The sequence below is a fragment of the Phodopus roborovskii genome, unplaced genomic scaffold, assembly GCF_943737965.1.
Source record: "Phodopus roborovskii unplaced genomic scaffold, PHOROB, whole genome shotgun sequence".
NCBI lineage: Eukaryota > Metazoa > Chordata > Mammalia > Rodentia > Cricetidae > Phodopus > Phodopus roborovskii.
The window spans coordinates 7077782-7221960 of NW_026125543.1; positions in this window are offsets into that span (position 1 = coordinate 7077782).

The window sequence follows — 144179 nt, forward strand, 5'->3', positions numbered from 1 at the left end:
TAAACATAGTACACAAGCCCGGAGTCATTTTGAAGCATAAAATAAAAGGCAATGAAATGATATAGGGAAGTCTTTTCAAATATGGTCTTTTTGCTGCTCCTCACTGGAAAAATATTTTATCTTTTTTTTTTCCACTTCAGATTTTTCCTTTCACGAATTTTGCTTACTTAGTCATTGTTAGGATTCTATATTTTTATTGACTGAGAATTTGCTGTACACATGGAATATGTTTTGACCAGGTCCACCTCCCACTCCCTATATTACAATCCCTCTCCTACACCACCCACTGCTTTACTTTCCCAATTTCATGTCTTTTCATTTTTAAAAACATTAATGTGAACATGACTCTATAGCCAGCTACTGAAGGATAGATAGCCTGCCAGGGGTGTCATCCTTCTGCAAAATGTACTCCTCTCTCCAAGCAGCAATGGCACTTAGTAGCATAAGTCTTTCATGGCTATGAAATGTGAGTCACAAATAGTATTTGGTTCAACATTCTGGTGGTTTCGATTGAATTACCACAAATGAAAAGAGATCATCTACCTCAACTCTGATCAGACATTACTTAGAAGCTGTTAGGGAACTGAAAAGAAAAAAAATGCCAGATAGTCACAAACTGATGGCAATCCTTAAAGCTTTATTATTTGTAGAATGAATGAAAGATCTGGAAGCATTTGTTAAAAGGAACAGGTCAGGCAGGAATTTGGTTATTACATTTAAGTATCTGACTGTTATGTCATACTGGCACCATTTTGTGGCAATGAGATCATGGAAAATGGTAAGACGACATTAGAATCTCTTACAGATGGTGTAAAATGTAATGCCCCTTCTCTAAGCCATTTAAGCTCTGCTCTTGGTTGATCTATGTACCTGATTTTTAAGATAGCTTATGTATTAGTTGTGGAGTGCCCAAGGCATTAAAATTTCAAATATCTCCACACATATACTTTCCTTTCCTTCCTCTAGTCCTTTAGTTCCAGATATAGTAGGTAGTTTTGCCTTCATGTTTTTTAACATTGTTTCTATCTTTTTTTTTAAATTTGTATTTCACTCAGATCAATTACCCCAGTTCAGTAACTATATCAGCACCTAGGTCTGACATGATGTGAATTCTTTCACTAAAGTTTAAATTGAGTCTTGCTCCTTTAAACTTATGCTTTAAATGAAATAAGTTTTAGACATTCTCAAAATATGTCTCTTGTAGTATGTGTGTTTGGTGAGAGTAGGTTTACAAATGCGAGTGCAGGTCCCATGGGAGATAGAATATGAAGTCACATCTTCTGGAGCCAGAGTTACACATTCTTTACAAGTTACCCAACTTAAGTGCTTAGAACTAACAAAACTAAAGTCTTCAAAGAACAGTATGAGCTCATAACCATTGATCCATCTCTGCAGTGCTATAATTGACTTTGTGGTAGGTTACATTAAAGTTTGTTTCTGTGATCCCTGAAACTGTGTGTTGGAAGTCAGTAGTGAGATATTATATTGTGGCATTTAATTTAAATGATATGATAAACACAAAGATAACAAAATTATAGTCACTGTCATAGGCTTAGAATATGAAATATAAACCCACTAAATCTACGAAGTCACTTAGTGTCGCTTGAATGTACATATTTGGGGATGACCATTTGAGACTGAATAACCTCAAAGGGGGCTCATCCTTGGAGAAAACTGATCTTCCCTCAGCAGACACTGATTGTTTAAAAATATCCATCTAGGGGTAAGATAGAATAGTGATTCTCAAGGTGTGGATCACAACCCCCTTGGTAAATATCTTTCTCCAGAAACATTTATGTTATAATTCATAACAGTACCAAAAATGCAGTCATGAAGTACTAATGAAAATAGTTTTAAAGTTGGGTATCACTATAATAAGAGCAAGTGCATTAGGAAGGTTGATAACCACTGAATTAGAAGCCTTAACTGATTTAAGAATATGGCAATAGTGGGCTCTTCTTTTAAGTCTATGACATCTTCAGTCATAGGTAGATAGCTAGGATAACAGTGTCAGTAATATTTTTCTGCTATTGAAGAAGCCTTAGATACAACTATGCAGCTGATAGTTAACCCTTATTGTGTAAGTGCCATATTGCACCACTGTGGAAATCTTGCTGGGTCAGTTATCTTCAAACTATTATTTCAGGATGTATTTATTTTAAAATAACTGAAATTGAGTTCTGCAAACACCTTTAATATCATTTATAAAAACACTAGAAGTCCTCAAAATAAATAGATTTAAAATTATATTCATATAATTTTTATTCATTCACAAAACTAAGTATGAAATATGCAAAGGTATAATATTGAATTATGTATGGTTTTATTTTTTTGATGAGTCTGTAGCATAGTAAATAAGTAAATATAGTAAAATCTTTATCATATTGAATCATGCAGTGAACTTCTGTTTGAATAAAAAGGAAGTTGGCTAAAAATAATTAAGATTTTTGGAAGACCATGAAAGCTTTGCTGTCTTTTTCTATTTCTTGGTTTATGTGCTGAGTGTTGGAGACTCTCCATTCATAATAAAATATGTAATTTAAATTACACGAAATGATTCTCCATGAATTTACTGTAGACTTGTTTTTATAAAATCTTTTAGAAGGTTTGCATTTTTTCCAGAAATATTTAAATACTATCACTCCATAAAACATTGTCAGTAGGATTCCAGTTATAAATATATGATAGACTGTAAACTTCATTTATGTGTAGATATGATAAGAATTAAAGTGCTTATAGTGCAGACAGAAATTCTATAGAGGCCATAATATTCCTCCCCACTAACAAGAAGTGAACAGTGTCAAATGGTACTAGAAAGATAATTTTTCTAGCTGGATTGAGGATTGTTCAGTATTAAACAACATCCTGTACAAGTAATGCTTTGGGTTCTATGACCAGTGATGTGAAAGAAATAAACAAATGTAATTTATCTAAAGGAAATTGTATTTCTATTATTTCTAGGTTTCTAAATATTTCTACCTTTGAGAAAAATTTTGGCAGAAGTTAAAGTATTAATGATAAAACACATAGTTATGGTGTAAACAACTTCAATTCCAATACATTTCTTTCACTCAACACTTTATATTCTTATTAATCAAGTCTCTTAGTTGGTTCTAAGGTCTATTTCAGTAGAACCAAGGCACTCTGCAGAGCCATTGATTAACCCACATGACTACCTACTACTGATCAAATGTACTAATCCCTCCCCAAGATAGCTTCAAGAATTGCCTAGTTCTGTTCCTCATACATCTGCCTCCTGCACACATTTATTCAGAACATACTGACATAAATTTTCATACAGATAGCAGTCATTAGCACACAAGGCATAGTCTAAATCAGCTGAATGGAGGTCATAGTGGGTAGGGTAAAATAGATGCTCAACTTACAGTGTTCTCTCCTTTAAAAACCTTATAAAATGTCCAATTCTTAATAGTACCACATATCTTTGTATAGAAATTTTAGTCTGGGAACAATTAACATTTAGGAAAGTAGATAATTCTTTAAAATGGAATAAAGTAAATATCAAATCAATAAGATAATTTTACATAGAATATTTTATTCATAAAGGGAAGTCTATTCTTGCTCATAAGACAAGGCATTGATAGTCATGGCTTTTACTGCAATGCAATTTGTACCTGCAGGAAGCAGGTCAACAGAAGAGCAGGTGACTGACCCTTGCTCAGATGATGACTCTGTTCAGTGGTGATCTGAACAGAGAGAAACAAAACAAAACAAAAGATTTGGAGATGAAAACCTTCCTGGTTGGAATGGAAATTATCTTGTGGACAGGATACTTCTCTGCATCCTGAATCCAGATACAGGGGAGGCTCTGGGAAAGGCTGGCTACCTGTCAAAGCTCATAATCTGGGATCTGAGTATTGTCAAAGTGACATTGAGAAGGAGGTGATTATGCTACATCTAATGAGAGACAGTGTGTATTGCAAGGTGTTCATTCTAGGAGACTTCTAAACACTAGTGAGGTGGTTTGGGGCTATTTTTGATTTTATTTTTATGTGGTTTTTATATTTGTATATGGTTATATGAATTTGTAGAAGAGTTCAAAATGAGAGACAAAGTTGGGACAAGCAAATGAAAATTAACACTTTCCCTAAGTTAACAGAAAAAGTGCTAAAATAGCTGTTTATTGGCTTCCTGTGCACCTGTGCGAAGGCACTTCTTAGTGCCATTTAATGTCACCATTTCTGCTAGGAAAGTGTCCTGGAATTCTGGATTTCGCTAACTGCAAAATGAGGTCTTAAATGCCAAGATATTTACCACTTTGCAGTAACCAAGAAAAATAGTTCTCACAATGAGGCCACAATTCGGGGAATGATGCAGGGCAAAAGCAGATGTTAGAAAAGCTGTCTGGCAGCAAGAGGTGAACAGACTCTGGCAGGAGAGACTGTCTGACAGAGGGATATGTGACAGGAAAAATCTGTTCTAGGCTAAGCAGCAACCCATTACCTGTTATCAGATTTCTTCTCTACCTTCTGGTGCATCCTTGAAGACAAAAGTTACCTAGAACATAAGAAAATTCATTTCCTATTGTGCTATTAAAAAGAAGCAAATTATTAAAATAAAAAAAAACCCTAACCATGTAGCTATCATTTTTCCCAAATGCATTTGTCCAAGGAGCAGTTGCTTAAATGATAACTTACTTTCTTCAGATTTAAGAAGTATAGTTTATACTCCTTGGGTTTCCAGATCCACTCACTCATTATTGGCAAAGCCACAGCTGGAGTTTCTACCTCAATTCCAATTTGGTCCAATTTGGTTGAAAAATATGATTAGAAGAGACACATAGGATTCTATTTGCTATTTGGTCACTGTGAGAATCATGCCAATTCAAAGACAATTGGTGACTTTCTTCTTACTGAGCAGGCCAGAGAGTTTTCAGAATGAACTAGGGAAAAAAAAACTTTTATTTTGAGGCATTAGCCACAATAGGAAGATGAAACATTTGGCTGGGGCTTTGGTAACATAAATGTGATAGGATGGGAATGAAATAGGAAGGGTCCTCACCTCACAAAAAGTAGAGACATCACATGCCAGCAGGATTCTTGGGAAAAAGCTAAGACAATTCTAATTCTAACTGTATTTTCTCTTTCATTTTGTCATAAATGGGAGTTTCCTGTGTCAGTTCCATTATATCAGTGTATGGGAGGGTACAGTGAGACCATCTTTTCCATGTGTGAAAAGAAAAGATTATTGGAAACATGAAACTGTCATGTGGCTATTTATCACTCAGCAATTGACAGACTGCACACTCAATTTCACAGGCCTAAAAACCAAGAATTTGAGAAATCAAATAATTGAAAGAAATCAGAAAACCCTCCATTTTATTTAGACTTGTTAACAAATAAATACTTAAGATTAATATTAAGTAAAAAGTAGCTAAATGCCAAAAGAACATTTCTTCATGCACTACACACACCTCGCTCACTAACTCTAGAAAGCAGGGATTGTGCATGTCCTCAGTAATGTGTGATCACCCAAACTCAGCACAGAGATTGCTGCAGGCAGTGTCCTAGATGGTGAATAGTGTGTGCTACAAACATCAGACTAGAAACCACTTCGTTCATCAAAAGTTAACCTATTTTAAACAAAGTGTTTGTGCAACTCTTTCTCCTGACATTTCTGATAAGATTTTTGTTCTTTAAATTTTTATGTAAATTCTTATCTGCTTTCCTAAGTTAAAATACTCACAATCACCTTGAATTGAAAAGTGAATTCAATGGAAATATTATGTAAGATTTGTTGTTATTTGACTTGGCAAGATTAAGTGTATTGTTTGCAATGAATAACACAAGATATGCAACTAGAATGCATCTGAATATATATATATATATATATATATATATATATATATATATATGTGTGTGTGTGTGTATTACATATGTATACATATGTATTTATGTATGTGTATGTAATTTAGAATTACATTGCTTTTCCATAAATAAAAATCTTACAGTTAGGTCCACACTATTAACCAGAAACCTTGTGGAAGCTCATGATACACATTTCCAAGTAGCAAGGGAGCTACTTCTGCAGTGGTAAAAGATGACAGCATAACAGCAGTTGAGAAGAAGGGACATAGAAGGCTTCTGTGACAACTCCTATCGCCCCCCCCCCCAAATATGTAACAGCCTAGACACAAACCATTGAGAAGAACTCTTAAAAATTGTGATAAGGATGTTGAAGTGTAGCACTCCACAAGTGATGGCTTCTGACAAAGGTGCAGGTGAGGAAGGAATCTATTTTCTTTAAGGGACTGGCCACTGTGAGTTTGATCATGTTCCAATGAGAATATGGGCAACACAAATTGGACTTGTGGGTTTTGTTGTGCTTGTTTTTTGTTTTGTTTTTATCATCTTTTATGGGAGAGGGAGTTCACAGGAGTAGGTGGGTACAGACCTGGAAGGACTAGGAAATGAATGTGATCAGAGTACATGATGTGAAATTCCCAAATAATCAATAAAAACATTAGTAGAAAAAAAAATCTTACAATCTGTAGTGTCATTTTCTTTATATCCCTTCTTTATTATAACCAAAGAAGTCGCTTTTAAAACTAAACACATTTGTTATGCAAATGAGTATGCTCTTGCTTTTCATAAAGTATGAGGCATGGAAGCCATCTGACATTATGTACTCTGTGCTTTGAGAAATGACAATTACATTTCTCACATACTGAGATGGGCCGTTAGGAAGCATAATGGTGGTGTTATTGTATCTTTTTTTTTTGATGTAAACGATGCATGGTATTGATCAAAATGAGAGTTTTGATGCTGCATTGAGTACCTTTATTTTCAGATTGGGTCAAAACAATGTAGCTTCCAAACACATCCAGTTGGATATGAAATGAGACTGAATTTTTCCATGATTTTCTCACCCAAATATACTTCAAAGCAAAGAAGTGGTAAATATGCTTTACTTTACTTAATCTGGTTGTTGATGCCCAGTTCTTTTCTGTCTGGATGTTTCAATTCAGAGATTAATTGTTTCTCCTCGGTTTTTGTTGTTGTTTGTTTTTCTTCTTTTTTATCACTTACAGGAACTCAACACTATGGAAAGAGTATTAACCATAGTAACACTTTTCATTCTCCTTGTTCCTTATTTTAAAGTGGCATTTGATATACTCTTTCTCAGAGAGTCATTATATGAGGAAAACTTTAGTCTTTATCTGTGACCTCAGGCAAATCATTTGAAAAACACTACTTCATGCAGTCCTATTTAACTTAGAATAGCACCGTTCCCTCCTGGTACTTCTCTCCTCTGAGATTTCTATGAGAATTGTACCTATTTTATATACAAAAATGCTCTGAGCTCTTGGATAAAGGGCATATCATTTGTCATAAATCATCTATAACATAACAATTCCATATGGTACTGTCTGCGAGTACAAAATATGGTAAAATGCCCAATGGGAAAGAAAATGAATCATATAATGAGATATATGATCTCAAAGCCCAAATATTCTTCCTGAAGAGATAGAAGTACCTAGAAAAGGTCATGTTACTTTGGAAATCATTAGGCTTCCTGAAATTCAACAAAATAAAGACTGGCAGTGCTCTCCAACCATCATTGGCCTGGATAAGACACAACTCAGCTCCCACTCAGATGCACTTTCTTCCTTCCAAGATCACAGTCTGAGAGAACCTGAGACCTTCATTCACAGTCACCTTGTACACATGATGGGTAGTCTATCTGGGAAGGAAACCAACACTGCACATATGCTCTGACACAGGCGCACCATGCAGTGGGGAATCTGACAGACCTCTTACCTTATATTAGAGTTTGACTGAAGCAAGCATTGCCCTTGATTTTAGACTGTGAGGATTTCTCCCACCAGCAACCAAATGATTCCTCTCTAATAAATTCATAAAAGAAAGAACCTATAAAAAAAGTAACTGCTTAAATTTGTTCCAGAGTTTATAAAGAAGAATGTGTAGTTAAAAGTATTCATGATAGAAAATACATGATTTTTATTGTTCTTATGTTTTAAATAAAACAATCTATTTTTGAGCAATAATATATTTTTTTCTGAATATAAATGCAGAAACAAGTTTCTATATATTTCTTTAAAAATTTAGCTCTTGTATAAAATCAATTTGGACAAGTTATGAATTTTAAAAAGCACAAGACATTATTCCAAGATGGAAATTTTGGTTCTAGAACCTCATTAAAATTAGCTGTACTTTTAATAGAAGCATTCAATTAAGTGTGACCCCTCTCTGTACATGGATTCCCACATGATCAGTAGGGAGTGTCTGCTAAGAGCATTGAAAAATAATTAGGTAGAGGAAGGAGCTCTCCCTTGAATAAAATTTGATGTTTGCAGACACATTTTTCAAAGAGAGTTTTATATTTTCCTTATTGTTCCATTACTCTTACATGATATACTGATGTGGTATCTCGTGTCGGATTTTCTTTATGAACTTTTAGAAGTTGTGGTAATTAGGAATCTATTCAACATTATGGCTTGGGAAGTAAAAGCAGTGGAGTCACTGGCCAATGATCTATCTAGATAGGCTACATCTGAGATTGTATTCTCAGACCAAGGTAATCATGCAATCAAATTCTTAGAATCTTCTCTGCATTTGAAGTTGAAAAGAAATGCTCTAATTATGCAGATTAATCAATACAGGTTCTCTTTTGTAACAGTTTCTGCTTTTTATAGACATGTTCTGAGGTGTGCTACCTGGAAATAAATGAATGTCCAATAGCCGTCAGAATAAAATATGTCTAATTTTAAACACAAATGTCAAAAAAATACTTTGCATAGAAGTGGTGAGGTTTACAATGGTTATATCATATATCGTGTGTGTGTGTGTGTGTGTGTGTGTGTGTGTGTGTGTGTGTATGTTCACAGGCACATGTGCAGCTGTGCATAGAGAGATCAGAAGTCAACATTTGTGCCTTCTCAATTGTTGTCATTATTAATGTGAGACAGGATTTTCACTGAATGTAGAACTCACCAATTCAACTAAACCAGCTATCTATTTAAGCACCCAGCATCCTCTGAGTTTGTTTTCCCAGCACTGGGAATTTCATTTACACCATGACCACTGCCTGTTTTTTATACATGGGCTCTGAGACTAGAACTCAGATCTTGGTCATACAGCAAGAAAACTTCAAAAAGTGAAGCAGTCCCCTAGCCCATAATTTTATTTAACTTACTTTACTTTATTCATTACCAAAATTTTATTTTGTGAAAAGGATTCTACTGGAGATCTGAATAAGCGTGGTGTATTCTATACCACGAAAACAAGTAATTAAACTCATCCATAAGTTATGCAAGTTAAAATTATGTCTGGTAAACTAATTATAAAAATTTAATTTTTGACTTGATAACCAAGACAATGGAAAGTCAAATGCAGTACACATGGATCTTCTTCAGTCTCAAACCTAAGTTTTTTAGTCCACCATTTATTATCATTAATAGCAATTAAAAGTAGCAGAAATAAGAACATGGTATCAATTGCCCACGGGACAGTCAAAGCACTTCCTCATATTCAGGAATAAAATTCTTTGATACTTACAGAGTCACATTTTAGAATCCTCCACAAGATGAGCAAAATAAAATTTTAAATCAGACTGTCATATAAATGCTCGCTAATAGTTTTAATGACATAGAAAAAATACTTATAAGTTAAATAATAACACATACTAAAAGCAATATAATGAAATACATTATTGATGGTTCTAAGTTAAAAATTCAAAGAGAATGTCCATGGACTACTTAGGCAAAGTTTACAATCAGCGATGTTCTTCTCAATGACAAAAAATTCTGTGCTTCTACCTGAATTTGTATATATAAAATAAAGTATGGACAAGGATAAATGGAACATATTATAGCACCATCTTATATTTTGGCTAGTTGACAAATGCTACTCTTTAAACAACTTCTTTGTATGCTCCTTCATTTGAACATCCAAGGAAAAGATTCTCCCCTCTGTGAACATTACCCTTTATGGATTCAAAGTCTTAGCTTTATTCCATTCCTATGTACATATAAATGGGAATAAATGTCCAAATTTTCATTGTAAACATGTTTCTTCCACTTAACAGAAAGGATGGCATTGAGAGGAATATTTCAGCACCCTAAAAACATACCATCTAATGGTTATAATTTCAAATGAGCAAAAACATCCTTTCTGAATTTCATACAAATGAAATCATTAGTATTCTGAATTTATTTGTGAGCGCTCATGATAAACTGAGAAAAATAGACAGATCAGGTTACACAGCAAGCTTAGGGAGGAAATGCTCTACTTAAAAAAAAAATGTCTGAGATGTAGAAAAAAAAAGAGTGACATGGAGTGGGCACCCTGAAGTGTTAAATTCAAAACAAGCAGTGGGTGAGGATTTCATGCCTGAATATAACAGGGATCTGTCCTTTTGAATAATAGTCATATGAAGATGTATTGTGTGCTCCTCATAATGACAAGATACTACTGCTCTCATTGGTAAGAGACCTATATGCTGTCTCTCAGTGAGGCAGCCATATCTACCAAAGAGTTCTTTGAGCTGATGTAAGCAAAGAAGCACTACTACTAACTACTAATGAGATAATGAAAACTCAAAAAGTTAATAGACAAAATAATGCTCAAAGGCAGAAGGTGACCTAGGCAGATGGATTTGGAAAACTTTGCCCTGAGACTTAGCAGTGAAATAAGAATTAAGGGGTCAAGACCAGGCTGGAGAAACCCACAAAATCAGCTGACCTGAGCAAGGTAAAGCTCATAGACCCCAGTCTGATAGCTAGAAAACCAGCATAAGAACTACCCAGACGTGGGTGTTAGTTAGGAGGACTGAGCATTCTATGAGGCCTCTAGTAATGGATCAGTATTTATCCCTAGTATACAAATAGACTTTGGGAGCCCATCCCACATAGAAGGATACTCCCTCAGCCTAGACACATAGGTGAGGGCCTAGGCCCTACCCCAAATGATATGACAGACTTTGAAGATCCCCATGGAAGGCCTCACCCTCCCTGGGAAGCAGAAAGGGGATGGGCTGGGGTTTGGTGAGGCTGATACGGGAGGATGGGAGGGTGAGGGAACTGGGATTGAACTGTAAAACAACCTTGCTTCAAATTTAAATTAAATAAAAAGACTTACCTTGGCCAGAATCAGTAGTCTAGTAAGTGGGTAGAAACCCTGAAGACATGAACCTTCTCCTCCAGTCCACAGTTAACTTTAAAAGTCCTTTATTACAGGATGTTTCCAAAAAAATATGGGTGGTCTTGGACCGTACAAATGATAAACACAATTCTTAACACTCCATCCCAATTCTGCAATCACTAACTGATGGAGAAGGTACAGTTCACATATCATCTTACCTCCAGTGTGCAACCCTGTACCTTATTTGCCTATAAACTGAGTCCCATAGGCATAATAAGAACCCATGCCATCCCTGTGACCTCTGAGTGAATTATCCCTTGGATGTTACCACCCACAGTCCTCCACACATGTGAATGATTCTCTGTCAGTGCTTCATGAGCTTGCCCTTTGTGGCTCCCAGATCATAACCCCCACAAGTTCATGCTTTTAGGTTATATTTGGGCTCAACAATATGTGTCTTATTTATTTAATTAAATAGGTTTTATTTCTGAAACAAGGAGATTTAACTCTAGCTTGTTTTAGAAGAAATACTTGGTTTTAGTTTCCAAATTAATAAGGTAATAAATACTATATCAAAGTTTTATTCATCATTTGCTTTGATTTGCATTTCAAATACGATCCCTAATGCAAAGCTGTGGCATCTGGCATAAACTGATAACTCATTGAATTAGCAAGAACACTTACCCTCAGAGAAGCATTTGGTAATTTGCAGTACTAAATAACGATGAAATTGGGGTTGGGGAGACTGTTACATAGGAAAAGTGCTTGCTGTGTGAGGATGAGGACTTGAGTTCAGATCCACAGCACTCACATAAGAGTGAGGGGAGGCATCAGGCCTTGGTAATCCCAGGGCTTGGATGGGAGGGTATGGACACAAGTAGATCCCAGGATCAGGAATATAACTAAAACAAGCTCTAGGTTCTGTGAAGGACTTTGTCTTAAAAAGCAAGCTCCCATTCCTACTTCAGAAGTTATCTGTAATTGGTAACTGCTCACAAGTGAAAAATTAGCTTTTTCTAACTGTCTCACTGGGTATGCAACCCATTTTGAAGCACAGGCCCCATGTCCAGCTGCAGATGTCCTACCCAAAATGGACCCAATAGTATTTAGAGTGGGAGTTTTCTCTTAATGCTTTGTAAGGACTTTTTGTTTTAATTTTTTTGTTTTTTGATGTTACAGGTTCATTGTGTATGTTTTCATTTTTTATTTTGTGATTCTTTGGGATTCCTCTGTTTTTAAATGCATGTGTATATTTCTTTTTTCTTTCTTTTTATTTTTTCTTTTGCCTCATAAATATTTTTTTACTTTTTTATTATTTTACATATGGATCCCAGTTCCCTCTTCTTCCCTCCCTCCCTCCCTCCTGCCCTCTGTCCCTTCATTCCTTCCTTCCATGTCTCTCAATCCCCCTTCCATCCCACCCCCACCCCACCCCCACTTTTAGGAGTAAGTTTTTTTCTGCCACCCTGGACCCACCGTGGCACCAGCCCCCAAAAACACACTGAGACTCTGTATTTGATATAATGCTGTTGACCACGTACTAGTTTCTTATTGGTTAGCTCTGTCTTAATTATTAACCCATTTCTATTAATCTAAGTATTTCCACATGGTCTCATCTTACTGGAGAGTGGGGCCAGCATCTGCTCTCTCCAATCTCTACATGCTGACTCCTCTTCACTACTTCCTCAAATCCTCCTTGTCTCTTAGTCCTGCCTATCTTGCTTTCATACTGGGACAGTACTTTATCCATTAACCGGTATGAAAAACATATTTACAGAATGACATCTCCTCTTTTCTGTCTAAATAAAAAGAAGGGTTTTAACCTTAACATAGCAAAATATATCACACAACAGTTATCAAGTAAGAATCACAGTTAACAATACCTAGTCCATTAATATTTAGTAATGTTTAAAGACATATTTCATCATCTCTTCTATCTTTGTAGGTCTAAAGTCTTTTTATTTACCTTATATATTAAGAATAATATATAAACTCTATAAATGACAGAGACAACTCACTGCCTGGTCAGTCACCCGAAATTCTTCTGTAATGTTCCATCTTCAGCCTATAGGCCATAGTGTGTCTAGCACACTCCTCAGCAAAGGAGGAAACAAAACTGTCTACCTGTATTGGCAGTTTGTCAGTCACTTTTCTTTTTGTCCAGCAGACTGTCTGGCAGACTCTTCCATGAAGCAAGAACTCTGTAGCAATGTCAATCTTATATCAGCAGTCACTTTCCTGTGGGTCCTGCATGTCCAGTTTATACAGTATAAAGTCAAACAGTCCAGACAAGGGATCAACAAAATCTGTCAAGTCATTTGAAGTAGGGACTAGGCCCTCCCTCCTGCCTCTAGGTTAAGGGAGTATCCCTCCATGGGGAATGTGCTCCCACAGTCCTTTGGTGCATCAGGGATACATTCTGTTTCCACTGTCAGAGGTCCCTTAGACTGCTCAGTCCTTCTAACTGAGACCCATGTTCAGAGGGTCTGAGTATGTCCAATGCTGGTTTCCCAGCTATCAGTCTGGGAGTCTATTAGCTCCTCCTTGTTCAGGTCAGCTGTCTCTGTGAGTTTCTGTAGCTTAGTCTTGTCCTCCCTCTCTGCATCTGCATTCCAGTTCAGCTCAGGGTTTAACTGTGGGTGTCTGCTTCTGTTTCCATCAGCTAAAATATAAGATTAACAGTTCCACGTACTATATATGTTTCTTGTGTTTTTCCTTTGGCTCCTTTACTTCTGTTTGTTTTGTCCTATTCTGTTTATCTTATTTTTTAATTAAGATATATCTTTTTTTCTTTTTGTACTTTATTTTATATAACCAAGTCCATTTAAATGAAAACAAACATTTATAGACAATATTTGGGAATTTGGGCATCGTTCTTTCCAAACTACTTCCTGCTGTCATGGGGGATTCTAAGAAGATTCAGAAATCCTGGCTGCAGTCTGTAAGGCTGCTTTGTCCAGTTTTTTGAATGTAGGATTACCTGGTACTCTGTTTCAGGTGGTGTAACGTGATCAAACCACATTCGTCTGGAAGGAATCCACATCTTTTCATTTTCTGTGGAAACAGAAATAGAAATCCTTTTTCCCAGTAACTTGTCCTTGAACTTAAATTTTGGAGTCAAATCATTTTTTTTAATTTAATTTATTATTTTACATGTTGATCCCAGTTCCCTCTCCCTCCCTCCCTCCCTTCTTCCCTCCTTCTCTCCTTCTATCCCTTTTACCCTCTCTGTCCTCTCACATGCACTAACCACCCTCCCCTCCCATCCCCCCACCCCAATTCCATATGTAGGGGAATGTCATCCAGTTGGGGTCATATAGATCTGACAGGTCCTGTGAAGTAGGGACTAGGGCTTCTCTCCCGTCTCTAGATTAAGGCAGTTATCCCTCAATGGGGGATGTGTTCACAAAGTCCTTTTGTGCACCAGGGATACATCCTGGCCCCACTGTCTGAGGTCCCTTAGACTGCTCAGTCCTTCTGGCTGAGACCCATATTCAGGGGGGTCTGTCCCATGCTGGCTTCCCAGCTGTCAGTCTGGTGGCCACTTAGCTCATCATTTTTCAGGTAAGCTGTCTCTATGTGTTTCTGCCGGCTGTTCTTGTCCTCTCCATCTGCATCTGGGTTCTACTTCGACTCAGTGTTTATGTATGGGTCTTTGCCCCTGTTTCCAACAGGCATTAGTTGAGGGCTCCATGGATAAGTTAGTTGTTGATCTCACTCTCTGGGAAGGGCATTTATGGTAGCCTTTCCACAGAAGCTCAAATTGTTAGTTGGCAGCAGTCTTGTAGTTCTCTCGACCTTTCTTTGTGTTCAATTTTATCCTCAAACCAATATCGCTCCATCTTTTATGTTCTTTCTCTCTCTATCTATCTATCTCTCTCTTTCATGTCTTCTATTCCTAACCAGGCTCAATCTTCCTGGTCGCATATGTTTTCCTTTCCTTCCCCTTGTTTTCTCCTACTTCTTAATGATTTATTTTTCATGTATTTTAATCTATTATTTATTTCAGAATATATTTAATGATAATTATTACATATCAAAACAAGTGAGAACCAAATTTGTTAAATAAAATAGAAAATTATAGCAGCTCATGCAGATGCTATAAAGGAAGAAAGTGAAAAATAATTAATTAAAACATTATCAAGATACTGGAAAAGAAAAGAAAAAAGAAACAAATAGACATAAAACCTGAAGACATGAAAATAGAAAGCATTCAATAGAAATAATTAATATACACCAAAATTAGTTCCTTTTTTTTTTTTTTTTTTTGGTCAGTAAAATCAGATTTTATTTATTTACTTTTTTTAATTTAGTTTTTATTTTACATGTCGATCCCAGTTCCCTCTCCCTTCCTCTCTCCCTCCCTCCCTCTTACCCTCTCTGCCCCCTCACATGCACCCTGGGCACCCTCCCCTCCCATCCACCCACCCCAATTCTACATGTAGGGCAATGCCATCTATGTGGGGTCATGTAAATCTGTCAAGTCTTTTGAAGTAGGGACTAGGACTTCTCTCCTGTCTCTAGGTTAAAATTAGTTCTTTCAAATATCTAACAAAAAGGTTAAATATTTGACAAGAATGAGAAAAATAAGAAGCAAGTAACAACCAACATCATGTCCCAGTGATGGTGTACAATAAGAAATGACACACATTAGAGTTTTAAAAAGAAAAGAACAAGGGATGGAGAGATGGCTCAGTGGTTAAGAACACTGGCTATTCTTCCAAAGGTCCCGAGTTCAATTCTCAGCAACCACATGGTGACTCACAACCATGTGTAATGAGATCATGTGCTCTCTTCTGGCCTGCAGGCATACATGTAGGCATAGCACTGTATACATAAAGTAAATGCATTTTAAAAAGAACAAATCTTACATGCCAAGGATTTTGAAACTGTAGACTTCATAAATTCATAATATGCTTATTAGTTTACATATATATATATGTATATATATACATACATATATATATATATATATATATATATATATATATATATATATATGCATGGTTAAAGAAGAGACCATGGATTTCAGAGGAGGCCACACATTGGCGGCACACATGAGAGGGGTTGGAGGGAAGAAAGGAAGGGGGAAATGACTTATTATGTTTTAATTAATTAAAAATATGTTTTAAGAAAAACTAAGTGTAGGGCTGAGAATGTAACTCACTGAAAGGATATTTACTCTCTATATGCCTGTTTTTTCTAACATGAGAGAAAAAGGATAGGGATCCTGATTTGAAGGAAGGTGGGGAGGGTCTAGGAAGAGTTGTAGTAGGGAAAGCTATAAACAAAATATATTGTATGAAAAAACTCTACTTTCAAATAAAGAAACAAGATAGAGAATGATGAAGACACCTGATGGTGTTCTCTGACCTGACATATATATATATGCACACTCTCACACACACACACACACATTGAATTACAAATGTGCGTATTCACATAAACACACTAACAACTGTGGGGATGATAATGATTCTCACCCTTGTTTTCACAAGGAGTTTTTAGTTATTCTTTGCCAATCATTGAGCTATTCTTCCTTAATGACCTGAGATCAATCTTCTGGGAGAAATGCTGGAGATTCAATGTTCCCTATCAGATCCTCAGTTTTCCACAGGTCCTTTATCAAGCTTTCCTTCAGCTCAGACTGCAAGGAGCTAGGAAATCCTTCTCAGTTTCATGAGTAGTTTCTGCAGCTTTCACTGGGGCACTGACCCAAGCCCTTATGTGGGAGGGAGCACTCAGGTTGGTCCTTTCTGCTCCACTGGGTTAGCAGCATGAGGCTATGAGAGCCATTCCCAAATCAGCAGCTAGAGGAATAATTCCAGTTCTTCCCATCTTCGTGGATATATGGACACAGTTCTTTGTGAAAGTGAAGATTGTTTTGCCATTCCCCTCGTGTTTAAGGAAAGTTTCCTGTCTTCTTGATACTAAGACATCACCATTTCTGATGCAAGGCCCAGCCACAAGTTTAAACAGCTTGTGTGAATGCTGGCTGTGTTCTTCTCTAAAACATGTTTGACTGCCCCGAGCTTTAGAAAAGAATTGTATGACTCCCACACTGAATAAGTATTTCAACACTTCTTATGCTCCCAGTTCAGAAGCTAACCAACTGTACTTGAAAATTGCAGTCATATTAAATGAATCATTATCTTTCCAGAGTTAGTTTCCTCTGGGAAGCTATTTTTACCTGAGTAGTTTACTGAAATGTATTTCTTCTAAAACAAAAATAACATCCTAATCCATTATGGTTTTCAATTTCAGTATGATTTTGAGCAATAGTAAGCACAAAGATTTAACATGTTAGTTAATATCATAGTCCACAAGGTCTCCTTGATGAAGACCCTAAAGAGAAATTTTTAAATCTCCCAAAATGGACAAAATATAAGAGAATCTACCAATTCTAATATAAAACTGTATGTTATTATTAAAGTCTTTAGGAAAAAATGCAAGACATGAAGACAAAGGATGGTGATCACAGTGGTAGGAAACAAAGGAGGTGAGTTCAAGGACTGTGCCAGGACCACTGTGATCCATTGTCCTGGTCATGGCAGGGAAGGAGGCCCAGAGAGAAGTGATGGTAGACGATGCCCATACAGAATATTGAAGTATCTGAGGAATGGGGTTAGCAGAATTGAAGCTACCCCATGAGGTGGGTAATGATGTAAAAACTCTAGGCTTGATACCAAATAAACAGCAGAATCTTAAAGGAAAGTCCACAGTTTGTTTCAGAAGACCCAGCCTCAATGCCTCCATGAGGGAGTGTTCTCCCATTGTGGAGTTAGTGCACAGCAGAATCCTGGAGCCTTTGCTGAAAACAAAGACAAAACCTCAAAAAAAATGCATACAGTAGTTTCAGTAAAAGATATTCAAATGGGGGGGGCAGCTGCATTGTCAGAGGAAGTTGTGGCAACTAGCAGAGGTGGAATCAGAGATGGGCAGTCTTAATACTCTCAGCATTTAATCAGAGCAGTGACAATGTAAAAGGACACTTTGCTAGAAGCAAAGCTCCCTCACAGTTCACTCCATTAACTTAAAGCATGTGCCACAGGGCTACACTCAGAGACTTGGCTTGCAGAATGCTGTTAGAGATTAAAAACTTTAAATTTCTATGACACAGAAATCTGTCTGAGCTACCTACTGTAGTAAATAAAAGACAGATGCCTCACTTTTTCCATTCAAGGAGGTACAAAGAGCCAGGTCTGGAAATGTGCACCATCATGAAGGGCTGCATGGGTTTCTGTACCTGTATCTAGCTGCATGGCCACATAGATACAGACTCTACATTTGAATCCAGCTAAGGCATAGATAGATACAGTAGATACAGGCTCTGTACCTTACCTACCTCTCTTTACTCCACATTCATGTCTCATTTATTTAATATCTAATTTCAGTTTACTTGACTAACATTGACTTGCCCTTTTCTCAATCTTCCTTTGTGGATTTTGCTTTTATGTTTCATTTGAGATGGATGGGTTTAGCCTGAAACTGATGATTTCCCTACCTCAGTCTCCCAAGTGTTAGTATAAAGTTTGTTGGCATCAGACAGCATTTCTTTATATCTTTCACTTTCATTGTACTTTTTCTGGAACACTTTTATCTTCTTACTGAACCTTAATCCATCCTTCCTCTTTACTTTTATGTCTTTTATTTTTTATTTTAATAATAATTACTGGCCTTTCTCTCCTTATTTTCTTCAGATTGGTCCCTTAAGTTATTACATATTAGTACATGTTGTATAAATTTTCCTTTATTCCCCCAAATCATCAGAGTAGAAGAGATGATCACTTTAGAGTATTTCTATATTTTTATAGTGGACCTACCCACCAATTACTACTGCCTTTGCAATTACTTTTCTATTACAGAAGTTGAGTTCAGGATCAAGACTGGAACCTTGAATATAGTCTCTGAATTTGGCCAATGAGCTACAGTCCCAGCCCAAGTAAAGAGAAATGAGAACACATTCATATTAATTCAACTTTCACATTCAGACCTTAAACTGAAAGAATATGAAAAAAAAATCCTAACCAAAAGCAGCATCTCAGATACAGGACTGTTATCTGGTGAACTTCATCTTTTAAGGCACAAAATGAAGGAACTCTACCCAGCCTAACAATGGCAAACATGATTCTGGCAGGTCTTGCCCTTCTCTGCATTCCCTCTAGCTTTGTTAAAAAACATAAAATTACGTCCTAAAGCTAGCCCCCACAGTCTATCCCCTTGTTTGGCCACTTTTTCCTCCTAAGGCTAACTACTAGAATCCAGCTGTCAGAGTATTAAAGTCCAGCAATCAAAAGTCCTCTTTTGGCCACCTTATTAATATGCCCGATTGAAATAAAACCCTCATCCTAACACAGGATCCCCCCACCCTTTACCTTTATAATTTACCATTTCCCTATGGGATAAGTCTGTCTCCTCTCTATCCAAAAACAGTCCTTTCTCCTCCCAGGACAAATACCCCTTCCCCTTTCCTTTACCTATTTTCTTCCCTCTCCCTTGTTCCTTTCCCCTTCTCTCTTTCCATTTATCATATTTCTTTGTTTGTTATCCCCACCCTCTGTCCCTCTGGAACAAATAAATCTCTTTTGTGCTGAGAACTTGGTCTTGGGGTGTTTTGAGCTATCAACGACCCTACACAAAAGAACAACTGTAATCTAAACATCCTTGAGCTATGGACCTGTAGTGGTTTGAATAGGAATGGCACTCACAGACTCCTGTGTTTGAATGCAAGACACTATTAGATGGTGTGCCCTTGTTGGAGAAAGTATGTCACTGTGGAGGACTTGAGGTCCTATATACTCAAGCTAGGCCTAGTGATACAATCACCTTCTGCTGCCTGCTGATCAAGATGTAGAACTCTCAGATCCTTCTCCAGCACCATGCTTGCCTTCACACCACCATGCTTTTTGACATGATGATAATGAACTAAACCTCTGAAATTTTAAGCCATCCCAAATTAATGTTTTCCTTTATAAGAGTTGCCATGGTCATGCTATCTCCTCACAGCAACAAAAACTAAACTAAGATAGGACGTACTCTATTTCCTCTAGTGTCTAAAGAGAAGTCCATGAAGTTTTATGAGCACTGTTATGGCAGACTTTTCATAACGTCAGGTTCTCTGTCTCCTCATCCCACCTACCATGACTGAAGACAGCAGTCCACTTCTCCACATTCCGGGAAGATTTTATTACGATGTGGCCTGATACAGGAGAACCTGCAAAATGAGCAGATGTTTGCAGAATGCATGGGTGATGTGGATCATTCCATTCAGAGTCAATCACTCACAGAAAAACGTGTATTCAGTGTCTCATCCGCTGAAGATAAACTTCTTCATATTGACTTACAGTGCTAATAAAACATTCAATGCAGTTCTATAGTACCATCTGCCTTTTCTATGCCTCTGTCTTTTATATGTCTTTTCTGCAAAAGTTATCCAACTAGAGATCTTCTAGCCAAGAAAGTGTCTAACTAGGAAGATGCCCAGGATGTGTTCTATCTGTTTTCTTTTAGCAGGGTAGCCTAAATGTGCAGATGCTTAGAGTGGCTCAGAAGTGGCTTAGAGATTCACTGACAAATTGGAATCCATTTAGAAGAAAGAAGAAGAGTAAGTGTGGTGGTATATTATTTATGATCCAATAATACCACTGAAGAACAAAATTCCAAGCCAGACACAAGCTATAGAGGTCAGGCAATGGTGATACACACTTTTAATCCCAGTAGCCACACTAGTTAGCCATAGAAACTGGGCAGTGGTGGCACACACCTTTAATCCCAGGACTCAGGAAACAGAGGTAGATGGGCCTTTCTGTGAGTCCAAGGACACTCATATCTAAACAAGTTTTAATCATTCTAAAAGAGAGTTAGAACTCATACCTTTATTCCCAGCCCTAGAGAGGTATATAAAAGACAGGAGCCTAGTGTCTTAGGCTACTGTCTGACATTCTCTCCAGCCATGCTGATGAGAGGCAACAGACAGAGGTTTGGGGAGAGCTCCTAGAGATAGGATCAGCCCTTTCAGTCTAAGGTAGCAGGAAGAGTGAGTGGCTTAGCTGCTTTGCTTTTCTGATCTTCAGCTTGAACTTGAACTCCAATATCAGTCTCTGGTTCTTTTATTTTTTGTGTTACAAGTAAGAAAAATAAAATATTAAAGAGCAGTTTTTAAAAGCTGGGATGCTTCTCCTGAAAGCAAGAAAATGATTAGTGGGGAGGCTACTTGATAGCTGGTTCAGGAATTTGCTAGGGTAGGATGATAGTAGAGCATTCTGTTGTGCCAGGGAAAGCTCACCAGATGGAATGGAAACTATTTATGGAGACAAATTTCAACTTAACATAAGAAATATATACTCTGTGTGCTGCTTTTCCAGAGAGCTCTGGTTTGGTTCCCAGGAACCACATGATGGCCCACAATGATCTATAAATGCAGTTCAAAGAAATCTAGCACCCTCTTCTGGCCTCTGTATGCATCATGAATGGAGGTGGTTCATACACACACATACACAAACACACACACACACACACACACACACACACACACACACACACACACTCAAAACTAAAAGTTTGAAAAGAAACTTTAATTTAAAAAATACATGATATAGTACTCAAGTATACTGGTTAAAATGGAAATAAGTCTTGATTTGATCGAGACAATGCCTTTTACCTAGAACCAGAACAGATCATAGCTATCATCCAGTGTAAAAACTAAGAACCAGGGGAAGAAAAGAAAGAAGGAAAAAATGAAGAAATGAAGGAAGGAGGGAAGGAAGCAAACACCAGCATTTCATTTATTTCTCTTTTATCTCAGAGATAATGTAAAGCCTGAATTTTTGGACTGAAATATTTTTACTATTTGCTTCAGAGAATCATCAGTCATTCCCACTAAAGTAAGACACAATTTACATATTTTCAAAAGTGATTCAAGATTTTACTGTAAAAAAAAAAAAAAAGATTTTGAGCTACAGAAGTCAAGAGAGATAGTAAAGAGATTTTGTTTGTTTTTAAGGCTTATTTATTAAAATATATTTTACATATACAAGGGTTTTGTCTCTTCTTGTGTACACTATATACATGCCCTGTGCCCAAGTATATCATGAGAGAGCATCACATTCTTTAGAACTAGAGTTACAGATGACGGTGAGCTCCCATGTAGGTATTGGGAAACGAACCCAGATAACCTGAAAGAACAAATAGTGCCTTTAACTTAACTGCTGAACTATTTCTCCAGCCCCAAGAGGGTTCTGTTAAATAACTGTATTTTATTTTTATAGTAACACCCACAGGTGCAAAGAAACAGTTCAGCATTTTAAATGATCCAATTTTTTTTCTTGCAGTCCTTCCAGACAATTCTTTGTCAATTTATATAAGAAGGAAGGGGGAACACAAAGGAGGAAATAGAGCCTCCTTTGCCTGTTAGCATACTCACACTTAGCCATGAAAACCCAGAGGAGACATTATGTTCCTCAGTACTGAACACCATATCAACCCTATGTGCTTCCTGAGGGTGAAACACCCACACTGGATACTTGGGACTAATCTTCTTCACTCATGAGAATCATTCACTTAGACCATTCTATCTGCTTCTTCATTTGTAAAAACAGGATAAGTAGTGGTGATTTGTTTACTGTATAATGGAAAGAAACATGCTACACACACACACACACACACACACACACACACACACACACACTGTATGTACATGTAGTATCAGAAAATTGTTTCTGTTCTTTACCTTCCATACACATGTATACTTTTCTCAAGCCTTTGCAGACTTACTGGTTTAATTAATGCTAGGGATGAGAACACAGAAATTATTCTTTGCTCTAATTTGTTTTTTTTTCCAAAAAAATAAATATGTTTTCTTGTTAGGATTATTCCAAGGTAGTTAAGAATTTAAATTCATTGTGCTTTAATTCCAGAAATAATGAAGCTAATTTGTATGCCTTTTGGGGTGATATTTCATTGGGTTGAATTAAATAACATACAGCACCTACTTTTGAAAGCCTTGCTGGTTCTTGGTTTCTGTTTCACAGTGGCTGTTTTAAGCGTCTTGTTTGACTGAGATCATAGTTTTAGGCCTTATCACTTGAATTTTCCTTGAAGGTCAAAATTGTTTCTACTGACTAACTTTATTTCTTCAACTGACTTAAAAAGATATAACTACTAGAGAGACATATGTGTTTCCCCTGATGAGAAGAGCAGCTTCCAGAGAAGAAATAATATGTTCAACATTACGATTAAGATAGAAGAAAGAAACTATTCCTTCTCCTCACACAGAAGCAAGCCTCTTCCGCAGGCAAGAAGAACCATGATATTCACTGGGGAAGGAACTTGTTACTAAGATATCCTTCCAACCCATCTCTCTTCAATTGCAGACTTGATGACTAGTATTGGCTTTAAGGAGTTTGGTTCTTGCACACAGTACCATGGAGAACTGAGTAATCCTCTCAGAATACCTGCAGGTATATGAGTATTGGGTACTCAGAGCACCACGTATCTACTTGCATAAAGAAGAAGCATGGTCCATAGACAAAGGTCTTAAGGAAGCCTGCTCCTGATCATGTGACATACTGGAACTACTTATGGAAAGAATGATGCATTTGCTGATGTAGAACCACAAACAAATATATTTTCTCCAATTAAGTATTTAAAAGAACTTTAAATATGTAGAGAAAAGGATAAAATTACATTAGTGAATAAATCTAATATTCCCTCACACTCCTAAGTTAGAGCAAGGGATGTGAGGACCAAAGAACCACTATATACACATCACTTAAAACTGAAGACAAGAGCTGTCAAAAACAGATTTTAAATGATGGAAACAATTTCAAAAGAAATCTGTCTTCCACTGCTGAACATTAGTCATGCTTGTTTAAATTACTTATGAAAATAAAAAGACGTTTTATAGTTTTGAGGAATGCACTAAACTATTTTTTTCTAAAATTATTCTAATAGGTTAATGAACCTACATTATATAGAAAATGTAGGTAGGGCTGTAATATGGAAAACTCAGGTGGAATAAATGTTCCCTTAGAGCTTGGAATAGGAAAAAATGCATAGACAGTTACATTTACGCATTAAGCGTAAAATAAGGGGAAAACCTTAAGCTTCACAAATGGAGGAAGAAATTAGAGTCATAATTTCCATGTGTGGGTGAGGCTATGGTGACCTTTGGAGAAACTGGAGGCTCAGTGTAAGCTAAATACCCAGTGGCTGCACTTTCTGCTTCTGTGTTATCAATTTTAACCCAGGGCCATGAAAAGTAGATGAGCATGGTCAGGAAGTTACCTGTCTTTAAGAGGGAGATGTGACCCTCTCCCATTGGATTTTCCTTTTTGGGACCAGAGAGAGATATAAACTCCCAGGAATTCAAATGTGGGCCAGAAATATAAAACTGGGAAATGCACAAAATCACAGAACATGCTGAACCCTCCAGGGACCAAGGCAAAAGATTGGGATTTTTCTACTTGGGAAACAATTTGTTCTCATAAAGTAGGGCAGAGGTGTAGACTTAATAAACCCCAGGTTGCAGACTAACAGAGAACAGCCAATACTATGAGAAGAAGCTGCCGAAACAACCAACTCACAATAAAATCCTGGCAAATCAAATCCAAGAACACATCAGAAAAATCATCCACCATGATCAAACAGGCTTTATCCCAGAGATGCAGGGATGGTTCAACATATGAAAACTTATCAATGTAATCCACTACATGAACAAACTGAAAAAGAAAAACCACATGATTATCTCACTAGATTCTGAAAAAGACTCTGACAAAATTCAACATTCCTTCATGATAAAGGTCTTGGAGATATCAGGGACAACAGGAACATACCTAAACATAACAAAGGCAATATCCAGCAAACCAACAGCCAACATCAAACTAAATGGAGAGAAACCCAATGTAATTCCTCTAAAATCAGGAACAAAACAGGGTTGCCCACTCTCTATATTTCTTCAGTATTGTACTTGAAGTTCTTACTAGAGAAATAAGACAACAAGAGGAGATCATGGGGATACAAGTTGGAAAAAAGAAGTCAAACTTTCACTATTTGCAGATGATATCATAGTTTACATAAGTTACCTGAAAAACTCTATCAGGGAACCCCAGCAGCTGGTAAACATCTTCAGCAAAGAGGCAGGATACAAGATGAACTCAGAAAAAAATCAGTAGTTCTACTATGTAGAGACAATAAAGGGGCCGAGAAAGAAATCAGAGAAACTTCACCCTTTACAATAGCTACCAACAACATAAAATATACTGAGGTAACTCTAACCAAACAGGTAAAAGTCATGTGTGATAAGAGCTTTGTGTCATTAAAGAAAGAAATTAAAGAAGATAGCAGAAAATGGAAAGATCTCCTATGCTCTTGGATAAGTAGGATCGATATAGTAAAAATGGCAATCTTGTTAAAAGCAGTCTACAGATTCAATGCAATCCTCATCAAAATCCCAGCACAATTCTTCCCTGATCTTGAGAGAATAATACTCAATTTATATGTAAAAACAAAAGAATGAGTATAGCCAAAACAACCCTGCACAATGAAGGAACTTCCAGAGGCATCACTATCCCTGACTTCAAACTCTACTATATGACTATAGTCTTGAAATAAGCTTGGTATTGGCACAGAAATCGATAGATAGACTAATGGAATCAAACTGAAAACCCTGATATTAACACACACACACACCTATGAACATCTGATTTTTGACAAATAAACTAAAACTATACAATGGAAAAAAGAAAGCATCTTCAACAAATGGTACTGGCATAACTGGATGCTGGTGTGCAGAAGACTGCAGATAGATCCATGCCTATCACTATGCACAAATCTTAAGTCCAAATGGATCAAAGACGTCGATATAAATCTAACCACACTGAACCTTTTAGAAGAGAAAGTGGGAGATGCCCTTGAATGAATTGACACAGGAGACCACTTCCTGACAGTAACACAAGTAGCACAGACACTGAGATCAACAATTAATAAATGGGACCTTCTGAAACTCAGAAGCATCTGTAAGGCAAAAGACACAATCAACAAGACAAAATGGCAGCCAACAGAATGGGAAAAGATATTCACCAACCCCATATCTGACAGAGGGCTCATTTCCAAATATACAAAGAATTCAAGAAGCTAGTCACTAAAACACCAATAATTCAATTAAAAAGTGAGGTATAGAATTAAACAGAGAAGTCTCAGTAGAGGAATCTAAAATGGCTGAAAGACATTTAAGAAATTGCTCAAAATCCTTATACATCAGGAAAATGCATATCAAAACAGCTCTGAGATACCATGTTATACCCATCAGAATGGCCAAAATGAAAAACACCAATGATAATTTATGCTAGAGAGGATGTGTGGGAAGTGGAACACTCCTCCATTGCTGCTGGAAATGAAAACTAATACAGCCACTTTGGAAATCAATATTGTGATTCCTCAGGTAAAGGGGAATCAGTCTCCCTCAAGATCCAGCAATTTTACTCTTAGGCATATACCCAAAGGTTGCACATCCATACAGTAAGGACATCTGTTCAACTATGTTCATAGCAACATTGTTTGTAATAGCAAAAACCTGGCCTAGATGCCCCTCGATTGAAGAATTGATACAGAAAATGTGATATATTTACACGGTGGAGTTTTACTCAGGGGTGCCAGAGGGCAATGGAATCTTGAAATTCACAGGCAAATGGATGGAGCTAGAATAAACCATCCTGAGTGATGTAACTCAGTCACAGAAACACAAACATGGTTTGTACTCACTCATAATGGATCTTAGACATAGAGCAAAGGCTTACCAGAATACAATCCACACTTCCAGAGAAACTAGTAATCAAATAGGATTGAAAGAGAGACATACATTGTCCCCTGATGAAGGGGAAAGAGACAATATCTCCTGAGCTAATAAGGAGCATGGGGGGAAGGAAGACAGAATAGGAGAAAGAGAAGGGGAGAAGAGGGGGAGAGAGCATGAGGATTCATGAAGATCCAATGAAAAGATGAGGAAAGCAAGAAAAAAGACACATCAATAGAGGGCACCACTATAGGTTTAAAGAGAAATTCGGCACTAGGGAATTGTATAGAGATCTACAATAATGGCCCCAACTAGGTATCTAAGCAATAGTGGATAGGATAACTTAAATGCCCTTCCACTATAATGAGAATGATGACCACCTTAAATGCTGTCGTAGAGTCTTCATCCAGTAGCTGATGGAAGCAGAAGCAGAGATCCACAGCTAAGCACTGAGACAAACTCCTGGAATCCAGTTACACGAAGGAAGGAATGATGAACAAAGGAGTTAAGGCCATGCTGGGAAACTCACAGAAATAGCTGATCTGAGCAAGTGGCAACTCATGGATCCCCGTCTGACAGCTGGGGCACCAACATAGGATGAAACCAGTCCCCATGAACATGGGTGTCAGCTAGGAGGACTGAGCAGTCTATGAGATGTCTGGCAATGGAACAGGGTTGTATCCCTGGTGCACAAACAAACTTCAGGAGCCCATTCCCAGTGGAAGGATACTCCCTTAATCTAGAACACAGAGGAGGGCCTAGGCCCTAGTCCAAAAGCTTGTCAGATTTTGATGAACTCTCAAGGAAGGTCTCACAATCTCTGGAGAGTAGTTGGGGGATGGAATGGGGGCGGGGCAGTGGAGGACATGGGATTATGGGAGGGAGATGGAACTGGGATTGACATATAAAACAAGAAAAAAAAAATACTACAAAAACCTTGCTAGGAAAAAACAAAAATACAAACTGGTGCGAAACAGGGAACAATATAGAATTAAAACCATAGCAGAAAAATTCCACACAAAAGTTAATATGTAGTCTTAAAAATAACTGAATGCATACATGCAAGTGAGAAAGGAATACTAATTGAATCAAAAACCAAATGGTAACTCTAGTAGGTGGTGATAGTGGCATCAATATAATTCTAGATTTAAAAATCTTCTGTTTTAAAATAATTTCAGACTCAAGAAAAAGTTACCAAAATTGTGCAGACAATTCCTATAAAGCTCACCCAATTTCATCAAACATTAGCATATTGCATAGATATAGTTACAGAAAGAGAACTAACGTTTCTTGGAATGTGTTTGAGTGACAGGCAGAGTTTGGAAACTCTTAGCAGCATTCCACTAGGGCTATTCTCTGTGACTGTGCTCTGAGCCTCTGTTCTCCTCTAGACTGACAGCTCTGTAGTTGTCTTCATTTTCATTATTCACAGTCTTGATACTGCTGCAGAGTAGTAGCCCATGACCCTAAAACTACCACTCAAATTTGCTTTGTTTAGTGTTTACTCACAATTAGGTTGACTGAAATCATTTCTGATAGGACACCCCAAAAATGTGTACTTTCTATACCATGAAAATACAATGTATATCTTAACAGTGATAATATGAATCTTAGCCAGTTGATTTGGTTGCTGTTTGTTTATCTAATCATTCATTAAAAGGTAACATTTTTTTCTTCCTAATTGGTAAATATTTTAGAAGAAGAACCTTTGCTATGGATCATTCTGTAATTTCTTTTCAGTTTGTAACATATAAGTTTTAGCATTGATTGGTGTTACCTTCCATAGTTATTATCTTTCTGTTCTAATTCTGATTCTTTTATTCTACTCTTAAGACTTCTACATTTATTAATTAGAATTCTGTTACAAGGAACCACTACACCTCTACTGACATTTATTTCTTTCAAATTCAGTATTTGAAAGTATTAAGTCATGGATATATGTTATGATTTTGAGCATAACCCAATGTCATCATGTAATATAGCGTGATTGAAAAAAGAAATAATATTATAATAAAAATATGTAACAACATTCCTAGAAGTGTGTGTCTTAAGAAATTTTAAAACCAGTTAAGATGAAAATGACTATTACTCATCATATTCAAGCCATACATTTAAATGGATAAGACAAAAATCACTAACAACTACAGCCTGTGTGAGGCAAGCATTTCAGTAGGAACCCAGGTACATGGTGGTACTAAATGCACAAGCTGCCACCAAAGACCAATAACTGATCAGGAGAAAGAGAAAAACTAATCTGAAGACAGGTTCAGTACACAACTATGTTATTTCTAAAGGAGAAGGTAAAATAAAGAATTGACTGCAAATATAATGCTGCTGGTGTCATAATGATACATAAAATTACTTCCTAGGTGACTCTAAGTCTCAATAATGTCTTCATGTTTTAGGAGCATGTACATGCAAACCTAAAATCACTGCAATAAATACTATTTTCAAAATAATTTCTTGGTTAGAGTGTTGACATTGTTATTTCAAGATCATTATGAATAGAAGGACAAAATAATTTACTTTTAAAACAGATTTTTTTTAGTACAAAAAACAGCAAATACAGTTTAAATTTCACATAAACCCATGATTTGTTATGAATTTCAATTTAAAATAGCTGTGCAAACATGTAATTCATGTATGTTGAAAATATGCAGTTCTTAACTCATTCTTTTGCAATTTGTTCAAACAATGAATCAACCGGTAGTAATGTATAGATTTATCCCAAAGACTGAAATTTCCAAGTAAGTGAACTGGGGTTCATAGGTAAGGCAAAATAAGAATAACAGCATAATTGCTATTGTGGAAGTAGCCGCTATTCACTTTTTCCTAGAATATTTATCCTTATCCTTTGGTTTTTATGAGCCTTGTCATTTGTTTGTGCAATGGTATGGTTTGGTAAACTCATACTAGTCATATTCTCAGAAAACTATTCATCTATAATGGAACTTTGCTGCTATTGTGTCAACCAACATAATCTATCGGACAGGTGGTAAGTCATTCAACAATTGAACCAAATACTAGAACCAAATGAACCAAATAATATAAAATGACTGAGATTGACTGAGGTCATCCAATCTCCAGCAGAACAGCTAAGCTAATTTGATAAATCGAGGTGTGTAAGAAAGTTATCTGCCTAGTATAAACCAAATAAATAGAAATAAAATACTAATCCAATAATAATAACAAAGGATGATTATTTTGGGTCACTGAATTTGAAGGAATTTATAAATGTAGCAAAAGCTACTTTGGTGAAGAATAACACAAGTAATTGGAGATGAAGCTGTGGAAATAAATAAAATCTCCCTAGTTTCAAATTATGTTTGTGAGGAGAGTAACTATAAGCTTAAAACATTATTTATCCATTTAGTAACTATCAACAAAATAAAATAAAGTTCACTTCAGAGGTAACAATTAGATACTAAATAATATTTATATTAATCTAGCAAAAGTAATAAAATCCATAGACTTGAGATACAGAACTGAAAAAACAAAAGGTAAAATAAAAGGTATGCAGAAATCACAAAATAGTCAATAGAACTAAAACTAAATGTAAGAAGAACATAGAAATAAATTAATTTTTTTTCAGAATATACTTCTAGCTTCTGTGTGCTGTTTCTAAATCAAATCTCCCTTTCACTGAAGAGAGACTGAACATAAAATGATAGACCTTCTCTAGGTTAAGGGAGTATCCCTCCATGAGGAATGTGGTTCCAAAGTCCTTTTGTGCACCAGGGACACATCCTGGTTCTACTGTCAGAGGTCCCTTAGACTGCCCAGGCCTTCTAACTGAGACCCGTGTTCAGGGGATCTGAGTCAGCCCCATGCTGGATTCCCAGCTATAAGTCTGGGGTTCATGAGCTCCTCCTTGTTCAGGTCAGCTATCTCTGTGGGTTTCTGTAGCCTGGTCTTAACACCTCTGCTCATCACTCTTCCCTCTCTGCCTCACTGTTCCTGTGGAGTGGGTGGAAAATGGGAGGGGTAGGAAGGGTTCAGGGAGCAGGGGAGAATGGGAGGGAGAAGGAATTTGGATAGATATGTAAAATAAAGTGACAATAAAAAAGAAACATGGACAAAAAAATTATAGACCTTCTTGCATTTATAATAGAAAAACATGTGGGTAAAATTTTCTTCAAAAACAGCAAAATTTCTGGTATTCTGGCTTCTACAATCTTCCCTCCCCTTCTTCCTGAGAAGATCTTGACTCCCCCCTCCTACCACCTCATCAGCATTTGCTGTCAGGTGTTTTGTTGATCTTTGCCTTTCTGAGTGGGATAAAATGTCAGAGTTGTTTTAATTTGCATTTCTATTATGCTTAAGGGTGATAAACTTAAGAAATACCATTTGAGGTATCACTTAATCATTTTTTTTTTCTATTGAGAACTCTCTGTTTAGATCCATAGCCCATTTTATAATTGGCTCATTTGTTTCTTTGACTTTGTTTGTTGAGTTCCTTGTGTAGTTTCTATGTTAGTCTTCTCGCAGATGTATATCTGTCAAAGATTATATCCCATTCTCTATTTCTTCTTGGCTTGGTTGTTTTCTTATCAGTACAGAACCTTTTAATTTTATGAGGTCCCAATTGTTAATCATTCTCTTCAATTCTTGGGAAAATAGATTACTGTCCAGAACATCCTCTCCTACACCTTTGTCTTGTAGGTACTGCCTATGTTTTGCTGTAGTAGTTCTAGGGCTTATGTTTCTATTTTCATTCTTCTGCGTGTGAAGATTCAATTTTTCCAGCACTATTTGTTGACAATGTTATCTTTTCTACAGTGTATATCTTTTGTCTCTTTGTCAAATATCAGGTGGCTGTAGTTGTGTGTACTCATTTTTGTGTCTTTTCTTTTGCTTAATTGTTCTACACAACTCTTTTTAAGAAAGTGCCACATAGTTTTTATTGATATAGTTCTATAATATATCTTGAAGCTTGGAATAGGAATATGTCCAATATTTTTTCTCAGAATTATTTGAGCTATGTGGGATCTTTTCTAATCCCATATGAATTTTATGATTATTTTTCTAATTTTGTGAAGAATGTTGTGGGTATTTTGATGCACCCTTTCTTAATCCTTATAAAATCACTTTGTAATGTTGCTAAGAAAATGCTATTCCTTAAGAGAAATACATAGACAGGTTTATATATTTTTACTGATTTTTAAACTTTATTTAATCTTAAAATTCTGCTAAATCATTATATCTGAATAACGGGAAAATGCTCCCATGAAGTCCCAACAATTTGATTGTCAGAGAAAGGTGGACACAATGACACCAGTTGACTCATCAATATGAACCTGAGACATTTCACCCAGTCCCATCTATAGATGAGTTGCTACAAATGGTCACTGGCTGCTGACACAAGTGAAACTGGTTGTTTCCAAGGTCAGGCTCCCACATAGGTTGCCCCTTCCTTGCCCACATAGGTTGCCCCTTATATGGAAACATGTCCATATAAACAATCTTAAATTAACCCAATAGGTTATATATACATGTGTGCATATATATCTACATACATGTTGACAATAGCTAAATAAGAGATCATGAATTTAGGATAAAGAGGGGGGAAAGAAAGAGTTGTATGGGAAGGGATGAGAGTGGTAAGATACAGTGTTCTTGAATGAAGTTCTCAAAAATATTTTTAAAAGTGCTTATCTTTTGTTCTAGTTATAAATTGTATCTTTCAAACAATGTAGCTAGTGATAGAAAGTGAAAAAATTATGTGTACAGACAGGATAGAGACATATAAATGATCCTTTCTTAAGAAACCTGAATCCATATCCTGGGAGTGTGCCATCTTTTTACAAAATATTTCTCTCACTAAAAATGAACACCTAAGTCCATAGCTTGCACTTGTCCTTAAACTCATTAGCTTTGCTTCATTTTGACTTATGCAGTGAAGCCAGAGTCTGACTTTACCTAGATGGACTCTGAAAACAAAGTGGAGACTCCTCGACCTATGGGAGTCAATCTTAGGCTGTGTGTCCCTGATGCTGACAAGATCTCCATCTCTGTTCTACATAACAGCAAGGAAAATTCTTTTCTGAGAGAACACATTTAACAGAGTCCACAAAAATATCATAGTTATTTTTTCACATCAGTTATTAAATAACTACGAAAATGAAAATTTAGAAAGAGGTACAAGTAAACAATGAGAAAATATTGCAACATATAAAATTTTTCCAATCTTATTTTGGAGACAGGAGTGAGAAACTATAAATTATAAGGAAAACCTTTGTAAAAAAAATGTGCAAAACAGACGTTATAGTTAAATGGAAAATTGAGAGGCCAAGAGACAGGCACTCAAGCAATAAGCGCTGTCATGTCTGGTGGTATTCCTGAAAGCCTGCAATGGCAGAAAAGTGCATTGACAGAGACTTCAATCATGGAAACTAGAATGAACTGTCATATTAAAATAATTAGACAAAAAGACCTGTCAATTCAGATGGCTATTTACCCTAAAACTCATGACACCTTTCAAGATTGAGAGCAAAAACAAATTATTTTCTTTGGGAAACAGAGGGATTTCAGTTAACAACACTTTATAAAGAAAATGTTCTTATGGTAGTAAAGATAACAGAAAGAAAATTACTCTAGCCTATTAAAAATTAGATTAGAAAGGTAGACATAAAAAATATAGCAATGCCCAGGTTTAGAGATCCTAAAAAAAAAAAGACATAGGCCATATTTTCTGAAAGAAAAAAGATGAAAAACAGCATCACTAAACTTCTAAGGGCCATGGATATGTTTTCTGACTGTAAAGATGGTTTCATAACAAGCATGTAAATCAAACCAAACTCTTCTGTTTAATGGGTTCAAATTAGTTGAAAGATGTTTAGAAGAAAGTAAAAATGGTGGAAAAGATAAGCCAAGCAAGAACTGAGAATAGCAATGATAATGCTGCTTTTGGCCCTGTTATATCAAACACAATAGTTTCTTAGGCTACAGTTACATTAAGTGATAAAATCAACTATGATAAGGAAAAAGATTCCATAATGTCAATTGTGTCTAGATAACAAGTTGTAGGTGACACCCAATATTAATCATATAGTCATATACATAATTAATGTATGGGTTTATTGGCAAATTTGGCAAATTTCCAATTATAGTGGCTCTTTTAAGATATAACTCTTAGCAATTGATAGAAAGTTAGTGAAGAGTAAGTCATTTAGTAAGTTTTCAATTGTCAAGTAAAGGCAAATCAAAACTATACTCGGGTATTATCACACTTGTAAGAGCTGTTATTATCTAAAAGACAAGATATGTGAGGATATGGAGGAAAGGGAATCCCTATGTACCTTTGATGGGAATATAGATTAGTAAAGCTGCTATAGAGGTTTCTAAAAATTAAAAAAAATTACTTGCATTCAACATCTTGAGTACTGGGCATATAACCAAAGGAAATGAAATGGAATTCAATACTTCAAAAAGACAAATGAACTCCCATTTTCTTTATACAACTATTCAAACTGTCAAGAACTAGAAGCATCAGACATGTCCATAAATAAAAAATAAATAAAGAACATGTGTTGTCTATACAAATTAGCCATAAAAAAAGAGAGAGATGGTATCAATTCAACTGTATTCCATTACTTCTCACTGTGTCTCTATAGCATGACTAGTCATGTGTATAATGAAACAAAGAACTGTTTTATAGAAGGAGCATGACATGAATCTATAAGCTCTAGTTTAACAGCAGTTTGATAGGTTTATCACACTGACCCTGCTTCATATGGCCTCATCATTTCCAACAATGTTAATATACAAGTATTTCTGAACACTCAAAATAGAAAGTAAATGCTATTTCTTCGTGGTATATATCCCTTTCTAGAACAGCACTCATTGTTTCTTTCCCACATAATGACTACTCTTAGAGCACTTAAAGCATATTTTAGAATGAGGAGATGAATAAGACACTGTTTGTCCATGCAATCCATTTTAGTCTATCATCAGATGTGGGCTTTGCATTTTAACTCTTCTTGTAATGATCTGCACTGATAGTTATTAGCCTCAAGTTGTATACTTGTTAGTTGTCTTTTTTCTTTTTGTATTTACAGGTGTTGAAACAAGAGTCTTGTACACAATGGGAACCTATCACAGAGCTACATACCCTGTTATGCTTTTCAAATATTGTGAAGGTACCACAGGTATATTGATGGGAGATGTCATTATATATATATATGTTTCTCATACTGGTTAATGAATAAAGCACTGTTGGCCAATAGGAAAGGAAGATAGGAGGGACTAGGAGATAAGGAGGAGAGGAAGTAGGGAGGAGGAGTCAAGATAGAGAGACTGGGGAGATGAGACGCTGGCCCCTTCCCCTGGTAAGAAGACCACGTGGAAATATTAGATTAACAAAAATGAGTTAATACTTAAGACAGAGCTAGCCGATAAGAAACAAGTAACGGGCCACAAGAATTATATCTAATACAGAGTCTCAGTTTGTTAATTGGGGATGGTGCGGAGGCGGGACCAGACCAGTGGCGGGAGGAAAACCCTTACTCCTTACAGTATATAAAACAATACATTCTCTTCAAAGATTATGCAGAAATAAAACTTGACTTCTGAAAAAGATAGGTAAAATATGTAGGAATGTTCTAGTCATATGGTATAGAATTTTAGTGAATGCATATTTTATGTGTTTACAAAATCCTGGGTCCAAGGCTCAGAAAGAAAAATCATTTCTATTTAAACTTGATCAGATTTCATTAAAATACACTTTTTGAGAAATGCAGATCCAATGTTTTGGGAAGAAATCCTCTCTACAGTCTTTTGATGTTCATGATGCTTCTTATCTGGGTTGCCTATTTTTACTGGAAGCCCTCAAGTCAATAATATGAGGTGGCCAAAATCTAAGTATACAGCTCTGACAAAGGCAGCAATTCTTTGTTATTTACCATTTCTCGTGAAAACCTATAACTGAATTTTAAATAACTTAAGCAGACTTCTCTAGCCTTTAAAAAGTGATATGATTCTTCCTTCCCAGTAGACTTCATTAATATTAAGTCAGATGAAGGAATCAATGGCTTCATGAAGCCATTTGGTTTCCCATTCAACACCCTCTCTTTCTCAAATCCAATCAAGCTGAACAAGTCAGCCTTTGTTCAGAGCTGACATACAATGAAGGTAGACTCAGCATCTTATGTCAGTAATACTTAAACTCTAATGGTTTCTCCATTTATGGTTTAGTTCCAGACACTTCAGTTCCTTTACAAAGCCTCCCAGATGGAGTGGAATGCTTCAAGTGCATTTAAAGTGCATTTATCATCTAGTTTCAGGAAGCAAAGGCTTTAGTTGACTGATAGGCTCATATAATTCTTTATCACTGAACCCCTTGATAGTGTGAGTCTTGTAACTTTGAGAGACCTTTCTGCATGACTGTTAACTGAAAGTGTGTTCGCCCTTTTCTCCAGACATTCTGAGCTATTTTGTATATTATTCATCCTAGATATAGCAGCACTGGCTAAAATTTAATCTTATGTTGACTTCTTAAAGTCTTTGATTCTTTTCTTTCATGCCATCATTTTGTTTTGTTGCTATATTTTTGCCATCACAGAGTTTGTGCTAAAGTAATATGTAGAATTAAATTGAGTACATGGTAAACATCTTTTTATTTATTTCTTTTAATTTTTGAGGTTATTACAAATATCTTACTAAGTTGTAATAGGATTCAGATGATGCACATGAAGGTTGTCACTTTTCTGTGACACTCACTCATCTTGGGATGTGAGTCACTGTCAGTGGAAACCATTGCTGTCCTCATAACTGTGAGGTTGAGCAGCTCATTTGCTGAGTGCAGTAGGATTGTTCAGTGGGATGTGATAGACTACCTAACATGGAAGAGAGGAAAGAGCTCACTACACGGTGATGATTCTCATCCCCTATGATGCAGAAACCTTAGTGTGAGTTTTTCTACCCTCCCCCTGTTCCAAATGTGTTTCATTAATCACCCAGCATACTGCCTGATTTCAAATTCTTTTGCCTTCCTTTTGACAGGAATATGAGTCTGAGCATAAGGCAACCATAGAAATAGCTTGACAGAAGTGAATTCACAAAGAACTTGCAAGGCTATTTGTGTAGCTCCAGATTGTTTTAATTGCAATAATAATTGTATTTTTTTATGCAACTATAAACAGGCATTATTACTTATGGTGACCTTGGCAACCACATCCATGAATTATATTTTTCTCTGCCTTATAAAAATGTGGTCTTTATTTCATTCAAAATGCTTTGTGCATTGTTTCCTTGTTGGTCATTTACAAGCCTTTAATCATGAGGCTAGGGTTTTGACTTTTTTTCCTGAAATATTTAATGGTCCCATACCAGATTCCTCTCTTCTTCTTCATGAAAATTTTGTTAAAAAGCTGAAAGAACTGGTCTCTCTGCTGTTTGGGGGCATTCCAACCTAATAGAGTTAGGGTGTAATAATTAAATCAACTTTCTGGCATTTGGTCCCAACCATCTCTTGAGTAACTGCTATAAACTCCTTGGCCCAGCTTGCTACATCCAAATCCTAAACTTATTCCATATAGACATTATTATTTCTTATAACAGTTTGTCTTCTCTCTCCATACCTTGTTCCACAGTGAATTCTCATTTGTTCCGTACTGCATAAGAGCCATGGAGATAGGTTAGGTGGTCTGATAGAATCTTGAAACACAATGGAAAATAAGGATGGGAAGACATGTCATACCTCACCTGCATGGTAAAGATGGTGAGTTTCAGCTTATCACATACTCCCTGAACTTCATGGACTGGAATCCAGTGAAGTTCTGTATGGCTCAAGGATGTTTTAACTGATTGAATTATGCATAATTCAGATACAACGTTATTGTAAAGGCACATGAGCTGTGTATGACCTAAGTGCAGAAAGTTGCTCATTAATAATAATCACAGCAAGTACAAGGATATATGTCACAATACTGCACTCAGCAGGGGAAATGTGTTCCTGGTTGTAAGTATATTTTATGTTTTGGCAGTCAGTAAAAAAGTATGTTACCAATTCGATTGTGTTAATAAAATTATAAAAAGGAAGGATATGGATTAAGAAGTGTGATTGTCTACAAATAAAATAAGATTGAATGAGGACTTGGCAGCCAGAATAAAAGGTAAAAAGTGCTATTATGGAGCAAAAACAGCAAAATTAATGATTCATAGAAGACAGTAAGGGAGAAACAACATAAAGGTATCTGCAATAAAGGTTGAAGAATTCCTAGCAGGAAATATTGAGCATAGCCAAAGGAAGAAGGTGGGATTCTCTACTTGGTTCTATTGCTTTGGAACTATAGAACCAGGGAATATACCTCACTCATAATCAAATAATTTCTGTCATGAGTTTCCATAAAGAAACTTATTCTCATTTCATTTTAAAATTTTTATAAGACAAATTATTTAATGTGCTTAACATTTTGACAAATTCACAAAAGGTGAAATTTTCTCCTTTCTTTCTTTCTTTCTTTCTTTCTTTCTTTCTTTCTTTCTTTCTTTCTTTCTAAGAACGTGACAGTGAAGTTTTCTGACATTTTTCCTTTCTATTAATTTTCAACACTAACTTGTGAGATAAATACTAATTTTTTATGGAGGTGAAGCAAACTCACATTGAAAATTAGTATACCTTGGTCAGCACTTGTTTGAGAAGCTTCACACTTGTCTTACCATAGCCTTGTATAATTATATATTTGCCCTCTCTTACAAACAAGAGCAACTGATTGGGAGAAATGAATCAAACTCCAAAGTCTTCGATATTACTAAGTTATGGACATGAGATCCAAATTCAGGCCTAACTACATAAATTTTCTTTGTCTTTTCTCCAAAGATAATTGCTACACATGAGTAGTTCTAAATATGTTGAACTGAAGGCATAAGTATAAATTAAAGGACATACATATTTTCATTCTTGACTATATTACTTATATTTGCTTCAATATTTGCAAATCCTATTAAAAGTAAGCACTTTTAAGTGGAGACATAATGCAGTGAAATTAAATTTTACTAGGCTTTATATGGAAGGGGATGGTTTCCGGATTATTACCATAGAGTGTTCACTACCACAATTACCACTGGTTGTACAACATCTGTTCCAATGTGTTATAGTCAAATCACTTTAGCACAGAAAAATATGGTGTTTCCTCTAATAAAACACCAATCCTTCTGTTTCCCCTAACCTTCCTAATAAGCAGGTCATACCGGCTCTGGGTGCACACCCTCTCTATGACAGAGAACAGAAGTAACTTCTGTAAGTCAGAGGTGCAGAAAATGTGAATTATGACCTGAATCTGAATCTAGCCACTTCTTTAATACTTGATGAGATTGCTGTTAAAGATGGAGGAAGCCATTCTTTCCTAAAGCACTGTGAAGACACGGTGAGAAAATCAGTATGATTTTTTTTTCTTTTTGCATGTTATGTGGTATGTATACACATACACATATTTGAATGTACATGGGTGTGCATGTATGCATTTACATGTACACATGTGAGATTGACACTGGATAACTTGCTTCTCTTCACTTTACTTGTAGTGGAGTCACCCACTGAACCTAGCGATGGTCATTTATGGCTCATCTAAGCATCAAAGTTTTTCTCAGATTATGCTAATTCATGTCAAGCTGGCAATGAAAGTTAAGTTGGAGACACTACAATTATAGAAAAAAAATATGTGTTGGACATGAGCTCTGAGAATCACTTGAGATACACAGTAAAATGGGAAGCAGGGCCCTACCCTAGAGATGGCTCTAATTTCCTGATCATGAAGACATCATTGTCTTACATGACTCTTCTTACATCATTCTCAAGCTGTGTTCAGCTTGGCTTGTCTTCATCTCATACAACCCTACTATACCAGCATCATTGCTCCTACAAGACCTCTTTACTGCTTACATCACAAACCCACACTGCCCTTGTTCTAATTCATGGATGATCACACTTATCTTTCACCTGACAGCTCTCAATTTTCAAGCTAACTATAGATGTTCAAATGATTGTATCTACATAAAGAAATAAACATAAGTCAGATGTTCTAAGGGCAATTTTGTGAGAAACACTAAAAGAGAAAAAAATCTAACCCCCATTTACAAAACGAACACATTTTAGTTTCATATCTGCCTGGAATAAGTCAGTAGGGAAGAAACATAGCCACATAAGGAGAATTGAATGATATTGAAAATTATCCAAAGGTGGTTCTAGAGATTGCAGCCCAGAATTTAAAAGTATTTGCTATTCTGGTAGAACACTAAAGTTCAGTTCTCAGCATGCATGTCAGACAGATCACAACCTCTTGTAGCTCTAGCTCTAGGATGTTCAGCTTCTTCTAGTCTCCTTGTGAAATGCACACACACACACATACACACACACACACACACACACACACACATACACACATTCATGCATGCACACACATGAAACCTTAAATTAAAAGAAAAGAAAATTGCTCAAAGAAGAGTTTCATGATACAGCAATGTTTCCTTAGCTACTGCTCCTGGGATACATGCAATGACATTGTGGAGATAAAAAGAAGTGTGGTCTTATACTGCCAAGAAATACTATTTGACCCACAGTATGAACTCCTTCCTTGGAGAATTTTGCATAGGAAATTACTGCTAGTTGAATTAATTATACAGACAACATACAGTAAGGATTCCACAGTGCGTGTTTTGTTGTAACTGAATTGTACTACTGAATACATTGCTTCTAGAGGAGAATGGTCTGGAGCTAAACATGAGTATCTTGGAGTTCTTTAGGCATTACACCCTTTACCTAGGCTATAGAATGCATCCACTCATTCCTCCAAAGACAGAATTGTATCTCAAGTCTTCAAGTCTACATGAAAAAGAAAAAAACCTGTTCACTATGCTCATTGCTTTAAGGCATTTAAGAAGAAACATTTTTAGATTATTTGTAGAAGCATGACTGTGTGCCATTTTCATATAAGGCAGTTATGGCAACAACATACAATTTTGAAAGGAAGAGCCCTTTGTTATGTCTGGCTTTGTAATATATTTCAAAACAAAGTACATATTGACTTCACTTTAAGCACTGAGAAGAATGTCTGCTGCTATGAGGATGGTGCTAATTGCTTGTGCTTCATAAATAGTTCTGTTCAGACTAGCTTCAGATTACTAATATTAATTTTCAGCTTTTGCTAGAAAAGTCTTTTGTGCATTTAAATTGTTCCATCAAAGAAAAATTGCTGAGAATTTCTCCCCCTCTTTACTCCCTGCCCTTATAAAAAGGGTCCCCACTAATAAGAAAAATTAATGAGCATTAGTGAAATAATGAACAGCACCTAAACTGCCCTTTCCTAATTGCATTCTGTAATTATAGGTTGCTTTACAATTAGAATCATTACATTGTAACAATGCTGGACATATATAAGCACCTAATACCTCTCATGGGGTTAGGTAAAATGTCTACTATTTCTTACTTTTCACAAACTACTATCACCAAGAAATGGGGAGGGAAAACATTTATAATAACAGCAAGAACTGCTACATCAGAATTCTTAGTGCATTATCGAGCATTCCAAGTCTCTTTCATATTTCTTATTCTGTGTTTCATAAACACCAGCATCTGTTTCTAATCCTGTCCTGTAGTCAATATATCTCTGTTTATATCCAAGAGGAAGATGAGCTAATGTTGCAAGGCAGAGTGCCTGGCCAGAGAAACTGCTAATTGTCTGGAAGGCAGACTGTTATCCTGGAGACTGACACCTAAGAAGTTGGATGGTGATCTTGCCATACCCATTACCTGCTTCAAAGACACAACTGTGAAAGTCTGAAAGTAGTGAGTGATGCTACAATTGCTTTCATGGCTATTTGTAGCTTGGATTAATTTTATTTCCATTCAAAAACACCACTATTGCTATTACCAGATTGCAGTGAATCTTTTTTAATATTTCCTAACTCTTTTGTTATCTAGATGGACTTATTTCTTTTTTTAATCAACTTTTTAAGTGGAAACAAGATGTAGTTTCCACTTAAAATCACAAATAGCTTGGCTAGAGATTATTACTTTTTCTCTTGTGATAAGTAACTAAACAAGGTTGTTAAGGCTTTTAATATACAATTTAACTGGACACATGCCTTTATAACTTGAAGATAAAATCCTAATATTGTGACTATTCATGCTGCTCAGATAAAAGATAATGTGCCTTTTATGAAAGAATAGGAAGTTTCCACTGGAACATCTGGGAGTAGATATAGGAAAAATGATAATTACAACAGCCATCACAAGAACTAAAACTGTCAGTAACAGAATAGATAAAGATTAAAATAAAAGTTAAACTATAGTAAGGTAGCTAGTTGCAAAGAAGTTTACAAGTGTGAGAAATAGAACTAAATCCTAAAAATAAGTTGTGCATCTTAAATATCATGTACATCTCAGATCTCATGCATTTTAAATATTTGACTATCACAGAATCTGAAATCACATTTACCCAGTTTTGTTATAGTTTAATCTTTAAGAAAATGTTGATTCTCATTAGAATGTCCTGTAATCTTCTAGTAACTCTATTTAACTTCTTCTATAAATTTAATACAAGCAGGAAATTTCTTGTGTTCTTTATGGGTATCCTAAATGCCTAGCAAATAAATATGATTAGAAGGAAGACACAGGAAAGGGTCTAGGACATGAGGTAATTAAACACTGTAAGAAGTTATGTTACTTGAATCCTCATTAGTTATGGTAGTTCAGATCAAAGCTCCATGGTGTCTTTCACAATTCAGACAACTATATGACAAGTGCATGTGTGCATGAGCTAGGAATGAAAACAGTTGTTTTTAATGCCTTGGTCAACTGAGAAGAGTGGGCTATAATTCAAGAACAAAAGATTAGATAAATACTGGAGTTTGCTTTGTAGTGCTGGGAACCAAACCCAGTGTCTTACAGATGTTTAGCAAGTGTTTGTTTGCCTTAATACTAAGTCATATCCACAGCATCAAGATTTTACACAGGATAAAAAAAACAATTCAGGCGCTGAGTACAGAGGTGTGTACTTGCTGTGATGATAACTTTAAATTTTTATGAAGCATTTATTTTGGATTCTTAATAGAAACAGTTTGATGGATCATAGTTCTGGAATCTGGGTGACCTTGTCAAGCTGAACAGATAATTCGAGGCATTAAGATTACATTAAATAGAACTAAATCTAAATTCTGTGCTTCTAGCTAGTTAGATGTGTCCACTACAATGACAGCTATAGAAAGTTAAAAAATTCTACAAGGTAAAACAGTATGAAAAGACAACATCACAGTGGTTGAGAGTCAAGAACTAAGTATTGGAAGTAGAAAAGCAGATGCAGGAGTAGAGGTGACTTTTTATGAATGAGATGAACAGGAAGTAGAATAAAAGAGAAGAGAGCTTTTGGGACTTACATTCACCAGCTCCTTCAGCGCACAGCAAGGTGAAATGTGAATGGAAACAAATAGTGAGTACCCCTACCTACTTCTTTCAATCCACAGAATCTACAGGATAGACTATAGATTTTCTCCCAGGAAGCATAGATATATGGGTAGTGATTGGGAGAGTTGAGAGAATGAACAAAAAAAAAAAAAAAAAAAAAAAAAAAACCTTATCCACCAAATTTTTTTCTTCCCCCTTCTCCATCGCCAAAAGTAGAAAAATTAGGTCTGTATCCATAAGAAAAGAGAGAAAAACACTATAGACTTCATCTAGGGGTAAATCCAGACAAATGTTAATATTTGGAAGTTCCTCAAATATGAAATGGCCAGGCCCCAACCTATCACCCATCTGTGAAAATCAACTACTCTGCCCATGCACACTGAGATTCTGACCAGAACTGTTGTTCAGTTTTCTACTTCAGGGTTCTAAACAAACAAACAAAAAACAAAAAAAGTATCCCAAGGAATCTGATGAACTTTAAAAGGGTAAAACAATCAGAGAAAATAAAGCGGGAAAAAGAATTCTCGGAATTGTGACTAATGTGCTAAAAGGAAAGGAGGCTTGTTTTACCAAAGACATGGGGAATTATAAAAAGAGTACATAAGCCTTGGAGGAAGAGGTGAGTGTCTGAGCTCCCAACTGGACAGCACTGTGCTCTAGGCTCTAGACCACAGAGCTCACATCCCTTGCAGCAACTGCAACTCATCTATAGCAGTGCCAGTGACTGGGCAGCAGCATTCTCCCCACCCTCCACCCAACCATCCCACCACTCTATCAGCTACCAAGGAAACTACATGCCCCACCTATACCTGGAGGAAGAGGTGAGTGTCTGAGCTCCAGACTGGACAGCACTACTCTCTAGGCACTAGCCCCATTCTCCAACTGTGGTAGATCTCATAAACTACCCCATCTTCTACTGCAGGCACAGTGACCAGGCAGCAGTACCCTCCCCACCCTTTCCATCCATGTACCAAGACATCAGTGACTACCAGAGTCACAGGTTCCAACCTGCACCTGGAGGAAGAGCAAGCAATACAGCCTAGGATCCCACCTACACAAGTCAGAGGAAGAGCAGCCTCGGCAGCCCCTGGAGCCACAGTCCCCACCTGCACCAATTGAAGGAATAAATGTGTAGACAGCAGTGCAAGAATACATTCATCAACATAAAGAGCAATATGGCAGCACATGAAACTAGTGCTTCTACAACAGCAAGACCTGAACACCTCAATGCAGATGAAGCAGAAGAAAATGACCTCAAAATAACTTTATGAATAAAATAGAGGCCCTTAAAGAGGAAATGCTTAAAGAAATGGAGATTTAGACAAACACAATTTGAAAAAAAAAAGCAATAAATTCCTTAAAGTAAACCAACCAAAAAACAATCAAAGAAATGAAGGAAACAGCCTGAGACTTGAAAATTGAAATAGAAGCAATAAAAACAAAACCAAAAAACACAGAGAGATTCTGAACATAAAAAAAATATCTGGGTAAATGAACAGGAACTACAGAAACAGAGTGCAAGACATGGATGACAAAAACTCAGGCATTAAAGATACAAAAGAAGAAATAGATTCACCAGTCAAAGGAAACAGTAAAGCCAACAAAGTCATATAACAAAACACCCAGGAAATATGGATCACCATGAAAATACCAAACCTAAGAATAATAGGGATAGAAGAAAAAGAAGAATTCTAGCTCAGAGGCACAGAAAATATATTTAACGAAATCATAGAAGAAACCTTTCCCAGCCTAAATAAGGACATGCCTATGATGGCACAAGAAGCTTACACAATACCAAATAGACTGAACAAAAAAAAAGTCCCCTTGCCACACAATAAACAAAACAATAAACATACAGAATAAATAAAGAATATTAAGAACTTCAAAGGAAAAAGGCTAAATAACATACAAATGCAGACCTATCAGAATTACATCCAACTTCTCAATGGAAACACCAAAAGTAAAAAAGTCCTGGTCAGATGTTCTGCAGACACTGAGAGACCATAGTTGTCAGCCCAGACTACTATACTCAACAAAGCTTTCAATCACCACAGACAGACAAGATACTTCATGAAAAAAATCGTATTTAAATAATATTCATCTCCAAATCAATCTCCACAGAAAATACTAGAAAGAAAACTACAATCCAAGGAAGTTAGCTATATGCATGAAAACACAGGCAACAGATAACTTTACACCAGCAAACACTAAAGAAGGGAAACACACACACACACACACACACACACACACACACACCACCACCTCCACCACCACCACCACCAAAACCAAATATAACAGGAATAAACAATCACTAGTCATTGATATCTCTTATTATCAATGGAATCAATTCAGCTACAAAAGACACAGGCTAACAGAATAGATACAAAACAGGATCTACCTTTCTGCTACATACAGGAAACACATATCAACCTCAAAGGCAGAAATTACCTCAGAGTAAAGAGTTGAGAAAACATTTTCCAATCAAATGGACCTTAAAAAAAAGAAGAAGTTGGTGTACCTATCCTAGTATCTAACAAAATAAACTTAAAACTAAAACTAATCTACAGAGATGGAGAAGGATATTTCATCACAAGAAAAACCCACCAAGATGAAGTCATAATTCTGAATATCTATGCCCTCAATACAAGGTCACCCACATTTGTTGAAGACATTAAATCATACATCAAACCACACACACTAATAGTAGGAGACTTTAACCCCCTACACTCAGCATTAGACATTTCTGCCAGACTGAAACTTACCAGAGAAATAAAGGTACTAACTAACAAAGGAACATACCTTTTTCTCAGCACCTCGCATAATATTCTCTAAAATTAACCATATATGGGGTGGTAGGTCTATTTAAATTGCTTATCTGTTATTGATTTAATTTTGGTAAGTGATATCTATCCAGAAAATTGCTCATTTTCTTTAAATTTTAAAATTTTGGGGAATACAGGTTTTCAAAGTATAACCAGATGATTCTGTGGACTTCCAGTGCCCATTGTTGTGACCCCTTTTCATTTCTGATTTTGTTAATTTGTATTCTCTCTCACTGCCTTTTAATTACTTTGGATAAAGGTTTGTCTATCCTGTTGATTTTCTCAAAGAACCAACTCTTTGTTTCATTGATTCTTTGTATTGTTTTCTTTGTTACTACTTTATTGATTTCAGCCCTTAATTTGATTATTTCCTGGTATCTACTCCTCCAGGGTGAGTTTGCTTCTTTTCATTCTAGAGCTTTCAGGTGTGGTGTTAAGTCTCTAGTGTGACTATTATCCAATTTCTTCATGTGGGCATTTAGTGATATGAATTTTCCTCTTAGCACTGCTTTTAAAGTGTCCCATATATTTGGGTATGTTGTGCCTTCATTTTCATTGAATTCTAGGAAGTCTTTAATTTCTTTCTTTATCCAGGATTGATGCAATTGAACATTGTTCAATTTCCATGAATTTGTAGGGTTTCTGGAATTTGTTTTGTTGTTGAATTTTAACTTTAAACCATAGAGGAGAACATGAGGGATCAGGAAGATTGTTTTGAGGGAAGAATAGAGAAGGAGATCAAGTAAAGAGATACCTTAATAGAGGGAGCCATTAAAGATTCAAAGAGAAATCTGGCACTAGGAAAATGTCCAGAGATTCACAAGGATGACCCCAACTAAGAATCTAAGCAATAGTGGACAGGCTATCTTAAATGCCCTTTCCTGAGGATGAGACTGATGACTACCTTTAATACCATCATAGAGCCTCCATCCAGTAACTTGATGGAAGGAGTAGCAGAGATTCACAGATAAGCACCCATTCAAACTCCTAGAATCCAGCTGTAGAGAGGAAGGAGTGATGAGCAAAGGGGTCAAGACCATGCTGGTGAAACCCACAAAAACAGCTTACCTGAGCAAGTGCAAGTTCACAGACCCCAGTCTGACAGCTCGGGAACCTACATAGGACCAAACCAGGCCTCCTGAATGTGGATGTCAGTTGGAAGATCTGGGCTCTATGGGACTTCTGGCCATGGAGCCAGTGTTTATCCCTAGTGCATGAATGGGTTTTGGGAGCACATTTACTATGTAGAGATACTTTCTCAGACTAGATACAGAGAAAGGGCCTAAGTCCTGCCCCAAGTAATATGTCAGAATTTGAGGGTCCCTCGTGGAAGTCTTCACCCTCCCTGGGAAGTGGATGGGTGATGGGATGAAGCACTCATAAGGACCATGGGACAAAGAGGAGTGGGAACTGTGATTAGTATGTAAAATAAGATTGTTTTTAATTTAAATAAAAATGTATTTTTAAAAAGTTTACCACATACTCAGCAACAAAGCAAACCTCAACAGATACAAAAAAATTGGAATAACCCCTTATCCAATCACCGTGATTTAAAGTTAGAATTTAATAACATTAATTGCAGAAAGCTTACAAACTCATAGAAATTGAACAATGCTTAACTGAATCATCACTGGGTCAAGGAAGCAGTAAAGAAGGAAATTAAGACATCCTAGAATTCAATGAAAATGAAAGAACATCATTCCCAAACTTATGGAATACTGTCAAAGAAATGCTATGAGGAATGTTAACAGCATTAAGTCCCTACATAAATAACATGGAGAAATCTCACAGAAGCATAACTGAAAGCTCTGAATCAAAAAGAAGCAGACTCAGCCAGGAGGAGTAGACCACAGGTAATGATCAAATTGACAATTGAAATCAATAAGCTAGAAACAAAGAGAACAATATGAAGAATCAATGAAACAAAGAGTGGGTTCTCTGAGAAAATCAACAAGATAGGACATCATTATACAAACTATCAAAAAGTCAGAGAGAAAACTAACAAAATTAGAAATGAAAGGGAGAACATAAAAACTCACCGAGGAAATCCAAAGAATCATTAGGTCATACCTCAAAAACCTGTACTTCACAAAATTTGAAAATTCAAAGGAATGGGCCATGTTCCAGATAAGTACCACACACCTAAATTAAAGCAAGACCAGATAAAAAATTTAAATACACCTGTAATCCCCAAGGAAATAAAAGCAGTCATCAAAACTTTCCCAACATTAACAGAATTCTATCAGAATTTCAAAGAAAAAGCTAATACTAAATCTCCTCAAGTTGTTCCACACAATAGAAACAGAGGCACATTGCTGAACTCTTTTTAGGAAACAACAGTTACCCTGACACCCAAACCACACAAAGATGCATCTAATAAAGAGAATTAGAGACCAATCTTCCTCATAAACATTGATTAAAAAATACTCATCAAAAATTGCAAACTGAATTCAAGAAAACATCAAATAATAGTCAACCATGATCAAGTATGCTACATCCCAGAGATGCAGTGATGGTTCAACATTAAAAAATCTTTCAGTGTAATCCACCATATAAATAAACTGAAAAAAAAAAAACAACACATGATCATCTTATTAGATGCTGAAAAAGCCTTTGGAAAAACCTAAAACACTTTCCACTTTCATGATAAAGGTCTCAGAGAGATGTGGGATACATGGAAAATACCTAAACATAATAAAGGCAATATACAGCAAGCCAACAGCCATCAAACTAAATAGAGAGTAACTCAAGGCAATTCCACTAAAATCAAGAACAAGACAAGGCTGCCCACTCTCTCCATATCAATTCAATATAGTACTTGAATTTTCAGCTAGAACACAACATGAAGGGGATACAAATTGGAAGGGACGAAGTCAAACTTTCACTATTTATGGATGATATGATAATATACATAAGTGACCCCAAAATTTCTACCAGGGAATTCATACAGCTGATAAAGACATTCAGTAATGACAGGATACAAGATTTACTAAGAAAAATCAGTAGCCCTCCTATACACAAATGATAAATGGGCTGAGAAAGAAATCAGAGAAACATCACCCTTTACAATAGCCACAAATAACAAAATATTTTGAGATAACTATAACCAAACAAGTGAGTGACATGTATAACAAGAACTTTGAGTCTATAAAGAAAGAAATATCTTTAATAAAAGAGTATATCAGAAAATGGAAAGATCTCCCAAGCTCCTGGTTACAGTAAAAATGGCAATCCTACCAAAAGCAATCTACAGATTCAATGCAATCTCCATAAAACCCACAACACAATTCTTCACAGTCATAAAAAGAACAATACTTAACCCAGTATAGCCAAAATAATCCTGAACAAGAAAGGAACTGCTAGAGGCATCACCATCCCTGACTTGAAGCTCTACAGAGCAACAATAATAAAAATAGCTTGATATAGGTATAAAAACAGACATGTGGAGCAATGGAATTGAACTGCAGATCCTGGTAATAATCCACACACCTGATTTTTTTACAAAGAAGCCAAAATTGTACAATGAAAAAAGAAAACATCTTCAACAAATGGTGCTGGCATAACTGGATATGGGCATTAGAAGAATGCAAATAGATCCATAACTATCCCCATGCACAAAACTTAAGTCCAAGTGGTCAACACAAATCTACTTTCACTGAACCTGACAGAAGACAAAGAGGGAAGTATCCTTGAAGGCTTTGGTGCAAGAAACCACTTCCTAAATATAGCACCAGTAGCATGAGAGTGACAATCAGTAAATGGGACTTCCTGAAACTGAAAAGCTTTTGTAAAGCAGGGGACATGGTAAATAAGATAAAATGACAACCTACAGAATGGGAAAATATCTTTACCAACTCCACATCTGTCAGAGAGCTCCAAAATATATAAAAAACTCAGGAAACCAAATACCAAAATACTAAATAACAAATTAAAGAAAAATGGGGCATAGGTGTAAACAGAGAATGCTCAGCCAAAGAAACTCAAATGGCCAAAAGACCATTAAGGAATTGCTCAATATCCTTAATCATCAGAGAAATGAAAAGGACACTGAGATACCATTTTTGCAGCTCTCAGAATGGCTAAGATAAAAAGCACTGATGACAATTTATACTGGAGAGGCTGTGGAGTAAGTGGAACACTCCTCCATTGCTGATGGGAATGCAAACTTGTACAGACACATTGAAAATAGTTATGGCAGTTTCTCAGAAAATTGAGAATCAATCTACCTCAAGACCCAGCAATACCACTCTCAGGCATATAGCCAATAGATGCACCATAATACCACAAGGAAATTTGCTCAACTATGTTCATAGCAGCATTATTTATAGTAGCCAGAACTGAGAAACAACCTAGATGCCTCCAAGAAATAGATAAAGAAAAATTGGTGCATTTACTAAGCGATACACATTTTTTCCTTTTTTTTTTTTTAATTTAAATTTGTAACAAATTTGATTTACTTGTCAATCCCAGTTCCCTCACTGTCCCAGCCTCCCTTATTAGCTCCAACAAATTCTAGTCCATCCCCTTTCTGTTCCCCAGGGAGTCTTCAAAGTCTGTCATATCATTTGTGGCAGGGCCTAGGCGCCCCCCCCCCATGTGTCTAGGCTGAGAAAGTATCCCTCTATGTGGAAGGGCTCCCAAAGTCCATTCATATACTAGGGATAAATACTGATCCATTACTAGAGGCCTCATAGACTGTCCTTCTAACTAACACCCACATTCGGGGGGTCTGGGTCAGTGCTATGCTGGTTTCCCAGCTATCATACTGGAGGGCATGAGCTCCCCTTGTTCAGGTCAGCTGTTTATGTGGGTTTCTCCAGCCTGGACTTGACCTCTTTGCTCATCACTCCTCCCTCTCTGTAACTGGATTCCAGGAGTTCAGCTAGTGTTTAGCTGTGGGTGTCTGCTTCTGCTTCCATCAGCTACAAGATGAAGGCTCTAGGATAGCATATAAGGTAGTCATCAATCTCATTACTGTGGAAGGGCATTAAAGGTAGCCTCTAAACTATTGCTTAGATTGTTAGTTGGGTTCATCCTTGTAGGTATGTAGATATTTCTGTAGTACCAGATTTCTCCTTAAATTTATAATGGCTCCCTTTATTATGACATTTCTTTACTTATTCTCCTCTATTCTTTCCCTTACGCAAACTTCCTGCTCCCTCATGTCCTCTGTTACATAATTTTAACTTGCTTTACCATGAAACTTTTCAGAATTGGGTATAAAGAAAAATTTTAAGAGCTGTATTTAACGGGGCAAATCTCAATTCTCCATTAACATACTACATATAAGAATGATGCTGTATTTCCTTACAATAAATCTGGAAATAAAAATGTAGGAAAATGCTATCAAAACTCAAAAAAAAGTTGCAAATTAGAATTCTGTATCTAGGTCCAAATCAAAGCTATGAGTAGAAACAAGGCTTTAGAAAATGCTGTATCTCAAAACTGTATTGTCAATGGACAGAGAATAGAAGAATCAATGTGAAGGGGCAAAAAAAGGATTATAGAGGATAAATATAAAAATGTATTTATAAACATATAAAGAAATCATTATCATGTGCAATTTACACAAACAAGAAATATGAAGAGTTTGGGATTCAACAAGTGTTTGAATGACTACCTTAATTTAGCTGTGTGATGTTTTTAATTTGTGAATGAATTACAAATAATTTTTATTTCAAAAAAGTAATGAAATTCAATAATCCTGAGGAAAGAAAAGCAAAATAATAAAAAAAAATGTTTTAAAATATGGTTATGTTGTCTGCAAAAATTTTAAATAAATTTGGCCTATATCTTAATTTTATTTTTATATATATTTAATTTTTATTTAAATTTAAAACAGCTTGTTTTATATATCAATCCCAGTTCCCACACCCTCTCTTCTTCCCCTGTTCCCCCTACAAGCCCCCATCCCATCCCCTTTTTGCTCCGCAAGGAGGGGGAGGCCTTCCATGATGAGTTTTCAAAATTTGTCATATCATGTGTCTAGGCTGAGGGCATGGGCTCCCAAAGTTCATTCCTATACCAGGGATAAATACTGATCCACTAACAGAGACCGCATAGATTGCCCAGTCCTCCAAACTAACACCGCATTCAAGGAATCTGGGTTGGTCCTATGCTGGCTTCCCATCTATAGCCTTGAAGTCTATGGGTTCCCCCCTTCTCCCCCCGTTCAGGTCAGTAGTTTCTGTGGGTTTCTCCATCCTCGTCTGAAACTCTTTATTCATCATTCCTCCAAGTCTGCAACTGGATTCCATTAGTTCAGCTCAGTGTTTAGCTGTGGGTGTCTCCTTCTGTTTCCATCAGCTACTAGATGAAGGCTCTAGGATGGCATATAAGATAGTCATCAATCTCATTATTGGGGGGAGGGCATTTAAAGTAGCATCTCCACTATTGCTTAGATTGTTAGTTTGGGTCATCTTTGTAGATCTCTGGACAATTCCCTAGTGAAAGATTTCTTAAAACCCTATTGGTTACGTCTATTATGGTATCTCTTTTCTTGCTCTCCTCTATTCTTTCCCTGACTCAATCTTCCTGGCTGTCATGTCCTTGTCTTCCTTCTCTTCTCCCTAACTCCCTCTCCCCTCCCCTGTGCTCCCAATTTTCTTGGGAAATCTTGTCCCTTTCCCATTCTCTGGGGGACCATGTATGTCTCTCTTAGGGTCCTCCTTGTTTCCTAGCATTTCTGGTGGTGTGGATTGTAGGCTGGTAATTCTTTGCTCTATGTGTAAAAGCCATATACGAGTGAGTACATACCATGTTTGTCTTTTTTGTGACTGGGTTACCTCACTGATGATGGTTTCTTCTAGTTCTATCCATTTGCATGCAATTTCAAGATTCCTTAGTTTGTTGTTGTTGTCTATTCCCCCATAGAGTAGTACTCCATTGTGAAGATGTACCCCATTTTCTCTATCCATTCTGCAGTTGAGGAGCATTTAGGTTGCTTCCAGGTTCTGGCTATTACAAATAATGCTGCTATGAACATAGTTGAATGGATGTTCTCATTGTATGAATATACATCTCTTCATATTTTTTCAATTTTGAGTTATCTTAGCCTATATAATAATCCACTTTAAAATTTAGTATAGCCAACATAAATTATAGTAATACTATTGACAGTGTGAGTAAAAGCAAAAAAGAAAAATGATGTTTGATCCTTTATAGAAAACCCAAACAGGGATTCATCTACCACAATAAAGAAGCAAAACAAGAGAAAGATACAAGATTCAAGAAACAGAAATTTCAAGAATATTGACATAAGTCTATCATGAGTCAAGAGTTTCCTAACTTGTCTGAGATAGACTGCATCTACTTTACTTCCTTTGGGTATCAATGTCCCTTTAAGATCTTTTGTGGCCAAGCTTAGAGATCATCAGCCACTCCAATACCTCATTCATCTTCCTAGATTATTTCAGAAATGTGTGTGACTACGAAAGTGTGTGTGTGCATCTGTGTGTGTGTTTGTGTGTGTGTGCATGTCTCTCTCTCTTCATCCCCCCTCTGTGTTTGTGTGTGCATGTATATGTATAGGTATATTTGCCTTTGTACATCTGTGTGTGTGTGCATTTGTCTATGTATGCTTGTGTGTCTCTGTGTATGGGTATATCTGTGTATGTCTCCGTGTGTGGAGTAGAGGGATGTGTTTATCTGTCTATGTATCTGTCTCTGTGTCTCCATATGTGTCTGTATGGACGTGTGTGTGTGTGTGTGTGTGTGTGTGTGTGTGTGTGTGTGTGTGATCCTAATTTGTCTTTTCAATAAATCCAGGTATCATATATTGGGGTGAAAACTTGGAAGATGAGAGACCCAGGAATAGCTGCCTGATGCTTCTTACCTGTCCCATTCCTCAGTCTGAAAGGGCTGAGAATCTGTCTCTACCCCACCTTACCACTTCTTGTATTTGTCCTCTGAGTGCTGTGGTTAAACATGCGAGCCTTCCAAGGTCTAGGATTAAAGGTGTTAGCCGCCATTGATTTGTCTCTAAGGTTAACTACTGGCTATCTGTGGCCTCTCATCTAGAGACAAGCTTTATTTGTCAGAACACACGCAAAAAAATATCACAAAACGTGTGGGTATGCATGCATGTGTGCATTCATCTGTATCTGTGTGTTTATGTGTGTCTTATGCCTGTTTTTACATTGGATGTGTGTGTGTGTTTGTATTTACTCTTTCTTCTCCAGAAACTTGTGCCACTACAACTTTCTTAGACAGATTTTTCTTCATACAAAAAGGAAATGTATTTTTTGTTTTGAAATATTTTAATTTTAAGTCTTCCTCGGGCAATCTGGAAGCATCCCATAATAGCTTTGCTATTATTCAGGAGAATTTGTGAGGGCTTTTTATGACCCTACCTAGTTTTTATATTTTTCTTGTACTGCCTACTGCTCAAGAATATCACTCCAGATGTTAAGTGGGAGGTGTTATCATGGCATATATGAAATTTTTGTTGATTTCCCCAAAAACTACATGAATTGGAGTTTGTAGAGAATGAATTAAAACCAAAGATATTGGACCATGGTATATGGGCAGGCAGTGAACTTTGCAAGCATTTTGACAAGGATCAGGCCCTTAAGGGACACATGTAAAATTCCTTATGAATATTTTGACTTTTTTAAAAGATAGTTTTATTTTAGAGCACATCTTACTTCAGAGGAGTTTTCCCTTAGGTGACAGAAAAATTAGGAAGTCTGGCCCTTGACTTCCTGTGCCATGTGCCATTCAGCTAAGCAGTTCTGAGTTTGTTTCCATCAGCTGATCTCAACCTTCCCTATAAGTAAACTGCTTTCTTCCAGTCTCCTCTGCCTTGATGCCATGTTCAATTGTTTTTAAGTACTAAGTTCACTTTAACAGAACTTTTAACAGCTTTTGCAAGATTCAAGCTGTGTCAGTGTTAATACACATTAAAAGCTATTTCACATTTCATCAAATTATACAAATATATAAATCATATAGTAGAGATGAACACTCTAACAGTCAGATTCACCTGAATCCTATTAGCTCACATAATGCTCCTGCATGTGATAATGAGAAAGGCTGCTTTCAGCCTTAGTTTTCTTATCTGTGAAACAAGCATTGTAGTTACCTCAGAAGACTGCAGGAAAACATGGAGGTATATTTCAAGTGAAGGCAAGAAAGTTTGTAATTTGGTAAACAATGAAATCTTGCTACTCTCTGGCAAGTATTACATTGTGTTCTTACACAAAGGAATGAAGTAATTCCCATGGCCTCACTGAGGACATGTCTATGAATTAGAGACTGTGAAATATAGTAAAAAAAAAAAAAAAAAAAAAAAAAAAAAAAAAAAAAAGCAAACATCAGTACTTAATTCATTCTATTAGGTAAAATATAATAGTGCTCACAATATTAGAAACAGATGGTAACTCCATTATAGTCTTAATGTGTATATAATCAAACTGCAAGGACAGAATGGAAAAACAGACTATCTTCTTCAGGAGTAAAGGAAAATGGAGCAGAGTCAAGGAGAACTTCAAATGGGAAGTTGCTTTTCAGTTGATCGCTACAGAGAATCATATGGAAACAGGAACACCAGAATGTGAGAATAAAACCACATGAATAGATGGCAGGTTGTTCACAGAAATAAGATGGCAGTCTGGTGAGGTAAGATGTTAGTCCCCAATAGGAGAGAAGGCTGAGTTACATGTCAAACTATCACGGGTTTGGTGGCAGCAGTAAGGGACCATAAGTTCTGAGGGAGAAGAACAATTTAATAGCATGTGTGTTCTAAGATGGAAACTCGGTTTGTAGCTCGCTGAATAGGAAAGGGTACTGTCTAGGCTGGAGTAATGAGGAAAGGCAGATGGGCATTGTGGAGCAGAACAAGGTAACAGTCACCAAAATGAGATCATTGCTGGTAGAACCAATGTGGAATGGCTACCGAGATACATTCAGGATTGTTATTTGACAGCACATCTGGGCAGATGATGAGAGAGAGAACATGCACCTATCTTTATCACCAATGAAAACGTCATGGAGCAGGTTTTCTAGGGATATCCTCCTTGTTGTTTCATTATGGGAAAGAGAGGTAGGAGGCAAGATGGAAAATCTACTTTGACCTGTTCATTCCAGGAGTGCTTGCATTCAGAACTCTGAGTATGTTCTGACCTTCAGAAAATACAATAAAAAATAAATAAATAAATAAATGAATAAATAAATAAATAAATAAATATGGTCAGTTACTGAGGACTTGCAAACAAGGCATGAAGAGGGAGATTTCATAGCTCTGGAGAAGACAGAACTGTGTTCCTAGTTGGGTGACCTTGAGCAAAGCACTTAGTATTACAACAAAGCAGCATCAGCAACCTGTGTGCAGGAAGATAAGACAAATAACACCTGCTCTCCCTGCCTGCCTCCTGCCTATCAGTGAATGGAAGAACTCATCCATCTGAAAATTCCCTGTGAAAGACCTCTAGGATTACATATTATAAGCAGAGGATTGTTAGTGTAGACACAAAGGACATTTCAATTTAACAGAGATGAGAGGTAGTGATTGCCCAAATATGCCCATAGGCATATTCACATTGTGGAGGCATGTATAATTTATCAGACACTAAATCCAGTCTCTCAATTTATGTGTGTTGGTTGAGCTTCCTACATACAGTTGTGGATGAATATAACAAATGAACTTACCATTAATGATGTGATTAATCTGGGAGTGCCCCCAGGGCTTTGACAGAACTATAATAACCAAGTATCCACTTTTCTTATCTGTGAGACAAACAAAACAATACTTGATTCACCATAACTATGTGAAATAGCATAGATAATAATACTTAGCATAATATTTATCATAAATGCTGGTTCTATACACATTAGCCACCATTCCAGAAATTTATTTATGCATTTAACAAGTAAGTCACACATATCACATGTGATAGATATCTTTCTAGTATTTGATCCAATATAAATTAAGAATGGTCAGATTCTAACCCTCATGGAGTCTATTTGAAGAACAACAACAACAAAAAACAGTAAATGAAAAATAGCAGAGTTGGGTGGATCCTATGAATTCCTTAGAGGTGCTGTGGAAGGTTCATCAGTGACATGAAGGCAGCTGATAAAGAGCTACTTTAGAAAGAAGAATTAGGACAGAGTTGAAGATGTGACTCAGATTTTAAGGGTGACTTGATGGGAGATGTCATTCTGTAAATATGTTTCTCTTATTGGTTAGTGAATAAAGAAAGCCCTGTTGGCCAGTAGGAAAGCAAGATAAGCTGGACTAGGAGAGAAGGAGGATTCTGGAAGTTGTAGTAGAGTAGAGTCAAGATGTAGGGGCTTGAGGGAAGAAGTCCAGACCCTCTCTCTCCAGTAAGATAAGACCACATGGAAACACTTAAATTGATAGAAATGGGTTAATATTCAAGACAGAGCTGGCTAATAAGAAACACTAGTAACTGGCCAGCAGCTTTATATACAGTGTCTCTGTGTTATTTAGGGCCTATGCTCATGCAGGCTGGCCTTGGCGCCAGGGGTATGCCGACTGAGGCTTGGGAAGCCTGGCTGAAGTTTCTCCTACAGGTGTCAAAGAATTTTCCACTAAGAAAACAAACAAAGGGAAAGCTCCTATTCTGAGCAGAAAAGCTGAGAAGTAACATGTATCTTACATAACTGAAAGTTTGGAAGCCTTGAAGATCCCCAAGGAAAGGAGGACAGCATGTCAGCAGACAAGATAGGAATGTCAAAGAAGAGAAGGCCTGACAGTGTGACCTGTGAAACATTGAGATGAGCTTGCATTTCACTCCTAACTCAGTGGGAAAACACTGAAAAGTGTGTAAGCTGCATACACCCTGGAATGATGTGCCTAACACTGTCTTCTGTAAAACAAACATTAAAAACAAAGATTATATTTGAACTTATATAGTTTATATCCAAAATCATACAAATAATGCAGATATACATGCAAGCAAAAAACAAAACAAAATAACAAAAACCATACACATAAAATAAGGATATTTTTCAAAAACATGTCCATTATTTGGTAGATGGGGCCAATTCACACAGAGCAATGAAATAAATAAATACTGTCATATTTAAATAATTTAAACTTATTTTGTGTGAGTGTGGATACTTGCGGAGGCCAGAGAAGTACTGAGGTATCTTCTTTTATCACTCTTTACTTTTTCGAGGCAGGATTGCAGTGGTTTGAATAGGTATAGCCCCCAAAGATTCATGTATTTGAATGCTTGGCCCGTTAGGGAGTGGCACTATTAGGAGGTGTGGCCTTGTTAGAATGGGTGTGGCCTTACTAGAGGAAGTGTGTCAGTATAGATGCTATACCCAGTGTGGTAAACAATCTTCTGCTGCCTACAGGGCAAGGTATACAATGCTCAGCTCCTTCCTAAGCACCATGTCTGCCTGCATGTCACCATGTCTCCCACCATGATGATAATGATCTTCCTTTATAAGAGTTGAATTGGCCATGGTGTCTCTTCACAGCATTAGAAATCATGGCTAAGACACTGATGCTCAGTGTTTTTCAACTAGGTTGGAGGACATCAAGTTCTAGTTCTAGTGGTCCTCTCCTTTCTCTCTGAATAATCCCTGTGCTGGGGTTACAGGTGTATATGCAACCATGCCTATTTTTTTCTGGTTCTTTTTTTTTTTTTTGCAGTTTTTTAAATTAATTTTTATTTAAATTAAAAAAGAATATTATTTTACATACCATTCCCACTTCTCTCTCCCTTCCATCCTCCCATCCCCCCCCCAAAAAAATAAAACATTCTATCCCCACTCACCTGTCAAGGAGGATGAGGCCTCTTATGGAGTATCATCAACGTCTGTCACATCATTTCTGGAAGGACCAAGGCCCTCCCCTGTGTATCTGGACTGAGAGTATCCCTCCATAGAGAATGGGCTCCCAAAGCCCATTTGTGTGCTAGGGATGAATACTGTTTCCACTGCCTGAAGCCCCATAAACTGTCCAAGCCTCCCAACTGACACCCATATTCAGGGGGTCTGATTCGGTCTTATGCTGTTTCCCCAGCTGTCTGATTGGTTTTTCCCAGCATGGTCTTGACCCATTTATTTATCTCTCCCCCCTCTCTACAACTGAATTCCAGGAGTTTGGTTCAGTGCTTGGCTGTGAATGTCTGCTTCTGCTTCCATCAGTTACTGGATGAAGTCTCCAGGATGGCATTTAACATAGTCAGCAATCTCATTATAGGGGAAGGATATTTAAGGTAGCCTCTCTACTATTACTCAAATTCTTGGGGTCATCTTTTGTATTCCTGGAGATTTCCCTAGTGCTAAATTTCTCATTAAGCCTGTAAGGGCTACCTCTCTTAAGGTATCTCTTTTCTTTTTCTCCTCTGTTCTTCCCCCAACTCAACCATCCTGATCCCTCATATTCTCCTCCCAACCTTCCCTTCCTCCCTCCTCTTCCTCCTCCTTTCCTGCCTGTTCCCCCTCTGTGCTCCCAATTTTCTCAGGTGATCTTGTCCCTTTCCTCTTCTCCAGGGGTCTATGTATGTTTTTCTTAGGGGCTTCCTCATTTCCTAGCTTCTCTGGAGTGTAGATTGTAGGCTGGTGATTCTTTGCTCTATGTCTAAAATCCATATATGAGTGAATAAATACATACCATACTTCTCTTTTTGTGACTGGGTTACCTCACTCAGGATGGTTTCTTTTATTTCCTTCCATTTACAGGCTAATTTCAATATTTTATTGTTTTTTTTCCCACTGAGCAGTAGTTCATTGTGTAAACATACCATATTTTCTTTGTTCATTCTTCAGCTGAGGGGCATCTAGGTTGCTTCCATGTTCTGGTTATTACAAATAATGCTGCTATGAACAAAGCTGAACAGATGTCCTTGTGGTATGAATGGGTATCCTTTGATGCCCACTTTTTTCAATGGTGTTTGGGTTCCTAACTCTGATCCTCATGTTTATATAGCAACTCTTCTCATTCACTGGGTGATTTCCCTAATTCAGATACATGTTTTGAATGTTTTTCATTAATTATAAAATTATGCCTGGACCTGGTATACTGCATAATTTTCATCAGTTACATATATGTCTTCCAAATAGTTTTTGCCCTGCCTAATAACACAAAAGCAAAACCCAAAAAACATGTCTCTTCACTGTCATGAGTATGTTCTCTTATCTCTGGTTTTCTATTTTTCTTTATAAAAAAAATATGAGAAAGGGGACAAACAGTAGGAAGTTAGCTTTCCTGCTAAACTTCATGAACACTAAGAGGCAAATTTCTTTGCTTTCCCATTTTGGTTATCAACTATTTAGAAGGGACTTGAATGTGTGCTCTACAGTTCTCACTTGTGTATTTTCTGTCTGTGTGGTCTTGTCTTCAGTTCTGGCTTTGCAATTTCTGGTCCCAGGGCATGCTTTTGTTTGACTGGTGGAAGCTGCCCTCTGCAAGTCTATATGACAACATTTTACCTGGCTGGATTCCTCCTTATATCCACTCTGACTGTTTTGTCTGTCTATTTTCTAGTCCTTTCCTAGAGAGTTAAAGAATACAAATTATCAGGTGAGGCCGTGTTAGGATAAAGATTCCCTCTTCTGCAATGACCCTCCCTGTGGTTTCATTATTTATACTCTGAACTGTAGGTATAAATTTTTATTTTAAAAGTAAATGGGTAAAGCACTGGACTTACAGGGTGATATAAAATAATTCTATGGTGACACTACTAGGTTAACATGGACACATGAAGATACAAGCAAAAAATAAAGCAATGGTGATCAGGCAAAAGACCATTCCTTTTAAATTTTCATTTGGGTGTAATTGCAAAACTAATAGCTATATATATATTACAAGAAAAATCCATGGGATATTTTAGTATTTGGTAAATATCATACAATGTTATGGCTTTCTGAATGTCACTGACCTGTCATTATGTATTACTACATTTTTATTTTCAAAACTCTTACTCAGAGAAAATTTTAATCTTGTCATGGTCATGTCTCAAGAAAGTTTACATACAAGGTCACTCACTTTGTAATCAGATCAGTCTGACTCTAGTATCTATTTTCAGAATATAGTAGCTGCATGGGCTTAGGCATGTAGAAGCCCATATATGGAAGGCTATAAGAAAGCGAGCCTACTGTTCCAATGTGTGTAGAAGCTTTGCCATACTTCTTACCACCTGGTAACTACATAACAAATATTACAGTGATTGGTATGATGACAAAATAAATTAGATTGGGGCCACTGCTTTTACAAGTTTGAAAACTTTTATTACTAAAATTACCTCATCACACATAGCATCTATTTAGAGACTTGTATTGGACTGAATTTTATCTATACTTCTGGATTGTCATGGAAGACTGAAGTAGTTGAAAGTTGTAGTTTTTATCTGCTTTGCATTCTTATTTGTATCTTTTTGGTAATGTCAGACTTCTTGCCCCTAGTAACCACATGCTCGGTCTCATCCCTGCTCAGGTTGAGAAGATGCTTCTTTCTTTTAACTCGATGTATGAAAATCATATAGATAAGAGGGTTCAGAGAAGAGCCCTACATCTTCTTTCTGAACCAACCCACTAGAGATAGGGTTTGCCTCTATACCCAGACTATAGCAGGGCTCTCATATTCTGAGAGAGAAGATACAAACAATCTTGTCATGGATATCACAACTACAAGGCTTAGTGAAGTCACAAGACTGTTTTGTCCTTTCATGGCATTAAAAAATTAAGCCAATGTTTAGAAAATCCTATTTTACTGAAGTCTAAACTCTGAAACAATCAGAGTGTCTGGGATTAGGGGATGACTTTTCTGTGATCAGTGATAGGCTGGAGTCAACCAGATGTGCCTTCTGTGTGTAAATTACATCCAGCTTGAAATGGTCCCCATGCCAGTGTTTGCCTTGGTCGCTAGCCCTTAACTCATTTGTGTGATTTGCCCTTACAGATTTTTGTGCTACATATTCCTGTTTCCTAATCTTTCATTGTGTTATACTTAATTATGATGCTTTGATAGAGCAACAATCCTCATCAATAATGAAAGTGATCACATGTCTTTCATGGTTGCTGCCCATGCAGTTACTGTTTAGTAATAGCAGCAAGAATTTCTACTCATTGTGGGCCTCCTGGGCTCTCTGATCATATTAGATACTTTTCTGTTGTAGAGCAAAAGCAATTTAAGAATAAAAAGAATTTATTTTGGCTTACAGTTTCAAAGGGATAGACTAGCATGTGGAAAAGACAAACTGACTTTGTTTCATCCATCTGCTGCAAGTAGAGTAAGGGAACAGGAAATGGAAGAAAGTTATAAACCTTCAAACTCTGCCCACATGGATGCACTTCCTCCAGCAAGGTTCCACCTCCTAAAGGCTCCATAGCCTCCCAAACAGCACCACTAATGGGAGACTATGCAGCAAAGTACATAAGCTATTGGGGAACACTTCTCACTGAAACCACTCTACTGATCCAATTCCCTTCCTTTTCTTCAATATATTCTACCTTTATATGTTTAGCAGTGTTCTATGTGCACAAACAGAAGGATGGACACAGGCTGCCATCCTAAATTGTGTTCTGAGACAACGCAGAACACAGAATACAACACAGTAAATGGAAGTCTTGGAGGCAGGGGTAATGGGTTTAGGTAAACAGTGGGACTTGAGCTTGGCTGGAAAGGATTCCTCCATGCTCTCTTCTTTCACTTTTGTTTCTATTCTTTTCAGTCTCACCCTTGCCAGTACCCTGGCTATTCCCAAGCACCAGAACTCACTCTTATCTTCACCTTTATCCTGTTGTAACCTTTCTATGAAATGGACTCTAGTAACCTTTCAAATCTACTTCAAACTTCACACCCAATTAAGCACCTTTGTCTCTACATCCCTAGAAATATATGTATTGTTCAACTGTAGCACATGCCACAAAGCTACTAACGAAAATTATTATCACCAGTACTCAGTGTTGGTTCTGCATATCACATATTATAATGTATTGCATCTCAGTATGTGGCCTGGTATTTGGTAGGAGCTTAGAAATACTAAATAATTATAAATGATTCATTAAATACCTGAGCAGAAATTTATAAAAGAATTTGCCAATGTGGAATGTTTTGTGTCATACAACTTGGTGGAACATATGTTATTATTATTTTTTTATGCATATAGAGTATTTTTTATTTAATTTTATATAACAAAGTCCAATTAAATGAAAACAAACATTTATACACAATATTTGGGAATTTGGGCGTCGTTCTTTCCAAACTACTTCCTGCTGGTAAGGGGCGCTGTCTTGGGGGATTCGAAGAAGATTCAGATATCCTAGCTGTAGTCTGTAGGGCTGTTTTGTCCAGCTGTTTGGAATGTACGATCAGCTTGTACTCTGTTTCAGGCGGTCTGGTGTGATCAAACCACATTAGTCTGGAAGGAATCCACATCTTTTCATTTTCTGTGGAAACAAAAATAGAAATACTTTTCCCCAGTAACTTGTTCTTCAACTTAAATTTTGGAGTCAAAGCGTTTTTTTTTTATTATTATTATTTTACATGTCGATCCCAGTTCCCTCTCCCTCCCTCCCTGCCTCCCCCCAAGCCCTCCCTCCCTCTTTCCCTCCCTTTTGCCCTCTCTACCCTCTCCCATGCACTCTAAACACCCTCCCCTCCCAACCCCCCACCACAATACAATATGTAGGGGAATGCCATCCAGTTGGGGTCATGTAGATCTGACAGGTCCTGTGAAGTAGGGACTAGGGCTTCTCTCCTATCTCTAGAATAAGGCAGTTATCCCTCCATGGGGGATATGTTTGCAAAGTCCTTTTGTGCACCAGGGATACATCCTGGCTCCACTGTCTGAGGTCTCTTAGGCTGCTCAGACCTTCTGGCTGAGACCCATATTCAGGGGGGTCCGAGTCAGACCCCTGTTGGCTTCCCAGCTATCAGTCTAGTGGCCCTTAGCTCCTCCTTGTTCAGGTAAGCTGTCTCTATGTACTTCTACCGCATGGTCTTGTCCTCTCCATCTGCTTCTGGGTTCTAGTTTGACTCAGTGTTTATGTATGGGTGTTTGCTCCTGTTTTCAACAGGCATTGGTTGAGGACTCCATGGAGAAGTTAGTTGTTGATCTCACTCTCCGGGAAGGGCATTTATGATAGCCTTTCCACGGAAGCTGAGATTGTTAGTTGGGAGCAGTCTTGTAGTTCCCTCGACCTTTCTTTGTGTTCAACTTTATCTTCAAACCAATATTGGCTCCCTCTTTTATGTTCTCTCTCTCTGTCTCTGTCTCTCTCTCTTTCCTATTTTCCATTCCTAACCAGGCTCAATCCTCCTGGTCGCACATGCCTTCCTCTCCTCCCTCTCATTTTCTCCTACTTCTCTCTCCATTAGCTGTCCTCCCCCACTATACCTTAGGTCTGGGGGACTTGTCCCTTCCCAGTTCTGTGAGGGACTTTATATGAATCTCTTAGAATACAACTTGTATCCTAGTTCCTCTGGTGATGTGAATTATATGCTGGTGATCCTTTGATCTAGGTCTAAAATCCATATATGAGTGAGTACATACTGTGTTCCTCTTTTTGTGACTGGGTTACCTCATTCAGGATGGTTTCTTCAAGTGCCATCCACTTGCCTGCGAATTTCAAGATACCATTATTTTTTTCTGCAGAGTAGTATTCCATTGTGTAGATGTGCCACATCTTCATTAACCATTCTTCAATTGAAGGGCATCTAGGTTGCTTCCAGGTTCTTGCTATTACAAATAGTGCTGCTATGAACATAGTTGAACAGATGTCTTTGTTGCATTGATGTGAATCCTTTGGGTATATGCCTAAGAGGGGGATTGCCGGGTCCTGTGGTAAACTAATTCCCATTTTCCTGAGGAACCGCCATACTGATCTCCAAAGTGGCTGTATGAGTTTGCACTCCCACCAGCAGTGGAGGAGTGTTCCACTTTCTCCACATCCTCTCCAACATAAGTCATCACTGGTGTTTCTAATTTTAGCCATTCTGGCAGGGGTAAGATGGTATCTCAAAGTTGTTTTGATTTGCATTTCCCTGATAGCTAAGGATGTGGAGCATTTTCTTAAGTGTCTTTCAGCCTTTTTGATTTCCTCCATTGAGAATTCTTTCTTCAGTACTGTACCCCATTTTTTAATAGGGTTATTTGGTGTTTTGTTGACTAGTTTCTTGAGTTCTTTGTATATTTTGGAGATCAGCCCTTTGTCGGATATAGGATTAGTGAAAATCTTTTCCCAGTCAGTGGGCTGCCGTTTGGTCTTGTCAACTGTGTCCTTTGCCTTACAGAAGCTTCTAAGTTTGAAGAGGTCCCATTTATTAATTGTTTCTTTCAGTGTCTGTGCCCCTGGAGTTATGTTCAAGAAGCGGTCTCCTATACCAATTTGTTCAAGGGTACCTCCTACTTTCTCTTCTAAGAGGTTCAATGTGGCTGGATTGATGTTGAGGTCTTTGATCCATTTGGACTTGAGTTTTGTGCATGGCGACAGACATGGGTCTATCTGCAGTCTTCTACACACCCTCATCCAATTGTGCCAGCACCATTTGTTGAAGATGCTGTCTTTGCCCCATTGTATAATTTTAGCTGTTTTGTTGAAAATCAAGTGTTCATAGGTGCGTGGATTAATATCAGGATTTTCAATTCGATTCCATTGGTCTACCTGTCTATTTTTATGCCAATACCAGGCTGTTTTCAGAACTATAGCTCTGTAGTAGAGCTTAAAGTCAGGAATGGTGATGCCTCCTGATGTTCTTTCATTGTATAGGGTTGTTTTGGCTATCCTGGGTCTTTTGTTTTTCCATATAAAGTTGATTATTATCCTTTCAAGGTCGGTGAAGAATTGTGGTGGGATTTTAATGGGGATTGCATTGAATCTGTAGATTGCTTTTGGTAAGATTGCCATTTTTACTATGTTCATCCTACCTATCCAAGAGCATGGGAGGTCTTTCCATTTTCTGGTATCTTCTTTAATTTCTTTCTTTAGAGTCACAAAGTTCTTATTATATAGATCTTTTACTTGTTTGGTAAGCGTTACACCAAGATACTTTATGTTGCTTGTGGCTATTGTAAAGGGTGATGTTTCTCTGATTTCTTTCTCTGCCTCTTTGTCGTCTGAAAAAAATAGGGCTACTGATTTTTTTGAGTTTATCTTGTATCCTGCTAGTTTGCTGAAGGTGTTTATCAGCTGTAGGAGTTCCCTGGTAGAGTTTATTGGGTCGCTTATGTTAACTATCATATCATCTGCAAATAGAGACAGTTTGACTTCTTCCTTTCCAATTTGAATGCCCTTGATCTCCTTTTGTTGTCTTATAGCATTAGCTAGAACTTCTAGTACGATATTGAAGAGATATGGAGAGAGAGGACAGCCTTGTCTTGTTCCTGATTTTAGAGGAATTGGCTGAAGTTTCTCTCCATTCAGTTTGATGTTGGCAGTTGGTTTGCTGTATATTGCTCTTATTATGTTTAGGTATGTTCCTGTTATCCCTGACCTCTCTAATACCTTTATCATGAAAGGGTGTTGAATTTTATCAAAGGCTTTTTCTGCATCTAGGGAGATAATCATATGGTTTTTCTTTTTCCGTTTGTTTATATGGTGGATCACATTGATAGATTTTCGTATGTTAAACCATCCCTGCAATCCAGGTATGAAGCCTACTTGATCATGGTGGATGATTTCTCTGATGTATTTTTGAATTCGGTTTGCCATTATTTTATTGAGTATTTTTGCATCGATGTTCATCAGGGATATTGGTCTGTAGTTTTCTTTCTTAGTTGTGTCTTTGTGAGGTTTGGGTACCAAAGTTATTGTGGCCTCATAAAAAGAGATTGGCAATAAACCTTCTGTTTCTATCTTGTGGAACAGTTTGAGGAGTAGTGGTATTAGTTCTTCCTTGAATGTCTGGTAGAATTCTGCACTGAATCCATCTGGCCCTGGACTTTTTTTCGTTGGAAGGCTTTCGATGACTGCTTCTATTTCATTTCGGGTTATAGGTCTATTTAAGTTGTTTGTCTGTTCTTGATTTAATTTTGGTAAGTGATAGTTATCCAGAAACTTGTCCATTTCCTTTGAATTTTCAATTTTTGTGGAATACAGATTTTCGAAGTATGGCCTGAAAATTGTCTGGATTTCCTCTGTGTCTGTTGTTATGTTCCCCATTTCGTTTCTGATTTTGTTAATTTGCATGTTCTGTCTCTGCTTTTTCGTTAATTTGGATAAAGGTTTGTCTATCTTGTTGATTTTCTCAAAAAACCAACTCTTTGTTGCATTGATTTTTTGTATTGTTTTCCTGGTTTCTATTTTGTTGATTTCAGCCCTCAAGTTGATTATTTCCTGGCGTCTGCTCCTGCGTGGTGAATTCGCTTCTCTCTGTTCTAAGGTTTTCAGTTGCGCTGTTAATTCATTTATGTGACTATCCTCTGTTTTCTTCATATGGGCACTTAGTGCAATGAACTTCCCTCGTAGCACTGCTTTCAAGGTGTCCCATAAGTTCGGGTATGTTGTATCCTCATTCTCGTTGAATATTAGAAAGTCTTTAATTTCTTTCTTTATTTCTTCTTTGACCCAGGAGTGGTGCAATTGCACATTGTTAAGTTTCCATGAGTTTGCAGGTTTTCTGCTATTTGTATTGTTGTTGAATTCCAATTTTAAAGCATGGTGGTCCGATAAGATACAGGGGACTATTTCTATTCTCTTGTATCTGTTGAGGTTTGTTATGTCTCCTAGTATGTGGTCGATTTTAGAGAAGGTTCCATGTGGAGCAGAGAAGAAGGTATATTCTTTTGTCTTTGGATGGAATGTTCTATAGATGTCTGTTAGCCCCAGTTGAGACATAACTTCTGTTAATTCTTTTGTTTCTTTGTTGAGTTTCTGATTTGTGGTCCTGTCTAGTGTTGAGAGTGGTGTATTGAAGTCTCCCACTGTAAGTGTGTGAGGTTTTATATGAGCTTTGAGTTTTAGTAGTGTTTCTTTTACGAATGTGGGTGGCTTTGTATTAGGGGCATAGATGTTCAGAATTGAGACTTTGTGTTGATGGATTTCTCCTGAGATGAATATGAAATGACCGTCTTCATCTCTTTTGACTAGTTTTGGTTTGAAGTCTAGCTTGTTAGATATTAGGATAGCTACGCCTGCTTGCTTCTTATTTCCATTTGATTGGAAAATCTTTTCCCAACCCTTTACCCTGAGGTAATGTCTATCTTTGGAGCTAAGATGTGTTTCTTGTATGCAGCAGAAGGATGGATTCTGTCTTCGTATCCATTCTGTTAATCTGTGTCTTTTTATAGGTGAGTTAAGACCATTAATGTTGAGGGTGAGTAAGGACCATTGATTGTTGATGGTTGTTTGATTTAGGTTTGTTGTTGGCAGTGGTATTGTGAATATATTTGTTCTGCTTCACCCTAGGTTTCTGGTGTAGTTGGATTATCTGTTGCCTACATTTTTGTGGGCGTAGTTACCTTCCTTGGGTTGGAATTTTCCTTCCAATACTTTCTGTAGGGCTGGATTTGTAGATACATATTGGGAAAATCTGGTTTTGTCATTGAATATCTTGTTCTCTCCATCTATATTGACTGAGAGTTTTGCTGGATATAGTAGCCTAGGCTGGCATCCGTGTTCTCTTAATACTTTTAGAACATCTATCCAGGACCTTCTGGCCTTGAGGGTTTCCATGGAGAAGTCAGGTGTAATTTTGATAGGTCTGCCTTTATATGTTACCTGTCCTTTTTCCTTCGCTGCTCTTAATATTCTTTCTTTATTCTGTATGCTAGGTGTTTTGATTATTATATGTCGAGGGGTCTTTTTTCTTTGGTCCAGCCTATTTGGTGTTCGGTATGCTTCTTGTACTTTCATGGGCATGTCCTTCTTCAGATTTGGAAAGTTTTCCTCGATGATTTTGTTGAATATGTTTTCAGCACCTTTGAGCTGGGCTTCCTCACCTTCCTCTATGCCTATTATTCTTAGGTTTGGCCTTTTCATGGTGTCCCACATTTCCTGGATATTGTGTGTTAAGGATTTGTTGGATTTATGGTTTTCTTTGGTCGATGAATCTATTTCTTCTAGTTTATCTTCTGCGCCTGAGATTCTCTCTTCCATCTCTTGAATTCTATTGGTTATGCTTGTGTCCGTGGTTTCCGATTTTTTGCCCAGCTTTTCAATTTCCAGCTTTCCTTCCATTTGTGTTGCCTTTATTTTCTCAATTTCGGTTTTCAAATCTTGAACCGTTTCCTTCACCTGGTTAATTGTTTTTTCTTGGCTTTCTGTACTTTCCTTAAGGAATTTGTTCATTTCTTCCACTTTTTTGTTTGTTTTTTCCTCTATTTCTTTAAGGGATTTTCTCATATCTTCTTTGAGGGCCTCTATCATTTTTATGATGGTGATTTTTAAGTCGTACCCTTCTGCTTCCTCTGCTTTGTTGTTGTGTTCCATTCTAGTTGGTGTAGATTCCCTAGATTCTGGTGGTGTCATGTTTGTCTTTCTGTTGTTAGGTGTTCTCTTGTATTGCCTTCTTCCCATAGTTTCTTCCTGTAGGTGTTGGTGGTGTCTCTTCCCTCTCTCTATGGTCCTTCCCAGATGGGCTTATGTGGATCAAAGATTCAATGTCTGTATCTCTGTGTGGTCCAAGCTCTCTAGGAGGCTTCTCTCTGGCCAATAGCTGGCAGAAGAGGACGAGGGCTGGACTGGAACTTGAGAAGGTTTTGCAGGGTAGTGGGATCTCACTGGAAACTGGCGCTCTCCAGCTGAGACCTCGTTCTTTGGCAGGGGCCCGGATTTGGGGGTTAAGGATCTTGCCTGCAGGAACTCCAAGTGGACCCGCAGAGATAGGCGGATCTCTGGGAGGGACCTGGGACTCCAGCAGAGGACTGGAGGCGGGGTCAGGGACCAAGCTGGTGGAAATTACAGGTGGTCCCACGTGGACCGTAGGTGGGGTAGGGCACAGGGTGGGGGGGTAGGCTGGAGGTTGGGATGGGTGGGGGTGTATCAGAGCTCCAAGGGTGCTCTCAAAGGGGACCGGAGACAGGAGCAGCAGGATCAGGGGCCAATCCAGGGAGTTCAGGCGGGGGAGGGGGGAAAAGAGGTTGAAGGGGACAGGCAGCCCCAATTGGGCCCAGACTCACCTCTGGCCAATATCCGGCAGAAGAGGACGAGGGCTGGGCTGGAACTTGAGAAGGTTTTGCAGGGTAGTGGGATCTCACTGGAAACTGGTGCTCTCCAGCTGAGACCTCGTTCTTTGGCAGGGGCCCGGATTTGGGGGTCAAGGATCTTGCCTGCAGGAACTCCAAGTGGACCCGCAGAGATAGGCGGATCTCTGCAAACATATGTTATTATTAAAAATATTCCAAATGTAGTAGATAAAAATGACCAACAGCCATTATCTTTTCATTTAAATAATATTTTTTTTTCATTTATTTTGCATACCAACCAGTTTCCCCTCCCTCCTCTCCCCCTGTCTGCTTTCCCATCTACCCCTCCATATCTACTTCTCCTCCATCAGCATTTAGAAAGGGACAGGACTTCCATGGGCTTGCTCAAAACATGGCACATCAAGTTGAGGCAGAACCCAGCTCCTCCTCTTAAGTTGAGGTGGGGCCAGGTAATTCAGTATGGGGAACAGGTACCCAAAAGCCAGTTAAGGCCTATGAAAAGGTCCTTCTCATACTGTTAAAAGCCTTTCTAAGAGACCAAGCTACATGATTGTCACATACATGCAGAGGGCCTACATTGGTCCCATTCAGGATCCCTGACTCTTGGTCCAGCATCCATAAACCTCCACGAGCTCAGGTCAGCTCTCTCTCTGTGGGTTCCCAGGTAATGAACCCCGTAGCTGATCAATTCCTCCTCTCTTTCTTCTGCAAGACTCTTAGAACTCAGAACAGTGTTGTTCTGTGGATCTCTGCTTCTGCTTCCTTCAGTTACTGGATTGAGTATCTCTGATGAAAATTAGAGAAGTCATCAATCTGCTTACAATAAATGGCCAGTTCAGGCACCCTCCCCAGTATTGCTAGAAGTCTTAGTTGGTGTCATCTTGGTATTTCCTAGGAGTTTCCCTGGCACCAGGTTTCTCCCAAACCCTGAAATGCTCTCCATCAAGATGTCTTTTTGATTACTCTCCTCTTCCAACCTGCTTCCCACAGCCAGCCTGCACAACACACTCTTTTTGCTTCTTATCCTTCCATCCACACAACTCCGCCATTAGATCTTTCATACTCACTATTTTAAGTGAGGAGCTTAGGCACACAGTTGCCTGACCCAGGGCAATACATAAACTATCACAAACCATGAGGCAAAGTTACAAACATTCCCGGCTTTAATGGGAAATGTCCTGCTTGCAGACTCCCTCTCATAGGTATTAGCAGAAGCAGCTTCCTATAGGGTGCTTGACATATATGTGGTCAAAACCAGCTACAGAGTGAATAGAGAAACCAGGAGCTGGATCTAGTAGGAACATCCACTCTCTTGCTAAGGAATCTGTTATGCAAATGATCACAGAACCTCCCATACAGTTATCAAGTGATAAGTTCATATAACAAAAAGATTATTCTTTGAGCTTCATGTTACTTGAGATGAATCTATAAGAATGTTTTTTGGTAATACTAGAAGTGAGGAAACTGACTAAAAACCAGTAACACCACTGATTGGGCCTGCTTAATAGTTTCATTTGTTTTAACTCAATAAATATTTTGTTCCTACATGAAAATAAGAATCAAAAATGAAAGAGAAAGAGGGAGGAAGGGAAGCAGAAGGGAAAGGAGAAGGAAGAGGAGAATAGGAGCTGAAGTTGCTTAGGTACATGTAGTTCTGCCTTTAAAACAAATTACAGATAACTGTTGTCTATATTTTAGTTTTATAATGTGATGTTATAGAATACATACTGATAGTAAGCTGGTTTCTATAGAGGAGAAATTTGCCATATATAATCTCCATAGTCACTCTTTGTGACAATAATAAAACTATTTACTATGGAGATTTGCATGTATATGTGTACACACACACATACACACACACACACACACACACACACACACACACACTCAAACACATAGACAACATTGTAGTAAAGGGTTGTAAGATAGCTTACTGTGTGAAAAGTTTTAAATATAGGAGACACTGAGCTAAGCTGGAAATTAAGAGATAACATAGTTAATTACAAAATTGAGTCCTGGACCTGGTTCTGGAACAGGAAAAGCACAAGAAAACTGAGAGATCCAAGCTTCTGAGGTTTAAATTAGTATCCCCAAAACATCCATATGTTAAAGTCTTAGGCCCTGAGGCAGTGATAATAAGAGATGGTTGAACTTTTACAAGGCTGGGACACATAGAGGTCCTTAGATAACTGACCCTGTAAGAGGTCCAATAGCCAGGTCTTGCAGCCCTCATTGCTGCCCCTGACCCTGATGACTCATTGGCTTTCACCATATGTTCTTGCTGTGATGCACCACACTCACCAAATGCCTGCACCACAGGAGCCATTTGATCTTGACTTACAGTCACCAAAAGCACAGGTGAAATGGACCTTTTATGTCTATAAAGTTTCTTACTTCAGGTATTTCAATATAGTAAAGGAATACTGAATTATTCAATTAAAGAAACAGATGTAGATTTCAGTTATTAAGATTGTCCAAGTGTTAATATCTTAATATTAATAATTGTACTATGGTATCATAAGATTTTAACTAGATAGGAAGCCTTCAAGTCCTCTACAAATCAGAAATCTAAGTTCATTTCAAAAAACATGCTTAAAGCGTGAGGAAAATAACATGTAACACTTAGATCTGCAGCTGACAGTTCTAGAAAGAACTTGGATGTGACTGTTGTTGTAAATCACTGGTCTTGTTCTATTGAGGAAAACAACTTGGCATTGAGCTGTGTGGGTGGCAGCATTCAGAAATGTTGTCAGAAGGCATGTGGCACCAGCTCTGAGGGGAAACAGAGCTCACCATAACCCACAGTGGTTTCTATGATGATGAAATTATGTAAAAAAAATTCCCTTTGGGAAAACCATGAAATTATGCACTAATCTGGCAGGATAGCTATGATTTTTGTTCAGAGATGCATAGCTTGTTTTTCAACAGAATGAGCTGGAACACAAAGTTTGTTTTCCTTCTGAAAAGAAAAAGCATGTTGAAAGAGGAATTAATACTCCTCTTTGGCATCAAATGTTCTTCATGGACCTGCTTTGCTCTTCTGTGTGATATGAATTGGCCCAAGCATCCAAATCAACACTTGTATTTACTGCATTCTACCCTATAGTTAAGTGTGTTTGTGAACAACTTGTTCTAAAAATGTTACCAATACCTAACTGGTAAGTCTGACTCCTGGCCTCATAAGGAAATGTTCATTGAATTACTTTCTAAGCTAGTGGAAGCTTTTCCAGGCAAACTGAGATTATGGATGAGAGAATTTTTGTAATGATGGATTACTTCAGATTTAGTTATTGACTCTCAAGCTGTCTACATGCATCTTAGGTGTGACACTGAGCCCTGAAGGCACAGCCCTGGCTGGTGATGTAGCTGACTGGTAGGGCACCTGCTTTATTGAGGATGTGTCTCCATGTTTGACAGCTCTCAACACTCAACATAAGCTCCCTGATAGGGAGAGGTGGCCTTTAGGCCAGAAGAGAACTCTCATCAGGGAACTGAATTTTCCAGCATATCACTTTCCCATGCTCTAAACTCCATAAATGTGAGATGGACATTTCTGTCATTAAAACATCTCCATTTAAGTGGTTTGCTTATGACAACTGACTTGACTAATGAAATGTGACATGAGAAAATGAATGAACATGCTGAATAATCAATCATGAGTTATAAAATGCTTTGATCAGAAAAGAGTCAAAACACAAAAAGATTAGCAAGGACTAAGCTTTGGGGGGCTTCGGTGATGGTCTCAGATTCAGAACTTCTTAACAACCAGGAGCTAAATCCCTGAGAGTAAGGAACCTATGTGGTAGGCAGATAGTTCATTATCTACCCAGTCAGGGCAGTGCCAGCTGTTAGTGAAGCAGCATTTATGAAAAACAAAACACAAAAACCCAAGATGGATAGAAACTGACCTGAATCTTAGAGCCCAGTGGAGGACAAGGAAAACTGAATGTTAACACATATCAAAGCCCACCACAACAGCAACTAGACAGCCCCAGGGTATGATCACAGTGGCAGCTGGAAACTGACTGATGCTACTGAGCATAACCTGTCCTGTGGTAGCACCTACTTCCCCAAACTAATGTGGTTGAAGCCACTTTCCAACCTGAGCCTCTGATATTCACTGTGCAGCCTTGGATTTGACCTACATCTATATGCAGGAAGACTCATTTCCATTTCAGCCTCCATGATTGTATGGTTTGACTTCAGGCGGGAATTTGTCCCCACCGATGTTCCCAACCTCGAGTCCCACTGCTTATGAGAACTTTGAGAACAGCTGCTGCAGAGGCCTGTGGAGCTATAACACTTTAGTTCTCAGAGCTGCTGACATTCCTAATGGCACCCACTTTGGATTCTTCTGCTACCAAGTGTTCAAATCTCACTGTGACTCATGTGTCAACATGATTTTCCCACATGAAGTTGCTAATCCTGAGTTAATAAAGTTCTCCCCATTTGTTCTCTCTTGACTTTCTGCCCACTTAATACTTGCAGAAAGAGAAAAACAAGATAGAGACAGACAGTAGCTTGCTTGTCTCAAGGAGATGAGATCTGACAAGCACTATTGGAGTTCAACTGTAGACTGTCCTCAGAACCATCCTCCACCCTAACAGTGCTGAAGCCTTACACAAAGCAGAGCCAAGGTTGCCTCTGATGCTTTATAGCCAGTGTTTGCTGTATAGGATATGTTTGTGAATGATCACCAGGTCGCTGTCTGGCCACGATGCCTTTCCCACTGGCTGGTTCTCACACTAAAATCCTCTTTCAAGACTTATTTTCATCAAGACAAGGGTGTGAATGATAACCATTACCACTACCACACACACCAGAGGTGAGAGAACTTAGATGAAATGTTGAGAATAAAAACTTTCTGGAGCTATGAATAAACTTGGAAAATGAATTTAGTTTCATTTGCAATCAACAATCTGCATGACACAGTTGAATAGCAATGGGACTATGACAGAATTCATGCTTTTCTGTCATCCCTTTACAGTAGCCCCCAGAGAGGGAGTGTAAGAGTGAAGAGAAAGGAGTTTCTTACTTCTAACCATATTCCACCAGCATTGCTGCTAGCAGTAACTAGGGTTGCCTGGTGTAAGGTACACAATTCAAATAAATGCCATTAGGCTAGTCCAAAGCTGAACAAGGACCACTACACTGGCAAAGGTATGATTATAGGTTAGAGAAGCTCAGCATTTGTGTTTTCCTGTTCCTGTGTTTGTGTGTGTGTGTGTGTGTGTGTGTGTTGTATGTGTGTGTAAAGCAAAAGAAAAATTCAAGTGTTTTTTCCACATACCTTTCTCTTGTGACAGGGTCTCTGTCTGGCCTGAGTCTCTTTGAACAGATCAGGCTACTTGGTTATCCAGTCCAAGCATCCACTTTGCTGGAATAACAACCACATGCCACTAAGACCAGCTCTTTTAGTTTTTTTTTTTTTTTTTTTTTTTTTTTTTTTTTTTTTTAATGTAGGTTCTTAGGGTCTAACTTAGATTCCTGGGTGAGCCAGCTGACCCATCTCCCTAACTGCTCTAAGTGGACTTCATTTTATGTTCCTGACATAGAATGCTTAATAAAGGTCTCCAAAAAAAGGAGCTGGAAACAGTATTTATTTATAGCTTTCCACATATATCATGTGCATCTGGATAAGACCATTCCTGAGTCAGGGTGGGTGATGGTAAAAGAGAAAACAAATGAAAAATATACATTTATGACATGTTTCCAGGATATTGATTCTGAGGTTGCAAGGATTTAAAAAAAAATACCAGCAAAATCAAAATCAGAGGTTTTTTTTTTTTTTTTTTTTTTTTTTTTTTTTTTGAGAAGAGACTATCCTGAAAACTCTTCCCTATCCCTATTCAAAGAGAGAGTTTTACAAGCCTCTGGCTCAATCTGAACCATTAGTGTCCATCTCATTAAAGCTGAAAATAGTCGTTATCATGAAAATGTGATGTTGCCCAACCAAGCATGTTAAGCCAGGGAGTCAGAAATCAAACATTCTTTCCACTTGATGATTCCAATACACATGAGATAAAATTGCCATGAGATACAACTGTCAACTTCAAAGAAGAAAATAAAAAAGAATTTTTATTTTATTCATTTGCCTTACTTTGCATAACCCTGACTTGAATTAGGATGGACTTGAGAATGGGGTTCACATAGAATTTAGAGCATTACGATGATCAGATCAAGATTATTCCATGTAAAGCTCCTATACTCATCTAAAACTTACAAAGCACAAGCAGCTGTGGGAAGCAGCACAAACTCTGTCTGAATAGGCACTGTTTTTGGAGCCATGGACATTGTGGAATGAGATACTCATTCAGTCCTTTGGATTTTCCTCAGAAATCTTAGGATATCATACTGTTAGAAAAGAAAAAAAATTCATCCCATGCTTGAAAATAACTGGTTATTCGTTAGATATAACAAGCACCCCAGAAAATCACTGCAAACTAGTTAGTTCTTAATCAGTACAAATTCACTGCAGTAACCTCACCTCTCTAAAAGCAGCCACACAGTCCACAGACCTTCTGGCATCTTCCATTTCTAAAACTTTGTGTTTCCCCAAGCCCTAGATAAATTCAACATTGTTCTTCCCTTAGAGGCATAGTGCCTCACATGTGAACTTATCATTAGTAAGCACAATTTTAGCACAATAAGAAACAATTCAGTTGTTTGTTTCAGATACTACCATGAGGACTGCATATGACACAATCAATAGCCTGGTGGTGATCATTTATACCTGTTTCATGAACCATATGACTTTATCATTGGTCAGGTTGGAGAAACTCACAGATAATTTAACCTAGGAATATTTTGCAAAGTCTAAAATGTTTTTTGATTGTCGTGACTAAGGGGAAAGAGTTTAGTAGAAGGCAAAGGTATTCCTTAAATTCTGCCATGAGCAGCAGGATGTGCACCAACATCAGTTTATAAGGTCTACCTCAATAAACATGGTGTATTCCACCCAGTGAAGAATTACCCTGGCCCAAATGTTAAGCAGAACTGGCTACTGATAGCAGTAGAAAGTGAAGGCACATATTAGGAAGGAAAGTAAGCATTATCACAGAGAGATTCAAGGGCAGGAACTTGACCCCATAACCTGAGATAGGAATTGAAATAGGTCTTGGAGGAGAGCTGCTTACTGGCTTGCTCCCCAAGGCTTTTCAGCCACCTTTCTTATACAGCCCAAGCTCACCTATGCAGGGATGGTATACCCCACACTGGGATGGACCTTTCTATATAAATTAACAATTAAGAAAATGCCTAAAGACATGAATGTTGATCCGGATGTGGGAGAAGAAATTTGCTCCCTATTTATGGAAGTGCCAATTGCTGAAGCTAATATGGAAATGAGTGTAGGAGGTCCTACAAGTATAGACCTACCTATATCATCTACCACATGATATAGCAATTCTTCAACTGAGGTTCCCTCTTGCCAAGTATGTCCCATTTAGGGCTGGAAAGTCTACAGTCTTTTGCTCTGAACCTGGGCCAGTTGGTGGGTCTTTATGTTAGTCACAATCTACTACAAATAGAATATTCTTTGATGAGAGTTGAGAAATGCCAATAACAGCTCTTGTGAATTAGGTATAGAACAATAGGATTCAGGGAAATTACTACACAGGTGTGTCCATTCTGTAAAATTTCAAAAGCTGTGAACATAGCTGATTGTGAATTGAGACTGAGTTTCATTCACCATTTGATCACATGTTATCCTTTGATTAGACACTTCCTCAAAGATTTTCTGGACATAGTCTAAGAGAGAACAGACCTTCAGACGTGTTGTCATGCTGTCCTGTAGCAACAGAACCACACTTTCTAAAAAGTCCTCTCAATTATTACTCAGACTGGGAAATTTCTTTGTCTTTCTCAAAGAACAAATACTTAGAGATATGTAATTGTCACATTTTGTTATCCTTCCTAAATAACACTGCAGAGAAGTGAAGTCATAGTTATCACTTAACTAAAACAAGTCTGCAAAAACTAAAGTTCTCCATGTTATTTCCAGCTTGTATCATTTATGTTTATTCTGATTTTTCACGAGAATATTGAAAATCAATTTCCCGTAAAATCTAAAATACTTTCATGGTGTTTCAGGTAATTGGCTTCTAGAATTCAGTGCCTTATGATTTAATTTTATTATGATTTTGTAATTTCTTAATAAAAAATACTTCATCTAAAAAACTGTGAAGGTAAATTGACATTAACCCCTCTTGTATGAATGAAATGAATGAGGTAATTGTGCTAAAATGTTTGTTTTTAAAATAAAGTATTTTTTCTGAGAACATACTCTTTTGCCTATTAATTGGATTTTCCCAAAGCATATATGGAAGAAAAACAGAAATAGGGGTCAGGTCTAGAAAAAGTTCATCAAAAAGATTGAGCCTGAGTTTGAAGTGATTATTAGATTTAAATGAATGATTTAGATTCAGCATTTAGAAAACCAGGATGCTGGTATACATTTAATCCTGTGTGTGGTTCTTTGAATGGATGTGATATACTGCCAAAGCTGCCTTGCATTTCAACAATTATCATATAGTCCAGGCTTCTTGTATTTGTCTATGGTCTTACTGTCTTCATTTCAAAATCCATTATCTTTGTGTAATAATTTAGCACATTTAGAATACTATTTTCAGAATTAAAATCAAATAAAAATAAAATTTCAAGTAATTAATCTTTCAGTGGTTTACCCCCCAACATGTCCTGTCTTAATTTACACTTAGACCATTATTTAATAATGTGGGAAAATTCAAACTATACAGTGGCTGCTGTATCTGAGTATATGTTATTGTTACCTAGATAACTGTATACATATTTTATAACATTAGTCAGTGACTATATTAGCTTCTTATTACTAGGTAAATAAGTTTAAAACAGTCTCATCAGAAGCAGTAAAGGTTTATCTTGGCTCATGGGCTGAAAGACTCCCTATCAGTTATTTGGCCTGTTGCTTTGGACCCATAGCAGCACGCACACACTACATTGCTGTGGGTATATGTAGCAGAGGCCTGCACATTTCATGCATCTGGGAAATAAAGAGAGAAAGGACACACCCTGGTGCTTACCTGAATTCTAGTAAGATCTACTGTTTAAAGATATTCTTTCCTCCATACAACGCCATAAGCCATAACAAAGCCATTAGCACCTGGGCCCTGGGAAACAACTCAGATCCAAGTTACAGCTGTGGGCCATCACTGAAATTTGAATTATTCTGGGACAGGTTTGGCAATGGATACCCAACTAATTGAAACATGCAATAGGGCTGAGAAATGTTCCTCTGAAACCAACTATAACAGAGCTAAAATGGACCACTTTCACATAACATAGGAGCTTGTAAAGTTTTACTCTCCAAAATCACTATGGCAATATAAAATGCTCTTGACTTTATGCACTTTCTTTTCTGCCAACTTGCCTGTAAAAAGAAACAGAAGGCATTTTCTTACATTTATTTTAACCCAGAAGAAAGCTTGAGTTGAGAGAAGAGTGAACAGACAGTGGCAGTGCCTGGTTAACAGAAGGTGTTTTTTTCTTATTTCAAGCAAAATCTTCAGTACTTGCCCCTCCTCCAGATCCTTCAGTCCTCAAAGAATCAGGCACAGCATTGCATGGGGAAAGGTTAGCAATGGATCCTGTGGTTTAAGAAGGGACTTCAGGGAATCCTCTTTCCCATCTTGTACTTGTTCCCACCAGAGTTTATTTCTAGCTATCAGTAGTTTAACAGGTGGTTTGAACACTTTTAAAAAATCTAAGAATTGAACAATATAAGCCAATATTCTACTTTAAAATTTAGTACATTTGTGTTGCAGAGTCATGGTCTGGAAAGAATTCAGTTTATATGGAAAATTGCTTGAGATATTTGCCTAGAAATATTAATCTGAGATGCAATGTTCATGTATGTCAAAGGAAAGACTAGGAGAGAATGTTCGTACCTCTAAGAGAAAACATCAAAAGAAGGGTTTCTATTGTAAGCTGCATTTGGCAACAAAATTTGAGACTCTCAGAGGTCTCAGAGGAGTTGGTGCTTGGTGAAAGGACTGGTTCTGTGGAGTAAAACCTGAAATATCTTTAAGACTTGTGGCAGCCACAGGATATCACAGAGGAGTTCACTGAGGATCTAGTGATGTTGCTGTACCAGAAACTAAAGGCTTTGAACCACACCAGTGTCTCAGTACAATGAACACTGACTCATTGCAATGAACATTTTCCAGTAAAACTGATGGGACAAAGAGGTACAGTTTATGGCACACTGAAGACTTTGTTGCCACCAGGATAAAGTGAGAGGTGTTGAAGAAGCAAGAAAGAAAGAGAAGCAATTATTTTTCTGTTGTTGTGTTTTTGTTTGGTTGGTTTGGTTTTGGCTTTTGCTTTTGTTCTCTTCCTTGCTTACTTTTCTTACTTGCTTATCCCCTTCCCTAGGGGTTGTGGCAGGGAAGAGAGGAGGATATGGGGAGCTGGGATGTGAATAGAATGAAATTCCCCAAGAGACAATACAGAAGTTTTAAAAAAACCCAGAGAAGAGGAAAGTTCAGAAGGACATCATATGTTGTCATCTAGAGTCATCCACCATTGTATAATAAAGGAAATGATAGCATCAGCCAGCTCAGTAGTTTTCATGACTACACTCAATGAAGAGATATGCTGTATGTAGCACTATCTCATTCATGCTGGGAAGGATCCATTCTACAGAGCAGAGACTATCAAGAGTTACAGATGAGGATGGGTGTCCAGGTGATCTGACAATACCTTACATCTTAGAAATGTCTCCACTGGGGCCTGGAGTTCAGAGAAAACATATGGGGACTTAGATCAGTCAGGATGCAACTTCCCCACCAATGTGCTTCTATTAGAGGTTGAGAACATACATAAAATGTACAGAGCAACATCCTTCTCAAGCAGTGTCATCTAGGCCAACCATCATGGTGCTAAGTGTACACTAAGATGTAGACCCAGCCCTCAAACCCTCCTCTTCATGTCTTTGAAACATGGTTTGTAACATCCCACTTTATATCAGCTTCCTTCTCTGTAAAATGGAACGAAGAATTAAACTGACATTACCAGGACACTGTAAGATTTAAATATAGCCAAATACTCAAGATAATAGATGCATGAAACATTTCATGGCTATAGAAAAAAAAAGTTATTACTCAAGGATAGGATAGTTTATTTACAATATGTAATGTATCCTTAGAAACCTGTGAAAGAAAATATCTTAGTAAAATACCATCCAGAATTGGACACAGGCAGCCTGATCTTGAAGTTCCTGTACTCTTCATATGTATTCTATCTCCTAATGGGAGGGGACACAGTAGCATAAGTATATTCTCCCAGATGCTTCCTAATCTGGGGAGCAGCCTGAAATGTCAGAACTCTTTCTGTTTTGCTTTCTATTGTTATAACTGAAGATGGCTCAAAACTGACCTAGTTGTCTGAAGAACAAATTACTCCTCCTGAAGTAATTTAGACACAGATTTTAGTAGCAGACTGCTGCCCTTTCGTTCCTTTCTCCCACACAAGCATAAGTGAGAATCCAGACAATGTAGTCTGAACTAGTTATATCTTACTCTATTTGGATTGAAGTGTCCTGTCACACAATTTTTCACAAGCCCGGGCCCTGTGCTCCAAGCTGTGGCATGTAGCAGCAGTCTCCTAGAATTTGGAGTAGTTTCTCCGGAGCATCCTTCACTTTGACAATATTTCCCAGAAATATAAATGTTTACACTATGAAATTTGTGCATTACTAACTATATGATGGAAAGGGAGTAGTACATTAATGGCTTTAGGAAGTTCTACTTCAGGACATTCTACGGTTTAATAATGAAATCTTATTTCTCTAATGCACATTGGATAATAAGAAAGAAGTGTACTAGGAAATAGTTAGAAACACAACTTTAGAAATGAAGTGCCCCTTGTCTACTCACACTGTTTTTCCAACTTTCATTTTCTTCTGAAGTCTGTAGGCTCTATGCTTTTGCACTTCTCTTTAGTGACTGCTCTTGGAAACTGAAGTCAGTAACAAAAATAGTACATCATCAACTGAAACTATAATTCATGTAATAATAAATCACACTTTTACTTTGGACCAGAGCTTTAAAAAAGGTGAATCCATGATAAAACATATAGTAATAGACAAACACTAATTTGTGTAGAAATCCAATTTGATTCTCAACTGTATATCCCCTTTTCAATGGGAAACTTCACATTCATTTTTCCTCTTTCTCATCATCATTTTGTATGTTGGATACAGGATGGGATGCCTTCAAGTTATATTGGTTGTATCCTGAATTGTCTTTTTTTTTTTTTTTTTTTTTTTTTTTGGTTAGGTATCTATAGTTATATTGTGATTCTTAAGTTTTTCCATTAATTTTGCCTTTGGCTCTGTGGGTGTTTGCTATATATTATTGGAATGAAATGTACATTCCTTCAGCCCAGAAGTGTGAGACCGCAGGGATGCATTCAGGAGTAAAAAGGTTTTCCTTTGTTTGGAAAGGAAGGATGTCACTGTTAAGTGAAGCCATCTTCTTAACAGCAGTGCTGACCTGTCTGCACTGGTGAATAGCAACTAATACCAGCTAAGGAAGACACTGTGTCAGCTCACTTTACAGAAATCAACTAGTTAAAACAAGGGGATAAAACAAAGATCTTTATGCTGTGCACTGTTCAAATAAAACGGCTTTGAATGGCACCAAAATGACTGAACAGGGCACATGGGATGACATTCTCTATTGGCTCATGAATATAGCTAAATGAAGATAATAAGACTTACTGCTTGTTTGATCAATTGTATAATTGAGCTTCTATGTGCTCAAGGTGCTATTTAAAAGAAGTAATATATTATGTCCCGTTGCTCAAAATTATCATGAAAGTAAATCATATATGAACACACCTCTATAGGGAGCATCTATATGCTGTACAGTTAAGGCAAATAAAGAGGTAGTTGGAGATCTAGATTTTTGTTCCTGGTGGATTTTTTTGCACATTTATTTCTATTTTTTGGAAAGATATGGTAGGTGAGAATTTTTTCTTGTTTTTGAACTGACATTTATTATTATTTTTAGAAGAAACAATGTCTGAAAATGTCCTCTTAAAATCTAAGAAAGCACTGCCCTTATTACTCATTTGTGACACTCTAATGATAATGTTTCTTAAATTCTAGATTTACCAGAAAGATATAGCACTGTGACTTGTAGTAGGTTGTATTTTAACAAAAGGAACTGCAATCACTTGATATTGCTGGTTGAATTCAGTGAATGAGAAAGGAGAGAAAAAGGAATTACACTGATAAAAATTGTGGTTTACCTAGTAAGCCACTACTGGTTTCTGCATTTTAAATCTTTGTTTATATTGGGACAGAAAAGGAATACTGTCAAGGGTGTGAAGGTGAAAGGAGGGAAGTATACTCTTCTTCCTTTTGAACAATCAAAAAAACAAAAAACAAAAAACAAAATTTCTTGACTTGAAAAGCTTAAATTCATTTAAAAAAAAAAAAAACCTGCACTACTAAAGACTGAGATAAAGCCATTTTCACAGTAAAAGGGTTAAGGGAAACATACATTGACACATATACAAAGGCATATAAAAGCATATATGCTTTTTAAAAATATATTCATAATGTTGAAATAATATTTTATTCTGTCATTCAAAATAATACCATCCATCATTTAACAATATTCTTTTCACTGAGGATTGCAATTATTATTTAGTTTCAATAAATAAACATCAGAATGGAACATTAAAAATGAGAAACTAAAATTAATATACAAAGTGCAGAACCATCTATGGTTTTCAGAGGCACATTTTTTAAATGTTCCAAAAAAAATCTAGTTTTAACTTCCAACTGGCTCCCTGAGCTGTCTTTGCCTTGAAGCACCATAACATTAAAATCCTTCACTGCTGAGACAAATATTGTCTTAATATTTGTGTTCCTTCTTTATGATCAGCAATTTGGTTATTAAAGAGATTTGGCAAATACTTTTGCTTTTCTGCAGATGCAGGGAGCAGGCATTATCGTCCAATGTGAATGTAAGCCAGAATGATAACTATGCTAGTTAGTAGGATGGCAAGAGTCACTGAACCACTGTGGACAAAACAAAATGTGTGAATGAGTCACTAGCTGGATAGCACAGAATGTCAATTTCCTCAGCAAAGTTCAACAGAAAATAGAAATAATTTGAAGTAAAAAAAAAAAAAATGTGTTGCTGTGTTGTGCTGAAAAGCCTTTGAAAAGACAGGCTTCTCTATGTGAGTGGAATATTAACAAACTCAGCATCCCAGGATGCTAACAAGAAATGACACTTATATATATATATATATATCTGTGCCAAGCTAGCATCAGAACCAACTTGCATGGATTGTAGCTGAGCAGTTTTGATGAGTTATCTGATGCTAGACAGGGAAAATCCATGACTATTTGTTTATCCAACTTTACCTCTTGCCACCCCCAAGTCCCAGAAGATTCACTCCAACACTCAAAATTAAACTGACTTATTAGCTTTGATGAATTTATTTAATGACTTGCTGTTGACCTACATTTCTTACAAAATTAATATTTGTGTAGGGTGTAGTGATTGTCAACCTAATAGAAAATCTTGTAATGTAAGAAGTAAAACAATGTTCTGTTGCTATTTCTGCAGTAATGAGTATAATATAGATGATATATTGGCTATTTCTTTTACTTATTCTGGGAGATGTTAAATTAATTTTTATTTGCTGGAGAGTAAAACTAAACCTTTTTTTATATCCTCAACTTACCAAGTCATATGTATTTCCTAGAATATATTGCTCTTCCTCCAACCTCCTTCCACAGGTCACTTCTGCCCATGGCTCCACCCCCCCATGGGCGTGGTCAGTGCCACAGAAGGACTATCTCACTACAAGGAACCAAGAAATCATCCTGAGTGAGGTAATCCAGTCACAAAAAAAGGAACATTTTATGTACTCACTCATATATGGACTTTAGACCTAGAGCAAAGGATCACCAGCCTATATTTCACACCACCAGAGGAACTAAGGTGTATTCTAAGATATTCATTTAAGGTCCCTCACAGAAGGATGAAGGAAGAAGTCCCCCAGAGCACATGGGAAGTTGGGGAGCAGTGAATGGAGAGGGATTTAGGAGAAAGAGAAGGAGGGAGAGGATAGCATGTGCCACTAGGAACATTGAATCAGGGTAAGAATAGAAGACAGAAAAGAGAGAGAGAGAACATAAAAGAGGGAGCCATTTTTGGTTTTAAGAGAAAACTGAACCTAAAGAAATGTCTAGAGACCTAAAACTGACTCCAACTAACAATTTCAGCAACTGTGGAAAGGCTACTATAAATGCCCTTCCCTGATAATGAGATTGATGACTAACTTATCCACCATCATGGAGCTCTCATCTAGTACCTGCTGGAAACAGAAGCAAACACCCATAACTAAACACTGAGTCAAACTAGAATCCAGATGCTGAGAGAGAGAACAAGACCAGGTTGCAGAAACACATAGAGACCTGAACAAGGAGTAGCTAATGCCCCCCCCCAGACTGATAACTGGGAATCCAACATGGGACTGACTCAGACCCCCAAACATGAGTCTCAGTTAGAAGGACTGAGCAGTCTAAGGGACCCCAGACAGTGGAACCATGTATATTTCTAGTGCACAAAAGGGCTTTGCAGACACATACCCCACGGAGAGATACTCCCTTAACCTAGAGAGAGGAGAGAAGACCTAGTCTCTACTTCAAATGACTTGTCAGATATACATGACCCCATTGCCCTACAAGTGGAGTATGGGGTGGTGGGAAGTGATGGTGGTCAGGGTGCATATGACAGGGGAGAGAGGGTGGGAGGGAGGGAGGGTTGAGGGAGGGAGGGAGAGGGAACTAGGATCGATATGTAAAATAAAATATTTTAAGAAAAAAATAAGAAATTCAAATTAAAAAAATAGAACATCTATATTATCCCACCCACAGGCTTGGAAGAGCCAGGGGTCAGGGTAAATCAGAACACATTATCTTCCAGACGTGATAGGACTACTACATGCATCATCCCACAGCAACTGGTACTTCTTGAAGAAGGCCTGCAATATATCATGATAGCAACATTCTCACATGGAGTGACAGTGTGTCCTTGAGTTCCCACCACTAAATGAGGAGCCACATACTATTGATGGCTTCTGGAGGAGTAAGAACCAGTATTCTTGTTGCCCCCCCCCCTTTTTTTTAATGATGTGGCAAAACTGGTTTATTGTAAGTATTTACAAACTGATTTTGGAGGTTTCATTATCTGACAATGTAGTTTTGAAGTATACTATGTTTTATTGTTTTTATTTCCTTTTTATATTCCTGGTATTTAATTGTGATAACATGAAATTTTGTACTATTAAAAAATGTCTGATGTTATTAATCCCATTGCCCAAAGTTTTGATCAATTAAGCAAGGTTTATTTTCAGTAAGATGGGCTGTCTCCCTAAAGCTAGGTTTGAAAGAACAGTAGTGAACACGGGAAAAATGGGGTTTATGTAGCTCAAAAACTGAAAACTATGTGGGCGGGGGCAAGGTCCACGAGCTTTTAGTTATGTAGGAATGTGATGTAAAATCTCAAAATTATTTAGAAGGCATCTTTCTTATCAGTGTGGAGGTCTTGGTATAGGTAGGATTGCAAGATGTCAAATTGCAGAAAATGGTTCAAGGCATGGTCAAACGAGTTTTACAGAAAAGAGGAATGGATTTATTTTGACCTTGTAATAAGATGACTTCTAATCTTATAATGACATCAAGCTGGTCCATCAATGTATATATACACAGGTGGTCTTTTCAATTCAGTTTATTATAATTCATACACATACAAAAATGCAATCTTTCATTATTAGGGAATATATTTTTTCCTACTGCATGAATACTGCAGTATCTAGATATTCCTTTACCTTTAGTAACAGACTCTAATATATTAGCACAGAGGTTGAAAATCTATGCAAAAGTGTCTGAGAATTTTGTTAAATGAACTAGGATGTAGGTATGATTCAGAAAGGAATCAGGAGACGCTGGACACCTTTTCTACTCCCACCATGCTGCAACCAGTTGCAGATATAAATAGATGAGGAGTCACAGTGGCTGAAAGACCTCAAAATTTTGCCATTCATTGGCATTCATGCAGGAGTTAAGAAAAGAGGAATATGGCAATATTTCTATTGTATGAGCATATACATGGAGTTCAATGTGATGTTTGGATCATGCACACATTGTGGGATGTACTAATCAGGCTGATTAGAACTGACATTTCCTCAAACTCCTCCCACTTCCTTCTGCCACCACAGATAGTATTTTTTTTATTTTAAATGTTTTATTTATTTTACATACCAACCACTGTTGCCCCTCCCTCCCTACTCCTGCCCCCAACCTCCCTCCCCACAGTCCCCATCTACTCCTCAAAGAGGGTAAGTTCTCCCATGGGGAATAAACAAATTTTGGCTTTATCAAGTTGAGGCAGGATTAAGCCTCTCCTCCCTGGATCAAGACATAGCAAGGTTTCCCATCACAAGGAAGGGTATCCAAGAAGCCAGTTCATATACCTGTGATAAATTCTGGTCCAACTGCCATGGGCCCCACAAACAGACAAAGGCACAAACTGTCACTCACATCCAGAGAGCCTAGTTTGGTCCCATGCAAACTCCCCAGCTATCCATCCAGAGTCCATGAGCTCCCACTAGCTTGGGTTAGTTGTCTCTGTGGATTTCCCCATCATGATCTTGACCATCCCCCCCACCTTACTCATATAATCCCTCCTTTCTGCATACCATGAATAAAATAATCCCAGTGACAGATATTGGGAGTTCAAGCTGAAAATCAAAGAAGCAAAGCACCCATCCACTAGCTCTTACCTCTATCTCAGACCAAAATGAGTGGTACTGTCTCCGTAAATCCTGAGAGTCAAATGCTGACTGCATTGCTCTCTACCAAGCCTCAGACTACAATCCTGAGTTCCTGTCTCCTCCTACCTTATATTCCTCTCTCTGTCCAGCCATATCATTCCTGTCTCCACCTCCCTAGTACTGAGATTAAAGGCTTGTCATCCCAGGTGTTGGTATCACCTTTGTGTGAGCTGATTCTCTATTAGACTAGATTAAGTATATGTATCTCAGTGTGGTATTTAACTAACCAAATGCCTCTGTCTCCCGAGTCCTGATATTCAAGGTGTGTATCAATATTGTCTGGCTTCTATGGCTAGCAAGTATGGCTCCTGGGATCATCACTACTGCCTAGTCCTATAGCTGTGTCTATCTTTGCATTTTGATCTTTAGCTGCTTTATCAGATCATAAACAATATATTACCACATCCCTCCCATTGACTGGACTCCATATGCTCAGGCCAATGCTTGTCTGTGGACCTCTGCATCAGTTACTGGATGAAGGTTCTATGATGATAATTAGGGTAGTCACCAATCTAAATACAGGGGAAACCCAGTTCAGTCACCCTCTCAACTATTGCTTGGAGTCTTAGCTGGGGTCATCCTTGTAGATTCTTGGGAATTTCTGTAACGTGTACTGTTTTTTTGCCTGTCGCCGCTGGTCTTGTCCTGCTGCCGCACCAGCCCCAAATAATGTACAGAGACTCTGTATTTGATACAATGTTGTTGGCCCTGTTACTTGTTTTTTATCGGCTAGCTCTGCCTTAATTATTAACCCATTTCTGATGATCTATGTATTTCTCTTACCGGGGAGCCGGCAGCATACTGCTTTCTCCAGACTCTCCATCTTGACTCCTTTCTACTTCCTATTTTCTCCTTGTCTCCTAGTCCCTCCTATCTTCCTTTCCTATTGGCCAACAGTGCTTTATTATTAACCAGTATGAGAAACATATATACATCTCCCATCATCTCCTCTTTTCTGTCTAAATAAAAAGAAGGGTTTTAACCTTAACATAGCAAAATATATTATACAACAGTTATCAAGTAAGACTCACAGTTAACAATATTTAGTCCATTAACATTTAGCAAGATTTGAAGAAAATATTTCATCATCTATCCTATCTTTGTGTGTCTAAAGTCTATGTATCTTATCTTTAATACTAAGGAAAACTATAACCATAACTATCTGTCTTTAACTCCCTCAAAGACCACAGAAGGATAGTATATAAGCTCTAGAAATGACAGAGACAAATCACTGCCTGGTCACCCAAGGTTTTTTTGTAATCTTCCATCTTCAGCCCATAGGCCATAGTGTGTCTAGCAGACTCTTTAGTAACGCAGGAAACTTTAAACTGTCTTCTTGGATTGGCAGTTTATCAGTCACTTTTCTCTGTGCCCTGCATACTGTCTCACAGACTCTTCCATGAAGTAGGAACTCTGTAGCAATGTCCATCTTGAATCAGCAGTCACTTTTTTGTGGGTCCTGTATGTCCAGTTTATACAGTATAAAGTCAAACAGTCCAGACAAGAGCAGTGTCTTGTCCAAATGGCTAGTCTTGCCATATTGGAAGCAAACTTCATAATGTATTTTTTCGATGTCCATCTTCCTTTCTGGTGTAGGTGGTATTGCCAAGAGCAATTATGTCTCACTGTCACAAAAACCCTAAACCACTTTAAATGCCATATTCTGTAGGTCTTTGAAAGGTTTGAAGAATGCCTATCTATCTCATCTCTGTATATCTAGAAAACTTAACTAACTTAACTATATCTGACTATCATAGATACTGTCTATAATCTGTATTGAATTATACATTACATTTCTAAACAATACTTAAACAAGAGGAGAAATATATATATCACAAAATTGACCTTAAATTGTATCAATAAATGAAAATCCATTCCAAAACAAAGTATTCATATCTATACCAGCTTTCTCTCTAACCACATAATGGCTGCTTCTAATAAGATATCTCTTTCACTGCTCTCCTCTCATGACCTGTCTCCCCCCTCCCTCCCTCAACTTGACCATCCTGTCCTTGTATGTTCTCATCCCCATCCCCTCTCCTCTACCCCATCATCAGTTTACCCAGGAGAACTTATCGATTTCTCCTTCCTAGGGTGATCCATTCCTGACTCTCTTAGGGTGCTCCTTATTTCCTAGCTTCTCTGGGGTTGTAGATTATAGCTGTGTTATCCTTTTCTTTATATCTAGTATAATTCTGGATCTGGGTTACTTCACATAAATTCAAATTTCATGATTATTTTTTTTTTAAAATTTTTTTTTTTTTTTTTTTTTTGCTGCTGAGTTGTATACCATTGTGTAAATATATTGCATTTTCTTTATCCAGTATTTAGATGCGGGGCATCTAGGTTGTTTCCAGATTCTGATTTTTACAAATAATGCTGCTATGAGCATAGATGAGCAAGTGTCCTTGTGGTATGTTTGAGCATCCTTTGGGTATATGCCCAAGTGTGGTATGACTGAGTCTTGAGGTAGATTGATTCCAGATTTTCTTAGAAACCACCACACTAATTTCCAAAATGGATGTTCAAGTTTTTACACCCACCTGTAAGGAGTAAGGTTTTTCCTCCTGCCGCTGGTCTTGTCCTGCCACTGCACCAGCCCCAAATGACAAACCAAGACTCTGTATTTGATATAATGCTGTTGGCCAGTTACTTGTTTTTTATTGACTAACTGTGTCTTAAGTATTAACCCATTTGTGTTAATCTATGTATTTCCACGTGGTCTTATTGGAGAGCTGACTGGCATCTTGCTCTCTCCAGACTCTCCATCTTGACTCCTCCTTCCTACTTCCTCTTTCCTCCCTGTCTCCTAGTCCCGCCTATCTTGCTTTCCTATCGGCCAACAGTGCTTTCATTAACTAGTCTGAGAAACATATTTACAGAATCACATCTCCCATCATCTCCTTTTTTCCTTCTAAATAAAAAGAAGGGTTTTAACCTTAACATAGTAAAATATACCACACAACAGTTATCAAATAAGAATCACAGTTAACACTATTTAGTCCATTAGCATTTAGCAAGATTTAAGAAAATATTTCATCATCTATCCTATCATTGTGTGTCTAAAGTCTATGTAACTTATGTTTAATCCTAAGGAAAACTATAACCATAACTATGTGACTTCAACTCCATCAAAGACCACAGAAGGATAATATATAAGCTCTAGAAATGACAGAGATTATACACTGCCTGGTCAGTCACCTGAAGTTCTTCTGTAATCTTCCATCTTCAGCCCACAGACCATAGTGTGTCTGGCAGACATTTCAGCAAAGCAGGAAACTTTAAACTGTCTTCTTGTATTGTCAGTTTGTCAGTAACTTTTCTCGTGTCCTGCAGACTGTCTGGCAGACTCTTCCATGAAGCAGGAATTCTGTAGCAATGTCCATTTTGAATGAGCAGTAACATTTCTGTGTGTCCTGCAAGTCCAATTTATATAGCATAAAATCAAACATTCCAGACAACAGCAGTGTCTTGTCTAAATGGCTAGTCTTGCCATATTGGAAGTAAACTCTATAACGAGTTTCTTCAATGTCCATCTTCCTTTCTGACGCAGGTGGTGGTGCCAGGACCATTTCTGTCTAATTGTCAAGAAAATCCCTAAACCATTTCAAATGCCATATTCTGTAGGTCTTTGAAAGGTTTGAAGAATGCCTATCTATCTCAAATACATCTCTATATATCTAGAAATCCTAACTAACTTAGCTCTAAGATTTTACTAACATAGGCAACTCTCTATAGTCTGTACTAATTTGTACATTGCATTTCTAAATGAGCTATATAAACACAATACCTAAACAAGAGGAGAAATATACATATCACAAAATTGACATTAAATTATATCAATAAATGAAAATCCATTCCAAAACAAAGTATTCATATCTATACCATAATTCCCTTTTTACCTTTAAAAAGAATTGGCTGTGATCATTAACTATTTATAGTCAACCCCATTTAAATGAAAACAAATATTTATAAACAATATTTGGGAATTTGGGCATCATTCTTTCCAAACTACCTCCTGCTGATAAAGGGCGCTGTCATGGGAATCCTAAGAAGATGCAGAAATCCTGGCTGTAGTCTGCAAGGCTGCCTTGTTCAAGCTGTTTTGAATGTTGGGTCACCAGGAATGCTGTTTCAGGGGGTCTGGGTTGCTCAAACCCTATTAGTCTGGAAGGAATCCACAGCTTTTCATTTTCTGTGGAAACAAAAATAGAAATCCTTTTCCCCAGTAACTTGTCTTTGAACTTAAATTTTGAAGTGAAAGCATTTTTAAAATATGTAAATTGAATTAATCCAGCAACATGTCTTTTATCTGCTGTCATTTCCTCAGAAGTCAAGCAATTTAAAGACAATAGAATAGTATATGGCACCCATAATTTTTCTGTGCTTTCCAACTTTGCGTGGCTTTTTTATTACTGTTTCTGTTAGTTGTATTTTTTTTTTATTTTTTTGAGACAGGGTTTCTCTGTGTAACTTTTATCTGTCCTGGAATTCACTCTGCATACCAGGTTTATTTTGAAATCACAAGAGATCTGCTTGCCTCTGTCTCTCAAGTGCTGGGATTAAAGGTGTGTGCCACCACACCCAGTTCCTCTTTTTCTTTTTATTATTTTTTAAACCATTTTATCTTTTCCTTTTTCTTTCCCAAATCTGCTTCCCAAGTGCTGGGGAAAACGTTACTCTTTACACCCACCAGCAGTGGAGGAGTGTTCACTTTATTCCACATCCTCTTCAATATAATCTGTCTCTAATGTGTTTGTATCTTAGCCATTCTGAAATATATAAGATGGTATCTCAGAGTAATTTTGATTTGCATTTCCCTGATGAGAAATGTTGAGAATTTCCTGAAATGTCTTTTAGCCATTTGAGATTTCTGTTAAGAATTCCTTGTTTAGATCTGTAACCTACTTTTAAATTGGAGTATTTAGCTTATTGATCACAGATACTATTTTCAAAAACCACTGGTGTATGTGTAATATTTCCCTCTGTTAATTAACCAATGTTTCCTGGAAAAACTGACCTGTGGAGAAGTGAGTTGTGGAAATATTCAGGATCTCTTTCCTCTAAGGAAATTTTGGAAAGATGATTCTGCAGTTAGATTTGAGCATGGACAAATGTCAAGCAGAGAATCAAAACAACTTCAGGGAATGTTGAAGGTGATCCTAATGCAAATGTTGTAAGTGATGCTAGAAAAGTAATCATTTGATATTGTCGGGGCTGGCTAGGACTCTCATCCCTACCTGGCACAAACAAGGAGCCTGAAGCAGTGGGAAGAAAGAATATGTCATATGTCTTGGAGTTAGCCTAAGGCAAGGGTTTAACAACAGTACACATCTTTGATTCCTACCTGGACTGTGAATGAGTGGAAATAAGCTGAGGGGTGAGAATATCTTATGAAACTCAAAGGCAGGATGTGACACTCATAATATCCACTGCAAATAACCTAATGAATGCAATGTATTTTATATTTATCTGCTTGTCTGGTGATTTGTCTTACAGAACTGTTTTCCAGATTATTTTAGAGTAGTGAACTGAATTGAATGAAAACAGGGAAGTAGGAAAAACAGTATATGATTAAGGATCATTGGTATAGGAAGAAGGATATTTGACTATGCTTTTTACTTTCTGAGTGAGAATGTCACAGAACATTGTTAGGTTTCCCAGTGACTGAAACTTTCCAGAAAGGTATTACATTTGTTTGTAGGCTGTCATACCACCATTGAACATCTGATCACTTGGGGAATTCATTCTAGGAGGAGGTTTCTCAGTTATTCAAAACAGCAAGCATTGTCTTTTCATTGCATTATAAAAGTAACACATTCTGTGTGATAGGTTCAATTCTATTTTCAAGTTAGAATATTCTCTGCTATGTAAACATTCCCCACATGTTCAGAATTACATTTTGATGGTCTTGCTTGAGCATGAGAAATACAGGATTGCAAGCAGCAGTGAGAAATGGAGGGCAAATTGAGGACTTTAGTGTCTCCTAAGAGTTGTCAAATGTTTCACATAAATTCTATAAAATATTTTCTGTCCTCAGAAACAATTTTGGACTATTCAATAATTGTTCTTGTAAGGTAAAAAGGAAGTGGGAAGATTGGTTGAAGGTGAAGCTTTCTGTGCCTGTTAACTATACACATGATTTTATTGAAGACAGATTATAAATTCTATGTTAATTGTTTGACCCAAAGTATAGACCAGCAACTGCTGCTGCTGAGTTAGCATGTCACTATGTCACTTGCCAAATTCAGCTGAGAGCATGAAACTAAGTGTTTGTGTTAATATTAAATAAGATTAGGAACATGAATCTAGTGCCTACATTTTCCATTATTCTCCAAATCTGAATAGAAGGCAGAATAAAATCAAGGTGAGGGAAAATGCAATATCAATTTTCACTATCCACTGAGCACATCTGAGTATTGAATGCTCAGTCTTGGCAGAATAAATATTTAAAATATGATATACTCTTATTGATAAGAAATACAGGTGCAAGGTAAGTGATTTTTGTTTTTTTCTCTAAATGAAAGTAGTCAAGCTCCAAGCTATGCTCTTTCCTTGACTGCTGAGATTTTCACCAATTTCATAACATAACATCCAAAATATGTATCATAACAGCAGATCTCCAGGGTCCGTGCTGTTTGGGAAGAGTTTGGTTGCCCTTTCAAAGAGTAAAGGACTATGTTAGAAAATCATAGATACTAAATGTATGCAGAGGAGTTTGAGGCTGGCTAAAGAATGTTATGATATATTGTTTATAATTTTTTAAAACCACTGGAGATCAAAATAGCAAAACAGCTACACAAATTAGCTATAGAAGTCGGGCAGTGGTGGCACATACCTTTAATCCCAGGACTCAGAAGACAAAGGTGGATGAATCTCTCTGAGTTCAAGGCCACCCTGTACTACACAAGATTGAATCACTCTAAAAGAGTAACAGAGCTCACTCTTTTAATCTCATCACTAGAGAGGTATAACACATAAGCAGAGGGTCTTTGGTGGTCAGTATCAGACACTGATTCTCCAGCTATGCTGAGGAGAGGCAGCAGTCTGAAGCTTGGTGAGAGCCTTTACCACTGAGGATTCTTGGAAGTAGGACAACCCTTTCAGCTGGATAGAGGTAAGATCCACTGGCTTGGCTGCTTTGCTTCTGTGATCTTCACCTTGAAGTTTGAACCCCTGTATTTCCCTCTGGGTCTTATATTTCTTGTGTTACAGAATATGCATGATCAGAAAGGAGACCAAAGAGGAGAGAGCAGAGATGAATTACAGCTATTTTTAATAAATTAATATGGACTTAAGGTATTTTCCATTATGTTTGTATAATAGCAATGTTAATTACACTAGACAAAGAGCAGAGCTGTTGAGAATTCTTTTCATGGATACTTTTCCTCCAAATTGCAACATTTCTAACTAAACGGGCATTGTGCAAAGACTTTATCATGACAGTTTTTAAAGTACTCTGGCAGATGTATTTATTGTTTGGTTCAAATCGATGACCTATTTTAATCCTTGCCACTTTACTCCTTTGGTCCAGAGACTTTGGTTCAGACATAAAGATAAAAGAAAACGGAATAAAAACTACATGAAATAAAAATTAAGTACTGTTTGCTAAAAAACAATTGTGCATTAAGGAAAGCATCATTTGAAGTTTATTTGCCAGACATAATAACAATTTTAGTTCTAGTTGTTTTGAACCCTTGAATGTGGACTCATTATCTACATTAGTAGGATAAATAATACATTATAAATGATAAAATATTGTATTTGTTAACCAAAAAATAATAATGTCAAATATAGACTCTGAGATATCTTACATACATTGTCAGTTAATTACTATTTTTACTCTTTAATATATGATTATTCTCATTTTTAATGTGGTAAATTTGTTCAAACTACAGGGAAGGTCAGCAGGTATTTGAAATTATATTTTTTTGGTGCTATAGTCAGTAATCTTTTTCCTGTGATATTAATATCTGTAGTCACAGATCTAAGATCCTAGTGAGTCCAATTCCTAGAAATAGTAAACTTATTCATTTGCTACTTAATTATCTTCATGGAAATGAGTTACTACCTTTTTCTTTTTCATGGTTTAAGAAAAATGTCACAGTTATTTCTTCCAACATTTGTAGATATATTCACCTATCTCTAGACTACTTTGATGACACTTGTACTCTTATTATATAATAAACTAGGTATTTGGAGAATTCTCTCTGTATGAAGAGGACTTTTATTGATTACAATTGAAGTATAAGTTTACTTTTAAGGAAGAACTTCCTTGCTCAGTTCACATCATCCGCATCCAGAATTTCATATGAAGATGAAGAATGAATTGGGTACTCCATAAAATCCTCAAAATATAATTTTCACTTGAAGACATCAAGCTATATAGTTAGTGCTGGAATGTGTTCAGTGCTCTGCTTGTATGCTCTTCTTATAGAATTCCTAGTTTTCATGTAGCAAAACTGTTGGTGGTATATGAAAGCTTTAATCAATATAATCACTAATAACTATTCTGTATTTTCATTTAATTGCATGAAATTTTTCATTTTAAGAAAATCCAAAAATCAGCATTTACAACTAAAGAGGGAATTTATTTGAAGATATGTCCATTTTAAACTGTGATGTTTCTCATATTGGTTGTTTTATTGTACCATCTCTGTACAACTGAAATGGCATAAACTCATATACTATGGATGACAACAGAACTGGAGAACTTCCATTGTTCCAAAGGTCAAGTCACACAGGTTATTCTACTAGCATTTTATAGAGCAAAACTGACCACAAGGGTCTGCCTAACTGCAAATAAAGGGAAGTAAAGGAGCTGCACAGTCATGCCTTTCTCTTGACCACCTACAAACGTGCAGGGACCACATCTCTTCTGTATTTAACTAGGCAGTTTTTCAGAGCCAAGAACACAGAGTTTTCCCTTTAAAGACTGTCGCAAGTACACCTTACCCACAAATACTGAACTCACGAATGGATGACCTGCCCTTGCTTCTTCTGGTATAGCATTTCATATTGGCTAAAGCCTTGTGATTGTTTTATGAGACTGATAATAATAATTTATACTACATCATAGAAAAATGGAAACTGTCAGAGATCAGCAAATATCCTAAAGTGTTAAAACTACTTGGGATTAGATGAGCAATTTTGAATGAGTCTTTCTGGAAATGAGACACTTTTCTTTCAACTAAACAGCTTCTTCTATGACACCTAATTCTGTGCTCTTCGAAGGAGACAAGCCCAGGCATTTCCTGCTGATAGCTCCAGTTATTTCCCATAAAAAGAGCTCTCTAGCCATACATCACAACCATGTTGTCATAACTGATTTCTTTTCAAGTCCTGTTAGGAAGAAATAGTACCAATTTTTAACGATTCTAGAAGCATGCAAAGTTACATGTGAGAAAAGAATTTTAGTCAGTTTATGGGAAATAAATGGTTCTTCTTTAAGCCTGGTCTTTTGCAGAAATGTATGTAGTTCTAGTAATATTATTCTTATCTAATACTATTATTATTTAATGATCATAATTATTACCTGATAATAATTATTGGTATATGGACACTTTATGTTCCTTAGACCTCTACACCTTAAAAAATCTAAAGTATAATTATTTTCAAATTCCTTTATGTACAAAATGAAAGAACATATTAATACAACTTGATTTTAAGCTTTGGAATCTGTAGAACAACCTGGCAAAATTTAGGAAATAAAAATTCAATTGTACACCAAATATGAATTTGCACTGAATTGAACTCAGGGCTTTTCCTCTGTTGAAGTTAATAATGATTATTTTTAGTTTTGGTAGTTTATTGTAACATGGCTGTTTTCTTAGACTCAGTAACTCTTTGAAGACCAACTGTCTCTGTTGCTGGTGGTGATGTTGTTATGAGAGGGGTTTAAATTGGTGTAAATAGTTTCAAACTATTGATACAAATTATGGCCAAGAAACTGATTTTTTTTAACTATAGTTTTGATTTTAAATGGTTTCTTTTTTAAACTAACATGGGAGTAGGTATGGTCTTGTTGGAGGAAGTATATCACTGTGGTGGTGGGATTTGATGTTGCATATATACCCAACCTATGCCCAGTATATAGTTCACTTCCTGTTACTTGTGGATCAAGATATAGAACTCTCAGATTCTTCTCCAACACAGTATCTGCCTGCATGCCATCATGCTTCCTACCATAATAATAATGGACTAAATCTCTAAAATTATAATCCAGCCTATTTAAATGTTTTATTTTTTTTCCTATTTTACATATCAATCCCAGTTACCTCTTCCTCTGTTCCTCCATCCCTCCCTCCTATGCCCCCAGACTATCCTCCCATCTCATCCCCCCCTGCACTCCACAGGGAGGGTGATGCCTTCAAGGAGGGATCAAAAAAGTCTGTTAGGTCATTTGGAGTAGGGACTAGGCCTTCCCTCCTGTCTCTAGGTTAAGGGAGTATCCCTCCATGGGGAAGGTGCTCCCAAAATGCTTTTTTGCACCAGGGTTACATCCTGGTTCCACTGTCAGAGGTCCATTACACTGCCCAGGCCTTTTAACTGAGACCCATGTTCAGGGGGTGTGAGTTAGTACAATGCTGGTTTCCCAGCTATCAGTCTGGGGGTCCATTACTTCTCGCTTGTTCAGGTCAGCTGTCTCTGTGGGTTTCTATAACCTGGTCTTGTCCTCCCTCTCTGCATCTGGATTCTAGTTTGGCTCAGTGTTTAGCTGTGGGTGTCAGCTTCTGTTTCCATCAGCTACTAGATGAGGGCTCTATGATGGTGGATAAGTTAGTCATCAATCTCATTATCAGAGAAGGGCATTTATGGTAGCCTTTCCACTATTGCTCAAATTGTTAGTCGGGGTCAGTCTTGTAGGTTTCTGGGCATTTCTCTAGAGTCAGTTTTCACTTCAAACCTATAATGGCTCCCTCTTTTATGGTATCTCTCTCTCTCTCTCTCTCTCTCTCTCTCTCTCTCTCTCTCTCTCTCTTCCTCTTGTCTATTCCTCCTGTGACTCAATCTTTTATAAGAGTTGTTGTGGTCATAGTGTCTCTTCACAACAATAGAAACCCTAAATAAGATTCTTAGCTTTACAAGACAATAATGTAAGACTAAAAGGGAAAATGTAATGTTTGATGTGTTTAAGTGAAATCAATTCTTCCATTAACACAAATGATAAAAATAATTGTCAAAATATGGATGTAAATAGATAACAGAGCCTAATTGAAACATTCCATTTCAAAAATATTAAGATTATATCTTCTATAATCCAAATATTATGATTTATTTGAAATAATAATAGATAAGTAGACTGGTGGAAGTGAATAGGAAATGGAAATACCCATATTTAAAAAGAAAACCCACATTATGATAGAAATGTCACTGCAAATCAAGAATGTGTTCTGAGAAAATATAATAAATGAGACCTAGTTGTTAACCATATCAGTGAAATCTGATGATGTGTACACTGTATTGCATTATAATTTCAGAGGCATGATCACAGAAGTAATAATGAAGAACAAATCAGCAAAATGCCTAGAGCATAACTTAAAAACACCTTTGGTAGCACCAAGTTTGGAATAGATTTTTCAGGATATGAGAACTAATCATAGAAGAAATCATGGATGAATTATATTCCAGTATGAAACTCTGAGAATTACATGGTTTCTTTTCATTTCAGATACCTCAGAGAATAGAGTGGTATTCATCAAAGGAAGAAGGGAGTTATCATAGGGAAAGATGGCCAGCATCACAAATCTCCTGAAACAGGTAAGTTAAAATCACAGTGATATGCTTACAGCCATCCACCAGAGTGGAAAAACTAAACTAAATGAAACGAAACTAAACTAAACTCAAAACAAGACAAGCAAGCAAACAAACAATAACAACAACAAAAACAAGAAGTAAGGATTCCTGTCAATAAAAAATGGAAACTCTCTAACACTTTTGATTAGTGCATGAGCTAACAAACCGTTTCATACATCATTTACATATTGTTGTCCCAAGAGAAGATACGTAAGATTTATGACTCTGTATACAATTAAATACTAACTCAGCCACTGTCAGAATACCAGCTTCAGAAGATAAGGACAGGCACAAATCCTAAAACCTAATTCAGGCTGAAAAGTTTTAATGTATTTTAATGGAGGTCAGTGGTATTTCTTTTCAGAGACCTAAAATGAAAAATAAATTGTCAAGTTGAGAAATCAACTGTTTACACAAAATGAACAATTTGTTGGTCAGCTGCTGATAGTAGTAGTAAAGACCAAAGAAACAAATCCCAAGAAACAATTCTTACCTTTAACCAAGATGAAAGACACAAAGATAGAAATAAAAGTCCTACATTTAAGTACTACATTTAGAGCTAAATGGGGGAGAGCTCATTAGAAAACACTGAGTCAGAAAAGCACTAATTCATTATGTACTTAATCTCTTTCTTCCAGAAAATGTTATTCAAAATTTGGAAAAGATTGAAGAAATGTTTTGGTGTTTTATTAGAGAATTGCTGGACTTAATTCTATTGATTAGACTCCTCTAAATGCCATGAGGGCATGGGAATTGAGAGATGGCTCATGATTAAGACCACCGGATATTCTTCCAGAAGGCTGAGTTTAATTCTCAGCACTCACATAGTGCCTCTTTAACTGTAACTTCAGTTCCATATAATCCAACACCCTCTTCTGCCTTCTGTGCACCCTGCAGAAACATAATGCACAGACAAACATACAGATAAAACACAGAGAAATTACCTTATTTTATATCTACCTAAAACCAGAGTGTGTGTGTGTGTGTGTGTGTGTGTGTGTGTGTGTGTGTTTAAAAGAAGTTAAGTCACTTGGGATGACAGCTCCTCACAAGAAACATAAACAAGCAAAGCAAAACAATACACAAAAAACAAACAAACATACAAACAAACAAACATACAAAAAAAAGTACGAAGCATTAGAAACCTTTGATGCCTCCCAGAAGTTGAATGTAAGCCTCTTTATTGAAGACCTCTCACTCTTAGGACACAGGATTTGAATAATTTTTTCCCATGATTTAGTTTTCCTATGGTTTAAATTCCATGGCAAATGGAAACAATGACTATTCTTATCTGGTTATGATACTATGAACCACAACAATGACCAACATGGCAAGATATACCTAAAGCAGAAATAGTCATATCCAAATGCTGGTGGTAACCAACAGCTGTCTAATTAGACTTAAGGTCCATTCACTGGGAGGAAAATCATGTCTGGCACTAGAAATATAGCCAGCTTATCAGGTCTTCTATTGAGGTCATAAATTGCTTTGGGAAGAATCCATTACAGCCACTTGGCTAAACAAGCATAATATCTTACTACATCCTAAATTTTATTCCTATACTCATACATAAGTGTAACTACTATTCTTCATCAAAGAAGCCTCACTAACCACTTACAACTAGATAAACACATGTCAACAGAAAGTGCAAAATTCAGTCTCAGCTTGTACATCACAGCTTGTACATCTATGGCTCAGGGAGCATTGTGGATGAAGGGACTGGAAGATTTGTTAAGAATCAGAATAACAGGAAATCAGCTGTGATACAGTCTTTCTAGAAACAGCCACAGAAAAAGACCAGAACAATGTCTATATAAATAGATATGCTAGATGGAAGGGGGGAAATATGAGGGTGTCTTATGTCTAGACAAATAACTACACACAGCTAAATTACTTTCTAGAGACAGACAGGGACACACACAGAGAGAGAGAGATTTGCCCATGCCCCCCTCTGTGTGTGTGGGGGGGTGTGTGTGTATGTGTGGGTAGGTGTGATAGCCACAAAGAAATTGAGGCTATCACTTGGATTATTGGAAAGGGGACATGGAAGGATTTGGAGGGGTGGAACTTGGAAAGAGCTAGAGGGAGGAAGGGAAATGAGAAAATGATGTAATTATACTTTAAAGTGAATAAAATCATTTTCAAGACTTTTAAAAAGCTGTGCTACCACCTAAAGCTGTGTTGATGTTCGTGGGCCATGTTGGTGCTAGGGGCTATGTTGATGTCCTTCATATGTGTTGCTGAAAGGATTATGATGGTATCTGTGATCTATGCTACAGCAGAAGACTGTGTTGAGGTCCTTGGCATGTGCTGATCCCAGAGACCATGTGGATATCTGTGGCCAAGCTCTAGCTGACTGTAAATGGCAAGGAAGTGGTATCAATAACTGCAGACAGAAAGACATAGAAACATTCTATGACAACCTCCCCCCAAAAAGGTAACAACCTAGATAGAAAGCCATCAAAAAGAACTCTTAAAATCTGTGATGAGTATGCTGAACAGTAGCTCTCCACAACTGAATACTTCTGTATGGATGAGGAAGGACCGTTTTCTTAAAGGGTCTGGCCTGGGAGTTTGACCATGCTCCAGTGAGTGAGTGAACAACACAACTTGGATGACTTCTTCTTCTTCTTCTTCTTCTTCTTCTTCTTCTTCTTCTTCTTCTTCTTCTTCCTCTTCCTCTTCCTCTTCCTCTTCCTCTTATTCCTCTTCTTCACCTCCTTCCTCTTCCTCTTCCTCCTCTTTCTTTCTTCTTTTAAGAGTAAGATAGGTCACAAGGTTGCAAGGCAGACCTGAAAGGACTGGGAAGTGAGTATGATCAGGGATAAGGATGTTAAATTCCCAAATAATCAATTAAAAAGCTGACAAAAAAGTTGTATAAGCGATGTAGTTAATTGATAAATGCTGTTAAATGATAGCAAATTCCTGTCTAATGGAAACATAACACTAAATGGTATTTCTTCAGAAACTAGCCAATTCTACACCCTATGCTACTGTTTGCATGTGAGGTGTCTCTGAGATTCATGTGTCAGGACACTTGGTCCTCAGTTGGTAGAGCTTTGAGACTGTAGAACTGAAGAAAGTTGTAGATGAAAGAAGCTGGTCCCTGAAAATGGCTACTGAAGGACCTAGCCTTGTTTCTCTACTTCTTGATCTGGTGAGTTGTAAACAAGCAGGCTAAGGTTGCCACCACCTCATCTTTCGGTTGTAAAGAACACACCATAAGCCAAAATTAATCACATTCTACTTTAAGTTATTTCATCACCCTGCCATAGTAGTAAACAAGATAACCCAAACACACTAAATCCCTTATTTAGGTACCTTTGCTAAAATATACATGAATTTATTAACTTCACTGTGCTGGAGCCAACTTAGTTTGGTTCATGAGAACCAACTGTTTTCCTTCCAAGGATTTAAAAATCTGGTTGACTTCTTGTTGGTTGCTTAAAATCAGCTGCCCTGGGAAGGCATGTGTCTCCCAAATCTGCACATACTATTAGTCAGGACTTTATGTCCTAGCAACTCATTTGAGTCATTTTTTAGGTTTCATTGGTTCCTTTATGAATTGACAACAAGAGTTAAATGGATTATTATGGGATATTCACTCTGGGAAGGTGTATTGCTGTGATTGGTATTATAAAAAACTGGACTGATAATAGCTAGGCAGGAAGTATAGGCAGGACTTCTTGGCAGAGAGAGAAATAAGGAGGAAGGATCTCAATGTGAGAGAGACTCAAGGAGACATGGAGGAAGCAGGATTGGCAGTGACTGACAGAGTGTAGATTAATAGAAATGGGTTAATTTAAGTTATAAAAGCCAGTTAAAAACAATCATAAGCTAAGGCCAAACTTTCATAACCAATAAGTTTCCATGTCATTATTTGTCAGCTGGTGGTCCAAAGAAAAATTCAACTACAGATTATTTATATTATATTTTGGCATTTGTTCATTTTATATTTCTATAATTATTATCGATCAACACCTTAGAAATATGTGAATGGAGAACCTTGTTTTAGTCATTGAAACACTTATAGGTACAAAGTTGATGAGAATTGCTTTAAGATTATATGTATATAACTTTAGATGCCCTAAATTAATGGAACTCCATTGGATTTCACTCACTAGTTAAGATGAACCTTCAGATCTCTACATATATAGATTTAAAGTTTCAGTTATCACAAGAGAGATAAATACTTATATTTTAAATATTTGCTGGTCTCTAGAAGGTTCTGAGAACTCAAGTCCAGACTCAGCAATGACATTCAGTTGATTCACTTTTTATCTACATATAATTTTAGAAAGATCACTCTGAATGGAAGCTCACCTGGGAAATTATCAAGTATCAGAATTTGTTTTTATATTTCACAAGGATACAAAGACACTTGCACAGGAAGTTTTACAGTTTACCCAAGGTAATTTTCATGCAGCTTGGTCATGATATATTGTACAAAATGACAAAAAATAATAGAAAACACCTTTTGAGGCAAGTTCTCACTATATACTCATGGCTGGCTTGAAACTGAATATGTAGAATAAGCTGACCTTGAACTCATGGAGATCTGCCTGTCTATGATTCCACAATGCTGTGATTGAAGGCATGTATCACCACACTCAATTGGAAAATACTATTATATCACTGCTGAATTAAAAAAAAAAAAAAAACATGACCACTAATTACATCTAAGTACATCTAAGGATCATAATTATAAGACCAAGGATTAAGCTAAAGTCGAACTGTTAAATTGTTTTAGCTTCTCTGAATATTCAGCCAATAACTTACAGTTGTTGAATCTAGCAAAAAGAAAAAAGAAAAAAGAAAGAAAGAAAAAGAAAAGAAACAGGGGATCAGAACCTGTGCTTAGATTCGCAGGTATCCCACCTGCAGTGGAGGAAGTTCTTGGATTTTGAAGGAAGTACAGCTGTTCTCCTACAGGCTATACGAGGGACATGTATGTCTTTATAGTTTGGCTGTTTGGAAGCAAGGCTTTCTTCATTATGAGCTGTTTCCAATGTTTAATTTCAAGTCAGAATTGTGTTTTTCACTGGTGGATGTTAATTGTGGTATAGAAAATAAAGGTCTAAAGAAATTTTTTCATAGCTTTTTATTGAGTATAAAGGCTTTTGGTCCTCAAGGTATTTCTAGGGAAGTTCTTTGCTGAGAATTTAGCTAAGATTATGCAAAGAAGTAGGAGGGAAGCTCACACTGGCTTAAAATCCCTTTCACTTCTCTTTGTAGATGGGAAAGACAGTTATTCTAAGGTTAGCTTCATTAACACCACAGAATAAAATAATTGTTATTGGAATGATTTTTGTAAATTTGAATATTGAGTTAAAATAGAATATTAATAAATCATAAGGAATGTTATTTTCTTTTTTATAACAAATGTAAATGTTATTTCACATTGCAATATAGTTGTTTACATTGCATACATTATGTGTTTTTACTTCCTTTCAGGAAAGATGTAAATAAAACAGTAAACTTGAATCCTATCATATTAAAGGTCACAGAGTAAAGCTTTCCTTTATTTGAGGGTAGGAACTCCTAAATCCAAGCTGTTTTACCATTCACTGTCCACTTTATTTGGCCAAACCACATTTCCCATAATTTCCTTCTTGATGTGTTTTCAGTTGGAAGGGTCTGAGGGACTTTTCAAAGACCTGTATCATCCTCCAGCCTTTAACCCCTCTGCTCTACATGTTCCTATTTAGTTCTACAAGGAAGAGCCTGGTTTTCTACAAGGTTTCTCTGTTCGTGCCTCATTCTAGTGGCAAGAAGAATTGATATAGTTTTCACTTCTTTCATGTAGTATTTTAGTTCATCATTTTAGCTTCCATTCACACTTGATCACTCCTATTTAAACCTACCTTTCCTTCTCAACTTATTTCATTTTAGATGACAATAAAACAACAAAAAAGAAAAACCAGTATTATAGAGAATTTCACCCAATAATTTAAGACTTGGTGATGCCTCCGGAAGTTCCTTTATTGGACAGGGTTGTTTTGGCCCTCCTGGGTCTTTTGTTTTTCCATATAAAGTTGACTATTGTCCTTTCAAGGTCTATGAAGAATTGTGCTGGGATTTTGATGAGAATTGCACTGAATCTATAGATTGCTTTTGGCAAGATTGCCATGTTTACTATGTTGATTCTACCTACCCAAAAGCATAGAGGATCTTCCCGTTTTCTGGTATGTTCTTTCTTTCTTGAAAGACTCAAAGTTATTGCTAAACAGGATTTTCACTTATTTGGTTAGCATTGCCCCAAAGTATTTTATGTAGTTTGTGGCTATTGTAAAGGGCAGTGTTTCTCTGATTTCTTTCTCAGCCCATTTATCATCTGTCTATAGTAAGGCTACTGATTTTTCAGAGTTAATCTTTTATCCTGACACTTGGCTGAAGGTGTTTATCTGCAGAGGAGTTACCTGGTAGAGTTTTTTTGGGCCACTTATGTAAACTATCATATCTTCTGCAAATAATGAAAGTTTGACTTCTTCCTTTCCAACTTGTATCCCCTTGATTGATCTCCTTTTGTTATCTTATCGCTCTACTAGAACTTCAAGTACAATAGTGAAGAGATATTGAGAGAGTGGACTCCCTTGTCTTGTTCCTGATTTTACAGGAATCATACTGAGTTTGAGTTCCTGATTTTACAGGAATCATGTTAGTTTGATGTGGGCTGTTGGTTTACTGTATATTGCTTTTATTATGTGTAGCTATGTTTCTGTTATCACTGAGTTCTCCAAGACCTTTACCATAAAGGGGTGTTTGACATTTTTCAAAGGCTTTTTCAGGATCTAGTGAGATGTGGTTTTTCTTTTTCAATTTGTTTATACAGTGGATTACATTGATAAATTTTCATATGTTGAACCACTCCTGCATCCGTGGACTGAAGCCTACTTGGTCATGGGTGGATGATTTCTCTGATGTGTTCTTGGATTCGATTTGCCAGTATTTTATTGAGTATTTTTGCATCAGTATTCATGAGGGATATTGGTCTGTAGTTCTCCTTCTTAGTTGTGTCTTTGTGTGGCTTGGGTACCAAGGTAATTGTAGCCTCATTAAAAGAGTTTGGCAATGAACATTTTCCTTGTATATGGTGCTGAGAAGAAGGTATATTCTTTTGTGTTAGAATGAAATGTTCTATAGATGTCTGTTAAACCCAATTGGGTCATAACTTCTGTTAGTTCTTTTGTCTCTCGTTAAGTTTCTGTCTAGTGGTCCTGTCTAGTGGTGAGAGTGAAGTATTGAAGTCTCCCACAATAAGTATGTGAGGTTTTACATGATATTTGAGTTTTAGTAAAGTTTCTTTTCCAAATGTGGGTACCTTTGTATTTGGGGCATATATATTCAGAATTGGTACTTCGTCCTGGTGGATTTTTCCTGTGTGGCTAGGGGACAATTTTTGGTCAGGTCTATTTGCTGTTCAGTAAGCTTCATACTTTCATAGGCATGTCCTTCTTCAGGTTCAGAAAGTTTTATTCTATGATTTTGTTGATTATGTTTTCCATACCTTTGAGCTGGGCTTCTTTGACTTCTTTTATACCTATTATTCTTAGGTTTGGTATTTTCACAGTGTTCCCCATTTCAAGTATATTTTATGTTAAGGATTTGTTGGATTTATGATTTTCTTTGGTTGATGAATCTATTTCCTCTGGTTTATCTTCAGAGCCTGAGAGTCTCTCTTGTATCTCTTGTATTCTGTTGGTTATGCTTGCATCTGTAGTTCCTGATCATTTACCCAGCTTTTATGTTTCCAGTGTTCCCTCAGTTTGTGTTTTCTTTATTGTTTCTATTTCAGTTTCAGGTCTTGAACTGTTTGAATTGTTTCCTTAATCTGTTTGATTTTTTTCTTGGCTTTCCTTTAAGAGATTTGTAGGTTTCTTGCATTTTTATTTGTTTGTTTATGTTTGATTTTCTTCCCTTTCTCTAAGGGATTTTATCATATCCTCTTTGAGGGCATCTATCATTTTCATTAAGTTGTTCAGAAGGTCATTCTCTTCTGCTTCATCTGTGTTAGTATATTCATGTCTTGCTAACATAGAATCCCTAGTCCCTGGTGGTGTCATATAAGTCTTTCTGTTTGGGGATGTGTTCTTATACTGTCTTTTTCCCATCTCTTCTTCCAGTGGGTACAGGTCTCTCATTCTTCTGGTAGGTAGGGATTCAAGACTTTATCTTCTCCTCTTTCCCAGAGGGTACAAGGGAAAGACATAAATGGCGGCCAATTATGGATGCTTCATTCTTTCTCCATTGGTAAGGCAAGAATTGCTGCTTTATTCTGCCTACATCTTCCTCTGTGGAATTTGGTGGCAGGAAGGGTATTGCTGCCACAGGTCAGGGAACTCAAAGAGGGAGAGGACTGAAGGAGCCCTGTTACTTACCACTCTACCAGAGGGTAGAGGGGCAAGAAAGGATTGGCAGCCAATAGCTAGTATAATTTATTTTTATTATGCATAAAAAACACTAAGTATGTAGTTGTATTTAAGTATTCTATAAAGGAATAGAGATAGTAGAATGAACAACACACACACACACACACACACCTTGACATGGTATGGTGAGGGTAGTCTAATGGCTGTCTCATGACAGAGAGGCTGAAAGTCCTGTAGTTCATCAGTCCATGAGGTTGGGGGCCTCAGTAGTTTCATTCTGGTGTTGGAATCCTGGTAGATTCTTGGAGAGCTGCCGGTCTCCAAGACCCAAAGAAGATAGATTTAATATGGGTTGTGGCAACATAATAGATTAATTTGCCATTGTAACTAAGAACAAACAGGCAGAAAGCAATGATTCCCTATTCCATATCCTTTCATGAAGGCTGGCACCAGAGGGAGAGGCCCATATTTGGGTGGGTTTCCTTGCTTCAAATAACCTGATCAAGAAAATCCCTCAGGCATTTCTAGCTGTCTGTGTTTTACTTGATTACAGATGTAGTCAAGTTGATAAGCAAGACTAGGCATCACAGTAGTTAACTGTAGAGTTTCCATAGATTCTCTTTATTAGTTGACATAAGTGTCCCTGTATTTCTGGTTTTGAGGTTTTATCATGAGTAAGTGTTGATTTTTCTCAAATACTTTCCCTAGATTGATTGATATGCTCATTTGTGGGTTTTCTTTTCAGCCTGTTAATGTGATGGATTAATTTCAGTATTGAGGCATAACAGATTTGGAGCTCTGATATGAATTCACTTTTATCATGATGTCTAATTCTTTTTCTAGGCTGCTCAGTTCTTCTTCCTACCTTCTGTTAAGGAGTTTTGTGAATATATTCATGATAATTAGTCTATTGTTCTCTTCCTATCCCTGGACTGCTTCTACTTAATTTTGGTGTAGGGACCACATCAGCTCCATAAAACAATTGGAAAATATTTCTGTGTCTTCAATTGTCTGGAAAAAATCCTGCAGAATTACTGCTATTTATTAAATATTTGTTGCAATTTTTGCCTGAAAACATCTGAGGTTAGATTTTTTAAAATGTTACATTCTTAAATTATAGTTTTAATTTTCCCTAAATATATCCAAATTATCTGTTTTCATTGGGTAGAATGTGAAAACTCATGCTTTTGAATGAATTCTTTTTTATTGTTTGTTTGTTTCTTTCTTTTTTTTTTTTTTCAAGACAGGGTTTCTCTGTAGGTTTGGAGACTGTCCTGGAACTTTCTTTGAAGACCAGTCTAGCCTCAAACTCACAGAGATTTGCCTTTCTCTGCCTCCTGGGTGCTGGAATTAAATGTCTGCACCACCACTGCCTGGCTAAATTAGTTCATTTTCAGCTAAAATTTCTCCCAGCTGTGTACCCATAGACACAGGGCTCTGGTATTGCACTGGTAGTCTCTGTCTTTCTTCTACCTGATAACTCAACTATTTTTTCTTCCTTCTATTTTACCACCACCATTTTCCTGTTTATATACAATACCCAAAAGGATATCATTCTACAAAATTCTACAATCAACTTTAAAGAAAAATAGAAAATTTACATAATATATACACATGTTTGAGATATTCTATTGAACTATATATAGCTTGATATGCTTACCTTTGAAGTGCATCAACTACAGGAACTAGGTCTCTCTAATTCAAACTAACAATAAACATTAACATTCTTTATGTATCTACGTAAGTCATGTTTATTTGGTCTTTGTTTAGCCTTTCCAAGAACCTATAATAAAAAATAAAGAGCTTGTTATTGATTTGATCTGTGTGTGAACGCATGTATGTGTATGTGTTGTATGTGAGTGTATGTGTATGTAAGTTGTACATAAATGTATATTTATGTGTGTGAGTGCTTTCTATGTGTGTATGTGCATTGTGTGAATATATGAGTATGTAAGTGTATGTGCATATGTTATCCTGTGTGTGTTCATGAGTTTGTAAGAAGGTATGTAAGAAGGTATGAAGGGCGTTTAGTCTAAGGTGTGGTTATGAGATGTCTTAATCCTCAAGGTCAGATAACAAGAGGTTTGATGTAAAGTGTGGTTATTATATGTTTTGAGAATCAAGGAAGAAATTATATCTGTTTGTTCCCTGTGTCATTGGTAAGGTAGTGCTTTTGCCTTTCCTCCCTTTATGGTTGTGGTATATAAAAAGTTGAGCAATAAACTTAGTGCAGATTGTGTTATTCATTGGATGCCCTCCTTACTCTATCTTCTGTGTCTTCACTATTGCATTCCTCAATCCACACTCTCCTTCTCGGGTAAAAACCAGGCAAATCAGCAGCTTCCAACAATCTTAAGTTTTCTTTAATTTTTAAATCTTTAAATACAGTCTTGCTGAAAATAATATTTAAACTTTTGCAAGATTACAAGAATTTATATATCAAGACAAGAGGTTTATACCTTATGCATTTTATTAGTCATGTCTTGATTACTTAGACTAGTTGATACAATGTCAGTACAGTGGAGGTTGTATATATATGTTGCTATGGTTTAAAGCATAATGACAAGAAAAGACTTGTGTAGGGTTAGTACACATGCATTCTTTTCTCAAACTGTTTCAACCTATCTATTTTGGGTGGTTGCATTCGTGGATGTAAAGTCTGAGGAAAAGATAATGGAACAAGAGAGGCTTGAGGTAGGGTCCTGGTCTGAGGCCACCAGAAGAGACCTGTGATTAACCTAGTTCACAAGAATACATATCACAGGCATAATGGGTGCAGCTCAGAGAGATAATTTCAGGAGGAACTTGTCTTGTGACTTAAGCTTTGTATAGCTGTTTGCTGGGTGGCTCCACTAAGAGGCAGTCACTTTTAATGAGAAAGAGAACAAATTTATCTTTGGATTGCTCAAGAAAATAAAAAAGTATTCAAGATTTGAGATTAATTTTCTTTTTTAAGTTGTTTTTAGCACTTTGACTTGTCATTTGAGAAATGTCTCTTTTGATATAATTAACAGAAAACAGAATAATCAATGAAACAAATTTTTCATTTGCTTTTTAATTTTTGGAAAATTTCATACAATAGCTATTGTTTTTCTATTCTTTTTTGAACCATTTTTAATATTTATGGTCTAACAAAAAGGTAGAATATACATGGTTATAGGCACATGCTTCTATTTTATTCAGGATTGCAAATATTTTCCATTATTATAGCAGAATGTTCTATTTTTTATTTTTCTTTTATAAAATTTTTTTCTTATATGATACATCCTGATTATAGTTCTCCACATCTCTTTCTATACAGATACACCTCTTTTCTGTCTCTCATTAGAAAGGAACATTCTTCTAAGCATAATAATATAATGAAACAAAAACTACCACATAAGAAATGGACAAAAAACAGATAAAAATGGCCCAAGAAAAGTCACAGAGATCCATTCATTCACACAGCTGAGGAATCCACTGAAAGGTTATAGTATATATGATAGAATCTGTAGGGTAAAAAGAAGAGAGAGGAGGGATGGAGAGGGATATAGACTGTTTGTGTGTGTGTTCAATAATAATAATTTATAAAAAAGAAATCTAAAAGCCCCAACACAATTTTATGAGACAAGGAACCTCCAAAGGTGCCATTGAGTTCATTTTATCTCTCAACAGTAGTTTGTTTCTAAGTGGATATTAGATATAAAGCAAAGGATAACCAGGATATAATCCACAACCCCAGAGAAGCTAGGTAAACATAAGGACCCTAAGAGGGATGGATACATATGGAGGGCCCCAAGAAGGGAAAATAGTTACAATCTCTTGAGTAAACTACTTGGGGGGAAAGAAGAGACGGGATGGGAACATGAGGGATAAAGAAGACTGAGTTGGAGGTATGGAGTGGGAGATCAGTGAAGGAGATAAATTGACAGAGGAAGCCATTTGAGACTAGGGAAAAACCTGGTTCTAGAGAAATTCTCAGAAATCCACAAGGATGACCCCAACTAAGACTCCAAACAATAATAGAGAGGGTGTCTGGATGGACCCTCTCCTTTAATGAGGTTAGTGACTACCTTAATTGTCATAGAACCTATATCCAGTAACTGATAGAAGCAGATGCAGTCACCCATAGCCAAATCCTGGCCTGATCTGGAATTCAGTTGAAGAAAGGGAGGAGGGATTGTAGTGACACATTTTTTTTTAATATATTAAAGCTAGCCTGGGGATTCAGAGAGCAAAGTCAGCCTTAAGCTTGATTAGTAATCTTGAACCCCAATATCAGTCTCTGAGTCATTTATTTTTCATGTTACAAGATCATATGAACAATAGGGGGTTCAAGACCATGATGGGGAAACCACAGGGACAGCTGACTTGAGCCAGTAAGAACTCATGGACTATAGCCTGACAGCTGGGTAATCAATGTGGGACTGACTAAGACCCTCTGAATATGAGTGACAGTTATGTGACTTGATCTGTTGTGGAGGAGGCTGGCAGTGGCACAAGGACCTATCCTAGGGGCATGAACTGGATTTCTGGAGTTCATTCCCTATGGTTTAATACTTTGCTCAGCCTTGATACAGGAGGCAGGGCTTGGCCATGCCTCAACTTGGTATGCCAAGACTTTCTTATGCAGAGAGTGTCTAAATTGTAAGTCTCTCTGTAGTCCCTTCCCTCAGAGTTCAGGAAATCCCCAGGAAGAGGGGGATGAAAAATTATAGAAATCATAAGGGATGGAAGAAACCAGGAGAACATGGCCCACTAAATAAACTAAGCATGATTTATATCGGCTCATAGAAATTGAAGTGGCAAGACTGAAACCTACATGGGTCTATACCTGGTCCTCTGTATATGTTATGGATATTAATTTGGTGTTTTGTTCTCCTCTTAATAGTGGGAGTGGGTGTGTCTCTGACTCTTTTGCCTGCCCTTTGAACTTTTTCTGTTCTGTTGAATTTTCTTGTCCAGCCTAAGTATGAGTGTTTTGCCTTATCATAGTGTATCTTGTTTTGTTGGGTTTGTCTTTTAGAGAACTGTGCTTTTCTGAAGGGAAACAGGGGGAGATTGGGGGAGAAGAGAGGTGTGAGGAACTTTAAAGGAGAGGAGGCAGGGTAAATGTGGTCAGGATATATTGTATGAGAAGAAACTATTTTCAATAACAAAATAAGTATTAATGATGTATTTTCCATATTAAGTAATTTTAAATCAAACAATTAGTAGCTTACAAACTGCTAGTTGATCATCTGAGTCAAGGGACAGGCAAGAATAACAATTTAATCAACAGAGGTTCTTGGTAAGCAAGAATTTTTCTATAGAAAAATCTTGTAGATAAAAATGTTCAGTCCTGAATGTTGAGGGTCAAGGAGAGCATAATCTTCAAGGTAAATCCCTGAATGGGAACACATCATGAATGTGAGCACAGTGGAGTTGCTGGTGGACTTTGTACATGTCAGAATCAACATCACTCAGAAGATGGCAATATTCGAGCCTAACAGAGGAACAAAACTTCTTAAACTGTTGAAAAATTAAATTTCTTTTCTTTCCTTCCTTTCTTTCTTTCCTTCTTTCTTCCTTCCTTCCTTCTTCCCTCCATCTTTTCCTGCGTGTTTGTTTGTGTGTGTGTGTGTGTGTGTGTGTGTGTGTGTGTTAGTGAGAGAGACAGAGAGAGAGAGTACAATGCACGAGCATACCATATTATGTGCAAGAGGGTCAGAGTACAACTTTCATGAGTTGGTTCTCTCCTTCCATTGAGCTCAGGTCATTCAGCTTGGAAGCAAGTGCCTTTTCCAGTGGAACCATCTCATTGACCCAATGATTCATTTTATTTTATTTTCAGTGCTGAAGATCATACCCTCTGACTTACTTTCCAGCATTTAAATGATATTACCTTGTTTGAGAGAAGCAGCCTGTGAAGTTTTCATGGTTTCCAGAGTTGCAAAAAGTGTTCTACAACTCTCTTCCTTTTATTTAAAAATTTGTCTAAGAATGGAAGCATCAGAAAACTGCCCATTTAATTATCCCTTGAATAGTTAATAAAATCCAGGAACCTTTTAACCGAGAAGTTTGTACTATACAAAAAAATAGCAACAAAAAGTTTTCATGCTGTGTGTAATACTAACAGGGAGTTGTCTTTGTGGAGCTCACCAATGAAATCCATTCACAAACAAGCAACAACAAAAACAAAAAGAAAAATGGATCTTCACCTAAATCAAGTGCATCTTGAAGATTTTAGTTTTTGTGACTCAGCATAGTTTGAGGCAGTTTGGTAAAATTTCAATGTCATTTGCAGCAACAATAAGCTTATGGTGATACAAGCTTACCTTATTAAAACTCTAACGTTATTTAACAAATGTCTTCAGTTTGGTATTGAGAACTCATATATAGGAGAAACTGTGCTTTAGCCATATAGACTTTGGCCATTTGGTTCTGGAGTCAACTAACAGACAAGGCAGGCATCTGAGAAGGTCTTTAGAGGCAATTCATGAGAGATGACCAAGGAGGGAGGTTGCTACCTCATTCTTGTAGTGGCCCAGACTGAAGGAGAGTTGAGAAAGCTTTTGATTTCCCACAGTACTTGTTGGTGGGTGCAACTATTCTGTTGTTTCTACTGCTACTACTATCAGAATACAGCTTCTTAGACCTTTTCCACACAAGTTGAAGACAAGTGGTTCTCCAGGAATCCTCCAGGTCTCTACTACTGTATTGAGATTTTGAGATATCCAGCATAATGGACTCCATAGCTACCAGATTCTCAAAAGTTCTAGAGTGTGGCCATTGCTATAATACTTGGTATGTATTATGGAAGCCAATTTAATAATCCCCTTTGTAATATATAGTTGTTATATTGGTTCTGTTCCTTTAGAGATCCTTGACTAATACACCCTTCTTGTGTTAATATGAAGTAAGTCTCAATAAATCAACGTAAAGTCAAGGAATCAATATATAATCATGATATAGATAAATAAATGAAGAAGTGAACAAGCATACTTAATTGAATAAAATGTCACAAAGGGTCTCAGGAAAGGACTGGAAAGCTATAGCTTATGGATTAAAGTAGTCTCAAACTGGTGGGCTTTATTTGTAAATAAAGCTTAATTGGCTCATTCCTAATCTTGCTATTCTTCATATTGTCTAAGAATGCTTTTGTGGTTGTGATGGGAGATGTCATTCTGTAAATATTTTCTTTTATTGGTTAATGAATAAAGCACTGTTGGCTAATAGTGAAGGATGATAGAAGGGAATAGGAGACAAGGAAGAAAAAGGAAGTAGTAGGGAGGAGTCAGCATGTGGAGACTGAGACTGGAGAAAGCAGAATGCCTGCCCCACTCTCGGGTAAGATGAGACCACGTGGAAACACTTAGATTAATAGAAATGGGTTAATATTTAAGACAGAGCTAGCCAATAAGAAACTAGTAACTGGCCAACAGCATTATATCAAATACAGAGTCTCTGTGTGTTATTTGTGGCTGGCATGGCTTTGGGCCCAGAACAGCAGGAAAAAACTACTCATAACAATATGGCACCCTATTTTCCATTCCTAACCAGGCTCAATCCTCCTGGTCACACATGCCTTCCTCTCCTCCCTCTCATTTTCTCCTACTTCTCTCTCCATTAGCTGTCCTCCCCCACTATACCTGAGGTCTGGGGGACTTGTCCCTTCCCAGTTCTGTGAGGGACTTTATATGAATCTCTTAGAATACAACTTGTATCCTAGTTCCTCTGGTGATGTGAATTATAGGCTGGTGATCATTTGATCTAGGTCTAAAATCCATATATGAGTGAGTACATACTGTGTTCCTCTTTTTGTGACTGGGTTACCTCATTCAGGATGGTTTCTTCAAGTGCCATCCACTTGCCTGCGAATTTCAAGATACCATTATTTTTTTCTGCAGAGTAGTATTCCATTGTGTAGATGTGCCACATCTTCATTAACCATTCTTCAATTGAAGGGCATCTAGGTTGCTTCCAGGTTCTTGCTATTACAAATAGTGCTGCTATGAACATAGTTGAACAGATGTCTTTGTTGCATTGATGTGAATCCTTTGGGTATATGCCTAAGAGGGGGATTGCCAGGTCCTGTGGTAAACTAATTCCCATTTTCCTGAGGAACCGCCATACTGATCTCCAAAGTGGCTGTATGAGTTTGCACTCCCACCAGCAGTGGAGGAGTGTTCCACTTTCTCCACATCCTCTCCAACATAAGTCATCACTGGTGTTTCTAATTTTAGCCATTCTGGCAGGGGTAAGATGGTATCTCAAAGTTGTTTTGATTTGCATTTCCCTGATAGCTAAGGATGTGGAGCATTTTCTTAAGTGTCTTTCAGCCTTTTTGATTTCCTCCATTGAGAATTCTTTCTTCAGTTCTGTACCCCATTTTTTAATAGGGTTATTTGGTGTTTTGTTGACTAGTTTCTTGAGTTCTTTGTATATTTTGGAGATCAGCCCTTTGTCGGATATAGGATTAGTGAAAATCTTTTCCCAGTCAGTGGGCTGCCGTTTGGTCTTGTCAACTGTGTCCTTTGAGTTACAGAAGCTTCTAAGTTTGAAGAGGTCCCATTTATTAATTGTTTCTTTCAGTGTCTGTGCCCCTGGAGTTATGTTCAAGAAGCGGTCTCCTATACCAATTTGTTCAAGGGTACCTCCTACTTTCTCTTCTAAGAGGTTCAATGTGGCTGGATTGATGTTGAGGTCTTTGATCCATTTGGACTTGAGTTTTGTGCATGGCGACAGACATGGGTCTAAGAGAGAGAGAGACAGAGACAGAGAGAGAGAACATAAAAGAGGGAGCCAATATTGGTTTGAAGATAAAGTTGAACACAAAGAAAGGTCGAGGGAACTACAAGACTGCTCCCAACTAACAATCTCAGCTTCCGTGGAAAGGCTATCATAAATGCCCTTCCCGGAGAGTGAGATCAACAACTAACTTCTCCATGGAGTCCTCAACTAATGCCTGTTGAAAACAGGAGCAAACACCCATACATAAACACTGAGTCAAACTAGAACCCAGAAGCAGATGGAGAGGACAAGACCATGCGGTAGAAGTACATAGAGACAGCTTACCTGAACAAGGAGGAGCTAAGGGCCACTAGACTGATAGCTGGGAAGCCAACAGGGGTCTGACTCGGACCCCCCTGAATATGGGTCTCAGCCAGAAGGTCTGAGCAGTCTAAGAGACCTCAGACAGTGGAGCCAGGATGTATCCCTGGTGCACAAAAGGACTTTGCAAACATATCCCCCATGGAGGGATAACTGCCTTATTCTAGAGATAGGAGAGAAGCCCTAGTCCCTACTTCACAGGACCTGTCAGATCTACATGACCCCAACTGGATGGCATTCCCCTACATATTGTATTGTGGTGGGGGGTTGGGAGGGGAGGGTGTTTAGAGTGCATGGGAGAGGGTAGAGAGGGCAAAAGGGAGGGAAGGAGGGAGGGAGGGCTTGGGGGGAGGGAGGGAGGGAGGGAGAGGGAACTGGGATCGACATGTAAAATAATAAAAAAAAAAAAAAAAAACGCTTTGACTCCAAAATTTAAGTTGAAGAACAAGTTACTGGGGAAAAGTATTTCTATTTTTGTTTCCACAGAAAATGAAAAGATGTGGATTCCTTCCAGACTAATGTGGTTTGATCACACCAGACCGCCTGAAACAGAGTACAAGCTGATCCTACATTCCAAACAGCTGGACAAAACAGCCCTACAGACTACAGCTAGGATATCTGAATCTTCTTCGAATCCCCCAAGACAGCACCCCTTACCAGCAGGAAGTAGTTTGGAAAGAACGACGCCCAAATTCCCAAATATTGTGTATAAATGTTTGTTTTCATTTAATTGGACTTTGTTATATAAAATTAAATAAAAAATACTCTATATGCATAAAAAAAAAACAATATGGCACCCAACGTGGAGCTAATAAGAACTTCCACTTAAAACTAAGAAAAGCTAAAGAAATAATTTTAGAAACAAAAGAAGCAAGGCTTCTTGATAGCAGCATGTTTCTCAGTTGAACTCTGTTTTGCCAGGAACAAGCAGAGACTTCCACGGCTCCTTTAAGTGAAGTTTCCTGACTCAGCTTAAGCGGCAAAGAAAAAAGGCACGGCTTTTAAGAAGCACTGCTAACAATTCATTGGTGTGTGCAAGAGTTGGCAATGACAGTGACCACATTTCCAAGCTGGCCACATGCTGCTGGATGTCGGGGCAGACCAAGGCAGTGAACACAGCTCTCAGTTCTGGCGGGAAAGGTACCTGCCACCATCTTTGATAGACCATGGCTGAAACAATTATGGCTTTCATTTTAGGAATGTTATTTAGCAGATAAAAGACTAGAGGCCAAAAAAAGATAAAGATTTACAGTAAAAACAGATTCATATTAAGAAAAGGCACTAAAGGTTTACAGTGTGTTCTAAAATATACATAGGCTTGAGAGAGAAAAAGAAAAAGGATAAAATGGTTTAAAAAAGTATAAAAAGACAAAACAAAAGAACAGCTGGGTGTGGTGGCATATGCCTTTAATCCCAGCACTCAAGAGACAGAGGGAAGCAGATCTCTGCTTCAAAGTAATCCTGGTATGCAGAGTGAATTCCAGGACAGATAAAAGATTTCTTCATCTTCTTAGGATCCCCTATGACAGTGCCCCCTACAAGCGGGAAGCAGTTTGGAAAGAACAACGCCCAAATTCCCAAATATTGTTTATAAATGTTTGTTTTTATTTAAATGGGGTTGGTTATAAATGATTAATGACCACAACCAATCTTTTTAAAGGTAAAAAGGGGATTATGGCATAGATATGAATACTTTGTTTTGGAATGGATTTTCATTTATTGATACAAATTTAAGGTCATTTTTGTAATATTTATATTTCTCCTCTTATTTAGGTATTGTGTTTATATAGCTCATTTAAAAATAATGTATAATGTAATACAGATTATAGATAATTACCTATAGTAGTCAAAACTTAGAGTTAAGTTAGTTATGTTTTCGAGATGTATTTGAGATGGATAGGAATTTTTCAACCTTTCAAAGACCTACAGAATATGGCATTTAAAATTTAGGGTTTTTCTAAACAGTGAGGCACAACTGCTCCTGGCAACACCACCTGTGTCAGAAAGGAAGATGGACATCGAAGAAACACATATGGAGTTTGCTTCCAATATGGCAAGACTAGCCATTTGGACAAGATACTGCTCTTGTCTGGACTGTTTGACTTTATGCTGTATAAACTAGACATGCAGGACCCACAGGAAAGTGACTGCTGATATAAGATGGACATTGCTACAGAGTTCCTGCTTCATGAAAGAGTCTGCCAGACAGTATGCAGGACACAGAGAAAAAGGACTGACAAACTGCCACTACAGATGGACAGTTTAAAGTTTCCTGCTTTGCTGAGGAGTCTGCCAGACACACTATGGAACATTACAGAAGAACTTCAGGTGACTGACCAGGAAAGTTGTCACTGTCATTTTAGAATTTATATATTATCCTTCTGTGGTCTTTGAAGGAGTTGAAGACAGATAGTTAGGTTATAGTTTTCCTTAGTTAGGATTACAGATAAGTTACATATAAGACTGTAGACTCACAAAGTTAGGATAGATGATAGAATATTTTCTTTAAATCTTGCTAAATGTTAATGGACTAAATATTGTTAACTGTGATTCTTATTTGATAACTGTTGTGTGATATATTTTGCTATGCTAAGGTTAAAACCCTTCTTTTTATTTTAGACAGAAAAGAGGTGATGATGGGAGATGTCATTCTATAAATGTGTTTCTCATACTGGTTAATGAATAAAGCACTGTTGGCCAATAGGAAAGTATGATAGGAGGGACTAGGAGACAAGGAGGAAAGAGGGAGTAGTAGGGAGGAGTTAGCATGTAGAGACTGGAGAAAGCAGAACGCTGGCCCCACTCTCTGGTAAGATGTGAAACATTTAATAGAAATGGTTTAATATTTCTATTATTGGCTAGACAGAGCTAGCCAATAAGAAACTAGTAACTGGCCAACAGCATTATACCTAATGCAGGTTCTCTGTGTATTATTTGTGGCTGGCATGGCTCTGGGTCCAGGTCAGCAGGAAAAAAACTACTCATAACAGTGGTTACAGTGGAAAGGTTTTAAAGAATCAAGCAAGGTGATGCTTTCTTTACTACTTCAGTATAATTGAAATGTTACAGAAATAACTATCTTATTACTACCAATTATTGTTTGTAATTAACTTAATATACTGTTCTTTGTTAGTGAAAAGTGAGAAGTGAGATTTTCAGGTGATAAGGGCATTGTGTGTGTGTGTGTGTGTGTGTGTGTGTGTGTGCGCACACACACACACGTGCACGCACATGCAGCACTGCATGTGAAAAGAAGGCAACAGATGAGGAAGTAGGAGCAGGTACAGGAAGAATACTAAAAGGAAGAAAGAGTGAATCTAAGGTACTGGGGATGCTAGAGACATACTTTTTCTTTTCTAGAACACTGTTTCAAATTGACCTGTTCTTCCACTATGTTTTAAAACTGCCTGGAAGTTATAACTTATCCTTTTAGTATGCCAACTGGAATTTTCTGAGCCATACGGGGACAAATAAGCAAACATTCAGAAAACTGCACAATAATGAGTTAGGGAAATGGACAGTTTGTACTGATAAAATGGTAGCAGTATTTTGTGCCAATTTTATAAGAAAAGGACTATGAATAAAATATGTTCTGGAGAATAAACACATAGTTCTAAAAACATGCACTTAAGTTTGAAAATGTTGAAACAATATCTCGTGAACTCTGTAGAAAGTGTCTTTTCTTAACTGTGAATTCCCTCCTCAAACCGTGCAGATCATATAATGCCAATAGGTTTGGCATTTGGAGGATACTAACTGTGAGTGAAAAACAGAAACATAAAGAAACAAGCATCCAGAAATACTTACCTACGAGAATGCAACCCTGCTGCAGCAATGAAGTGAGGACAACCAAGCCCTTCAGTTTTCTTTGATCCACCAGAGATACTGCGTTGAAAGTTGGGACAATAAATGCTGCCTAATATTTAAGTTTGTTTAACCTTTCATGCACTTGTAAAACTCATAGATGCTAACTAACTCTGTGAAGCTGTTTCTGCAATTACAATTGACAACAGGAAGGCTTAACTTCAGCACTATTTTTAAAATTTATGCTTTGTATGTTAATGTGCCCTTTAATACTTTCCAATTTTCACTGACAAAAGAATACATTTGTTTTAGGGAGATGCTTAGCATAATTTGAAATATCTCTAAAATAATTTCCCCTAATTAGCTAATTTAGAAATATATATATATATATATATATATATATATATATATATAGAGAGAGAGAGAGAGAGAGAGAAAGAGAGAGAGCGAGAGAGAGGGAGAGAGAGGGGGGAGGGAGAGAGAGCCCTTTTATATAAACTTCCAGGGCTAATTCTTTATCAAGAAAATAATTAAAACTGACCAAATGAAGGATTCAGTTGTAAAGTTGTATGTTCTCTTTTAATTTATTATTTTATAAATTTATATATTTTCCATTTATTGAAAATAGTTTTTCTCATATATGTTGATTATGGTTTCTTCTCACTCTATGCCTCCCAGTTCCTCCAAAATACTCCTCCCCTCTAGATCCACTCCCTGCCTGCCTGTCATTAGGAAAGAACTGACCTCTAACAGATAACAAAATATGACAAAACAGTCTAGCAGTGGTAGTGCTTGCCTTAAATCCCAACACTCAGGAGGCAGAAACAGGCAGATCTCTGTGAGTTTGAGACCAGCCTGGTCTACTGATCTGAAAGAGCTAGTTCCAGAACAGCCTCCAAAGCCACAAAGAAACCCTCTCTCAGAAAACCAAAAAAAGATAAAGTATAAGATAAAGGAAAACCCATCTTTCCAAAGTTGAACAAGGCAACTCAACAAAAGGAAAGGAGTCCTAAGAACAGGCAGAAGAATGATAGAACCTGCCCTTTTCTGAACAAAAATGGAGGAGGAGGGGAGGTGTGGGTAGGGACTGGAAGAGAGGAGGGAGGGGAAATTGTGGCTGGGATATGAAATAAATAAATGTAAATAAATAAATAAATAAATAAATAACCAGAGACCCACTTATTTTCAATCTCTGGAATCTGAGAAAAATATTAAGCTAAAAGCTATAGTATATAGGTAGAGGATATAATGCAGGCCTTTGTAAAACCTGTTCTTGCTGCTTTAGTCTCTGTGAGCTCTTTTGCACCTTGCTTAGTTGATTCAAAGGGCCTTGTTCTCCTGGTGTCCCCTATCCCCTCTAGTTCTTACACTAATTCTGCCTCCCCTTCCTCTGAATTTCCTGAGGTCTAAGGGGAGGGATATGGTGGAGATATCCCATTAGACTCTCTCTTTGAATGACGTCTGGATGTGGTTCTCTGGATCTGCTGCCAGAGGAAGCATTTCTGATAATGACCAAATAAGCTACTGATCAGTGAGTAAGGCAGAATATAGAAATACACACACACACACACACACACACACACACACACACACACACACACAAATAGGAGACCTCACTAGGATAACTTTCAAATATTTTAGAAGTTTCCACTTCATTAGGCTTCCATACCAGCCCTCAAATTCCCTTAGTTCCAACTGTCTCTCCTTAAATTCTTTTTCTATCTCCTATCTCCCCTCCTTCTCCCCCTCTCAATCTGACCTCCCATTTCAGTGCCCACCCACCCTCAGTTTAGGGTAAAACATTTTCTAACCCTCTCCCTTCCAGGGAGATCCATGTGGCTACCCTAGACCTTCTGTACCTAACATCTCTGGGTCCACATTGTAGCTCAGTTATCATGTAGTCAAGAGCTAACATTTACATATAAGTGAATACATGCCATATTTATCTCTCTGGGTCTGTGTTACCTCACTAGGCATGACTTTTTTCTAATTGCATCCATTTGCCTGAAAATTACATGATATCATTTTTAACAGCTGAGTAATATTCCATTGTGTAACTGTACCACAGTTTCTTTTTTATTTAAGTTAGAAACTAGCTTATTTTACATGTCAATCCCAGTTCCCTCTCCCTCTCCTCTACTGCCCCCCCCACTGGTCCCCTATGCCATCCCCTTTTTATGCCCCAGGAAAGAAAAGGCCTTCCATGGGGCATCTTCAAGTCTGTCATATCATTTGGAGCAGGGTGTAGGCCCTCCCCATGTGTCCAGGCTGAGAGAGTATCCCTCTATGTGGAATGGGCTCCCAAAGTCTATTTGTATAATAGGGATAAATATTGATCCACTACTATTGAAGCCCCATAGATTTCTCAGGCTTTCTGACTGACACCCACACTTAGGAGGTCTGAGTCTGTCCTATGCTGGTTTCCTAGTTATCAGTCTGGGGTACATGAGTTACCCCTTGTTCAGATCAACTCTTTCTGTGGGTTTTTCTAGCCTGGTCTTGACACCTAGTGGATTCCAGGAGTTAAGCTCAGTGTTTAGCTGTAGATGTCTGCTTCTGCATCAATCAGCTACTGGATGAAGGCTCAAGGATGGCATATAAGGTAGTCATCAATATCATTATCAGGGAAGGGAATTTAAGATAGCCTACTCCACTATTGCTTAGAGTGTTAGTTGGGGTCATCCTTGTAGATCTCTGGACATTTCTCTAGTGTCAGATTTCTCTTTAAACCTATAATTGCTCCCTCTGTTATAGTATCTCTTTTCTTGCTCTCCTCTATTGTTTCCCCCAACTCAGTCTTCAGGCTTCCTCCTGTTCTCCTCTCCCCTCTTTTTCTACACTTCTCTTTCTCTTAACTCCCTCTCCCCTCCCCACCAGCTCCCAATTTGCTCAGGAGATCTTGTCCCTTTCCGCTTCTGTGAGGGACCATCTATGTCTCTCATAGGGTCCTCCTTGTTTCCTAGCTTCTCTGGCAGTGTGAACTGTAGGCTGGTGATCCTTTGCTATTTGTCTAAAATCTATACATGAGTACTTATGTATGGATTTTTGTATGTATGAGTACCACGTTTTGTCACGTCTACCTCGACCAGCAAGGAAACAGGACCACGACTCTTCTTCAAGCAGTTTATTCAGGAACCTTGTACATCAGCTTCTGCTCCTCCCAGATCCAGCAAGCCCTTAAATATGTGCTCACTGCCCAATCAGCTCATGCCACCTGGCGATCCCAGATAGGCCACAGAAGGAGGAAGCACACCAGATCCATCAAGCACTTGTTTACAGCTAAGCTAGGACTACTTGGCATTCAGCCAGGCACCATCTTGGGGCTGTGGTTTCCCACAGTTCCCCCTTTTTGTTTAAAACACAACAGGCAAGGGTAGATGTCTGATCTCTGATGAACAAGGGACATTATAATGGCCCCTCACCCAGTTATCAGCCAAGCTGGTGCCACACCCTCTTTTCTCAGAGATGGGATTACGATACCAACCCATATGCAATCAGACTTGTTCTCCATGAAGCCACTAATAGCTGGCCTCAAGTGCAGTACTATGTCTCGCATCCTGAGCATGATGACTGCTTAGCTTTTAACAAAGTTAACCAAGCCTGAGGTGATTGCCCTGCCTCCAGGGCTTGTGAAAGCTTGTGCAATCATGACATTACTTCTCTGCTGTGTAACCCTCATCCTGCAGATACACCATAAAGCAATGAGACTGACTAGGATAAGCATCCCTCCCAGGGCAAAAGTAACATTTCCCTCTACAGGACTAATATCCTTATCTAAAGGCAAAAGGTAAATTTAAACATAAATTGCTACTAAAAAATCTGGGAAAAACTTGGGCAGAATGCCTAATTGGCACGGGTTTAGGAAACACTGACAGGATCCCACATCATGGACCCGCTTCCATCTTGTTGACCAGTACCACCATCATGATAGTCAGCATCAGGAGCATCAATCTTCTTGTGGACCTCACCATCTTCAGAGGCAGGAACTCTCCTGGTCAGTCTTTCAGGAATCCACAAAGGTTCTGACTGATCCTGTGGATAAGCACCAACAGACCCTCTCTCCCAAGATAACACAGGGTCAGGACCCTTCCATAGTCCAGAAATGACATCTTCCCATTTTACAAATCCCTTATCAATGGGGAGCACACTGTGATGGCGATCAGTAGCTGAGCTCCCATCCACATCCAATTGAAAAATATTAAGAGTCAGTAGAGATATTCTCTCTTTGGGGGTGCGGCCTTGGCCTATTCCCCCTTTTTGTTTTATTAAGCATTCCTTCCAAGTTCGGTGAGCTCGTTCAACAATGCCTTGACCTTGTGGGTTGTAGGGAAGACCATGTCTCAAATCTATCTGTATTTGCTTGCAAAATGCAGAGAAAGATGCAGCAGTATATGCTATTCCATTATCAGTCTTTAGTTGCTGTGGCATACCCCATGTAGCCCAAGCTTCTAAGCAGTGGGTAATTACATTTTTTGCCTTTTCTCCCTTTAAAGAAGTAGCATGTATCACTCCTGAGCATGTGTCCACAGAGACATGCACATACCTTTTACAAGCCTTAACTATATTGTGAGCGGCTGCGCGGGATATCCCAAAACGATGCTGCAAGGTCTTCGAATTAACATGAAATTGAGAATGAAATTGCTGAGCTCTATCAATTGGGAGAGAGGTAAATATAAAATGCATCCGGGTACACTTATCCACTGATTCATTTTTCTCACTAATTGGTCCAGGAGATCCAGGATGCGCTCTAATGTGTTAGATATAAAAGGGTTGCAAACGTTTCCAAATGATCTCTTGTAGCTGGGTTACATATGGATGAATAGGGCTGTTAGTTTTTATTTTTCCAGCTACCTCCAAATCTTTAACCAAATTAACAACATAATTGGAATCAGAAATTAAAACCTCTAACACTATTTGAAACTCCACTATTTGAGGCGAGCCTGGCATAAATTGACAAATAATTGGGGCAGCCTTTCCAGTTACATACACATTGCACCCAGTCTTAGAACCATCTGTAAAAATGGTTACTGCACCCTCTTTTGGGAGTAACTTTTGGGAAAATAACAGGATGTTCCTTTAAAAAGCTCAAAATGGGATGCTTGGATAATGGTTATCTATATCTCCATCAAAACTACATTTTAAAATAGCCCATTCATCTAATGAGGCAATTAAAACTTTTATTTGGGCAGCAGAATATGGGGTAATAAGCATTTCAGGCTGACATCCAAAAAATTGTAAACATTGCTGAATCCCCATCAAAGCTAGACTAGCAATACTGTTCGGGTAATGCTCTACAAACTTAGTCACTGAGCTTTTGGGATGGATCCACTGTAACAGTGCCTCCTGCCACAGTACTCCTGTGGTTGACAAGCAGTTGCCAGGATACAAAGCCAAACGGATTGATCAGGAATGCACCACATTAAAGACGCCGTGCTCAGCCCTTGTTCCACCTTTTGCAATGCCATTCGGGCCTCATCAGTTAATACCCGAGGAGAATTTAAATCAGGGTTGCCAATTAATATATCATATAAGGGTCTCAATTCTTGATTGGAAAGTTTCAAAAATGGCCAAATCCAATTTATATCTCCTAATAATTTTTGAAAATTGTTTAAGGTTTGCAAGATACCTAATCTTAAAGTAATTTTCTGAGGCACTACACGGTCCTTATATATCTTGGCTTCCAAGTAATCAATAGTATTGCCCTGTTGTACCTTTTCTGGGGCTATATATAGCCCCTTGTTCCCTAGGATCTTTACCAACTCTCCATATACCTTGTGTAGTAATTTCAAGTCTTTACTGGCCATTAAAATGTCACCCATATAATGTACACACCATACCTCAGGATATCTTTCTCTAATTGGAACAATGGCATGACTCACAAAAAGCTGACACATAGTGGGGCTATTAGCCATGCCCTGGGGCAGCACTACCCATTCATAGCGCAGATCAGGTTCTTCGTGGTTAACAGAAGGCAAGGTAGAAGTAAATCTAATGCTATCTTTAGAACACAATGGGATGGAAAAGAAACAATCCTTAATGTCCACTGCTACAATGGACCAATCCTTGGGTAAAGCTGACAGTAAAGGTAAGCCACACTGCACAGGCCCCATAACTTGCATTTGCTTATTTATGGCTCTTAAATCATGCAACAACCTCCATTTCCCTGACTTTTTCTTTATCACAAAAATGGGTGTATTCTAGGATGAAACAAAAGGCTGGATATGTCCTAATTTTAATTGTTCTTGAACTAAAGATTTAGCTGCAGCAAGCTTTTCAGAGGAAAGAGGCCATTGAGGTACCCAGACTGGCTCCTCTGTATTCTAGGTAATGGGAATAATGTCCTCAACGGCCCCTATCTAGGGGAACCCAAGCCCTATCTAGGGGAACGAGGCTTGGCCTGAATTGAAGATCTACGGCCTTGCAAAAACCTTCCTAGCCCATAAGAGGGATGGTGACCCATGGCCTGCATCATGCCTAGTGCCACAGAGGAATATTTGTCTTCATTAGTAAGTCTATATCCCATCCCCTTCAACAAGTCTCAAACCTAAAGAGTGACTGGTAACTCTAAGACGTAAGGTAGTATGCTTCTAGAGTGGCCTTCAGTTATCTTTCCAAGCCAACTCCCGGGCACTTACACTGGGAGCTTTAGCATACCCCAAGCCCTATAAAGTCTGAGAGGATTCTTGAACAGGCCAAGCAGGAGGCCAATCCTTCATCCAATCACTTGGAGTCATACAGTGGCAAGTAAGGGATTCAACTTGCGCCACTGTAAAAGCGGCATTTACCCCGTAGGTATGGACAGACTCTGCAAGTGCTTTAACTGTTTTAAAGTCAAGATATTCATAATAGAGCTGCCCTGCATTATTCTGAAAGACAGGATAACAAAATTCATGTTTAACCTCCTTCCAGAACTCTGAGCAGAAAGACCACCCTCCAGGATCATCTAACAAAGAAGTTACATTGTATGGAGTAGGGGGCGGTCCTGGAGTGGTAGGCTCCACCTTGCAGGACTCAGAGTGCTTCCACGAAGATGATTTCTCTGTTTTCTTTACCAACATTTCTAGTTCCTCTTCTGATTCTGAGCTACTTTCCTCTAGACTTTCCCCGGAGCTTTCCTTTTCTGACTTCATGGAGCGCTCTTCTTTCAACTGTTCTAACACTTCTTGCCTTTTTTAGACAGCCCTGCAGCACCTTTGATCCTCTAAGCAGCTGTGAACAAGCCTCCACATTGGTCTTGTCCCTGGTCTCAACATTCCCTGTTCCCAGGCAAAGTCTAGGTCTTTCCCAAGCTTGTCCCAGCAACTGATGGTTAAATTACCAGAAACAGTGTACCAGGGAGCAACTGTCTCAACCTCCCTGAGGAATCTCTCTAGAGTGCTCTTCTTTAACTTTAGCCCCTTGGATTGTAACAGCTCTTGAAGAGCAAGGAAAACTGGCTGCAATGTTGTATTTCCCATAGTTTCACTTTAGGTTACCTCTGCTTTGTCGGACACCTGGAACTTTATTGCTCCTCACCGGAGACCTTACTGCCTCTTTGGTCCCACCTTACCTGGGACTTACCAGTCAACTGCCCTGACTGCAGGAAGTTCTGAGCCACTCATCCACGGAGAGAAAGAGGTTCCTCTTACAGGCCACCACTTGTCGCATCTACTTCGACCAGCAAGGAAACACGACCACGACTCTTCTTCAAGCAGTTTATTCAGGAACCTTGTACATCAGCTTCTGCTCCTCCCAGACCCAGCAAGCCCTTAAATATGTGCTCACTGCCCAATCAGCTCATGCCACCTAGCGATCCCGGATAGGCCACAGAAGGAGGAAGCACACCAGATCCATCAAGCACTTCCAAATAAGGCTTGTTTACAGCTAAGCTAGGACTACTTGACATCCAGCCAGGCACCACCTTGGGGCTGGATTGTTTACTGCTAAACTCAGATTACTTGGCATCCAGCCAGGCACCATCTTGGGGCTGTAGCTTCCCACAACGTTTGTCATTTAGTGACTGGGTTACCTCACTCAGGATGGTTTCTTACAGTTCCATCCATTTGCCTTCAAATTTCAACATTCCATTGTTGGGGACTTTTGTTGTTGTTTGTTTTTTTCTGCTAAGTAGTACTCTATTGTATAAATATAACACACTTTCCCCATCCATTATTTAGTTGAGGGGCATTTAAGTTGATTCCAGGATCTGGCTACTACAAATAATGCTGCTATGAACATAGCTAAATATATGTCCTTGTTGCATGAATGTGGATCATTTGGATATATGCCTAAGAGTGGAATTGCTAGATCTTGTGGTAGATTGATTCCCATTTTCCTGAGGAACCACTATACTGATTTCCAAAGTGGCTGTCCAAGTTTGCACTCCCACCAGCAGTGGATGAGTGTTCCCTTTTCTTCACAAGAGGGAAATGGTATGTTTACCTATATGTGTGTATATGCTCAAATAATTTTACTGATTATCAAACACTCAAGCAACTTCAGTGAATACATTATTGTTTTCATTTGGGATTTATGTAGAAAAGTGTGTGTGTGTGTGTGAATTTCCAGGGTTAGACTAGCATTAGTACATCTTGCTAGATACATACTAAATGATGAGGGAAGAAGGTAAAGTTGCAATGAGAAAAATAAGTGCAGGCTCCATGAAAACTAATATGCTCTTCCCCAAGTCTTATCTTCCCAAGATAATCACCAGCAGAATCTTGACTGGGTTCAGAGTGATAATATTGTGGACTGAAAACCACCTAGTAATCTTAGCTGAGCAGAAAGATCAAGGTAAAATAGATCTCATGACCTATTGTAGCTACTTAGCTGCTGAAATCCACCATGGCTTAGACTTCTTCACATATGGAAAAATACATCTCTTCAGTCAAGCCAGTATAATTGGGTTTCTGTGACATGTTTCTGAGATAACTTTTGGTTCATAAATATATCTCTCTTGGTCATTCACATATTGTTTAGCATAATAAATACTGGGGAAAATCCAGCAATTTTTACAGTAATTTTAAATAATTTAGGTAGGTTAAATAAAGTTTTACAGTAATTACTTTAAAACTTATGTTTTCACATTACATGCAATATTTCCCAATATTCTCTTTCCTTGGGGATCTCACAATGCAGTATATAAATTTAGCACTGTACAATTACAACATAATCAAAATTCTCATGCTTTTCTCATAGCCATAACTGCCACAGAATTACATAATTCTTAGAAATCATTGCTACAAGTGAGATTTTTTTATATTAATCTTTACTCAAAGCTTAGCATCCCAGATTTGCATCAACCTTGGTATGTCAGTAATACTAGAAAGCATAAGAAAACAACCTTTAAGCTTATATTTCTACTTTTACTGACATATATAGGAAGGACATTGGCTGAAACCTTACACACATAGTGGTAGATCTAATTTCAAAAATGAAGAGAACATGTCACTTTTGGAGTTTAGTTGATGTTTCCCAGTTTCTAACATAAAGTCATGGTAATATCTGAGCCCTGTTTTCTAGTCTTTTACTTTATAATTAGTAGAAAACAGCTATTCAACTTTCTTTTTAAACATATGCAAACATTTATGCCAACCTACCAACTATGAGTGTGTCAAACTTAAAGACCCATAAAGGTTCAACAACCTCATAAACAGCATCACCAGTGGTGTGCAAGTGATCAAACACATGGCCCTATGTGGTAATTCAAATCACAACACATTACTCTGCTAGTCATTAGAGGACCATGGCTAGCTCATAATGCAGCAGTGAATTAAATCCTCCTTCAAAAGTCCCTGTAGTCTTACAACTATAAGCAACACTGTTTAAAAATCTCTGAGTCCAAATCTGCTCTAAGACCCAAGTCAATCTCTGAACTGTGAGCACCTTTATAAAAAATAAAGTAAGTTACATACTTCCAACAGAAAAAAATGGCATAAAGTAAACCCATCTATTTGTAAAGAGCAAACCTCACTTGCCTGATAACTCCTTGTTTTATTCTGAATGCGCCTGAGGTTTTTATTTCCATTCCTCCTTTCTATCACCATTCTGTCTTCCAAGACTCCATCAAATGGACCATTGGGCTTTGTTTCTCTAGGTCACTCACAACTCCAAACTCAACTACATCACCTCCATTAACAAATCCAAATATCTATGAACCACATAGTGGGGATGTCCCAGAAATAGCCCCATTCCTTGATACCACATTGCTGTATTAGCCATTTTGATTGATGCTGTGAACAAATATTTGAAAAAAAGGAAACAATAGAGAAAGAGTATTTTAGAACATATTTATTTTCATGGTAGAGAACTATTATATTACAGGTTCTAATGGTGTCTGGACTCCCCAAAGCAGTGCCATAAGTTGGGGACTAGCTCTTTAAATACTTGAGCTTATGAATTACATTTACATCCAAACCATGTAGTAGACTGAAGCACTGAAAATACTTTGATAACATTAAAGTCTTACAGTAGTATCTAAAAATGGAAGTCATGTCCATCATACAAAACATATATTCTGCTTTCAATTCTTTCTATTAAGCATAAGTAAGTCACAAAAGGGGTAAAATTTTAATTCTTCTAGATTCTAAAGGAATAAGTAGCAAGAAAAAGATAATTGAAAATGTTACTTCATTGTATTTATAATAGAGTTATAAATTTCTACTTCTTATATGTTTCTGTTCTCCCAGTAGCAGTTTTATTTATTTTTCTTTTAATTATTTATTTTTATGCCTCTATTGTTTTTCCTATAGCATAAGATATTAACTTAAAAATGTATTATGCTAAGCCTCAAGTGAGATATGTTTTTTGTTTTTTTTTTATTTTACATATTGATCCCAGTTCCCCCTCACTCCCTCCTTTCCTCTTTCTCTCTCTCTACCAACTTTACATACACCCTGACAACCCTTCCTTCCCATACCCTCTCACTCCACATGTAGGCCAATGTCCTCCAGGAGGAGTCATCTAAATCTGTTAAGTCATTTGGAGTAGGGACTAGGCCCTCTGTCCTGTCTCTAGGTTAATGCAGTACCCTCCCATGGGGGATGTGCCCACAAAGTCCTTTTGTACACTAGGAATACATCCTGGTTCACTATCTGAGGTCCCTTAGAATGCTCAGGCCTTCTAGCTGGGAAACATGATGAGCTGGTATAAATCAGTCCTATGCTGGATTCCCAGCTATCAGTCTGGGGGCCCATTAGCTCCTCTTTGTTCAGGTCAGCTGTCTCTATGTGTTTCTGCAGCCTGCTCTTGTCCTCCCTCTCTGCATCTGGATTCTAGTTCACCTCAGTGTTTAGTTGTGGGTGTTTGCTTCTGTTTTCATCAGCTACTAGATGAGGGATCCATGATGGTGGATAAGTTAGTCATTGATCTCATTATCAGGGAAGGACATTATGGTTACCTTTCCACTGTTGCTCAAATTGTTAGTTGGGGTCAGACTTGTGGGTCTCTGGACATTTCTCTAGGTTGTTTCCTCTTCAAACCTATAATAATCCCCTCTTTTATAGGTTCTGTCTTCATATCCATTTTTTAGCCTGGGTCTTTTTGTAGGCAAGTTAAGACGATTAATGTTGAGGGAAAGTAAGGATCATTGATCGTTAATGCTTATTTGTTTTAGATTTGTTGTTGGCAGTGGTATTGTGAATATATAGCCCTGCTTTACCCTTGGGTTCTGGTGAAGTGGGATTATTTGTTGCCTATGTCATTGTAAGTATAGTTAACTTCCTTGGGTTGGAATTTTCCTTCCAGAACGTTCTATAGGGCTGGATTTGTAGATATGTATTGTGAAAATCTGGCTTTATCATTAAATATCTTGTTTTTTCTGTCTATAGAGATTGAGAGTTTTGCTGGTTTAGTAGCCTGGGCTGGCATCATGGACTCTTAGTACTTGTGGAACATCTATCCAGGACCTTCTGGCCTTGAGAGTTTCCATGGAGAAGTCAGGTCTAATTTTGACAGGTCTACTTTTATATGTTACCTGTCATTTTTTTCTTCGCTGCTCTTAATATTCTTTCTTTATTCTGAATGTTAGGTGTTTTGATTATTATTATGTGTTCAGGGGCCTTTTATCTTTGGTCCATTCTATTTGGTATTAGGTATGCTTCTTGTACTTTCATGGGCATGTCTTTCTTCAGATTTGGAAAGTTTTCTTCAATGATTTTGTTAAATATGTTTTCTGTGACTTTGAGATGGACTTCTTTGCCTTCCTCTATGCCAATTATTCTTAGGTTTGTCCTTTTCATGGTGTCCCACATTTCCTGGATGTTTTGTGTTAAGGATTTATTGGATTAATGGTTTACTTTGGTCGTTGAATCCATTTCCTCTAGTTTATCTTCTGCGCCTGAGGTTCTCTCTTTTGTGTCTTGTATTCTGTTGTTTATGCTTGTATCTGTAGTTCCTGATCATTTGCTCAGTTTTTCTATTTCCAGCATTCCTTCAGTTTGTGTTTTCTTTATTGTCTCTATTTCAGCTTTCAAGTCTTGAACCGTTTCCTTCACCTGTTTAATTTTTTTTTTTTTTTTTTTTTTTTTTTTTTGGCTTTCTGTACTTTAAGAAATTTGTTAATTTTCAATTTTTTGTTTGTTTTTTCTTCCATTTCTTTCAGGAATTTTCTCTCATCATCTTTGAGGGCCTCTATCATTTTTATGATGATATGTTGTAAGTCCTTCTTTTCTGCTTCATCTTCTTTGGGATGTTCAGGTCTAGTTGGTGTAGAGACCCTAGATTCTGGTGGTGTGATGCTTGTCTCTCTATTGTTTTGTGTTTCTTTGTATTGCCATCTTCCCATTGCTTCTTCCAGTAGGTGCAGGTGGGGGTCTCGCTTCCTCTCTCTCTCTCTCTCTCTCTCTCTCTCTCTCTCTCTCTCTCTCCCCTCTCTCTCTCTCTCTCTCTTACTCCCCTGGTGGGCTTAGTTGTGTCAGAAGTTCAATGACTATAGCTGTGGGTGGTCCAAGCTCTCTAGGAGGTCTCTCCTCAGGCAGGGACCCTGTAATGGGGGTCAAAGATCAGCCTGGAGCAGAGGAATGGCATTGGGTGTCAAAGATCCCCACTGGCTGGTCCTCAGGAAGTTCCTGTACTGAAAGGTGGATCTAGCTGGGGCTGGCACTCTCTAGCTGAGGCCTGTTTAGCAGAGGCCAGGAGATGGGCATCAAGGATCCAGCCCACAGAGACTCAGGTTGGCGCAGAGGCGATAGGCACATCTCTGAGAGGGGCGCGAACTCCAGTAGAGGACCAGCAATGGGGGTCGGAGGACAGGCAGGTGTGGATTCCAGATGTTCCCTCTTGGATAGAAAAGTCTAGTGTGCTCAGAACAGCTCCAGGAAGATCCCCAAAGGTGCAGGATTGTTGGCTCCACCCTCTGTCCCAGTTCTCAACCAGAGCGGTGGGACAGTGGGCAGAGTAGGGCATAGGGAGCAGGAGGGCAGGCTCATGGTGGGGGTGGGTAGGCTTGTATCAGATCACCAGGAATGCTCTTGATAGGGACTGGACACAGGGGGAATGAGATCTGGCCCAATCCAGGAAATCCCAGGGAAGTGTGTAGGTGGGATTCCACCTGAATTGGTTCCAGACTCACCTCTAGCAGAGACCTGGTGATGGGGGTCAAAGATCCCCGCAAGACAGGGCCTCTGGATGTTCCTGCACAAATTCGGGGATCTAGTTGGGGCCTTGCTCTCTATACTTCATATTTATTTATTTATTGTCTTATTTTACATATCGATCCCAATTCTCTCTCAATCCCTCTCTCTTTTCTACCCTCCCTTGCCTCCCAACCACCCTCCCATCCATTCCCCCCCCAAAACACACATGCACACACTCCACACGTAGGGTTATGCTTTCCAGGAGGGATCAACAAAATCTGTCAAGTCATTTGGAGTAAGGACTAGGCCCTCCCTCCTGCATCTAGGTTAGGGGAGTATCCCTCTATGGGGAATGTGCTCCCAAAGTCGTTTTGTGCACCAGGGATATCGCTGTCTTATGTCCCTTAGACTGCCCAGGCCTTCTAACTGAGACCCATGTTCAGGTGAGTCTGAGTCAGTCCCATGCTGGATTCCCAGCTATCAGTCTGGGGGCCCATTAGCTCCTCCTTGTTCAGGTCAGCTGACTCTGTGGTTTTCTGTAACCTGATCTTGTCCTCCCTCTCTGCAGTTTTACTAAAGGTCAAATACAATATATATGTTGGAAAATAATTAAACTAGCAATGGACTGACTTTTGGGGCAGTTCTGGCACAGCATGTTTCATCTATGCCAGAGTGTAAAGGCCAGTTCCCAGGCAAAGAGACTGCATGAAACCTGAGAGAACAACCAAATTGTGACCACAGTGATTCACTTAATGATGGTGCCTGTTCCTGTGGGATGAGCGAGTCATAGAAGAAGCACTCTGAAGTGTGTCCATGCCTCATTGTTCTGTGGGAAGAAGGCTCTTGACATTGATCAAGAACCTTGTGGAGCTACTGCTCAGACCTGGGACACCAGTTGAAAGAACATGGTTGGCCAAAGTGTTGCACTGAAGTAATCAACAAAAGGAGCTATGGAAACCACAGGGACAGGAAAGGAGGGAGAAAAAGAATACATGAGTCATTAGTAGTGATTCACTGAATTTATTGAGGGATACTGAAGCCGCAGGCATTTTCTGAGGATCATGAACTATTATTACATTATTCTTACTCTAAGGCATTTTGTGTAGAAAAAAAATGTGAGTAATGCTAACACTGGAAGCAATGGCTTAAACAAAATATTCTTAGACAAAACACTTGGCCTTGGAACCTTCAGAAGAAAGTCCCATGAGACAGTAGTGAGGTCAGCTCTCAGAAGTAGGTAAGTAGACAACAGAACATTTGTCCAAAAGAGAGGTTATTCCTTTTGCTGAAGATACATCAGGTGAGACCAAAGACAACACATCAGCAATGTGAACACACCAGAAGTTTCCACCACTTATGAAGCTATTCTGAATTCATCAAGAACACAGGTATGTTCAGAAGGTGCTTTCTATGTGGTAACATTATTTCCTTCTAGTTCTCTGGGTGATGAGAGAGCTGGTCCCAGGGCTCTGAGGAACACAGAGACAAGAATGTATGGTAAAATAGGGCATAAGACAAAGACTCAGTAAAAATAGAAAATGAAAACTTGTCCCAGTGAGGTAAGAAAAAAATAAAAAAAATAAACTTCAGAAGACTGGAAAGATGAAGTGTTCCTGAAATATATAACAAAGCTGCACAAAGTCTGGAGTTTTGTTGTTAAATATAGGTATGCCTTTATCACCCTGTAATCTCCATATGATTGAAAGAAAACATGATCAAATCCTAATAGCCCAATCCTTGTGTTAGAATGAAGATCTGTCTGACAACTGGAAGAGTGTCAACCTTCCTAAAGTAATAACTGCAATTCACACAATTTGTGTGGATTCTTGGATAACTACTGATACTTCTTGGCAATGTGTTTTGTACAGAGTAATATGAACATATAAAAACAATAGAATATATTTCAAGACAGTCAGGCCCTTAAGGATACAACTTAGTCTTCCATATGTGACACTTGATATTAATGAAGAAGTTAGACCACTAAAACAAACAAACAAAAAACCCACAAATGATCTCGATGCATAGAAATGTAGTAACCACATAGTAAATATAGGCAGTAATAGTAATGGTCACTAAAATTTGAAAATTATCAAACTGTGAATGTAAAGGAAACACCTATCTTATTCCTTAAGGGAGGGCATGCCTTTGAGGTTTTGTGGTTATTTTATAAAAACTATACTCATAGCTGTCTCTACATTCCTTACAAAATAATAAGTATAGAAAATAAAAATTCCCTGTATTGACAAGTGTTAGAACAAAATCATAGCATCAAAGAGGACTTAGAAGGCACTGCAAGCTCAGGATCCACAGATACAGATTCACAAATCACATCAAAATCCACAGGCCACACTTGCTTTTGAGCTCTCAAATCAGTACTGCTACAAGCATGCAGACACTGCAGTATTCTTTTAACAAAACTTTAGTGGTTAATAAATGAAGATGGTAAATGAAATTGGTACTCTAATCTAAACTTTCTATTCTTTAAAATTTAAACATAGTAGAATCTTAGAAGTTTACTTAGTCTTCTTCACTACGCTTCTATTTACTCAGGAGGAAATAAGCATGGAGTACTCAAGTGATTGGCACAGGTGGATAGATGAATAAATGTCAGCTGTCCTAATCACTAAGTCAGGGTTCAGAACATATGAACACCTAGCAAGCTACAACCATTCACTAGTTAGGCCATGGTGCCACATTGGATCTGTATGACCAGACAATAACACCCAAACAAACATTTGGTTCCTATAAGACAAATACAATAGCTCCTAGTGACTGAGGTCAAGTGAAGGAATGTGACATGAGCCAGTTGTTTAAATTAGCACAATTGGAGCACCACACACAGAGAGAGCTATGTGTGGCTGAGTAGGAAGAGCCCTTCTGAGTGGCTCACCATGCAGGAAGCATGAAAGACAAAGTTATCCCAAATTGCCCCAGATATCATGAGGATCAAAATAAAGAAAACATTGGTCAAAGCATCCTGATTCTACCTCCATTCATTAGCATACATCCACAGAAGATCAGCTACTTATTCAGTCATCTCCCTGGGTTTTGACCCATCTCAGAAGTCTCTAGAACCTTATCATCCCTTCAAAATAATCTCTTCAGAGTTGAAGCTTATGAGCATTGATGAAACAGATCTCAATCAGCAAGAAGGTACCTTAGAAATTATAAAGGTCACAGCTCTATTCATGCTTATATTTTAAACCTCTCAGTCTCTAGAAGCTTTTTGCCTTCACATGGGCAGTATAAGACATTTTTTTTAATTATTGAAGTATTTATTCTATAGAAGTACTGAAAGCTGAGATGACTGTTTCTCTGCTTCCCCGTGGTTATACTGGGGGCACAATCACCACTACTAGACTCAGACATTATTTGCAAGCAGACTCTAGCTTATCTGCTTCCAAGATAGGGTAGAAAAATCCAAAGTAGTGTTCCAGTTGTGCATCACAGGCATGATACACATCAGCAAATCACAAATCAAAGACTGTGGCTATGTCATGAGTGTGATTTGTACAGTATCTCAGGAACATCCTCTCTCTAGTGGCTTAAAATCTCCCTGATAATCTTTCCTTCCCCTGTGTTAGCTTCAAATGGTTCAACCACTTGGTTGGATTTTCTTTATTGTATCCATGTATATGTATATCCCATTTTGTGGTGCCGATGTCTCTTTAGGATTTCACTGGTCAATCAAAGCTGAAAGTCAGGTCACATTCTTACTACGTCACTTGATAATGAAACAAGCTCTCAGACAAATACTATCCTTTTTAAGTACACTTGAGCATTTCATCTGGCCAGGGGATATCACAAATGGGCCTCAGCCTGTCAATCAGCATCTCTGTGTTGAAGAATAACAACAAGAACATGGGCATCAGGCGTCACTGGATTCCTTTGAAAAGTGTTCAGAAAGAAGTAGCCTATGATGTGCTTGTCTGTCAATCATGTTGACATAAGCATTTCTTATGGCATGTCTCCACTTCCAGTCATTCCAGTGTTCCTACTTTTCTGAAGGATGTCTCGTTCATTCTGTAGTCACAATCAGTTGTCTATCAACATAAGTGATGAATCTATAACCTCTGTGTCTCCCCCTTTTTAGAAATTTGTTTTCTCATAAAATGCCTCTCCATCAAGAGTCCCTAGACCTAGTTTGGCTGCAAGGTCTATAACATTATCTTGAGTTTTGAAATTATCATATCTACTCAATCTCCCACATCACACACAGACTTACTTGTTATGTAACCAAGTAGCAGAGACTGGCTGGATTGTGCATGATGGGGTTTTACAAAAGTAATTCTGGTATACCAGCAGTTTCTTACTCCTTTCTTACATTCTGCCAACAGTTTGTGATGTTTTGCCGAGAATACTAGTCTTGGCTGGATCATTGCCTGAACCCCATGAATGCTATGTGTCAGAATGTTCATGGTGCAGTTCCCTGCTTTGCCCAAGTTATTTTTCCTGGATAACAGGCATTAACAACTTTAGTAAGACTTAGTTTTATCCTTGGGGATTCTTCTAGGTCCCTGGAGCTGAGGTTGGTTGAAGCAGATCCTGTTCTCTCAGGGATGTGGCTGATGATCACAGTGCAGATTTCCAAACTCTTTTCTCCTTCAGAACTCTCAAACTCCTCTATGGTTACTGCGGCAACCTTCTAATAACACATGTTAGCTATCATAGTTCAGGCGATGTTCTGGGTCCTTCATATCTACTATCTAAATCATTCCATTCTGTTATAAGGAAGGAGGTATTATGAAACACAGTTTTTGAGACAAGGAAAGTATCCAGAAAACTCTCAAGAAGGCAGCAGCATCTGGGAACCAAGTGTTTTACCCAAGACTTCTTGGTGGAGTATTTCAACTATAGTAACATTATAGAATAAGAGGTTACAAGTTAATAAGTATTAATTCCTGAAGTGGAAAGCCTAGAACTACATCCCACCTCAATCATTTAGTGTTCTTTAAAGATTAAATTGAAGTCCCAGTAGTTTTAATCACAAAATATTAATAAATATAACAGTAATGATAAAAATAACAAGTAATGTCTACTTCATAGCATTGATTCAAGGATCCAGAATGTATATAAATGTATATAAAATGATTTAGCTATGAGGTATTATACCAACTGATAAATGTATTAATATTAGGTGAAAAAATATCTCCATTAGGCCTTCCGATTTACTATTTAGCATTGTTATGCTTTTAAAATCTTTGAACTGAACAAGTACATACTGGTTTTCAGTAGAGGTAAAAATCATTGGTTCTATAAATTATTTCTCTCTCAAAGTATACCTAAAATTCTGGTTTCTTTAATGTCTCATTAGAGAAGGATTTATATCAGCCTTTCAAGAAATCTTTTTTAAAATATTAAAGACCTACAATAGTGAAATGGTTGACCTGAGCAATTGTTGGAGGTAGTACTTAAATCACAGGAGACAGGAGATGTGATTTTAAAACAATGCACTGACAGTTTAAATTTTAAAATCTGTTAGTTCTCTCTGGATGCCTTGAACTTTCCCACTTTCCTAAAATAATCCCATTAACCAAGAGCAATGCTAGTATACGTGACTCAGGCCAGTTTATTAGGAAATTTCTCAAGACTCCATTGAACAGAAACTGACTAGAAAATTTTCCTTTGGTACTTAGAGGATTTTATTTCATGTGCATGCATGAGTGAGTGTGTGCATTCATGTATGCATGTGTGCATGCACGTGTGTGTGTGTGTGAGAGAGAGAGAGAGAGAGAGAGAGAGAGAGAGAGAGAGAGAGAAGCTAGCCCAGAACTCATAGCCCTCTTTCTTCCCCAGTTCCTAGTCTACAGGGAGTATAAGCCAGAGCTACCACACCTAGCTTCTCCTTCAAATTTAAGAGTGTCTTTTTATTGCTTTCTAGAACACCCCCATTAAAATTGTTTTCATAAAAGAATGTAATATTTGTGATAAATTTGTAATATTTCACCTTTTAGTGTTTTCCCCATTCAGCCTCATTCTTCCTTAAAATGAAAATGATGTTTTCCGGGGAGAAACAATTGCTCTCCATGAGGTTTCCAAATTATTGCTAACTCAAAGTGGGGTTGGTAACTGGCAAGGATAATTCCAGCCTTGCCTGTCAAGCAGACAAACAGTTAGAAATAATGAGCACTTCAAGGATGCACTCCATACTGCCTTGCTCTGTGGGACCCAGCCGCCCTCTCTAATTTGACTTCACTAGCTTCACTTCACTCCACTGTTCTCGTGAATTCTGGTAATCTCAGTTATGCACCTTTGATATGCATTTTCCTTCTCTGCTATTCTGGCACACTTTATGTGGGCATAAAACCACCAGTGAAAATACTCTTGTGGGGCTCACCACCAGGACCAGTTCCCAGCCTTTGAGTTCTTTCTAGCTCTGCTTTTGAAACAGAATTGTGTTTGTTCATCTGACTGATTGTTCACTTTTGCCTTCTGCCTGCTGTAATTTATGTCCCCTTCTGTGCTAATAATGTGATATTAGAACAGAGGGGAAGGAAATGATACAAGATATGTCACAGCAGAGACGGAAAAGCAATGTCACAGAATTTTACAGAGACTCCACACACCATGCTGGCCATTCTCCTGTCCAGTCTGTCCTTCCAGGATATTGTGATTTCTGCCTCTATCAACTGTATCCTATTTAAATTAAAAGAAAAAATAGTATTAAATGTCTATCAAGACAAAAACTCTCTTCACTTTTCTCATATTATATGTTACACGTGTGATCAAGTTATAGCCATTTAAAATTTGTAATTCTCATCTAAAAACATAAATACATACAATATTGTTATGCTGATATCTTAAATTCTGCACCTTTGTCTTTATCCATACATTGCATGTGACTTTTCATGATTCCATCTCAAAAGACAGAATACTTTTGTTCTTATTTATTTTGAACTTGGTTGTGTCACTTGCTACCAGCAGTGGGATATTAACACTTGAGGAAATAAGCACTAAATGCCTGCCACAACCGCTAAGCCATGAAGACATTCATGTTTGCCTGCTGGTGATTAAAAGCTTATGAAACAGGATCACATCAGTATAGTTACACCAACCAAGGCTTTCCTGAATCAGGTAATAGCACTATATAAGCATGTTAGCAACCCAGCTGCTTGCTGACCATGGGAATTCAGTCAAAAATTACACGAACTTCTTATAGAGAGAAATAGGATAAGTGATAGGTAATTAACTAATAGAAAATGATAGATAATAGAGATTATTGATAGATAGATAGATAGATAGCTAGATAGATAGATACATACATACATACATACATACATACATACATACATACTGGTATATGGACATGATAAATCATAGACAAATGATAAACAGATGATAGATGATAGATAGGCAGAGCACAGTTGATATGTGTGACAAATAACAGATAGTAGATGATAATTATAGGCCTTGAAGGTGTGGTTGCCTGTGATTATTTTATTGGTTCAACATATAATTGATAATACAAGAGACAGCATATATATGCATAAACATATGTATATATTGTGAAATAAATACTGAGAAACATGTTAGAAAGCAAAACTGTGTTTCTGGTGAGTTATGTATGATATTCAAATATGTGCAAATAAATGTTACATTAGATTTAGAAGCATTAGTGTTTCAATCATAGAAAAAGACCATTTCTCCTATAGACACTTGACCTAAAAGCCATTTGACTAAAAATAATTTTTGAAATATTCAAGTTCCCTTTCATGGTTCATATATATAATGTTTTTACATTTTTGAGATAATGCCTATTAGTTAATTATTTTTCAGGATTCTTTGGTTTTTATTTTTATATTAAAAATATTAAATCTTTAGCAAATTGGAAAAGATATAACTACTTTGTTTTTGTTGATTTTATTTAACATCTTAATCATTTTAATTGATAAAAACTAAAACAAAAATTTGCATCGAATAAGATGGTTATTTTTATCTGTCAATAATAGCATAAGGTGGTTTGAAAGAAAATGACACCAAAAGGGAGTGACACTATTAGGAAGTGCGGCTTTGTTGGAGTGGGTGTGGCCTTATTAGAGGAAGTATGTCATTGTGGGAGTGGACTTTGAGGTCTCCTACGATCAAGATACTGCCCAGTGTCTCAGTTCACTCTCTTTGCCTACAAGATATAGAACTCTCAACTCTGAAACAGTAAGCCACCCAAATAAATGTTTTCCTTCATAACAGTTGCTGTGGTCATGGTGTCTCTTCACAACAATAGAAACACTAACTAAGATGTTTTGGGATATCAATCTGTTTAGTCAATGACCTTTGAGGCAGCAAGCCCTAATGCATGGTCTTGTCTGTGTACATGACAACTTAAGAGTGGAGGGAGATGGGTCTATCTGTCTGTCTGTCTGTCTGTCAGTCTGTCTGTCTGACTGACTGACTGACTGTGTGTCTGTCTGTCTATCTATCTATCTCTGTCTCTATATCTCTCCCTCACCCTCTCTCTTGCTCTCTCTTGGCATAATCTAAGAGCAAGCAGTGGAGAGACAGTTTACCATTGGTGCTCTTTACACCTGGGCAGAACAGCTGAAAGAAGGCAGCTGGATCAGCAGTGACATCTAATTTGTTCTATATTTGTGAGTTTGTCTTTACATTGCATCACTTAATAAGTTTATTATTAGACTCTTGGAGTTCTTGATTTACTAAGATATGTTGTTATGGCTCAAATATATACCTCCTTCCCCAGAACCTGTTCTTTTGATGTTTGTTCCCTAAATGGTAGTACTGATATTTTTCCAGCTGCAGTGAGGAATCAGGAAGCTTCACTGGCAGAAATAGATCATGAAGCATGAGTTTGAAGGCCATCATCCAGTCCCTAGTTCACATAGCACAGTGTCTTCACCACATTCTTCCACCACCATGAACTCTACCATGTCTTCCTCACCATGATGGGCTAAGGCCCTCTTAAACAATGAACAATAATAAATCTTTCCTCTAATAAGTTAGGACCATGGGTTAATTTGTTATAGCAATGCACCACCACCTAATATAAATACTAAGTCATTAATAGGATCAATTATAAGCTGAATAATCTTGATACAGTTGAATGGTGAACTGTTTCTGCTAACTTTGCTGTTTTTCCTAGCCCAGTGTTTCTTCACAATTTAAGTATGCTAAAGGCATTTTAATCTCATTTTGCATACTCTGAACCTGGAAATATTAATAGTATAAAAATTGTTAATTAAATAATATATTTTAATTGTTCAAAAGCTGATTAAATATAGTAAGAAGAGATAACCACATCTTCATAAAATGATGTGTATTTGATAAAAAAATCATTTAATATATTAAATGTTTTGGCATGAATTGAAATGTATTTCTCTTCATATAGTGCAGTTGTCCATAAGTGTGTTTAAGGATACAAGCAATTTGTGGCACTTGCTTTGCATGTTCAATTAATGCCAAGGAATATTAAAATGTGGCACAAATCCAAAAGGCAACAAAATGGATCCTTATATCCCCAAATCACTCATACA